General features: G+C 45.2%; 2 long non-coding RNA genes and 2 pseudogenes across 2 annotated transcripts; 1 reads left to right on the top strand and 3 right to left on the bottom strand.

Annotated features, from left to right (window-relative positions):
- The window catches only part of LOC148092654 (prolactin-releasing peptide receptor-like), a 2,206-nt pseudogene extending 540 nt beyond the window's left edge, over positions 1-1,666 (bottom strand).
- A 34,615-nt stretch (positions 1,667-36,281) lies between these two features.
- LOC148092652 (uncharacterized) lies at positions 36,282-93,132 on the bottom strand. The gene is made up of 3 exons (XR_015714926.1): positions 92,974-93,132; positions 39,621-39,721; positions 36,282-36,391 (listed from the first exon to the last, which is right to left on the bottom strand). It is a non-coding gene; the product is annotated as an uncharacterized LOC148092652 (long non-coding RNA).
- On the top strand, positions 78,628-78,700 carry LOC148092653 (small nucleolar RNA U3; annotated as a pseudogene).
- Positions 93,133-103,083: 9,951 nt separating the features above from the next.
- LOC148092651 (uncharacterized) lies at positions 103,084-130,885 on the bottom strand. Its single transcript, XR_015714906.1, has 3 exons — positions 130,789-130,885; positions 124,137-124,278; positions 103,084-103,201 (listed from the first exon to the last, which is right to left on the bottom strand). It is a non-coding gene; the product is annotated as an uncharacterized LOC148092651 (long non-coding RNA).
- Between the last annotated feature and the right edge of the window lie 13,294 nt (positions 130,886-144,179).

Below are 144,179 nucleotides of genomic sequence, written 5' to 3'. Positions count from 1 at the left end.
CGCTGGCGCTCCTGGGGCCCCAGAACTGCTCGCAGAGGCGCACGGGGTGCGGCTGGAGCTCGACGTGGTGGGTGTGCGGGGCGGCGGGCGGCGCCAGCACCGCGGACAGCGCCCAGGTGCCCAGCACCGCGGACAGCGCCCAGGTGCCCAGCCCGAGACGCGGGGCGCAGGGGGTGCACCGGCGCGACGTGGCGGTCCACGGAGAAGGTGGTGAGCGTGACCACCCACACGTACACGGTGACGGGCCGCAGGGAGAAGACCAGGGGGCACAGGCCCCGCCGGACCCCCAGCCGCGCGGCTCGAGGCCTAGGCCAGCGCGAGCGCACGCAGGCCGTGCAGTGAGCACATCGGGCAAGGCCCGGCTGCCGGTGAGAAAGTGGGTGACGCTGTGCAGCCGGCGCACGCGCGCGATCGCCGGCACCAGCAGGCAGTTGCCCTCCAGCCCCACGGTCACCACGACGCTGTGGAGCAGCAGGATCGGCCCCTTCAGCCGATGCACCAGCTGCAGGCTCTGGAACGGAGCGGCGCCCTGGGCGCCGGGCCAGCCGTCGACCCATTGCCTCTGGTTCCCTGGAGTTGAGGCCACCGGGGGAAGTTCAGAGAATAAGTCAGGGACGAGGGGCTCCTGAGAAGGCAGGGAAGCCACGGCTACCTGTCCAAAGAGAATCAAAGTCCCTCAGTTCTCATGTTCTATCTACCCCCTCCTACCCAACCGCTCCCTCCCCAGTTACCCAAATACTCCCTTTGGAGTAACTGGCCAAGATAAATAACAATTTAAAGTGCTGCCTTCCCACCTCTGCAAAAATAAATCGGTGCGTGGTTATGCACGCACAGGTTATTTAAACGCCTTCTAACCCATTTAGAGCTCTCAGTGGGCGCAGGCTAGACCCAGGGGTGCGGTCCTACCTGGCGAGTGCGACTTGGCGGACGGAGAGCGGTGGAGGGAGGGAGAGGCGGGATCTGCCCCCTGGAGTCCTCCGCCCGCGACTATGGTGCCGGCTTCTCGCTTTTCCGCGGGAGCTGAACAGGTGCCGGAGTTGCCAGCGGGCTCGCAGCTTTGAGGGGGGCCGGGAGCCCCCCCTGCCGCTCCCCCACTCCAGCGCCCTTGTATGGAAAATGGGGGCGGAGCGCACACCACCAGGCTCGGCGCTTAGACAACTGGGGAGAAGGGCGAGTGACAGAAGGACGGAAACGGCAAGGGAAGGAGGGGTGGACAAGCCTGGGCGGCAGAGACGCGACTGCGGGAGCTGCTGCGCCCCGGGGGTTTCCGCTCCGGGGGGGGGGCGGACGAGGGGAGCGTGGGGCGGGAAGCGCCCGGTCTCTCGGGACCTGGTGCAGTGTCAGAGGGACGGGGCTGGAGGAGCGGGGTGGGGACTGAGATGCACCACGGGTGTGGGGAGAGCGAGGGCCCGTCCCTAAGCGCTGGATCCTGCGCAGAGTCCAGGCTGGGGGTAGAGAGTAGCGTGGGGGCTCCTGCAGGGATTAGAAATGGGGAGCCCTGAGCTCCCCGCAGACCTGCGGGCCCTCGCCCTCCCGGGACCCCGAGCGCTCCCCCGGCTGCGGCTCCGCCCAGCCCAGGACGGTTCAGCACCTCGGACAGCTCCCGGCCGGGCTTCGGGAGCCCGGTGCTGCGGGGGATTCCGACCCCTCTCTGGGCGCGAAGCATTGGGAAAGGGGCCAGCCGGGTTCCTGGGGCTGCAGCTCCCCCAGCCCAGGGTTCAGCACCGCGGACAGCTCCCGGGCCGGGCTGCGGGGGGTTCCGACCCCTCTCTGGGCGCGAAGCATTGGGAAAGGGGCCAGCCCGGTTCCTGGGGCTGCAGCTCCCCCAGCCCAGGGTTCAGCACCGCGGACAGCTCCCGGGCCGGCTTCGGGAGCCCGGTGCTGCGGGGGTTCCGACCCCTCTCTGGGCGCGAAGCATTGGGAAAGGGGCCAGCCCGGCTCCTGGGGCTGCGGCTGCGTCTCCAAGCGCAGCAGGTGGAGTGCAGGCCAGTGAGCCGGGGTCTCTGGGCGTCGGAGGGTGTGACTCTGTCCCCTCTCTAGGTCAGAAAACACAGCCCTCACGCCAGCCACACTGCACAGACACCTTAACACCCGGCCCCCCTGCTCCCCAACCGCCCTTCCCGCTCTTTCTCAGCCGCCAGGCCCTGTCCCTCATCTGCGTGGCTCTCCCAGGGCAGAATCTAAGTTCCTGGGCCGAGACCCTACCCTCTCCCCTTGTACGAACACCCCCCAGGCCTCCTCACCTCATTTTAGAGTGAAATATGTCCATACTAGTAATTGCAGGATTTCCACTTGGAAAACAGAAGTAACAAACATTTGAGAAGCTTAAGTTACATAAAATTTTAGTTGTATTAAGTCGTCCTTGAAATGCAAATTAGCCTGGACCACGGTGGGAGGGGAGGGGAGGGGAGGGGAGGGGAGGGGAGGGGAGGGGAGGGGAGGGGAGGGGAGGGGAGGGGAGGGGAGGGGAGGGGAGGGGAGGGGAGGGGAGGGGAGGGGAGGGGAGGGGAGGGGGCTTTGTAACCTCCCTTCTGTGGGCAAAAAGGGGCCCCATACTAAACCTGACAACTCAGCACAGGCCTGCAAGGCAAACCCTACAAACTCAGAGACTGAAAGTAATTGCATCTGCTCAGGAAAATTCCTAACTGAAAGTGGGTTATGGCGGGCAGTCACACCCCAGGTCGGTAGCTTCCTTTACAAAGATGAATCATTACCTTAAATTAGCCCTTCAATTGTCTTTTTGCATCAAAGATAACATACCTTTAAAATATGAGAGTAATCTCTTTTTCCAGGCCCCTGAGGGCCCAGACCACACCAGAGGGCTGGACCACGGAACCCCTCATTGCTATCTTGTACCCCGAATACACCTCTAAGTGCTGTAAGTGTTCATTGGTAACTGTCCCACACCCACCAATGTAAAAGAAGCACGTGTCTCTCCATTCTACTCTTTATCCAACCCTAGAGATTTCCCAGCTTTGCTTTCTCCCTGGTCCCTAATATACCACCAGTGGACTTCATGTAACCCTCTTATGTCTCCTCCTTTGATTGTAATGTATAAAATAAACTGCCATTCTCTGGAGCATTTTCTCAATCTTTTGAGATTTTGCTTCCTACCTATTGTCATCAGTTTGGCTCAGATAAACCCATAAAAATTCTCTACAGGTTTAGATGTTTCTTACTCGACACTCCTCTGAAGCTATCTCACCCCCTCACATCTTACTGCCTTTTTCCAGAGGGTGGAGCTCCCTCGCCCCTCTCCAGCAAGCCCTTGTCCTTTGTCTTCTGGATGCAGATATCTCTGTTAGGGCTGATAGAAGTAAAATTATTTCACCCTCCAAATTCAAATGATTCACTGATAGAGGAGGAAAAGTCAACACTGGAACAAAAGCAATCAATTTTATGCACCTGTATCCATTCTAAACCCACGCTCTCCAAGTTATAATCAATTTAGCTAAAGCCCCGAAAAAACTAGCTTCCAAATATATAAGAAATGTAGCAGCCCCTCATACCAGGGTTTCTCACCCTCCACACTAGTGACATGGGGGGCAGGGTAATTCTGTCATGTGGGGCTGTCCCGTGCATTGTAGAATGTTTAGCAGCATCCCTGGCCTCTACCCTCTAGATGCCAGGAGTGCACATACCCAATTGTGACAACCAAAAATGTTTCTAAAAATTGCCAAGTATCCCCCTGAGGGTGAGAGTGGGGGGCCAAATCACCCCTGGCTGAGAACCAGTGCCTTACACCAATTCAGCACTCTTAAAGTTCACAAAGTCGCCTGGCCAGCGTGGCTCAGCGGTTGAGCATCAACCTATGACCCAGGAGGTCACAGTTCGATTCCCGGTCAGGGCACATGCCTGGGTTTCGGGTTCCGATCCCCAGCAGGGGGCGTGCAGGAGTCAGCTGGTCAATGACTCTCTCTCATCGATGTTTCTATCTCTCTCCCTCTCCCGTCCTCTCTCTGAAATCAATAAAAACATATATTTTTTAAAAGTTCACAAAGTCCTCTGCTTGAAAGTGCTACCAGCCTTCACAGTCAGCTCTCTTCAGACATCTGAACCCCAGAATTGTATTTCCAAAAACCCTGCATTTACCAGGTTGCCTACTCATCACTTCCTGAAAGAGCAGCGGGGCAAATGGAAAAAGATGATGTTTAAGAAAACCCTAAGATAAGCCCAAGCTGACTGCCAAACAGAGGCGATCACTGGGCCCAAAGCCCAAAGCCCAAGTAAGGAACAGACACAGCTCTCGAGCTTGTGTAGGGGCTCCGCCATCACTCAATGTGGGCCTTGGGCATTTTATTCTGCAAGAACCCCCGTTTTGGAGAATATAAGAAATTCATAAAAATACCCACCTCTGGAGGATGTTGAGATCCCATATGTGACGGAACTGCACATAGTGGCACCTAGTAATGGCGACCACTCTTGGATGCTCCTTTGTCCTGCCTTATGTCACTGTCTCTTGTCAAGAGGGTTTCAGGGGAGCAATTCCCTAAACCCTTCCACTTGAACATTCCTCCAGAAGATTGTCTGTGGTGAGGAGAGTTCACCGTTTTTCAGTCTAAATGCTCTCCTTCGTTTTATTACTGTTTACCAGTCATGCAACGCCCCGGGTGAGATACTGTGTAAAAAATCAAGGACAGAAAACAACAACCAAACATTATTGGCTGGAAATGTGCACTTCAGCGAGTAAGAAGGAAGCCCACGTGGATCACTGTGACGTAGGCCCATGGAAAATGCCCCTGCCACCACCTGCTGTGAAAGGGCGCATTAACGACCACTGGGAAATTTACTAATTGCCTTAGCAAATCAGAATTGTGTTTACCCTTATAGAGCATATTTATTTTAATTCACAAGAGTCATTAAAGTATTCATAACATTTTTTACTCAACTGTATCAACATTGCATATGTTGTTTAAATGTGACTCCTTCTTATGCTTATGTAAAACATACACAACAATTTAGAGCCATTATGAATCTCTATGAGTGTTCAGGTGGCAGGAAATGACTGAAAAGTGAGTGCTCTAATCATCAGAATGTTCTACAGGCTGAGGCTTTGTGTGAGGAACCCACCTCCCTCTTTCCCCAGCCCTGCTTTTCCCAGGGGAGGGCTCGCGGTGATTCCTGCATCCCTGTCAGGTCCTGGGGTGGAGTAACTAGGCAGGCTTGCTGCATGGCACAGCTCCCTTCTCCTCCTTTCTGTGGTTTAATTTTGAAATGCATGCCTTTAATAATATCCCAAGTGGTCCATGAGTGATGCTGACAGTGTGGCCTGTTTTGATAGGATTATCCAGGGCTGAGGGGAGACCCAGGCTGGCTGAGTTGCTTCCCCCCACCCCCAAAACTCTAGGGCAGCTTTAGTCCCTGACCTTGGCCTATCTAGGGCCTCTTGCCACAGGCAGCCTCATTGCATACATCCCTGGGTCTCACCGCATTCCTCTTCAGGACCCAGCCAGGTCACATTCTGTACCCCAAAAAGAAGCACTAAGAGACACAAGGCTTGACCAGTCGACTCAATTCAAGATCTTAGCACATTCTATTTTTTAAATTTTGATTGGCTTCTTGTCGATGCTCAGACATGAGCAGCAGGGATGGCATATCTCAGCTTAGTCTATCAGGAGTAGAAAATATAAATAAATAAATGATTAAATAAATAAATAAATAAAACAAAACACTCGAAAGCCATTTCTATAACATTCTTTTCCAAAGGCAGGCAATTTGCTTTCCTATTTTTGATTCCAATCCTGTTTCATAATCAACTGGAAATGGCTTTTATGGCTGGTTACAATCATCTTGTGTTTGCATTAGGGCATTTAGCAGTAAGGGCTCTTTGTGGTCACATCTAGATAGAAAACTGGACCTTGTAGAAGCCCCTCATTCCAGTTGCCTCCTGACCAAACACAGAGACGGACCCAAACCACGTCTCTCTATGTCCCCCCTCTGAGTTGTTCTCTAGACACCATTCTGGTGCTACTGTCTTGTGAGCTAGGGACTCTTCCTGTTTAGTTTTTAACAAAATGCAAAACTGGAATGGTCCTTGTGTTTTCCCAGTGATTTACATGTGTGTGTACATGCACGACATCCAGGGGCGGCAGTTTGACAGTTCAGATGTCTAGGAAGGTGTGATCTCCCTGTGTTTTTTCTTAGCTAGTGGGCCTTTGTCACCAGAGAAACAGCCCAGCGTTCACCCTTGAGGACACCGAGAGCAGTGTCTCTGCAGAGGGCGAATAACATGGATTGTATGCCTCTCGTCCACTGTGGCTCAAAGGCCACCTATGTCAGCATCACTTCTGGTGCTTATTTTTAAAAACTGCAGATTGATGGACCACAAGACAGACCTATTAAATCAGCACTGCTGAAAGCGAGAGCTGGCTGGGGAAATGAAAATCTCACAGGCACTGTGGGCTGTTCTGATGCGTACTCAAGTGTGAGGACCGTGTCCTACAGCCTGCCACTAGGCAGTGAATCTAAGGAACCCTGGCTCCCTACGGCCCCACCGTGACTGAGATGCAGCCACCAAACCCAGCCTGGCCTGCCACCAGAGGAGCCACACTGGGTCTCAGCCCGTCCCCTCCCCTTACATGATAAATATGGGAAGACAGTTGTACTGTAGGAGCTCAGTGCTTTTCCTATATTCTGTCTTTTCAAGTTATTTTTAGTGACATAAATAGCACATGAACACATTCTCATGTTTTATAGACATGAAACAGATGAGCCTAAAGCTCCCTTTGACCTCCACTCTCCATCTGTCTCTCCCTCAGAGGTTACACTTGTCCTTTCCCTGTGTGTTAACATATATATGCCTGAAGCCACGGAAAAGTAGTATTGATGGACATTTAAGTTATTTGCAACTTTTTGCTATTATAGGCTTTACCAAAATAAAGATGTTCCAGATATAGGTCAAAGACTATAAACTTCCAGCCCTAAGATGACCAATTCTAGGGATCTAATGGACAGCATGGTGATCATGGTTAATAATACTGTATTATATACTTGAAAGTTGCTTAAGAGTGTGGATCTGAAATGTTCTCACCACAAATAAAATAAATGGTAGTTATGTGGTATGACGGAGGTGCTACGGTGGGAATCATTCTGCAATATACAAGTGTGTCAAATCAACACCTCACGCTTATACAATATGTCAATTATATCTCAATAAATCTGTAGCAAAAGATCCATATGCTATTCCAGTATTTGGATTAAGAGTGAAGCATATATATTATCAGTGGTGATGTTTCCAGTGACCATAACATTCTAATGCTGCTCAATAGTCATCTATTTTGTAAAAACTCAGGATTCAAATTCAGAAAAATAAAAATAAAATAAATGGGTTTCCATATGCCTCTTTGGGGAGGATATCTCAGGGGTCCATTCAGCAAAGAGAAATTTCTGAGTCACAAGATGTGACCCAATTCACACTGCAGGGGACTCTCTTTGCTGAATGAATTGTCAGAGCTCATTACATCGGCGTGAGTGCTTACGGTGGTCAGGTGAGTGTGGATGGGAACACTGCTCTTGAACCAAGCAGCATTCTTCATGGATGTTGGGACTGGCCACCACGGCCCCCCAACTGGGTCTTCCCTGCTGTGGCCTAAGGGCTCCAATCCCGGGAGCACCATGCTGTTCTTCACTAGTCCGAAAAAGCCACTCGGGGGACCAGAGGGGAAGGACACAGCCTTTATTACTTACTTATTAAGACCTGATGAGTAAGTTACTGCACCAGGCCAGGGTCAGAGAGGGGCTTAACCAGCAGACGGGGGAGGGGGAGCCATGGACAAAGAGCCTGGTGAGGCTTGTTCTCTGTCAAGGACGTGGGAAGGCACCTGGGTCTGCACTGCTCTGCCCCTTGTGGCCCGCTGGCCAGGTGGACTCCATCCCACTGACTGGAAGGGACATCGGGCTACCTCCTCATTTGACCCCATACCTGCCTGTCCCCCTTCCTCCCGGTGGGCACACTTGTCCAGAGCTCCACGGGCACAGCAGACCGCCACTGTCCTCACAGAGCTCAGTGCCAACCAGGGCCTCATGACAGCTGCTGGGAAGGATGAGTTCTCATGGGCTGGGAGGGGGCACTGGCTCACCCGGAATGCCCTGTATAAAGTGTGTGTGTCAGGCAGACACTGCTTTCCACCTGGAGAGGGACCTCTGTTTTAATGTTTTTAAAATTAGGTGCCCGCCGGTGTCTTCACTTAAGCTCATAATCCCATGGTTAATAAAATGTCTGAGGCCAAAATCTAAGCCCCCTGGGTCAGGTGGAGTCTCTGGGAGAGGCTGGGACCTCGCCAGCCGGGGCGTTGCAGGAGTGAGCTGGGGTGAGGAGGGGGCAGTGGCAAGAGGCCCTGGGGAGCCACTGATGTTCCCAGGCCTGCAAAGCCGGGGCATTGCAGGAGTGAGCTGGGGTGAGGAGGGGGCAGCGGCAAGGGGCCCTGGGGAGCCACTGACGTTCCCAGGCCTGCAATCAGGGCCCCGGTGCAATTTCCACGCCGACAGCCACAGCCCAGGCACCAGAGCAGCCCTGTCCAGCTCAGGACCTCTGTGTCTTCATCTGTAAAGCAGGTTGGGGGGCCAGCGGGAGGGAGCATCCTGAAGGTCTCTACAAGCTCTGACAGTTCAGGAGTCCAAGACTGATCCCGAGAGAGTCAACTATCCACACACCTGGCTGGCATCAGTTTCTGCACCCACCTGGATGGCATCAGTTTCTGCACCCACCTGGATGGCATCAGTTTCTGCACCCACCTGGATGACGTCAGTTTCTGCACACACTGGATGGCATCAGTTTCTGCACCCACCGGGTGACATCAGTTTCTGCACACACCGGGTGATATCAGTTTCTGCACACACTGGATGACATCAGTTTCTGCACCCACCTGGATGGCATCAGTTTCTGCACCCACCGGATGACATCAGTTTCTGCACCCACCTGGATGACATCAGTTTCTGCACACACTGGATGACATCAGTTTCTGCACCCACCTGGATGACATCAGTTTCTGCACACACTGGATGACATTGCCTATCCACACACCTGCCTGGCAACACCTGTCTCCTTAATAAAAGGTGGCCCCCGTTCTATCTGATGCACCTGCCATCCTTTAAGCCTGGCTTTGGTTTTTCTCTCCAGGGGCTGGCCTTCTGACACATCTAGGAAGTAACCTGGGGCCCGTGGATTCACGCTTCGCTAAGGGAAGGATCCCTGGAGGAAATAATTCAGTCCACGTGTGCTCTCCCCAAGGATTCCGCTCTCAAGCTTTAAACAGCACGAGCAAAGTTGGCCTGTGTAATTGCTGGCAGGCTTCGGAGTTCAGTAAGTTGGCTTTTGTTTGATTCCTACGATTCACCAGATCCATTCAAAACAGTTCCTCATCTCGCCCTTGGGGCCTTTTCCGGTTATGCGAACACCCTGCTGGCTCCATGAGGCTTTTGCAGGCAAGACTTAAAAACCTTGTACTAGTCTGTTTACTATTCCCCCAGCTACTTTCCTTTCATATCACAAATTTCAAAAACATAATTAAAGGCTGCAGTGGGGTTTCTTTTTCTACATCAAACCCACAAAATTAAACATAGCTAGAGAGCTCCCTGAGATGTTTCTTATGCAATATCTTCATAGACAACAACCAAAAAGGACACACACAGGACACGAGGCAACAAGGTGTTTTCCTAGGAAATGTATGGTCGTAAATAAAATGCTTAAGCTGCTGACAATCCTGGTGACGTATTAGGCCTTGAGACCGTCTTGATTTCATGTCTTCATTTTATTTTTTCAATTCTATTTACTGCCTATCAAAAATGGATTTAAATGTTTCAGGGACTTGCTACTCAAAGCTCGGTCCTCCGGCTGGCAGCATCGGCCTTGGGGGGAGTTTGTTAGAAATCAGAATCGCGCCCAGCCGGGCATGGCTCAGCGGTTGAGAGTCGACCTAGGATCCAGGTGATCAGGGTTTGATTCCCCGTCAAGGCACATGGCCAGGTTGCGGGCTCGATCCCCAGCAGGAGGCTTGCAGGAGGCAGCCAATCAATGGCTCTCTCATCATTGATGTTTCTCTCCCTCTCTCTCTCTCCTTTCCTCTCTCTGAAATCAATAAAGATATATATACTTTTTAAAAGAAATCAGAATCACTGCCCTACCCCAGACCTCAGGAACCACAATCTATATTTTGACAAGAATTCGTGGCCACAGCCGGGCTTTGGGCGCCCTCAGCACTAAGGGAAGTTCAGCACAGCTTTACTGTTGGACAAAGTGACCTCTTCTCTCCCTCCTGCGAACCTCTGGCAAACCCCATACCTTCACAGGGGCATTTGGCTTTCAATACTGGGGGGAGGTTGGCTGAATTCAGAAAGTGCTGAGTCTGTGCCCAATTTAGAAAATATCCAAATTAATAAATAATTGATTTTTCCTGTATTCAGAAACTACAATGTTATATCTACAGAGAAACAGGAACATCTTTCAGGGTCAAAAGAGCTGGTGTGTTTTTACACATTTCCTTCACATTCGTCCACATCTAGACTGTCTTTTGGGATTTTGAGAGATGCGAATTAAAATTACACTGAGATAAAACAAAAGAGCGCTGAGTCTGGCACCCAGCTGGGCATGGGGCGAGAGCAGGGCTATCCCCGGGACCCGGTCCTCGCAGGCTGGACCCCAGGCGTCAGAAGCAGCCCGATCCTTTCGTTCAGGGGAAGGGTGTCACTCCCAGGCCACCAGGCCACCGGAGGCTGCTCCGCGCGCAGAGCTCAGCTGTGGGTTCCACCCAGGGCGCCCAGGCTCTTCCTGAGGCCCGGGGACGGACGGGCGCGGAACTTGAGGGCAAAGGGGGTTTTTACGGGTGAGGAGACCCAGGCCAGGGGAGTGAGGGGCCGGGGCACCTGCTCCTCAGCACAGCGAGGCCTGGCCCGGGTCTCGGGGACTCTCTGCTTCTTCCTCCGGGCGGGGGGTGTTTTGTGACCCCGATGACCACCTGAAAGAGCAACAGGCTCCACCTGCGTCCCCAGCCCCTGCGCACATGTCTCTTCATCCAGGACAGAGAACCAGGCGGCTGCACACACGGGGACGGAGACGGGGGACCAGGCGGCTGCACACACGGGGACGGGGACAGGGGACCAGGCGGCTGCACACACGGGGACGGGGACGGGGACAGGGGACCAGGCTGCTGCACACACGGGGACGGGGACAGGGGACCAGGCGGCTGCACACACGGGGACGGGGACAGGGGACCAGGCGGCTGCACACACGGGGACGGGGACAGGGGACCAGGCTGCACACACGGGGACGGGGACGGGGACAGGGGACCAGGCTGCTGCACACACGGGGACGGGGACAGGGGACCAGGCTGCACACACGGGGACGGGGACGGGGACAGAGGACCAGGCTGCTGCACACACGGGGACGGGGACAGGGGACCAGGCTGCACACACGGGGACGGGGACAGGGGACCAGGCTGCACACACGGGGACGGGGACGGGGACAGGGGACCAGGCTGCACACACGGGGACGGGGACGGGGACAGGGGACCAGGCGGCTGCACACACGGGACGGGGACGGGGGACCAGGGCGGGCTCCGGGCAGCGGCCGCCGAGAGGTTTCCCCGGAGCCGAGCGGGACGCGCCGTGTCTGCGCCGCAGGCTCGCGGGCCCCCGGGCCTCTGCAGGCGGAGCACCGCCTCGCGGGGGGAGCTCTGGTCTGCGCGCCGTCTGCTGCCGCTCGAAGGGGCGGGCTGCTTGGGCGCCCCTCGCGGGACCGTCTCAGGCGCTGCCCAGAGGCGCCCCCGGCCCAGGGGAGGGGCTGGGTCAGACGGTCCGGCTTCTCCATCGGGCTGGGAGCGCCCGCGCCCCCGGGGCCGCCCGCAGCTCCGCCGCCTCCCCCAGCGCAGGATTCGCAGAAGCAGGAAAATCCCGCTTCTGGCGAAAAGGCAGGAGAGGCCGCGCCTCTCACCCGAGCTGTGGAAGAAGCCAGCCCCGCGCCGCGCGACCGCCGAGCTCCCCCCACGCGCGTTCCGAGCTTCGTGCCCGCGCCGGGCCCCCGCGGGGAGCAGGAGCTACGGCCCCTGGAGGGTCCCCCGGGCGGCAGAGCAGGGCCGCCCCGACAGCTGCGGGGTCCCCCGGGCGGCAGAGCAGGGCCGCCCCGACAGCTGCGGGGTCCCCCGGGCGGCAGAGCAGGGCCCGCGGACAGCTGCGGGGTCCCCAGGGCGGCAGAGCAGGGCCCGCGGACAGATGCGGGGTCCCCCGGGCGGCAGAGCAGGGCCCCCCCGACAGCTGGGGGGTCCCCCAGGCGGCAGAGCAGGGCCCGCGGACAGCTGCGGGGTCCCCAGGGCGGCAGAGCAGGGCCCGCGGACAGATGCGGGGTCCCCCAGGCGGCAGAGCAGGGCGGCCACGCAGGCCTCCTGCCGCTCCTCCCGCGAAGCCCCTCAGGCCTCGGGGTGTGGCCGAGGCGGCAGCCCCCCCACCTCCCCTCCTCCCCAAAGACAGCGCACCGACGAGGAACCACCGCACAGCCGCCGTGTGCCCGCACCGCCCTGCGCCCTCCGCAGGGACCGTCTAGCTTCACGCCCTGAGCCCTCCGCGCTGACCGTCAGGCTTCACGCCCTGTCCCCTCCGCAGGGACCGTCTAGCTTCACGCCCTGAGCCCTCCGCGCTGACCGTCAGGCTTCACGCCCTGAGCCCTCCGCAGGGACCGTCTAGCTTCACGCCCTGCGCCCTCCGCAGGGACCGTCTAGCTTCAGCCCTGAGCCCTCCTCAGGGACCGTCTAGCTTCAGCCCTGAGCCCTCCGCAGGGACCGTCTAGCTTCACGCCCTGTCCCCTCCGCGCTGACCCTCTAGCTTCACGCCCTGTCCCCTCCTCAGGGACCGTCTAGCTTCACGCCCTGCGCCCTCCGCACTGACCGTCTAGCTTCACGCCCTGCGCCCTCCGCACTGACCGTCTAGCTTAACGCCTTGCGCCCTCCGCACGGACCGTCTAGCTTCACGCCCTGCGCCCTCCGCACGGACCGTCTAGCTTCACGCCCTGCGCCCTCCGCAGGGACCGTCTAGCTTCACGCCCTGCGCCCTCCGCAGGGACCGTCTAGCTTCACGCCCTGTCCCCTCCGCAGGGACCGTCTAGCTTCACGCCCGCGTGTCTGCGGCAGGTCCCCATGCGCCCCGCAGACCAGGACCGGAGAGCTCAGGAAACTGCCACGCAGGAGGCGGCTGCGGCAAACTGCGAACCCAGCGCACCTGCTCGCCGCGTGACACAGCGGAGCCCGGCCAGGCAGGTAAAGCAGAGGAGGTCCTGGGTGGCCGGGGAGCCCTCACTGGGGCGGGAACAGCAGCACTTCCCCCGGATGCCGCTCCAGTGTCGCCCACATCTGACACTGATCCGGTCAGCGGTCATAGGAGGGAGGAGTCCCCGCACTCATTTCCAACTCTCAGGTGGCACAGGACATCAAGCAGGCTCTACCTGCAAGGTCTGACAAGGTAAGGCCTGGAGCATCTATCTGGCCTGATGGTCTGGCTGTGCAACCTCAGGCAAGTTGCTTAACTTCTCTGAGCCTTGTGTTTCTCAACTGTCAAAGGCAGCATTTAGATAAAATAAAATTAAATCCAGTTTTCAAACACTTTTAGCAGCAGATTCTTAAAATGTAAAACAAGTGAAGGCCCAGCCTGAAAAATTGGGGGGCTCTGGGACAGTAAGAATGCTCACCCAAAGACCTAGCTCTGCTGTGCTTCTCCCAGGCTGGCCGAGACTCCTCCATGGACATCGAATGCAGCCCATTCACTGAGAATCATTTTGTAAAATAGAAAATTACCCGGATTGAAAATATCATACATGAAAAATTAGCCTAGGTTTTAAAATTCCCTAATGAAATGCTGGTAACTTTCTGCTGATGAAGTATCTTAAGCAAAAGTGAACTTTCCCTTAATAAGCTATTACACTGACCAAATCATGCCGGAAATCCGATAATGTAGACAAATTGGTCATTTGGCAAGTGGTTCTGTGAGGACAGAGTGCAGATGCTAAGGCCCCTTTCCGGACTCACTGAGTCAGGATCTGCATTTTAAACAAGATCTCCCAGGTACTCCTAGTGCCCTTCAGGTGTGAGAAGGGCTCCTTTAGAGCAATGGTTTCCAGTCTTGGCCACACACTGGAGTTGTGGAGTCACTATCCCTAAGAGATGTCCACGGCACCATTACTCGCAACAGCCAGGATACAGGAACAGCCTAAGTGTCCGTCAGTGGAAGAATGGGGAATGAAAATACCCAACGGAATATTACTCGGCCATTAAAAAGGGCAGGAAATCCTATCATGTGTGACAGCCTGGATGAATCTTGAGGGCATTACGCTAAGTGACAGTGAGTCAGGGAAAGACAAATACTGTCTGATTCCATAAGTGGAATCTAAAAAAGCCAAACTCATAGAAACAGAGTGCACGCTGGTGGATGTCAGGGGCTGGGGGAAAGGAGGAGATACAGGGCAAAGGTACAGGCTTTCAGCTATAAGGTGAGTAACTTCTGGGACCTAGTGTACGGCAAGATGACTGTCACTAACAATACTGTACTGTATCCGTGCAAGTTGCTAAGAAAGGTCTTAAATGTTCTCACCACCACCACCACCAAATGGTAACTAAGTGTTAACTAACCTTATTGGGGTAACCCCTTTGCAGTGTACGCACGCATCCAATCAACTGGTTGTACACCTTAAATTACACAATGTTAAATGTCAACTATATCTCCATAAAGCTGGAGAGAGAAAACCACCCAAGGAGCTTTTAAAAACCATCAGTGCCCAAGTGCCACACCGAGGGTCTGATTTCCATGGCCTGGGCTCCCTCGGGCTTCAGGCTCCCCAAGTGATGCTAGTATGTAGCCAGGGCCTTGAGCGCACACCTGTGCCTTCGCCTCCACAGCTGGTCTGCGGCTTGCCTCTCTCCATCGTCTCCCTCCCCTTTCCTTCCCTTGGGGACCTGGGAGCTCCAGGCAGTGGCAGATGCTCTCACTGATGCCTGTCACCTGAGGCTGACAGCCAGTCACAAGCCATCAGCTAGGGAGATGTATCCCTTTCAAAACAAGTGGGTAGCACCATCCGTGTCCACACCACTGTCCATGGGGCTCATTACTGGGAGGGCAACAGTCTGAGAAGCAGCCCCCGCAGATTGCAGATTAATGACACCCGACCACGAGGAGGGCCAGCAGCAGGGGGACAGAGGCGGGGTGGCCCCTACTGGCCACTTGCTTCTTGGCCTACTCTCAGGTCGTGCGGGTCCAGAGCAGAGGGCCCTGTGCAGGCACAGATCCCAGGGCAGCCAGGGCAGAGGAAGGCTGCTGGGCTGGGGGGGGAGTTGCTGGGACAGAGCAGGAGCTGCTCAAAGCCAAGGGCCCTGTGAGCTACGCTCTCAGGCTCTAGCCCGCCCCTGAATCGCCTGGAGGGCTTGTTACAACACAGATTGCTGGCCTTACTCCCAGAGTCTCTGAATCTGCTGTCCCAGCTCGGGGCCCAGGAATGACACCCCTCCTCATGCCATCCCGGTCTCTCCACCCCACGAACTCATAGATTGCAAAGTATAGGGCAAGAGCCTATCAAGTTATCTCCATCCTTTGGATTATGAATGGAGCCAGGCCTGGTTGCCCCAGTAACCATTTAAAATCCATTTATTTGCCCGGCCGGGCGTGGCTCAGCGGTTAAGCATCGACCTAGGATCCAGGCGATCAGGGTTCGATTCCCTGTCAGGGCACATGCCTGGGTTGTGGGCTGCAGCGGATCAATGACTCTCTCATCATTGATGTTTCTGTCTCTCCCTCTCCCTCTCCTTTCCTCTCTCTGAAATCAATAAAGATATATTTAAAAATAAATAAAATAAAATCCATTTATTTAAGGAAATCAAGAGTCCTGTCTATGCCCATTAATCTATATTAATAAGCCCCGAGTGCAGAGGGCTCTGAGGGCTCCATTACAAAGCTCCGTTCCCGTCCCCAGCCAGCTGGATAGTTGCTTCACCCTAACTGGGCCAGCAGGAAGCAGCCCCCCCAGGGCTGAGCAGCCACCAAGATGTGGTGACTGCGCAACAACCACAGCTGGGCTCCCTGGGCTTGGGGGGACAGGAGGGACCCCTGACTGGGGAGGGTGAGAGCACTCAGGGAGGAAGGCACTGTGAGTTACAGGAAACAGGACCTGTACCCCCTGAATGCTGGGCCTCCATCAGAGGTACAAATTCTAGGATGAGCTCTCCCTACAATAGGGTTCAGCCTCCCCTGAGTGTGTTTGACCTTGGCCTACATCTCTCCCCCTCCAAACCACATACAATGATTAGCCACTCAACTGTGCTTTCTGGATGTACTGGCAGAGCATTTGTGTTAGGTTTGGGAGCCTCTGGCCTTGTTCAAAGAACCCACTCTTGACAGTGCTGGGGCCACCTCTCTCCATGTGCCCCAAAAGCCTGATCTTCCCGTGCACTGGCGGAGCAGAAGGCTGGAAGAAACCTGGCTCCTTGAGGTCAATGAGCAGCTGTATTTTTCGACCCTGGACCTTCTGTGAGATAGTAAATCCCCCTAACGTTTAGGCTAGTGGTCTCCAGAGCAAACAAGATCCACAGAGGTGCAGGAAGAAAACAAGAGTTACACCTGTTCTTGAGTAAAGAAGCTTGGCCAGTACATGCACACTGCACGCATACGTGGTCAGGTGGCAGGCAGAAAACCCGAGGTGTCCTAAAAGCACTGGGAGAGCTCCACACTGCAGAGGGCCCACCCTGGTCCATGCTTTCAGAATACTGTAGTTGGTGCCCCTCCCCGCCCCAGGCACGGACTTACCGTTTTATTACCCTACACAAGGGCCTCTTAGCAAGAGTTTATGAGATGGGAAAATTAAACCCAACAGCGGTTTGCTGGCTACCTCAACATTCTTAGAAGCACTGTCAAACTAAACGATATATATTTTTTTATAAAAAGACAGACGTTTGCAACGTGCCAACCTTTCTTGTGGTTGTGGTAAGTCATGCAATCTGGGAGGTAAAAAAACAAAACAGACTTTATCTGACCCTTCCAGGTAGAGATGGTAGCCGGACAGTGAGTAAGGAGCTATTTTTCCAAAAGAAATTCATGTTCAGTGCATTTTGACAATGGCTGGCCACGCTTCAAGCTCTGTGAAACTGCTGCCCAAGTCGTCGCCTCTACGAATTCCCTAAGTGCGCACTTAAGGTTGGGAAGCGAAGCCCCGTGAGCTTCGGCAGGTTCTGGGCCCGTCCGCTGCCGACGGTCAGCACGCGCGCTCCCGGTCACCGAGCCAGGGAAGCTGCTGGGAGAAAGACGGACATTTATTATAAAGATTCCGACACACACTTTTTGAGACTAGTGGGTGGAATTGAAAAATGAGTTGTTTTTCAGCAAAGCAGTCATTTGGAAGCAGCTTTTTCAGCCACGACAGCCTCGAAAATCAGCTTACCTTGGAAGCAGGCATGACGCTGTTTTTATCAAGTGTTAAAACCAGCAGTTGCACATATAGCGAGGCGTTTTTAACCACATGGCTCTCACGAAAAGAAAAATTTTTAGAGCAAAACGTGTTTTTTACCCACAAATACACACAAAAATGTTCTAAAGCACTTTTACTTCATCTTTTTTCTATGTTTGTCCCCCGCGTGCCAGGACAGGACACGGGCATTCGCGTAAAAGGCCTCTGTTCGCGCGCACGCTGGGAGGCGGGCGGCGGGTCCACGCGGCTGTTTCTTGCCCTTGTCTGTGCCCCGCAACAGCTTCTCCAGCCCCAAGAAGGTATTAACTATATTGTATTCTAGTTTTAATAACTTAATTGACTTTGGTGAGTAGTGTAACAGGAAATCAATTTAATTTTCTCCAGTTAGACTAACACCTTTTATTGAATCATCCATCATGGCCAGAATTATCTCAAAAAGCCACCGTTAATGTACTCTTGGAAGTATTTGGGTCTATTTTTAAAACAATTTTCCATTCACTTGTCTATTTTTACACCAGTGTAAAAAATTGTACTTTTAAAAAACATTATTCGCTTTTTGGTACAGCAAGCTCCTTTTATTTCCCCTTGCAATGAAGAGTTTCCGACTTTCATGTCTACGCTTCCACATATATATTTACTTAAAATAAACACAAAGAAAATAACAATTATCTGTTTTTTTAAAAAAGCCGTTTTGTGCATTCCTTTCATAACATTCACCCAATGGGTTCAGATTTATTTTTGCTTTTCACTTACTACATTTTCCCATCATTCCACAATCTTCTACAAGACCATTTTTAATGCCCCCGTTATACGGGCACACTATAAATCCATCCCTACTGTTGAGCATTTAGGTTTTTTCCTAATTTTTTGAGGTATAATTGACATCACATTAGTTTCAGATGTACATCATGGATTTTTAATTTATATTAAAATACTCAGCATTTGGGTTGGCTTTGCACTGAATTTACAGTATTAACTCAAGAACTGACGTCGCAGTATTCCCAGTTTCCAAGTGCTCATCAGGCCCTATGCTCCTCTCCGCTCGTTCCAAGGGAAGAAGGATCTTGAATGTTAATTCTTTTCTCTAGTTTCGCTATTTATGGCCCCCGAAACAATAGAGTTTTTCCTGGTTTTGCACTTTGTATCTTCCTGCCACGCTCCTGTAACTCAGCAGGACTTGAGACGCCCCCTTGCCGCGAGCAGAGCTCCCCGCTGCTCGGGCTGCTCCACATGCTTCACGCGCTCGCTCCACTGTAGGCGGGCACTTGGCTTTCTCCTGCCCCTTTCTGGTTATGCAAACCATGGGGTTGGGACCATTCCCTGCACCTGTGTCCTGGGTGTACGCACCCACACGAGTTTCTCTAACAGCATAAACCCTGGGCTGGAAGATCTACCCGCGCCCAACCTCGCTGGATAATACCGTCTTCCAAAGTGGTAATGCCAATTTACACGCCAACAGCGGCGGTGAAAGTCCCTGTTGGCGTATTCTCTCCAGGTGTTGGCATTTTCTGACATTTTAGTTGCTGCCTATTTGGTGCCTAGGAAATGTTTTTTATGGTTTTAATATGCATTTCAATGTGCATTTTATGAAGCTGAACATCTTTTCATGTTTATGGGCCATTTCCTTGTCTACAAAACGCCTGCTTGTTTCTTGCTCATTTCCCTCCCAAATTGCTTTTGTTAGACTTGCATTCAGGTGCTTTCACCAGTTTGGGCTTATTTTTTCACTCTATGTCATGTTTGGTCAACAAAGTACTCACTATCAGTGTAGCCCAATCATCATCTTTGAAGTAACGATTTGTACTTTCTTGTTTCCAAAACCCTTACCTTGCCCAAAGTCATAAAAAATGCCTCTCTATTGCCTCGTAAGGTTTTACAACTTTAACTTTCCTCCATCGCCCTCCAGTCCAACCTGGGGGGGGGGGGGGACAATGGTCCTCTGTGCAGAGCTGACGCCCATCCTCCCCCCACTGACCTGCAGTGAGGCTGCTCTTTTAAAAAGCAAGATCGATGTCGCTAATCATCAGAGAGATGCAAATTAAAACCACAATGAGGTATCACCTCACACCTGTCAGAATGGCTCCATCAACAAATCAACAAACGACATGTGCTGGTGAGGGTGTGGAGAAAGGGGACCCTAGTACACTGCTGGTGGGAATGCAGACTGGGGCAGCCACTGTGGAAAACAGTATGGAGGTTCCTCAAAAAATTAGAAATGGAGCTGCCATTTGACCCAGTGATTCCGCTCCTAGGAATGTATCCTAAGAATCCTGAAACATTCATCAGAAAGAATATATGCACCCCGATGTTCATAGCAGCGCAGTTTTACAACAGTCAAGATCTGGAAACAGCCCAAGTGCCCCTCAGTAGCTGAGTGGATAAAAAAGCTGTGGGACATTTACACCGTGGAATACTATGCAGCTGTAAAGAAGAAGAAGCTCATACCCTTTGGGACAGTATGGATGGACCTGGAGAATATTATGCTGAGTGAAATAAGCCAGGCAGAGAAAGACAAATATCACATGATCTTGCTTATACGTGGAATCTAAAGAACTTAATAAATTGATGAGCAGAATAGATTCAATGACATGGAAGCATAGTTGAGACTGACCAAATGTCAGAGGGATGGAGGGGGGCGGGGGGATGGAGTGGGAGAGAGTAACCAGAGAATTTATGTGCATATATGCACAGCCCAAGGACAGGGACAATGGTGGGGAGAGTGACTGGGGAGGGGGAAGGAATGGGGGGGAATGGGTCATTGGGGAGAAAAAGGGACATTTGTAATACTTTAAACAAAAATAAAAATTATAAAAAGTTAAAAAAAAAAAAAAAGCGAGTTCCTGTGCACGAGTGATCAGGCCCTGAGCGACCCTCTTGTCCATTCACCTACGTGCCACCTCTGTACCATTTCTACATTTTAATCACCGTTTGATGTTAAGCTTTACAGTCTGGTAGTGCTAGTTCCCCTTCATAGTTTTTAGGAATGTCTCGGACATCCTTGGCCCTTTGTTCTTCCACTTACATCTTAGGGTCAGCTTGTGAAGTACCGCAATGAAAACTGCTGGGATTATTTCTTGAACTTGCATTAACTTATTAACCAATTTGTTGACACAGTTGAAACCTACATCTTCTTATCCACCATAGTCTCTCCATACATTTAAGTGAGTAAAGGTGGTTTTTTAAAATAATCATTTTCTCATTAAAAGGCTTATACGTTTATATTAAAATTAGATACTTTATATTTTTGTTCCTGCTATAAATTTTATTTAATTATGTTTAAAATTTTTAAAGCCATTATTGCTTGTAGCTGGTGCATGAAAATGTAATTGCCATTTGCATATTGATTTTGTTCTAGCAACTTTGATAAACTCTTAAATGTTCTAATTTGCCTTGTAAGTTCTTTGGATTTTCATAGACAATGCTAATCCATTAATAAATGTGTCATATTAATTGATTTCCTAATATTAGCCAATTTGTATTCCTGAGATAAATCCAATTTGGTCATTTGTTATACTTTAAATACAATGTTAGATTTGGTTTGCAAAAATGCTTATTTTCTTATTGGAGGGTGGAAAGGAAGACACATATTACATATACATATATAGTCATCAGATCAAATTTAATAGCTGTGCTGTTTAAATCTTCTGTGCTTTTAATGATCATTAACTTTGTCTTCTGCATGATCTATTAATTATGAGGGAGGTGAGTTAAAAATACCTGTTATGTTGGTAGATTTCTCTATTTTTCCTTGTAGTTGTGGCCATTTTTTTCTTTATATGTATATATTTTGAGGTATATTATTAGTTACTAAGGTGCATAATTAGTAAGTTTATAACTGTTATATCCTTCTGGAAAATTAAGCCCATTGCCATACATACATAAAGGTCTTATTACTAGCAATCTGGGGGCGGGGCTTAAAATTAATATGGAAAAACCTAGGTCAGAAAAATAACCTACCCAAGAATATACATAACTAGTTGAAACTTAAATTTGTTCTCAGATTCTATGTATGTTATTCTTTCTACTATTATGTTTTTTGAAATTCAAATACTTTAGAATTTTGGATTATTGAGAAATAGGCCAATAGAAAAAATAACATACATAAATATATACTAAGAACTGGCTCTAGTAGGAAAATTTTACGCTCAATTAAAAACATTTGCTAATTGAAGAGAGAGGACTTAAACAGCCCCCTACGGGGGGGAGAGAAAAAACCTGAAGGAAAATGTCAGGTGATTTAAACGCAGAGAAGAAGATGGAGCCACCGAATCCGGCTGTGTGGTCACCATAAAGCAGGCACCTCTACCACACAGCCGAGGTTACACAGGAGGGCGAGAACCAGCATTCTGAGGACGCTGGGAAAGGACGCTTGCCAAGACACAGCGAGAGGGACAAAAACTGTAAAGTAAGATTTCAAGAAACCTCAGGGGAAACCATTTCATAGCAAGAAAACACAAAGGCTTCTTTTTGAAAAAGCACAGTATAATCAATGCAAAAAAACCCGAGTCAGAAGTTTTGACTAAAAGTCCACAATGTATCCAGTGTTTGAAAGTAGAAGAACTACACGTATCTGTGCAGTGTGTATATGCCGCGTGTGTACACAGTGAAGCGCAGCTCCTCGCGCGGTGCAGGGGGAGATGGGCGCGGCGCGGCCGGAGCCAGGCAGGGCGGGCGCTGCGCGGTCCCCGCAGGAGGCAGGGCGGGCGCGGCGCGGTCCCCGCAGGAGGCAGGGCGGGCGCTGCGCGTCCCCGCAGGAGGCAGGGCGGGCGCTGCGCGGTCCCGCAGGAGGCAGGGCGGGCGCTGCGCGGTCCCGCAGGAGGCAGGGCGGGCGCGGCGCGGTCCCCGCAGGAGGCAGGGCGGGCGCGGCGCGGTCCCCGCAGGAGGCAGGGCGGGCGCGGCGCGGTCCCCGCAGGAGGCAGGGCGGGCGCGGCGCGGTCCCCGCAGGAGGCAGGGCGGGCGCGGCGCGGTCCCCGCAGGAGGCAGGGCGGGCGCGCGCCGCGCGGTCCCGCAGGAGGCAGGGCGGGCGCGCTGCGAGCGGAACATTATGCTCTGCGCTGGACCAAAGCTCCGGCGGACCAGGCAGCGCACAGCGAGGCCAAGGGCATCTGTGCAGGATCGATCTCATGAACCACAGTGTTTTAGAGAGAGAGCTTACACCTAACACAGGACCGACTGGAAGCCTCCGAGAGTTAAAGGTCAGAGCCGAAGTCGGTGGCTTTGAATCCCCGGTCCGTGAGCTTCACCTACCATTTTGCTTTGCTTGGCCCTGTCGGAGCTGATGCGCAGGACGCCCTGATCTACGCTCCACCGCGCTTTCCAACAAGCAAGCACCTCCGGGGACTGACTGGGCTTCGCTGCTTCCCCCTTACTCTGGCTGTGCCGGCGATGGCAAAGCCCCCTGTCTGCCTGGACCTTCCACTCATTCATTAGCTTTCCGTTCCAGCCGCAGCTCCCACAGCTTCACATGGGAACAATCTCCCCTGGAGTGCATGGCTCGAGTATTGACAAGCAGGCCTAAGGAGAGCAATTAAACTGCCATCTGTTTAACAAAACATACCCTTCTAAGAGAATAGCCACAGTCTTATTGCATTTAGTACATAGTCACAACAATAAAATGACATGTGGGAATCAATACAAAATATTTATTTTTTTGAAACCACAGAATTCACCCGAGCCACACTATAAATTTCCCAGAATTGTAAGCCGTTAACATTTCCTAAACAATCCAACCAGAAATGAAGATACTTTCCAACCAGCAGGGGTACAATGTCTACTAGGGTCTGTAAGAATGTCCTCTGATGAGCATTTTCTTTAACGCTCCCACAGCCACTCCATCAACATAAGCAGAAACGGCGCATGTACTTGTGTCACTCGGCTGTGGAAACAGGTGAAAACAGGGTTGTGGGCAGTGGAGGAGGGAACACCCGAATCCCTGTGTCAATGACTTAGTTAATAATCAGTGGGGACAGAAGAGGAATCATTTCCCTTGGAAAATAACAGGGGTCTTTTCACATAACAGGGTGGGACAAATAGGCTTACAGTTGTGAGTGCCGGAAACACAGTTTATTCTTGTAGTATTATTTATTAATTATTGTAGTATTTTCCATACAATCAACTGTAAACCTACTTTTGCCCCACCCTGTATTCTGGTGGCCAGAAACTGGGACAAATTTCAACAAGGTAAAATAATCAGAAAGTCATTTCTCCATGAACTACTATGACCTCTATTTTAACATCTGATAAACATAAACTTCATTTTATGCAATCTTATTGAAAACAGTAATCGCAACCAAAAAGGTCCTATAAACCTCTTATAGGTGTCAGTCAAGGAACTCACATTCTGATCTTAAATTTTAAAGTCCCCTTAAGAGGTCTAGACCTTGAGGAAAGTAAACATAATACTCTGAAGCTCAATGAGACACCATTAAAAAAAAACAAAGAATAAAAAAACAGAACATCTACACAGTGACTGGATAGCTAACGTAGGTTATTTTGTGTTGGGTTTTAGTTGTAAAGCTTTTTAATGTCTTGGGTTAGTGTATATTCCTAAAACAATGTTCTGTTATTTTAATAATAGCTGATTAAACAACTGACTTTTGGCTTAAGGGCAATAACTCTTGCATGATAATCATGAAAATAATTGTAATAAAACAGAAAAAACACAGAAGAAAACACAGCCAGCCTCAATAAGATGACAAATCTTGAAGGTTCCTCTAGGAGAGTCAACGGGCTTTTAAAGGCTGTGATACAAGTGCTCCTGCTCACTGCGTACCTGCAGAAACCATCGTGTCCACTGGGTCACCATGACCTCTGCCAGCACGCGCGCTCAGACCGCTGCTCCGAAGTTCTCTGTGCGGAAGGACGCCCGAATCCCCGGTCAGTCCAGAGCACCGCGAGGTGCCACATGTGCACTCTCTCCCTGAGGAATCTGTGTGCAAATCTGCAGCCCAAGGGGAACCATGTAGGAGGGCCCAGCAGCCTTACAGGCCTGCAGCACAGGGGATGCGCGTGCAGGGCTAACGGCCTTGGGCATCCGTTCTTCTGCAATCTCTTACAGATCGGTTTCCATCCTGTCCCCCAAATAAAGGAAAGGGAACTGCCCTTGTAAAAGGGACAGAACAGAATGTACGATGTAATGACGCCCAGCTCCTGCATCCAGGTGGGTGGTGTCCTCACTAATTCTACAAAGAACTCATCAGGGCTTCCTTTCCACCCACAGGAGACAACGCGGTTGCTAGGCTAGGGTGCAGCTGTGAAAACAGGGCGTACGAGGACACTGTCACTGAAGATCCAGGCCAAAATTTAAAGTAAGCACCGTCTCTCAGAACCATTGTCTGTTTATACTTTCACGTGCCGTGACTTTGACGTGACTGGACTGCTTCCTTTCGGAGGGTCTAGGTTCAGGCTCCCCATACACAGGCGATTCAGCCAAATCAGCCGCATGTGCTGACGAACGGGACAATCGACCGGCACGCACGGTTTCCTGACACGGGCCCCACAGGAGCCGGTATTTAACTGGGGTGGAAAAGCTACACACTGTACTGGCAAGAACACAGGCAAACATGAGAAAATACTTTCTGGCAAACAGTGTTTCGTCAAAGCAAAATGGATGACAAACCTCCTTTCTTCTTATGCTGCAAACTAACTAGGTAAGAATCCCAGTGGAATAAGCAAGGTCGACTCAGGCTTGAGATAAAGAAGCGGGTCCTTCACCCTGTCATGTGCCTCGGTGTGGAAATGAGGAGCAACAGTCACAGGCCCCAGGACACGCAGATCCCCCTGCGGCCTCCCCTCCTGGCTTTGCAGGACCAGCCTGGCCCAGAGCTGGCCGCAGTCACCGCACAAAACTTTAGAGAAACTAAATTTCGCAGACTTTACTCTGCCCACTTTTTGTTTACACATATATTATAATAAAAAGAAGACAATATAAAATATTTCTCCATTAACTTAACGCAAAGACATCCAAAGGTTTTAATGCCAATTCACATCATGATACAATGCTTTCATAAGGAAAGTTCTGCTGTTGGCCAGACAATGGTCTCTCACAGAAAAAGCATCTGGGTAATTATTAAATTACTGAAGAACTCACCCACATTTTATATTTGGATTTTAAAAATTCCAATTTTATTCCTTGCAGAAATATTATTAAAACTACTCAGGAGAGACTTTAGTTGCAGGTGTTATTTATAAGCCTGCAGCAAGCATTCCATTGAGAAAAGTAAAATTTGGCCTTCACGGTAAAATGGAATTTTCCTTGATACTAGAATGTTACTGGTGCAGCAAATCAAACTATACAGGGCATAGTAAGAGTCTGTATATATTCTTACAGTAATTCAGTGTTTATCAATACAATCCCAGATACTCACAGAGTTAAAGAGTCTAACTCAAGTCCTCCACAAAACCTATCAACTCTGGTTGGTAAGTATTTAAAAAAATAAATCTGACAACCTTTACTTTTACTTCTCTGAATAATTTTACAAACAGAGGACTTCTGGTAGATGACTGACTTGCTCCCAAGATCACACTTCTAACTCTCCCACTCCTCCACTCCCCAAAAAAGGACAACTGAATTGGCAGAGGCAACTCTTATGAAAAACCTGCAAATCAGAAGTGTGACTATCTCTAATGTCTTCCTTTTCGCTCCAAGTTCTCTGAAGAGGTAAATATCAGTCCCACATAGCCAAGTAGGCTTGAGCACAATATTCAATTTAGAGTCAAGCAGAACTGAGGAAAAAATTTTTCATTTGCCACATCTTTCTATTTTTCTTTGCCTTTCAAGAACAACTAGAATAAGCCTCAGAGTCTAAACAGGAACTAACTAGCACTGTGGGTGTAGAAAAACCAAGCACAGCTTTGCCACAGTTGGACGGGGGCCTCAGATCAGCAGTGCTACTTCTCTCTGACTCCAATACGATGTCTGAAGCTGCAGACTGCAGCCTTTTTTCAAAAGCACTTATCTTACCCATTTAAAATGAAACGGATCAGGAATCCCACACCACTGATTATATTTGGATTTAAAAACCGTATCTGCTTCTAGAGCATCACAGGAGCCAGCTTTCACTGTTGGATGATTCTCAACCTTAGGAGGAGAGTTTTATTGTTGGAGTCCTGGCGACGCCTGAACTAGCGTGATGCTGGTACTACAGCAGCTGGTGAGTCATGTAAGTGATAGAGGGAATGGAAATGTCCTACAAGAGTTGGTCCCCAACATTAACACGAATGTGCCACAGTGAGGCGGGGGGAAGCTGACCATGAATGTGCAACAAGGTTCTGTCCTCCCACTCGTTCAGATTCCTGCTCCGAAGCCATGCCTGACATCTGGTGGCATCTTGGCGGGTTAGTCCATGATACCGTAAGCTTTTCCAGGAGGCATTTGTGAGTTTGACATGGTCACAGAGTTGCAAAGTGCACAAAGCTCAAGGCACAGAGTAGAAAAAGGTTGTGGACTAATGGGGGGAAAGGTAGAGCAAAAGCAGAGTTAGCATTTTCCTTTCACGAGACCTTCTAATGCTAAACAAGGACTAACTCTTTTCAAGGGACTTCTTTTGGTTATGGGTGAAAAATACTGTATTGTAATGATCTGCTTGATTTTAAAGCAAAAGGTATCTTGATGTGTGAAACCAATATGCCGAGCGCCAAGTCCACAAATGAATAAAACAGTGCTTAAAAAATTCTCCTGCTCCTATATTTTTGGAGGAAGCTGCTGGTTGGGGCCGCCCGATTTCACTTAGCAATGGTCACCTTTCAAGATGCCTGTTCCTCACGGAATCTATAGAGAGATTCATTAAAAGATTGTCCCATTTCAAAATCATCCCCAAGTCTAGCAGCAACTGACAGTTTTTTTGTTTGTTAGTTTTTTGTTTTTTAAAATTACAAATCAAAGTAAGAAGTCTGACATCCTCTTCCGAGAACAGCTTTGTGACAGTGCCCGAGTGCAGGACCCACTGTGCTCGGAATACAATCTCTGCAGCTCCAGTGTGTCCTTGTGGCAGGAAGGAAAGTACATTCAACACATTCACTATCTGTAGCCTCTGGAACTCGCACATGCTGAGGAGTTGTCTGAAAAAAATCATCAAAACAGGAAAAGGTATGAATAGCAGACGGCACTGGATCATGGTAGGAACCTATTTAACACATATTCCTACCCCTCTCCCAATCGCCAAAAAGGAGATTTTTTAAAAAGTGGTTTTGAGTGGAGTGAAAGGTGAAAGGGGGCCAGGTCATCAGGAACTGAGACTGAGTCACTGGCAGCATCCTGACAACTGCCTGAGAGCCACCACCACCCACTGGACCTTAGATCAGCCCCAACTCACAGAACAGTCTGTCCTCAATCACACACAGTCCCGATGAGCCCGCCATCAAGAACACTGTGGGGATCATCATACTTGCTGCACGGTCACTGCCAGTGGCTATCTACACCATAACCCCCACAGATGGAAAGGAACCTTATTACTTACTATAAGCCAACTCATCTCCAGCTCTCTTCCGGGACTGGGCAGCTCTGCGGATCAAAAAGGGAAAGTGAGTCAACAGAGCTGACTGACACCTCCACGTACCAACAGGAGAAATGAACCGCACAGCTGATGATGGAAGTGCAGCAGGCATTTCCATGCTAACCCAACAGCCTTAAATTGTGAAACAGACATTAGATTGCACAGTAACTGAGTCATTTACAAACTGATATTCTTAGCTAAAAGGTGTTCTTTTAAATATAGAAAGCTATTAAATGAAGGAGGGGTTATCCATGAAGACGGTTTACGCTAGGTTCTAGAAACAGCTCAGACTGACTATCTTTGAAGACTGCCCTGGGCTCTGCTGCCAACGTGCCCAATGACCTTGCACCAGGGCAAACTCCAAGTCTGAACTACGAAGGGTAACTTAAAATCTTACCCTAAGAAACGGAAAACTGCTCAAGCTCTGAAAGTCTCAGGCTCTCCTTATAATGAACCTGAACACGCTTCTTGCAGAAGAACACAAACCTTTCCCTACATTACCCAGTTTACCTTCAAACACCAAAGAAGTCCTGGTTCCACTTTAGAGGTGAGAGAACAGGTCTGATTAGGACCTATGCTACCCACAAATGCTATTTTTGTGTCTCTAGTTTCCCAGACAATAATTCAGACAAGTGACTAAAATGCCCGAACCATGAGTAGTAACGCCCAACTCACTAGCCTGTTCATCTGGCCAACACTCCGTCCTCGGTCGCCCTTCTCTCCCTTGTATAGTCTCCTTTGTCTAGAACAGTGATCACACCAGTCCTGTGACTTGAAATACTTGAGTGGGTTTCGTGGATTTCCATTACAGTTAAAAATCAATTCAAATTCACACTCCAGTGGGCCCCAGACTTCTATCTCCTGCTCTGATATTTCCTCCCTTGCACTTCAGACACAGATCAACTGCCCCATGACCACTGCCACCTGGATAATTTATACACACCACCAATGTACCATGGCCAGAAGGAATACCGCTGACTCCACGCCACCCCCACTCCTTCCCCAGTCTCACTCAATAAATGAATATCCACCCAATTCCTCAGACCAGAGCCCTAGCTCACCCTTGATTCCTCTCTTTCCCTCTCTCTGGAGCATTTACCCCCAAACAAAATCCAAAATAAACCACCCCTCACCTACTCCACAGCGAAAACCCCAGTTCAAGATACTGTCATCCCTCCCCTACACAACTGCAAGAGTCTTACTATTAGTCCAGACAAGAGCCAGAGTGATCTTATGTAAAAGCATAAATAAGATTAGTTCATGCCTCTGATTAAAGCCTTTCACTGGGTTTCCACTGCAACTACAAATCAGTTCAAATTCATTTCCCTGGTCCTGTGAGATGCGGCTCCGTCTGCCTCTCCATCCTATCTACCTCTGGTCACTACACCCAAGCCACTCTGGCTTTCTTTCCGTCCCTTGGACACGTTAGCACTTCTGTACGTACTAAACCCTGCCTGCAACATTCTTCACTTAGTCGGCCAGTGGCTATCTCCTGATCACCAGCTCCCTGGCTGGAGGCCCTCTCCTCGGGAGGCACGACATCACCAAGTTAGCAGGAATAGCCCCTCAAAATGCCCTGGTCACCCGTTCTCTATCCCACACACAGTTCCATTTCCTCAGAACACTTATTATTATTTGAAATAAACTGTTTACATGTTTATTATTTCTCTCCCTGCACTCAAGCACAAGCTCCATAAAAACAGGAACTTTGCTCCCTTGTTCCCCCAGTACCTAGAACAGTATCGAGCACATAGTAGAAAGTAAGTATTTGCTAAATTAACAAACTAGTGAATAAATTCATAAACGGCCTCTACAGATGATTAAAATGCTAGCTCAAATAATTATTTTCTGCTTTTGAATAATCTTCCAGATGACCAAAATTTCCCACTTTATTTCTCTGGTTTTGCTCAAGATGAGGAAAGAAGCCTCTTGCTGGGCTGGGTGAGAGGAGTCCTAACGACCCAGAGAGAGAACACAGCAAATGGCCTTGAAAGGGTTTGTTCTTGGCAGGGCACTTAAGGGAAAAACATGCTCAACTTTTAGCATGAACTGGCCTCACGCAGTTAAAGGACTCGAAACAGAAGTTCTAAGGCCACTTTTTGAACATGTCTACCGTGAACACTGCACCTGCGCAAAGCCAGCTGAGCATCTTACACGATCACTATTTACAGGATATCATCACAGCAGCATTCGCCGAACATTCTGAAACAAGTTAACACTGATCAAAAGGAAAATGTAGGATTTGAGATATGGAGCCTCAACTTCTACAGACAACCTGCATTCCCAACCCCCAAATGCCAAATAACTGAAGATGCAAAAAATAACAGGAGAAAAACAGAAGTGAGGACAGGAGACAGGAAGCGGCCGTGCACACGGCGTACGCGAAGGCTGCCAAAGATCAGCCGGCGAATGCGGCAGGGAAAGCTGCAAGCGGCGCTCCAAACCAGGCCCTGCTGCTGAAGGGAAAAGCCCCGATCTAGAGGAACCCCCTCAGCTGAAGACCAACAGTACCCCCGCCCTACCAGGTTCTATTTGGGTTCAGAAACCCAGGCACCAATTCCTCAGAAAGAACATTTCATTTGCCCTTGAAAGCTCTCTGGCACTCGCTTTGAAGAGGACCCCAGGCTGGTTTGAATGAGATGTTCCGCCTCAGGGCATGCACGCTAGAAGTTTCCAGATGAGCTCATCTTCCATAATGCAGTCTGACAACACCGAACTCCAACCTGCCTTCCCTGACAATAAGCAATTCAATTATGCAGGTAACAGAAAAAGGAAAATGTCGCTCTTAGCTTAGATGTTAATTCTAGCTTTGAAATAAGTCCACATGGTATTTCCATGCACCTGAAAATATTTCGCATAAACTCAGCTCAAATGAGGATGTGTCCATTAAATGCAAAAGAGGATATATTTGACAACATTCACACGATTTCAAGATACTTCAAAGACTTACTCTGTGCCGTCCACATTAAAGCTGTGAACTGCCTACTCAGGACTCCGTACATCGTGTAAATGGAACATAATCTTAAATGTAAAAATAGTTTGCAAAGCTGAAAGGAATCATGTGGTTGGTCAGGCATAAACCATAAAATGACTGCTCATGTCAGAACAGCCAGTAATAGAATTCTTGTTAGACAGCCTGTACTATATTCCCAATTTTTATTTTTATTTTTGCATCAGTGGACACCATTTCTTCTAAAACAATTCTAGCCAAATGCTGATCAAGGAAGGCGTCAAGCTGGCCGGGCAGAACGTGGAACGAGGGCCGGAAGCACAGGCTGACTCTCTCCCAGCGGCCGCGTGGACGGTGCTGCGCATCCTTTCTGCTCGGGATGGGCCAGCTCAGCAGTGGGGCGAGCGAGTCCAAGAATGTCAGCTTGGGAAGGGCCTTCTCTGTGCTAAGCACTTATCAGAATAACTTATGAGGCAGGCCTTAATCTTCACAGTAAATGTATAATAAACTGCCAACTTAATTCTAGAAATGCCCAATTCAGTTTGTAAAATAAAACATTTTAATGTTATCACCTCTTGGAATACTAACGTTTTAAATTTCAGGCAGAAGGCATACGAAAGAATTCCACTAAGAGAAACAAAAAATCCAATTTATACCCAAACCCAAGGCACTCCCCTGAATGTGTTGGCCTTGGCAGAACAGTCCACGTTAGTCCATGTACCAGGGCAATGTTACATGAAGCTATTTATGGAGTCAGTCACTCACCCCAAGCAAATTTTACATATGAGCTACTATACAGCACCAAGCAGTCCTGCACCCTGCTGTCTTATTCCAATTCCAAAATTAGGGTTAGGGAATGTCTCTGGAGGTGTTTAAAAAGTTGCCCACACTGCTCGGAAAGGTGAATTCAAGGTGTTCAGAGAAATCCACACGAGCTAACTTCCTCAACTGCATCATAGAAATAAAAAGTTTTCAGAAGGCTGTTTGTTTTCTAAAGACACCAATAAGTTCATCTCTAAATTAAAAGCAAACATTCAAATAAAACATGAATAAAAGCATAAAAGACTTCAAATTTATGGTGATTTTTCTCCTACATTTATAGGGGGGGAAACATAAAAAGTATACTCAGATTATTCTACATGTATTTTTTAAAGTTTTAAGGAAACACTTTTAACTATAATTCAAATTAAAAAGCCAGAAAAACGCCTGACAAAGTTAGTTATACAAAAATAAAAACTTCTACATGACTTAAAATTAAAAAGAAAAACCAACAGCAAAAGTAAAGTCAAAAAACAAACTGGAAAAAAAATAACTGTCTTCTCTCAGGCAAAGCATCAATTTCTATCCTGCAGAAAGAGCACCTAGAAACTAAGATTAAAAAAACACTAACCACCAATAGAAAAATGAGTCCAGGGCATGAACAGGCAGTTTACAGAAAAAGAAATATATGAACGTGAAAATAGGCTCTGCCTCACTCATAACAAGAAATGCAAATTAAACCAACTCTGAGTAATTATGTTTCACCTGCTAGAGTGGCAAAATACAAAGGTTTAACAACAGGCTCTGCATGGAAGGCCACGGAGAACAGGTACGTTCAGACTCTGCTGGGCACATGCAAAATGACACAATCCCCTATGGAGGGCAATTTGGCAATATTAGTCAAAATTACAACTGCATTTACTCTTGACCCAGCAATCCCACTTATGGGACTTTACTCTCCAGATATACCTGCAGCAGGTATAGAATTACACACGGACAAGGCTATTGACTGCAGCAGTCTGGGTAATAGCAAAAGATTGGAAATAATCCAGTTGCCATCTACTGGGGACTGGTTAAACAAGGTGTAGTAGATCTACACGATAGGATGTGTAAGAGTTGAATAAAAATAAGAAAATACATTGTATTTGCTTGTATCTATATATTAAGAAAAACACTGGAAGGAATCACAAGAAACTTAAAAATTTATTACCTAACGGGGTGGGAGTAGATGGAAAGGCAGGTGAGGAAAAAACTTCTCAGTGTATATTTTTTATTTTCAATGTATATCATTTTCATTTTTGAACCACACAAATATATTAGTTCTTCAAAAATGATTAAGTAAAACTACTATGGCATGAAATGGCCTCATTCTGTGTATAAAAATAATCCTGCTGTTAGGGACATTACAGTTAATGTCAGGAAACACGTGACCACTGGACATCAGAGAAGAACTAGCTGTCTGCGCGCTCCCATTTCCCATGGCCTTTCCCTCCCTCACTTGCTGCAAGAAAGCCAGGCCTGTCTACCCCCTGAGCGTCACGGAGCCTTTCCAGTGGGACCTGATGGTGAGCGGGGCAAGTGGCCAGTGGACTGATTACTCAGTGCCCCACTGCCATACGCACAGAGGTGCCACCAGGAAAAAACGGGGGAAAGCCAATCCATGGGCCAACCAGTCAGCTGTTTTACTTCTTAACCTGTGCTGAAACTAGAGACTTGGTACCAGTGATCTTGGTCAAGACCAATATCCTGAGACTTAATTTGGCCTCAGAATCTATGGAAGTGAATGTCTCTCCCCAGTCCCAGCAAGAAAAGTGAGTCAATGATCCGCCTACTACTGTGGTCACAACTGTGCCAAATGAGGAGCCAGGTGCCTTCCTTTCCACAAACTGGACATATTTTGTCACAAAAGAAAATAAAACTTGCCTCATAAAACCATTCTGTATAAGTTCTCTCTAAAGTTTCTGATCTTGAGCAGCATATTCAGAAAGTTCAGATTCCACCGCCAGAGGGAGAATGTTTGGAATAAATTTAGAAAATAGAGTTGGAGCCATCTGAACCCACTCTGTGAGGGAAGGAAAAGATTCTTTAAGAAAATCATATAGACAAATTAAATTAAATATATATTAAACCAAACTTAAGTGCAAGTTTATTCTGATAAAGAAGATACAAGAGGTTAAATTTCCTTTCTAAAAAGAATTTACAGTGTAAAGAAAACAGATGTCTTTACATTTTACCGATATAACAAAATTTAATGAAAATCTCTAGAGATTTTTAAATGGGCCTTATCAAAAATTCTAAATATGAGGGAAGGAAATATTTGCATCAAAGGTGAATTAGTATCTTTATTATAAAGCATTTTTACAAATCACTAAGACCAGATAAATGAAAGACAGGACTGAATAATTTATAAGAAAAACATAATAGAATAAAAGCCTTGTTAATATTTATGCAAACTCAGGCTAAAATAAACACAATCTCCCCCCCCCCCCCCCCCCCCCCGCTCACCGACCTGCAACTGTAACGAATGCCCACCTGTGGCAGGGGTGTGAGGGAACCAGCACCCGCCTCCCTTGCTGGTGGCCCTGCCTGTGAGCACTGCTACCCTTTTGGAGCCTATTAATCTGGCCCTTTCAAATTTTCACTCTCTGAAAACATCTTAGCTGTGCATATCAAAAACCATAAAATGTCAATGCTCTATTTATTCCAGTGAGCTCAATTTAAAAATTGTAATCTTAGGTAAATATAATTATAAATTTGAAAAAAATTTACGCTAATGCTGTGCAATGCTGGGTCATTGGTAAGTTAAAAAAAAAAAAAATCAACAGGAGAACAGCCAAGTTAGAAATGGCAAAAAAAAAAATAAGGACTGAAAATGACACAAGGGCCACCTCACTCAGCCCTGAACAAACTCATGACAAAATGCCCTCAATCGTGTCCCTCCACCTCGCTCAGCTCAAACAGGGTGTGGAAAGAGCCTCGGAACAGTGCTCCGGGGACCACAACCAATCGGTGTGAGCCGCCAACCAGACCTGCCGTTTCATGGAACTCCAAGCAGTGATTAAAATAAAGATAAAGAAACAAAAAAAGTGTATTAAATGAAGGGCAGCTATTTTTAAGCTGAGTTTCTAAAGACCAAATGAAAACACACTTAAAATGTTAAGTCATCAGGATCTCCAAGGATTAGGGCCCAGGAATCTAGAGTTTAGAAAACCTTCTTGGCTGATTCAGATGCATTCACTATACAAAGATCAGCACGTGAGATTCACTGCAATGAAAGAAACTTTTACATTTAAATTTCAAGGTTTAAAATATTTTAACCTTAACCTTTCAGGTGAATAAAACTGCTTTAACAAACCAGGAACACAGTGGGTGAGATGTGTAAATGTCAAAATACGTTTAACAGTATCTCAGAAAATGCCAGTGGTTACAAAAGGTTGGCCTTTGCAAAAGGACAATTCGTAAATACAGACTCTTCACAAGTAGCACGAATCCTACCTAAGAGCTCAACCTTAGAACAACAGCATTTAGATGAACACGTATCTCTGAGTGTTTCTCCCCTGATTACTTTTAGTCTGCAATTCGTTATTTATGATAAAAGCCAGAGCTTTTATGATAAAGCTGCCTACTTGGGAGGCAGAATTTAGAAATTTGTCAAACTGCACTTGGATGCCTTCCAAAATAAAATAAAATAAATCATTCATAACCTAGCACTAAAAGAAAAATCCATGAGCCATTTCATCACATTTAGTAAAATGAAATTCAAAATTCTGAGAAACTACAAAAAGAAAAACATCAGCTTATTGGAAACATGAAATAAAATATTTTGCTACTTTATATAAATAATTACTTTACACAGATAATTTGTTTAAATTTTATGAATAGAGCGAGACCCAACCAAATTTAAGTAACACTGAATCTGAATACTGAAGCCACTGTTTAAAGTAGCCTGAGAAAGAAGCATTTACATCACACTCTACTCCTACTACAGTTTTCACCAAATTTCCATTTTTAGCAAGTTAAATTCTGACGGATCTTTTAAATTTAGCAAACAATCAAGCCACCAATTAACATAAAATAACCACTGGACCCAAGTGTACCGTAATACCTTAAGGTTAGTAAGCTTATTATATCATCAGGTATTGTGTTAAGCAATTTAGATCAGGTTTTATTTCACTCCATCTTCAAATGACAAAAGAATTTCACAAAAAGGTTATTAAAGTAGTCCCCCTTTCCCGAGGGGGATACGTTCTGAGACCCCCAACGGACTGCTTGCAAGTTATTCAACAAGCCTGAGAAGACGGCATCGTGAGCGCGTCCCGAGCGTGTGCGCCTGTGCACAGCACCCGCAGTGTGGGCAGAACTGAAGGAGGCTCCACAACCAAAAAAGACAAAGATTAATGCCAGGCGCGAGAGTCAGTTTTACCAGAAGTGTCTCCTACAAACTCTTTTGTGTGTTTCCTAAACAAGTTGGTTTTCACTAGAATAGAGAGAATTCCACCTGAGTCCTGAGCTTACATTTCACAATGATGAGTATCTACTCAATTTTTTTTGCCATAACCAACCCAAATACCATTAGGGCTCAGAAAACACACAGAGAAACACTGTTTCTTGGGTAGGGCTGGAGCTACCACAAACAAGCAGTCCAACCCCAAAGGAATGATGTACAGTTTACCTGGTCTGAGAGTGTACAGGCCTTGCACGATATCTGCCATAGTTGGAGGTGTGACCTGAAATGTGTTGACTGGGCTTCTAAAAGTAAAGCTGAAAAAAGAAGAAAAACTGGGACATAAAAATGATGCAACATTTACTGGTTTTTCTTTCTATTACTATTTCTCCCAAAGACAGAAGGGTAAACAAGTGCAAGAAAAAAGCACCCCAAGAGGACAGCCCAAGAACTGATTCACTGAAGGCTGCCTTTAAACCCGGTGCAACGGAGCTCAGTCCAGCAGTAAACACATACAGGCTTCGGACATACTAATGGAAACGACTCAGTCCCGGCGGCTCTGAAAACAAGGACAGCTTCCTAAAAGCAATGGTGTTCCTGGTACTTAGGGAGCCAGAAGTGCTTCCCGTTATGCTCATGACTCAAAAGACTTACATTCGGGGGGAAAATGGTCTCTAATTCTCTCAGCCATTTCTCTCTCCCCCAGGTCACTGTATTTGAGGCTCTTGGGATTTCCCTGAAAGACGTGTTATTGGTAATGTCAGTGGCCGCAGTCAGAGGCAGGCTGACTTTCTGAGTCAATGTGACTTTCCCAAATGCTACAGCTGTATGTGTGTTTTCTCTTACTCAGGATAACAGCAGGGAGACCATGCTCGCTCCCCCTTCTCACTCCCATGACTGGTACCTGCAGGACCCTGACTGAACCTGACAACGGAGCCAGCTTTCTTTTAGGTTATCTACTGCCGAACAAAAACTTTATCAGAACATTTTTAAATGGATAGAAATAATTTCTCTAGATAACATCATTAACAAATACAAATAAATTCCATTACTTAGTGGGTACAACAGATACTACTGACTCAAAACAGTTCTTTTTTTTTAAATTTTTTTTTAAACATATCTTTATTGATTTCAGAGAGAGGAAAGGAGGGGGAGAGAGAGAGAGAAACATCAATGATGAGAGAGTCATTGACTGGCTGCCTAGCCCGCAACCCGGGCCTGTGCCCTGACCGGGAATCGAACCCCGATCTCCTAGATCCTAGGGCGATGCTCAACCGCTGAGCCACACCTGGCTGGGCAAAGCAGCTCATTTTTAATTTCTCTCTCAAAGACTTGCAATTTACTAACCAAAATACTCCATAAAACTTGGCATAATTTTACTGTGTGCTAGGCTTGTCACATTGGACAGGCTGTTTTCACCTGTCCATGTCTCTTTCAACAAACAAATTCCATTTAGTGGGTACAATAGATACTACTGACTCAAAACAGTTCATTTTTAATTTCTCTCTCAAAGATCTACAATTTATTAACCAAAATACCCCATAAACTTGGCATAACTTGGCTTGTCAAATTGGACAGGCTGTTTTCTTCTGTCGGTGTCTTTTTAAAAATGGAAACGCCATCTCACTTGGCCAACAATGACTTTACAGTTTCAAACATACACTGTGAGTTACACTTGAATTTACATGAAAGCTAAAAGTGCATTGTTCAAGTTTATCCTTTGGATTTTATCATCAGTAGATAGTTACAATTATAAATAGCATAGAGAAATTTTAAGGAGACAAATGCTAATTTGAGCACTCCAGAAAATACTTTAAAAATATAATGTTTAAAACTGAAATTCTAAATTTTAGGCTCTAAGAGAGTCTCTTCCAACTCAAGGTTCTCTCTAATATCAACAGGCACTCGAAACCCATACTCTATTATTCCCTCTCCCTACTTTTGACCAATTGTCTTGACCTCCAATAAGTCCGACTGAAGGTTGCCAGATGGGAGGGTAGCTGGGGGAGGCCGGGTGGAAAGGGGGAGAGACTATGAAGTACAAACTGGCAGTTACAGAATAGTCACAGTGCCTGGTAACTGCTTAACAAATATCTCATAAGTTCAGTTTTATCCAACTTACAAAAGCTTAAGGGCCTTTTCAGTTTACTTGAAAAAGAAAAGATATATCCACCTTTAAGTGTAATGTTTATTAAAAATCAGATTCTATAATAAACGAAAGGAAGAAGTAATCCGTTTATGTTTTCTCTCACTAAATCTGGATTCTCTCTGAATATTTTCTTTGCATATGCCCAATAAAATTGATTTCCAAATTACTGACAAATATAAAAACATATTTACATAGTAAATATGCTGTTCTACCAAATGACAGCACTGGTCTAAAGAATTTTAACAGGAAAAACTCCAAAATGCTGTATTTTCTTTTACAATGAAAACAAGGACAATGTCGACATCAGAGATAATACTTAAGTGGTTATAATTAATAGTTGGGATACCTCACAAGATCATATTTAAAGATATCTGTAAGCATCTGGAAAGCCTTTTTTTAGAAAGGCCATACTCCCAAGATTCTAGATCTCCAGGATGATTCTGGAATCTCTTGAGGACATAATGAAATATATTATCTTCATCTACAGTATTACTTGAAAACCCTGCCTTTCTAAAATAAATTGGCCCAATGTTTAATATTCCTTCCCTTTATTTACACTCAAAAATGAAAGAGTTTGTGGTCAAGCTTACAACAATTCTTTTGTAAATTCCAGTAAAAGTTCACTGTGGTGGAAACTATGACTATTAGAAAAGCAAAAATTACTGCAAATCCAAAATGTGCCAAATTCTAAAACATGACTTGATGATTTACTGCATAAAATATGAGCTTTTAATGACTGCTGACACATTAGGTTGTAGGGGACTCCTAAATTTCACTTGGGGAGGTATATTCTTATAGGAAAGGTATAAGATGCCGCCTACTGTAAGGGGGCAGGGGCCTGGGAATGCGGGGAAAGGAAAAACTGAATTTGGCACGATGCTCCGCTTACTTACTAATCTACATAATAACCACGTTAAACATTTTACTAATCCCAATTCACAGAAGAGAAAACAGGACCAGAGGGTGAGAAACTGCCCTGAGATGCAGTTAATAAATGCCAGAGCCAGAGGGGAAGTGTTTTTGCATCAAAGAGTAAACATCAGAGAGGATTCTGTGCTCCGGCTTCAAAGATATCACACTGGGCTCCTCCTAGAGTTACCAGTGACAAAGTTAGGGGCACACCCCTCACTTGCTATGTCCCCCATTGTCAGAGGAGGGAAAGGCAGCAAGTATCAGGCACTGTCCGGGCACGTGGCTGAGCAGCTCCCAGCTCACGAGGCGACCTCCAAGTCACACCTTCAACTCCTCAGGCCCCCTCTACAGAACTGGGCTTCAACACCTTCTGCTGCATGATTCAGAAGACGCCAACACTGGGGTTTATGTGCCAGTGCTCGCTGACCAAAAACTATGCACATCACTGCTGGTGTTCTCTCACCCCAGCAAGGTGAATTACTCACGCAGTAGGCTGTAAATGTGCTTTTCTGCAACGTTCCGTAAACAGCTTTATAAGGTCATCTTTTAAGTCTCTGTTAAGCTTCGTTTCGATGTAAAACTTATTCTGAAAAGGAAAATAAATTATTCTTCAGTGAATCAATTAGAGGAAATGATTAGTCTAAAACTGAAACACTAAAAATAAATTATTTTGGGGAAACAATTCATAAAAGCATCAATCAAAACATAAAAACCCAGCACCAAGCAACAAAAGAAAGCCCCATCCTATTTACATGTCTTTCTGGCATGGGGTTAAAAGTACATAAAGATAAAATGCCATGAACCACACACCTCCAAAAGAACAAGGGGGAGATACCTGGCATGACCTAGAGAGGGATGATGGACAGACACGCAGAACCCACTGTGTGAGGCACTTAATGTGCCCTTTAAAAATACCGGATCATCTAAAGGCAGCACCGGGTATCACTAAGAAAAGTTCCCATTTATCCATGATCTAGGCTGAAAGCAGGAGGCGAATGTGCACTGGCTGGGCCCCAACATACACTCCACTCCAGCGCTTAGTGTAAGTCACTCAGCTTGTGGTATTCCCTGAGAGAGAGCCTGGTTCAAAGGGAGACGCGTGACCACGGCAGCCCCGTAAGGCTGAGAGAAAGCTAGGCTTGAATGAAAAGTATCTGACAGTCATCTCAGCATTGTGCGGAGAACAGGTGAATCAGATGTACACAGCAGAGACGAAAACCCGAGTCCTTGGCAGCACTGTTAGGCCACAGATTCGGCCAAACTGGAGACTGCCTTATATCTGGATTTTACTGTAAGAGCTAATGCTTTCCCTTATTTACTTAAATCGCTTTGAATCTGGTCTTCTGTTTCTGGCAGCCAGAAGCATCCTGATTAGAATTACTGATAAGTCAAAACAATTGAATTTGTTCATGTTTAAATGTTAACTCAATGTACAGGAATGGAAAACGCAAAGAGGAATGTTAACAAGTTGCTGATTCTCTTAATTCTTAACACAACTTTTTTTTTCTCTTTAAAAAATTATAAAAATAACATGTACATGGTTAAAAATTAAAACCATGCAAAAGGTTATACAATAAAAAGAACTGTCCCACTGCAGGCCCTCTGTCCCATTCCAAAAGGTCCCACCCTACACTGGGAAAACTTCTGTATATTCTTCCTAAAAGCTTGCTTGCATATGTGGATATGCTTTTTTCCAGAAGAAAACACACTTGCTAATGGAGAAATATTATATCCTGCTCTGCATCTTACTTTTCTACATAATGTCTGTTGGGAACGATTTTTCTCTAAAATAACATAACACATCATTATTTTTAACTGCGTATTTTTCAACTGTAAGTATCTTTCATAAATTACTTAAATAATGGCCCCTGGTGATAATGGAAATTTCTCCCAGTGTTCTGTTTTGTATGGCTTTTTTCTAGTAGTTTTGGGGTTTTTTTTCAGTGAAGTATATCTTATGGAGCATAAATAAATCATTTTGAAGATGGGTATAAGACATACAGCAATCTCTATGCTATAGAATACAGGATCAACCTACACACCCTAGTCCCTAATCTAATAAGCAAAGAGGAACTGGGATGATGGCTTCACTCCATTGGGATAACGAGCCCCTCCACTTGACAGGAACACTGACATTAAGATTCTGCAACTTGATATATTTAAAGGGAAGAGGGACTAATCGACAAAGTCAACAGACCACAAATTATACTCGAGGCATAATTCTCCAAGTGGAAGAAATCATCAGAACGCAAGTAAATTTTGTCGTTCCATTTTTTTATGAAATGACTTACTTGGCATTTATCATACTTCACATTTTTAGATACACGTCTTAATTCTTTTTCTGAGGACAAGAAATCTTTCTTATACATCTTTATTTTCCAAGCACAATATCTTCCATATGGCAGAAATAAAATAAATGCTCAACAGGTTACTGCTGATATTCATGCCTAATTGTGTATATAGCAATATTATTTATGGAACTTTAAAACAGAAAAGGGGTAAATAATTCTTCTATGGCAACACTTTCAAACATTCCTAAAATAGATTAATTTCCATTTCCACCATAACATATAGCAAAAGAAAAACAGAACATGCTTCGCTCTTGATGCTTAGACCAGTAAACCAAGCTCTAACTTACCATATAAATGAAAAGAGGCACAGTGCTCTGCAATGCTCCCATATACTGTCCAAGAGCTATATTAAATCTTTCAATATAGAGATCTGGAGGGCTGGCCTCTGAGAAAGAACATAAATGTGGTAATTCCGGGAAACCAGGCTTACAGAGCTTCTGTCAGTCTAAAATGCAAATGGCTCTTAGAATATGTGTAGGGAACTCTCCTTACTTCTAATTGGGCCTCCACATGCAGTACTTACCCGTTCGGGATACACTAGTGTTTTTTATTTTTCTTAGTCCCCCTAAATGCCTGCAAATTGAATGTTATCTCCACTTTTACCTATGAAGCAACTGGGGCTCAAAATATTTAGTCACTTGACTACAGTCCCACAGCTAATAAGCAGAAGAGCTAAGTCTCAAACTCTGGTTAATCTGAGTCCTTCCGCCTACTTACATTCCTCTTTCAGCGCCTTGAAACCTTTAGAACAAAGTTCAAATTTCCAACTGAGGGCACACTGTTTGCCTCCGTGTTCATACCCGCTCCTCACGCACAGCCCAGTGCAGCAACATGCGGAACTGGCAGCAGTTGCCCAAGCGTGACGTGCTCCCAGGCCTCCCTGACCGTACCTTCTGCCTGAAGTCTCTAACGCCCCCAGCCAGCTTCGCCTGGCTAACTTCTGTGTGTCCTTCAAAATTCGTCACTTCCTCATAAATATCTGGGATATATGGCCTCCCAACTGGCCACTATGACACTATTTACTTCTCCCAGTGGGTGGTCTCTGTCCCTAAACTTCAGGTCCCTGCAGGGCAAGATCTACATCTTGCCTTTGCAGCTTCAGTGCTGACCACAGAGCCTGGAACACAGTAGGTGTATATAGAGGCACGTCTTGCAAGGACAGAGCCTTGCTTAAATCTAAACTTGTTGAAATCTAACCCTAACCTAGCCTTGTTTAGATCTAAATTATTTTGCTATTGAACAAGGCTGTATGGCATTATGCAATTCATTTAGTCCTCTGAATTTCAATTTACACACATAAAATAGGAAAAATACTAATTGTGCTATTTCTGAGATGAGTTTAGATTCAAAAAAAATAATGTGTAAGGGCTCACATGAAACCTGTTTATTTTGTGAAGACTCTCTTCAGCCCTGTCTTGTGCAGGGGGGGTGCCAATCCCAACTCTTTTATCATGAAATTTTCCAAGTCTTTGTCAGATAATTGTATTTAAAGGTTCTCCCTAAATTGCTTTATCTCAGGTATGAAAACCCCAGGGGCAGCCACCCCTGACTCCCCTTCCTGAAACGCCAGGCTGCCCGTGGTCCCTCCATCACGGCCACAGATTATTCTAGCCTTCTTCTACAGCAGCTGGCAACTGACAAGTGTCTTATAGGATAGGCAAGAAACTCCTACAAACATAACAAAAAGGTAAGACCACCCAATGAAAACATTGCCAAAAGCTTGAACGAGCAACTGACAAGAGAAAGTGTACAAATGCGTAACTAGCATAAAAAAGGTGTCCACTGCATCGGGCACCAGGAAAGTGCACGTTAGGGTCGCCCAGCAGAAGGGCTCCATTTAAGGAGTTTATACACTGTTGTGGGTGACCGGCCAGAGGAGGGGAGAGGGTAAAGGGGGGTGAGTGGCGATGGAAGGAGGCTTGGCCTGGGGCAGCCGACACACTGTGCAGAGTGCAGACGATGTGCTGAACAACTGGGCACCTGAAACCTATTTAACTTTATTAACCAATGTCACCCCAATAAATTCAATAAGAATGTAAAACATAATAAAAATTTTAAAAATAAGGAGTTTATACACTGTTGATGAGAGGGCTTATTGGTAGTCATGTTGGAAGATAGTTTGGTATTTTAAATAAAATATGAATATTTGTATATTCTATGACCCAGAATTTCCACTTCTAGGTATAAGTTCCAAGAAAATGATGACTGCATACACTAAGACATGCATGAGAATATTAATAGCAGTATTATGGTTTCAACCCCAAATATCCACCAACAGTACAGCAGAGGAAGAACCGTATGTCCGTAAAGTAGAACAGCACTCAGCCGTGGAAGCGAGTGGACCACAGCTGTGGGCAACAGTCTGGATTAACTGCACAAAGAATGCTGGAGAAATTCATCACAAAAGAGTACCTGTTAGATTATTTCATTAATCCAGAGTTTAAAATAGTCCCAATTGATCCCCAGTGTTGGCAATCAGGAGAGTGATTGCCTTTGGGGTGTTGTCACTTGGAGGTGTCTGGAGGGGCCCATAGGATGCTGGCAGTGTTTCATTTCGTGACCTAGGGGACGATTACGCAGGTGTGTTCATCTAGTGATCACTTTCTCTGAAAGTGCTTCCTGTCCACTTTTCTGCCCGTTTCAGTTATCTGCTGCTACGGAACAAACCTCCCCAAACTCAGTGACTGGAAACAAGTAACCATTTATTGTTTCCACAGACCCGTTACTGGGACAAAGCTCAGCATGCACAAGTTGTCCCTGTCCCCTGCTGTGCCCTGGCTTGGAGAGTTGGAGTGACTTGGACTTACCCGAGGACTCCTTCACTCCAGGTGTGGCAGGTAATGCTGGCTGTTGCCTGGATGGACAGGGTGCATTTCCACATGGCTTGTGGACTCTGTTAGGGCCCAGTGGCTGGGTTCCAAGGCTCTGCGCACCCACAGGGCAGGGCAGGTGGGCATGACATTTTATGACCCGCTGACTTAAGATCGCTTCCACCGTATTCCAATGGTCAAGGCAATTGCAGAAGTTTCTCTGGATCCAAGAGGAGGGGCACCAACACCACCACTCAGCGGGAAGAATGTCAGTGTCACCATAGGAAGAGCATGTGAGATGGAAGGTACCACTGTGGCTTTCTTGAGGAAATACAATATGCAGCTCTGTGTTATCGTTTTAAAAAGCATCACAGCAGCCCTGGCCAGTGTGACTCTGTTGATTGGGGGTCATCCTTGCATGGAAAGGTTGGCAGTTTGATTCCCCGTCAGGGCACATGCCCAGGTTGCAGGCTCAATCCCCAGTAGGGGGCGTGCAGGGGGCAGCTGATCGATGTTTCTCTCTCACATTGATGTTTCTCTCTCTGCCTCTCCCTTCTTCTCTCTAAAAAGCAATAAAAATATATTTTTGAAAAAGTATCACAGCAAAGAACTGGCAAGCTAAAAAGTGTAAAATAGCAACCTCTGCTGGTAATTTGAAGTCGAGGGAGTCCCTAGGACAAACAATCATTGCAGGTACAACATGGTGACCTCCATGTCACCTTGGGTGTCCCCCCGTCTCCCCAGCTTCTGGGAACGGGTGACTCTCATTGATACTGATGAAAGGGTTGGAATTGTCCACACAGCTGTGCTCACAGGTTCGTGCCACCATGATCCCCTGGCGGAGATATGAAAACACAACTTTGCAAATCTTCCTGTTTACAGTGTGGCAGGCCTGGGGGAGGCCTGAGCCCCTTCCTTTCGGGCAGGTCCCCGCCCTGTGATGCTGCTGGTCTGAGGCCCTCATGGAGAAGAACTGATTGGGGAGGTGTCCCTGGCGCTGGTCACCGGAATCCATCATCAGAGCAGCACCACAGTGATTAACAGGGAACCAGTAGAAATGCCAATTCCTCCAGGAAGCCTGTCCTGATGCATCAAGGCCTGTGTCCCCTGCACCACCCCCAGGTCCCGCACAGGGACCAATTCTGATCGCATGACCCACTGTGCGACCTTAGATTGGGGAGCTGGGGAGGTCAGAGGCCACTTCACTTCTGTCTGTAGCCCCCACAGGGAGCCAAGCGCTTGGCGTCCCCAGACAGTCACTTCAGAGGGAGTGACAATAAATACAGTGTGGCAATTACTTCTGTGGGTACCAGAAAGCTATGGAAATAGCTAGTATGCCTCACAACATGAAATCCACAAAAGGCTAGAAAGGTGTGGGCTGAAATGAAAGAGATAATGCAGCGTTTCCAATTCAGGCTCAAAGGAAAAGGCGTTTGGAAGAGTCTGTGTCGAAGCTGATGTGGACATCTCGGGGTTTTAGTTAAATCTCAGGTGAGTACGAACCAACAGTCTGAAATAGCAGATGGAACATCTGATAAACCAGGAGGGGAGAGTATTTATACTTAGTAGAGTCATATTATTTGCTACTTTTTAGTTTAAGGACAATAGCAATGTCTGAAGGAGAAGAGCCCAGTAGGAGCAGGTGCCAGAGCCAGGTTACCTGGAAAGGGGGAGTCTTCTGTGTGCTCCTGTTGAAACTTACTTCTGGAAGGTATACTGATTTTTTTTTTTTAATTGAAGAGCTGAAAACATTTAAATGCAGGTTCCCTTTCTTTTTCTAGCTGGGAGGAAGCGCTAGGCAGGTTCTCATTATCACGGCCACCATTGAACAGGGGCCTCCGCTGTCCAGGCCTCCTTTCGCCGGCTCCTGTTTTCAGACGGATCTCTCTTGAACTGAAGGTTCTTAAGCTGAGCCTCAGTCCAGGGGAGGGCGTTGTCCAGGGGAAGGGGGTTTAAATGAAAACCATTTACTTTTCCAGCCATTGGTATAGAGGTAACCGATGTCCTGTTAGAGAGAAAAAACCCTTGACAAATATTTCAGGAAATATTGGCATTTAAATAACTAACATTTAAAATTGGAAAAAGGTGTTAGTTTCAGAAAAGAAATGAAGACTGGAATAAAGAGATGGGAAAATGCTGGCTGGTGGAGCCTCCCCTCTCTGAAGATGGATTGGGGAGATGCCAGCAAAGCCCAGAGAGAAGCTGGTGCTCTTTTCTCTGTTATGATGTACTTCTATTCCTATTTTTCTTGTTTCCCAACCACTCATCTTCTGTTTTCCTTGCTGGGCATTTATTTAGGGGCCACCGACCCTCCAATCCCAGGCTCCGTTCTTCTTGCCCGTGGTCCCCTTGGAAGGAATCTTTTCTCCCATCATTAACCGTCACCCTGATGCAGCTCATTGTAGTGCAGGGTCAGGCCCACGTTTCCCTCATCCCACACCTTCTGCGATGCTGTTCCGTCCACTCCACCCCGCGGGTCTTATCAGGCACAGACACCCGCCTGACTGCGCCCCCTCATTGCTCAAGGCCCAGCTTGTGCATTACCGGGTTCAGAAAGCTGACCCACGGTTTTGCAACAGTCCCCTCTTATTTACATCATTGCCCCAATATTGTATCAATATCCATATCTAAGCATCATTTTAGATATTTCCAGAGTTTGTCACACTGTAGATACATTTTCATGCTATTCCAAACATTTCTGCTTTCCTTGGAACTTTCTCTTGGACTGAGTGATTTAGCTTAGTTTCCAAATATTTCAAAAATTTTCAGATAGCTTTCTTGTTAATTTTCAATTTATTTCTAATATGGTCAGAAAACTTGCTTTGCATGATCTCAGTTCTTCTCAGTCTCCTGAGGTTTTCACAGCACAGGATAAGGTCTCTCCTGGTCTGTGCTCTGTGTTCTTGTACATGCGTGTTCTGTGCGTGTCGGGCTGCGGGTTCTAGAAAAGCTAACCCGGTAAATGGCTGTTCGGGTCCTCTGTGTCTTGGTGACTGTTTTGTCTCCTTGTTCTGTAAGTTGTTGAAGGAAGAATGTCAAAATACTCAACAGCAATCGTTTACTTCTGTTATTTCTCCTTTCAGTCTATCAGCTTTTGCTTCAGGTATTTTGAAGCTGTCTTGTAAATATATACAGATTTGAGATTTTTACTCATTTTGGGTGAATTGGCCCTTTTGTTCACTTAAGTACCTCACTTCTTGGACAGGTTCACAAAAATGAATTTGCAGTTTGTTTGGATTTTTCTTATTGTTACTGAGGGAGCAGCAGTCTTTCCAGCTACATTCGATACAAAAGCTGACTTTATTTTTATTTCTTCTATAGTCAACTTTAGGTAAACATATCTTTAAAAAATCTGGTACCGAAAATTCTGTTTTTAAAATTTTCACTATCTGGCCTAGATGTTAGAAGCAAGACTGGAGATTATTCGCATTGTGTTTCCCTCAGTGACAGTGGCCAAACTCCGGGTAGGTTTCCTTTTCCTCCAGTGTAGCCCTGACTCCAAGTCCATTTCCCCCAACCAGTTATTGCAACACACAGGGCTCCTTTACCTAAAAACGTCACGACATGATTAACTTAGAAACCCAACTCCCCAGCACATAAAAAATATAATCTAGTGTACTAAAATTCAAACTATAAGAAATCAATCAGGGTCAGTGCTATCGGGTGACGTCCGAGACAGAACTGGTCACTTCACAGACTTTCTGCTGCTGGGGATCCAGCAGCCAGACCCCACCCACAATGCGATAGAGAGCACAGGACGCAGAAGGGCAGGAGCTGGCACTTCTCCGTTAAACGCACGGTTCCAACAACGACACAAGGAAGCGGATTGTCTCAGAGGAGCCTGGCTGAATTTTTTTATCACATAAAACAGGACGAATTAATTTGAAATAGGCTCCCCTTTGGCTCCCCATTTCAAAACCTTGTGGGAGTTTTTAGATGCACTCCTGATAGAAGCCGGCTCGCCAGCACTCGGTTGCTACAGAGACGGTGTCCCTGCCAGGGCCCTCCATGGCGATGCCTGACGCCCTCTCGTTTGGGAAAGCCAGCCCTTTACAGTTACAAACGTGGGGTGTGGGGGAGAGACTATGAAGATGGTCCAACATTTCCCTACGTCTCATAGCAATGCTAACAATCTCCGTTGAATGAGGTTGGGTTACTCTCTCCCGAATGGGTGGTGTTTACCTGAAAATTTCTGTCAAATTGAGCTCCAACTGCACGCGGTAACTATGCTGGGGTGCTGATGGCGACTTCTAAACTACCTCTGACCCCCTGGCCGGTGTGGCTCAGTGGTTGAGTGTCCACCCATGAACCAGGGCACATGCCGGGGATGCTGGGCTTGATCCCCAGTCGGGGGCGTGCAGGAGGCAGCCGAACCATGTTTCTGTCTCCCCCTGTCCCTGCCGAGGAAGCTTGGTGAGACCACCCTTCTATTTGTTTTGGTTTCCCATCAATGTGTTACTTTCCCCACATTTCCTTGGACTGGAAATAAAGGACATCGATGGTAACAGACCTGCCCTCCTTGCTTCAAGTCCCATCCACAGTGAACAGTTTCTGTTCAAATCAGGATTCTTGGGACAGAGCATGTCTGTTGCTTTCTAATTTAATTTTGTATTATAAATGGGGCTCCCTCTCCTTGGTTTCCCCCTTTTGCCCTTCTGTTCCTGGAATCTCTGGATTCTCTCTCCCTCCCCTGTCTCATCTATACGGATGCTGCCCTAGAGTTTCAGACCTAGGCTGTAGAATAACTTAAAGCCCCACTGTTTCCTCTACAAAAGTATTAACTACACACAAAAAAGTAGGAATTCTAGATGAAAGAAGGCTGGACGGACATGGGGACAGAGAGTGACAAATCTTTCACTTTTACTGCAAACACCTACATTTTCCTCGAGCATTGTCATTTTCAATGGGGCTCTTAGCAAAGGTGTATTAGAGCTGGAAATCCCCACACATGGTGCAGAGAATTCAATTTTGCTGCTAAATCACAGCAACATTTTCCTCTACATTTGAGCACAGATGGAGACCTCACCATACAATGGTCCATTTCATGACTTTCAAAAAGAAAATGTCCATTTTGTCACCTTGTAATAAAATGGAACACCAAAGACACAGGTCCTGCATCTGCCAGGGAAGGTCAGCAAGGACAATAAAATTCACATCTTTATTAATGAATGTTGGAAAAGTGACATGGACAAAATAGACGCAGAAAGGACAGTGTTAGCAAGAGTCTAGAACAAAGGCTGCATGTTACATTTGAAGGAAAATGCATCACTCATTTTAAACCTGGAATTTTTAAAAATGGGCAAAAGCTTTGAACAGGCTCTTTACAGAAGAAGATTGATAGGTGACAAAAGACCAAAAACAAACAAACCCTAAACAAAAACAAAAAACACGTGAGGAAGTTCAGTGTCGTTAGTCCTCAAGGAAATGCCCATTGTAACAACAGTGAGAAATCGCAGACTGTCTGAGTGAACTAGGTCTTCCTGACCACCAGAGGGAAATGTTGGGCGGTGTGAGTTCCCAACATCCTCCAGATCTTAGTAGGTCTGGACACTCACCTCCTGAAGGCAGGTGCAGGCAGATGGGAAACAGTCTCTTTCCCCTGCTTTGAATTTCTTGGTTGGTCCTAACCGTGGAGAACCCAAGGCCCACCTGAGTCACTGTGACCCCAGCAGTGTCCCTGGACCTGACCAGGCAGTGGGGTGGAGATCTCCACTCCTGTTTAAGATTTTGATTCTTCCAGGAGGTGCCTGGGGTAAGACTAGGCCAAGCCATCTGAGCATTTGCTCAGTACCTGAGGGCCCTGGCCAGTTTTCACAGGAGGGTGACTGCCCAGCAGCCACTCACCTGGAGGCGTCCAGGGCCCCAACCTCACCAAGTACCCAGGTCACGTTCCCAGCCCCGAGCTCATCCTGATTTGGAGGAGTTCGCCTTGCTGCACTGAAGAAAGATCTCAGGCTGTGGGAAGGTTTTCCAGACCCCGAGGTGGGGAAGTAACTCTGGCCTGATTCGGGGTGCAGCCAGTGGGTTGGCAGCAGTGCACTGGGTCTTGGGACCCCCAGCCATGCACCTGCTTCAGAACCTGCCAGGGCAACTCTGCAGGGGCTCCAGCCTCTGAGGGGGCCGGAGCCTTACTCTGCTGTAGCTCAGGCCCGCTTTTGCATTTCCAACTCTGCCCAGGTGAAGCAGGCTGAAGGAAATGCGCTCTCCTGTCTGGTGACAGAGACGGCAGCTTGCAGCCAGTTCCTGGCCGGTGACCTCAGGGTATCAGTGAGCCTTTCCAGCAAATGAAGCACATTTGGAATCCAGGTGTACAACACTGTTAACTGAATGAAAATAAAATACGAAGAATAGATTAAAATAGGTGTGTTGGTTGAAATCAATGCTTTGAAAATATATTCATATACAACAGAATTTTTAAAAACACACTTCTAATTTTGTATCATGTCTTAAACAGACAGGTGGTGTCATTTTATTCTTGGGGTTGAAAGTTTGCTTCTGTATGCTTAAAATATTTACTCTAGAATCAGTGATGGCTTAAACACTACTAAGCAATATAAGCTTATTTGTACTTAGTACATTTTGGCTTATAAAACATATTTTGTATAACTTGCTTTATTTTTTTTCTCAACTCACACATTTAAATACTTTTCTTAAGCTTCTCTTCACACAGAATTAAACAGAAAGTGTTGTCTCACTGACCAGAGGCTGTCTCACCCTTGGAAATAAGAGCTTCTTGGTGCTTCACACAGATGAAGACTAACTGCTCTCTGACTGTGACTTTTCTCATAGCTCTAACTGAATTTACTGTATTAACTCTGCACATTCCTAGAATTCTGCAGCGTAGTCCTGAGAAAGGCTCAGTGTATGGTTATGTTCACACAGTTATTTCCACCGTGTTCCTTGGAACATGCGCCAGGAGGAACTTACCTCTTCCGCCCATTTTACGGATGGAAAAACAGTTCCTGACAAGATCAGATAAGATGCCCAGCATTGGTTGGTGGGCCAGGGTTGCCCTGGTTAACACAACCGAGCAGGGACGGGCCCTCCTCTGGGCGTCCTGTGCTGTCCTGTCCCCAGGGCTCAGGACACCCTCGTGCCCCCCAGCCGTGCCCCCCATAGAAGCACCTCTTCTCCCCGGCCCCACACTTTTTACCCATCACAGGGATTTTACATTCAGCTCAACTCTCTGGATCGTGGAGAAATGTAAGTCAGTAAACACTTTAGACAGAAGTCCGTGCCCAGTAGCATCGCGATAGTTGGGGCCTATTGCTATACCTCCCAACTCTCGCGATAGTGGCTGCCTCTCACAATGCTGCCCAGCTCCCACTATAGATGAGGCCTCTCGCGACACTTCCCAACACTCGAGAAAGCAGCTGCCTCTCGCGGTATTTCCCAAATCTCGTGATAATGGCTGCCTCTCGCGATACTGCACAACTCTCGCGATAGTGGCGGCCTCTCCTGATACTTCCTAACTCTCACAATAGTGGCTGCCTCTCGCAATACTTCTCAAATCTCATGATAGTCGGGGTCTATCGTGATGCTCCCCAACTCTCGTGACAGTCACGACCTCTTGCGATACTGCGCACCTCTCGCGCTTGTGGCTGCCTCTTGCCATACTGGCAGCCTTTTCAGATAGTGCCTGCTTCTCCCAATATTTTCTTCTTTTCAGGATACTGGCCAACTCTCACGATAATGGCTTCCTCTCCCAATAGTACCTGCCTTTTCTGGTACTTTTTGCCTCTCATGATACTGGCCAACTCTCCCAATACTGGGAATCTTGTCCAATAGTGCCCATCTATCAAAATAGTTCCTGCCACTTGTGATACTGGCCGACTCTAGGGACCCTGGCAGAATCTCAGGATAATGAATGTTTCTCACAATAGTACCTGCCTTTCAAGATACTGGTTCCCTCTCGAGTTAATGGCTGCTTCTTGATGTAGTGTCTGATTAGGAAGCACTCTCTGGAATAGTAGCTGATGCTTTCCATAGTAGCTGCCTCTTATGACATTGCATAGCCCTATGACCTTTGTCCTTGGACCCTTGAACTGTGGCCTCTGACCTATGCATTTAGACCTCTCCATATGACCCTGGAATCGTAGTGAAAGAGAAACGCACTTCACACTTAACACACACACAGCCGGGGAAGCACAAATATTTGGAGCTTGTGCAAGTTTGCCCTGGGGAGGCCTGTACTGGATTAAGAATCAGAGTTTGCTGAGCACATTCATGTACACTGGGTGTCACTCATTTAAACAAGAATCTTTAGGATACTTGAGCATCTTTAATTTGAATACAATGATCTTTCTACTAATTACAAAAGCATGACTTATTCATTGATATTAGGACTCTGCTTGGTCTGTGTGGTCTGAGAATGATTGTACTGCAAAGGAGTAAAGCTGCTTCCATGCACAGAAAAAATTCAAAATTTTTACCCATTCTGACTGGATTCTTCCCAGTCAGGGTAAACAAGCCAACCTCACCAAGTCTTTTTCGGGGTTTCCTTTGTGTCCTAGTGTCATTCTGTCTTCCTTTGGATACAGCTTTGACAACCATGTGGGCCTGGGTACCAGAACACCAAAAACATTTGGATGAGGAATGTAAAGGCAATTCATTAATATCATGTTCAATCCATCCTTCTTCTGGCCACAAGGTTCAGGCTCCAAGCTTCTGAGACGCAGTGGCCCCCACTGGCCTAGATGTCCTTTCACCATCCCTGCAGGGTATGCCTAGAGGTAACAAAGTCCCAGAATTGGCCTCTGGGTACCATCATATCAGTTATTTATCTCCTGTAAAATGCTTTGTGCAGGAAGATGAGCCAAAAGAGCTCCATACAGGCCAATTTCCTTGTGTGAACTGCAAGGAGCATCCAGCTGGTCAAGAGGAACCAACGCCCACAACTGATAGTGTGTTCGTTTCAGATATCACCTAGGAACTGCATGTGGGTTAACTCTTTAGTAATCTCTACATTATTCATTTCCTAGTGTGAGCACATGCATTCACTACAGTGGATTGTCTAGATTTCACACCCTCAGTTAGGGCACTATTTCTGGACTACAGAGATCCCAGGGGTGAATCTTCTGGTTACCCATTCATCCTCAGTTATGTAGAAGCATTCCTCTTTACAAAATTGAACCTGAATCACACAGCTTTTAAAGCTCCAGTCACACAAATGTGATCTATCCTGTCAAACCAGGTGGACTGATGACACCCTCTCTACCCAACCTGAGTCCCAGCAGGTGTACTCTTATAACTCACCTGGAGTCTGCACTGGACCCCCACACCATGATCGCCTGTGGTCTTTGTTCTACCTGCCTCACTTCTGTCTGCTCTGATACTCACAGATAGGGGTGCAACCCCTGGCCCTCCACCTGATCTCTCTGTTTGGGAAACAGCTCTGCTGAGCTGGGCTTTGAGGACAGGAGCCCAGTGGCTCAGCATGATGTCATTATGAGGAGGCCTTTCCTTCATCCATTCATGTGAATTCATCCAGTAACTGGAGTGAGGCCCTGGCAAGGTCCATTGTGCTACTTGACTGTGAGGATGAAATTCAGTATGTACGAAAACACAGAGAATATTTCCCATTCACAGGCTCAGCTCTGAAATGGGACATGTTCCTAGCAGCATGGGGCCTAAAAACAAGCCAGTGGTGAACAGATTCAAGTTCAACCTCAGAGAACCATTAAATACCCTGCCTTTCATTCAACTGGCACCCTTCACATCTACTCTTACCCTTATGTACTCCACTCTATTGTAAAATAGGCTCCCCAGACTCCACTGGCCTCTAGAGTCCGGCTAAGTTTGTCCAACCAGACGTACTGGCAGGAGTCTGGGACGACATAGAATGTTTCTTTCCCGCTCTGCTTTAGAGGATTCTCTGGAAGCTTCTGGGGCCTCTTTGGTGTGCTTTGGTGGATTCTCTGAAAGGGGACCTGAAGCTTCCAGAGAATCCACCACACCTGCAGTGGCTCCTGCTTAGAGGAGAGGCTTCAGCTTCACCAGGTAGAACACATCCTGTGCCTCCTTCATCCCTCAGTCCCTCCAGTCCCAGGGTCACTAGCAATGCCTTTATTATGCAGATATCTGCCTTCAGTCACATCCTTTGTCTACTTTTCAGCTTTTTCCTCTCATGCACCATTACCTGTGCTAAATTTACTGTTGAAAACCACATAAAATGGCTGATATTAAATTCAATTGAATCTGTTTAACAAAAATTACAATCATGGCTGGCTTGGGCAGACATCCATGGAGGTGGGGAGGGCTCTCTCTAAAAGAGGAAACAGGAGGCAAATCAAGTTCACTTCATTTTGAGGTAGTTATTGTTTGAGAGATAGGAATGAGGGGTACACACTGGGTTTTGATAGCTGAGGTTTGGAAGCCCATGCAGAGCATGTCCCTGGAGATCTCCAGGAGACCCTGAGAACATGGGGTTTTGGCTTCAAGGCTACATTTCCTGGGATCAACTCCCATCTCATCTTCCACTGTCAGGTTGAAGTACTTAGCTTTCTCAGCTGCAGGTTTCTGATCTGTAAGATGTGGTGGTTGGAATGTTTCCATGGCTTGTTGGAGGATGAAAGATAGAAGCCATGTAAAACAGCTTCATGCCTGGTGCTAAAATTCTTTACTATCTGGTGTTTGTCATCATGGTTACTACAGCTGTCCTGAGCAAGTCACATAAAACATGAGGTGGGATTCTCCACTTTGCCACCTAAATGTTCTCTTTATTCAGGTGTGAGGCAAAGAAATCCTCAAAAAAATGAGGGCAGGAAAACAATTCTCAGCAAAAGGATTTAAAAGGTATATAAAATTTAACTTCAAAATAAAAATCTAAGGTCCTGGGTGGTGTTCAGTTACTTAGAGCATCATCCCGCCACAACAACGGTGTGAGTTGTGGTCAGGACATATACAAGAATCAACCAGTGACTGTGTAAATAAGTCTCCCTGTATCTGTATTCCTCTCTAAAAATTAATGAACATATCCTCAGATGAGGATTAAAATAATAAATAAAATAAAAGTCTAAGAATAAAAGGGATTTTTGAGTAAAGAACTCGATGAAGGGTAAATGACAACTACTGTACATTATTAAATTGTTGCTATACATTAAATTAATACATGAGCTAGAATGACTTCTACTCCATCACAATGGTCCAGTCCTGAGAGAGTGCTCTTAGACAGTTGTAAGTGATCGTTGAGTTCAATTGTTTATTTTGGGCCATCATGTTGAATTTTGAATGAATATTTTGAATACTACAAGAAAGTCAAAATATTTCTGTAATTTTTTTGTGTGGTTTTATTTACTTATGAATTTATTTTGCATTCTTTCATGAAAGTATTATTGAGAAAGTCTAGCTACTCTGTTCATTTGTATCATAACCTTTTTTCAATAATCGATGCTATTTTAATCCTCAGACCTTGGTGCATTTGTTCTTGTGCAAATACACACTTATTCTTAATAATTAATGTGCTCTTGCTTCAAAATGTATCTCTGTGTAATATGATAAATATTTGGCACCATGAAGTCCAAACCTCACATTTCTGTGCTTCTTCTCTACAAAGAGATGAATAGTGTGCTCTGCCCTGCCATCTCCACTGAAAACAAATTATCTAATGGCGGTATAGGGAAAAGAGCTATCTCAACAAGGGCCAAAAGGGTACCCAGAGAGGCCTAACCCACAGAAGTGCACTCTCTCCATCATCAACAGCATCTTGCTACCCAACAGAGATTTGGTGATGTGTGCTCCCTTGTTCTGCCTTGAGCATGTATATCAGTCAGCATCTGGTCAACCCAACAACTATGTCTGTCTTCTGTGGGGAGAGTGTGGGCCACCTTCCATTGTGTCCCCAGAGGGGTTCATATAGGCCACTGGCCCTGTGTGAGCCAAGAGATGCCTCCAGCTGCTCAGGAGAACCCTCTCCCCACAATTGATAGTGTGTTCACTTCAGATAAGACCTAGGAACTGCATGTGGGTAAACTCTTTAGTAATCTTTGTATTATACATTTCATAGTGGGAGCACATATATTCACTACCGTGGATTGTCTAGATCGCATGTCATTAGTTAAAGCACTATTTCTGGTTTCCTGAGATCCCAGTGGTGAATCCTCAGGTTACCCATTCATCCTCAGTTATGTAGAGGCATTCCTCTCTACAAAATTGAACCTGAATCACACAGCTTTTAAAGTTCCAGTCACACAAATATGATCCATCTTGTTAATCCAGGTGGACTGATGATGCCCCTCTCTACCCAACCCGAGTCCCTGCAGGTGTGCTCTTGTACCTCACCTGGAGTCTGTCCTGGAATCCCACACCATGATTTCCTGCAGTCTTTGTTCAACCTGCCTGACTTCTGTCTCCTCTGGTATCTACAGGTAGGTGTACAACCCCCCCTCCTCCACCTGCCAGCTACGTTGAGTCAGTGTGGAGACTGAGTGAGGTGGCTCATGGCATAGCTGACCTGCACATCTCGCCTAGCCACTGTACAGATGTAGATGGTTGCTTGCTTATGTCCAGGGCCCCAAGGCCATGTCTTAGTCAACCTGGGCTGCCATAACGAAAATGCCACCGAATGAGTGGCTTGAAGAAGAGAAATTTATTTCTCACAGTCTGGAGGCTGGCAGTTCAAGATCCAAATGCCGGCCGATTTGATTCCTTGTGAGAGCTGCCTTTCTGGTCTGCTGGTGCTACCTTCTAGCTGTGCCCTCACAGGACAGAGGGGAGAGGTTGTCTCTCTCCTCTCTCTCCTTAGAAGGGCACTCAGCCCATTCCTGAGGGCTCCACCTTCATGACCCCTCCAGATGCCAGCACCTGGGGGCTGGGCACTGACATGATGTGGAGGGCACAAGCATTCAGCTGTGACAGACTGTGTGGATGGCTGATAGAGGCTGTGTGCCACTCCTTAGAGACACACACCATGATGATGGAATACACTATACACTCTTAAACAGACACTACCTCAACAGACAGCCATTATCTTGAGAGGAAGCCAGTATCTGGAGAGGCAGCCAGTATCATGAGAGGTATTCATTATCCTGACATTCAGCCGCTATCACGAAAGTAGGCCAGTATCACAAGGGGCAGGCACTATTTTGAGAGGCAGGCACTATTGGGAGAGGTACCCAGTATTGGGAGAGTAGGCCCCTATCGCAAGAGCCAGGAACTATCTCGAGAGACAGGCACTATCACGTGAGCCAGCCAATATCTTTAGAGTCGGTAAGTATCAGGAGAGGCAGCCAGTATCACAACAGGCAGGCACTATTGTGAGAGGCACCCAGTATCCTGAGAGTAAGCCAGTATAGAGAAAGGCTGGCACTATGGGGAGAGGCCAGCATTATCGCAAGAGGCAGGCACTATCCCGAGAGTCACTCAGTACTGCAAGAGTCAGCCAGTATCGAAAGGCTGGCACTATCATTAGAGATGGCCAGGATCAGGAAAGGCAGCCAGGATCTCGAGAGGTGCACACTATCGCTAGGGTTGGCTAGTGTTTGGAGAGGTGGCAAGTATCATGAAAGGCAGCCAGTATTGTGAGAAGCTGGCACTCTTGGGAGAGGCAGCCAGTATCCTGAGTGGCAGGCACTTTGGGGAGAGGCATGCATTATCACAAGAGGCATCAGTTTCACAAGAGGCAGCCAATATCTCAAGAAGCAGCCAGCGTCACAAGAGGCAGGCACAAAATATGGGCCTCCTTGAAATCTGGAGGAGTTGGAAACAGAGTCAGAGGCATCTAATCCAACTTGTAGAGGCCAAGGAGTCCCCTGCCTGGCCCACACCTAACACATGGGCACCAAGCCTGTATGGGAGCTGCCTCAGGGATGGGAGCCTCCTACCCACCAGTGACTCTCATGCGCCCAGCACACTCTGGGTATAGATAGCCCTGTTATTAGAAGGATCTTTATTCCATTGAGACTGAACATAAGAAAACATTCAAACCTGTAAAGATTTTTGTGAGATTATTTGAGCCAAATTGTCCACAAATATCAGGAAACAGAATCTCAATAAATTGAATTTATGACAAAGAGGGAAATCGATGAATAAAACGGACCCAGTGCTAACCTGAAAAGCTCAGGCAAGGACTGCTTGACAGCCTCGTTATCACCAGAGATTCTGGCCCCGTCAATCCTAGCGCTGAAGCCACTCTGCCTTCCACTCAGCAGGAAGGGAGTGCAGAAATGGGTGAGGACCGCCCCCAAAAAACCAAACAAGCGGAGCCGATGGACTCCGAGCTTGCTGTAGCGAGGAGCCTGTGTTGAGGGGCTTCCTGTGTGCCCTGATGGGGGGCTGTGGGCCGGGGAAGCTCGAGGCAGGCTAACTGGAAGCAGGACACCCTGTGTGCTTGGTGTGGGCACATTTGACCTCCTGTGGTTGGTCCCGAGTTGAAAGCAGAGACATAAAAATAGGAGCACTGGCGTCACTGACCAAGCCCTGCCCGTTCTGGGGCAGCTGCTGCGGAGGTTTCTGCTCAGAGCTCTGCTGTCGTGTTCGGCCTCGCTGCTGTCCACTCAAACTCTCCGTCTCTGGAGAGCAAGTGGGGCTGGGGCAGCACCGGCCTCCCCCTTGGGCTTGTATCTCCGTACGGTGAATGGTGCCTCCTAGGTTTATGCCAGTGGGGGTTACCCTTGCTCATATTGCCCTTGAGTAGAACTCAGTTACTTGGCTGCATTCGTCGCAAGGGAAGCCGGGATGCACGATGGTGTTGGTCTTGGTTCCTGCTCCTGGAACAATGAGGATGAGTGCCACACCTGCAGATTCTTACCCTACAAGGTAACAAACTGAAGTCATGTGATAGGGGCACAGGGAGGAGAGCAGGGACTTTCCTGGTCTCAGAGGGTGAGGAGATCCCCTTTTGGAGATGGGTGGTAGATGGCAGTCTGACATGCCCCTAGGGCACAATATTTATAGGTGGGGTCAACTGGGACCAAGGATTAGGGCACTGGGCTAAATTCTGGTCACTGGATTGGACCCTGGGCCCATCTACACCATACTCAGTTTTTCCCCAACTTGAGAGTGTACCTCACACCTGCCTACCTGGTCCGAAGGGCAGAAATGCAGACTCACTCTTTTTCCAGGGAAAGATGAGCCACTAGTCCACTTAGACTCCTGGGACGGATGTAATTTTCACACCCTCCCACCCACCTCACAGCACCCAAAACAAAGGAAAAATTTATTCCATTTTTCTAGTGAGAAGTGAAATAGGAATGTACCACTTAGGAATTGATTTCTAACTGCTTTTTACTAACAGTTGTGTCTTAAATGAATTAGGGATTTATTGTCTCGAATGGAGGAAGTCAGTTAAAAAAGGCCTTGAGCTGAACAGCCCAGGCCCGGTACAGTGGTAGCTCCATTCTATTGCGCCAGCAGGGACTCAGGCTCCCTTTGTCTTCCTGGCACATCAACCTTAGTCCCTGGCTTTCATCCTCATGGTTCAAGACAGATGCTGGTGCTCCAGCCACCACACCTATGCTTCAGTCAGAAACAGGAAGGAAAGAAAGAAGTCAGGAAAATACTCCTCTTTAGCAAGTCAACCCACTTGAGGATATTTTCCAGAAATTCTGCCCAGTAATTTGTACCTCCATCTCACTTACCACTTCTGCCTGAAAGGGAGGCCAGAAAAATCCAGTCTCTTAGCTGAACACATAGTCTCCCTGACAACCCAGGATTCTGATGCTCAGGAAGGACAGAGTGGGTATTGAGAAGGCAATTACCCTTCTCTGTTACAACGAAGCTCCAGCAATTTGAAAAAGCTGTCTCTTAGATTATCAATATTTCCCAATCAATCTTCAAAATGCCTCCAGTACTTCCCATGCGTGAGACCTCCAGCTCGTCTCCCTACACTTTCCACCAGACTTCTCAAGACAGATGCCCCAGGAGGAAGTTCTTCCTGCATATCTAAATGTGGGCCATGTCAAGCTACCCCAATGCAACAAGTTCCTGGAGGAAAGGTGCTTCTATGACACAACCCTCCAGAAGATAGCAACATTATACACAGTACAGAATGCATATGAATTCCAGGATGAAAACTCACTCCAGAAGGATGAAATGCATGTATTTCTTTCTGAAAGAACACTCAGTCACTACATTGGTGCTTGCTCCTTCAAAGTGTTTTGAGAAAAGTGTATTTTCCCTGGTGCATTAAGTTATGGGCTGCATTGTTTAATCTCTCGCAAGCGTGATGCGCAGCCTTCAATATTGTTTCCTTAGAGAATGTGGAAAAACGCGGATTTGTAGCCCAAATGACTTGCAATCCAGGAAAATGCACACTGCATACCTCTTGCACAAACACACTCTTACACCTAATGCATTGAGAAGATGCAAGAAAGCAGAAAAGAAGGGCATTTTGCAGTGAAATTCAGACGAACATATACAAAACTTCATTTCTATAGGTTGCAGAGAGATAAAGCATGAATTACTTCATGTTGTCGATGAAACCCTTACATTTCCATGTTCTCTAAAGAAAGACTGAAGAAAACGATGTCTTTGCGTGTCAATTCACTTTAAGCTTCCTAAAGGAGCTCTAAGGTGTGTATTCAGTCCTGGAGAGTTACACACTCTACATATGTTGAACAGCATTTTTAGCCACCAACAGGCTTCAAACTGAAACTGCTACAAACTGTGTGAAGCATGGAGAAAGAGGTATCTTTCTAGGAGAAATTTACCTAATGACACATCCCAGAGAAGAGGAGCTTTCAATAATGGACTCCCATTGTCAATTTCTTCAAAGATGGGAGGACCCTGGAAAGAAGGCTTGTAATTTAAAAGAAATAACAGGAAACCAATATCTAGGTAGTGAAACGAGCACACTCGTATGGGAGAACTGCATGTGTAGGATTTCAAGCACCAGCTCTTTGTGGAAAGACCACTGTGAAAGAAATTCGTATGGAGCGGGATTTGGCCAAAGTAGAAAGACCTTCCAAAACCACCCCTGGAGAACTTATCCAAACAATGAATGTTGCAACAATCTCCTGGAGGAAAGGTGCTTCTATGACACAGCCCTCCAGGAGATAGCAACATTCTACACAGTACAAAATGAATATGAATTCCAGGAAGAAAACTCACTCCAGAAGGATGAAATGCAAGTATTTCTCTCTGAAAGAACATTCAGTCATTACATTGGTGCTTCCTCCTTCAAAGTCTTTGTAGAAAAGTGTATTTTCACTCTTGGAATAAGTACTGGGTTGCATTGTTTCATCTCTCGCAAGCGTGATGTTCAGTCTTCAATGTTGTTTCCTTAGAGAATATGGAAAAACCCAGATTTGTAGCCCAAGGAACTTGCCTCCAGGAAAACGCACACTGCATAACTCTCACTCAAACATGCTCTTACACATAGTGCATTGAGAAGATGCAAGAAAGCAGAAAAGAAGGGCATTTTGCAGTGGAATTCAGACAAGCATATACAAAAGCTCATTTCTATAGGTTGCAGAGAGCTGAAGAATGAATTACTTCATGTTGTCGATGAAACCCTTACATTTCCATGTGCCTTGAAGCAGGACTTTGAAGAAAAAGATGTTTTTGCCTGTGAATTCACGTTAAGCTTCCTAAAGGGGCTCTAAGGTGTGTATTCAGTGCTGGAGAGTTACACACTCTACATATGTTAAACAGCATTTTTAGACCACCAACATGCTTAAAACTGAATCTGCTACAAATTGTGTGAAGCATGGAGAAAGAAGTGTCTTTCTAGGAAAAATTTACCGTATAACACATCCCAGAGAAGAGGAGCTTTGAAAAATGGACTTCCCTTGTCAATTTTCTCAAAGACGGGAGGACCCTGGAAAGAAGGCTTGTAATTTAAAAGAAATAACAGGAAACCAATATCTAGGTAGTGAAATGAGCACACTAGTGTGAGAGAAGTGCATGTGTAGGATTTCAAGCACCAGCTCTCTGTGGAAAGACCACTGTGAAAGAAATTCGTATGGAGCGGGATTTGGCCAAAGTAGAAAGATCTTCCAAAACCACCACTAGAGAACTTATCCAAACAATGAATGTTGCAACAATCTCCTGGAGGAAAGGTGCTTTTATGACACAACCCTCCAGAAGATAGCAACATTATACACAGTACAGAATGCATATGAATTCCAGAATGAAAACTCTCTCCAGAGGGATGAAATGCATGTATTTCTCTCTGAAAGAACACTCAATCACTACATTGGTGCTTGCTCCTTCAAAGTCTTTTGAGAAAAGTGTATTTTCACTGGTGGAATAAGTTCTGCGTTGCATTATTTAATCTGTCGCAAGCATGATGTGCAGCCTTTAATGTTGTTTCCTTAGAGAATGTGGAAAAAATGCGGTTTGTAGCACAAATGACTTGCAATCCAGGAAAACGCACACTACATACCTCTTGCTCAAAAATGCTCTTACACCTAATGCATTCAGAAGATGCAAGAAAGTAGAAGAGAAGGGCATTTTGCAGTGAAATCAGACGAGCATGTACAAAAGTTCACTTCTATAGGTTGCAGAGAGCTAAAGCATGAATTACTTCATGTTGTCAATGAAACCCTTACATTTCCATGTATCCTGAAGAAGGACTTTGAAGAAAAATATGTCTTTGCATGTCAATTCGCTTTAAGCTTTTTAAAAGAGCTCTAAGGTGTGTATTCAGTGCTGGAGAGTCACACACTCTACAAATGTTAAACAGCGATTGTAGTCCACCAACATGCTTAACACATTACGTGCCGCATAGAAATCTCTAAGACATACACCTGGGACCTCACGATTTGGGGCAAACTGCACGTTATTTAAATCATAACTACAGATCATAATACACTTTAGGTGCTGTTTTTCAATAATTATAACATTTTTATTTACAAAAACAATTAAACAATTAAACAATTAAAGTTCCTAGTACTTTTTTAACAAATGGTACTGCGTAAAACATTTTCCTCTATGAAGGGGGACCAAACAAAATTTACATAAGTATCTAGATTCGCTCCTTTTTCCATGGGCTGCCCAAACTCTGCAGGCTCTCGTGGGAAATTTTTTCTTTTCACTCGCTGGAATACACGTAGGTTCATGCTGCTTCATATCACCTGACAAACTTTTGGGTGGATCTTTACGAGGTGCTCTCCTTGCACTCCCAGGGGAAGGGCTGGACAGATTTGTCTCTGATTTTGGACAGCCTTCATTATTGTCATCCGTTATTCAGTCTCTCGCCACCAATAGCAGAAACTGTTTATACTTCATTTTTGCTTTTGGATTGAGGATGTTGTACACTCTAAATGAATTGAAAAGTCCACAGTTTATAAGGTACAGCACTACTTTTTTTGTCCATTTCTTCGTTTTCCTTAGAATGGAACAACACGAGGAGGGGAGGCAAGAAGGCGGCCCTGTGAGAAGCAGCAGAGCGCCCCCTCTCCCAGCCATGGACTCAATTTCCTCCTAAAATCCTACGTAGCCAGCTTGGAAAAACCAGAGAAACATACCTGAGTGGACGGAGTGCGAGTGGGGAGCACTGAAGAGGCATCACAGAGTCTGGTAGGAGAGGGCGGCCATAGAAAGGGGGAGTCCCCCTGAAAGTTGTCCCAGGCTCCAAGCCCGGAGCCTTGGAGACTGCAAAGCTCCCTCCCCTCAGGAGCGTGGTTGGCATTCAAAAGCTTCGGTCCCCACCTGGAGCTACCAGAGGGGAAGGAGCACCGGTACACAGGGCAGAGGGTCCCAGGGGAGCTATGAGGCCTGGAGGGAACAGCGCATTCCTAGGAAGCAAAGCCTCTAGTGGTGGCTGCGACTGGCATCTAATGCTCGGGGTGCTGACCATAGGGAAGGCTGTCCCAAGGTCTGTGGCACTCAAGTGGTAAGGGACCAGAGGACTGCTGAGCACCCGCACACGGGGATCCTCTGCCTCCCTGTGGGGCAGTGTGTTGAGCCCCAGAAAGCACTGAATCTGCATGGCGTAGGGGAGAGGAGGAGCCCTCCTGCCCTGAGCTCCCAGTGCCAGGAGGCTGGGATCTGTGAACAGCCCTGAGGGTGTCATCCCTCCCTGAGCTCCCAGTGTCCAGAGGCTGGGATCTGTGACCAGCCCTGACAGGCACCATGGTGGCGCATGGTGCTGCACCAGCTTTGCTGAGACCAGAGGTGCGGGGAGCTGCGTGGAGCTGACTTTGGGTCCCCTCCCGCTGGGTGCCTTGGAGCGAGGGTGGGGGGAACTTGCAGGGCAGACTCTCTGTCCATGTGTTGCTTTGTGCGTTTGCAAGTTTGATTGAGGAACTGACTGCCACCTTCCAGGTGTGCACTGCACAGACTGACCAGCGGAGGCTGCAACTGGGGTCTTCACAGTAGATGGTCTGAGGGGTGGGCCTGGTGCGACCAGCTAACCAGAGCTGACCAGGGAGTGGCAGAGCCCACCTGCCTCTCCCACAGCCAGGAGCACTGCCCCCAACAGGAAAGGGGCGGGTCCCACTCACTGAGGCCCCAGACACCCACAGGACACAGTCCTGAGGGGGAAGGGAGAGCAGATCACAGGAGGACTTTACAAGAATAAGACTCTGGGGACTGTTGTTTGGGAACTGGAAGAAACACTGAAAACCCCTGCTGGGGGCTGGGCAGGCAAAGGGCTCACCAGAATGTGTTCTTAATCGAACCCAGAGCCCAGGCTGCCGAAACGGCCCATACAGAAAAGGCAACAGACTGAACTCAATCTGAAGCTGCAGCAGGCCAGAGCCTGGGGAACTAGAATCGGAGGACACGGTAGGGACTGAGAAGCTGACGGTGAAGCAGAGATTAACTCCCGCAGAGTGAGTGCCTGACAGCGACACCTCTAAGGGGAGTGACACCCTGAGCTACACTAGCCACCATGCACCCTAAAGACTCTACAGGAGACTGGAGTAAGACCAGGCCACTACAAGGTTGCAAAATAGCTGACAAGAGGAGGTGGTCCACAGAGAGCCTCAGATCAGCCATCTGCCTAAGGACACCAGAGCCAAACCTAGACGGCTCCTCACATTGGCTGATACACAAGCACCTCCCAGGAGAACTGAAATCAGCACACAAAACAGTGACCCTCAGACAACATAACTTGCCCAGAAAAAACTCACCTAATTGACTATTTTTTTTGATGATTTTTTTGGTTTGGTTTTGGTTTTTTTGGTTTTTGGGTCTTTTATTTGTTTTTTGTTTCTGGGTTTGTTTATTTTTTCTCTTTTTTTCTTAGGAAGAAAACAAAGAGGAGAAAATTCATTTTTTCTTCTTTTTGAAATCTTATAAAAAAAATTTTTAATTTTTTTTAACATTTTTTAAACTAATTTTTCTTTTCTCTTTTTTATAAAAGAATTTTGTCTTGCTTAGCTTGTTTTTGGTTTTGTCTTGGTTATGAGCTTTATTTTGTTTCATCCTTGCTTCTAATATCAAGACTTTCTTGATATCCCTGCTTAAGGACTGGGACTTTATCATTATAACCAAGTTTACTGCTTTCCTTTATAGTTTCCCACAAATCTCTTACTGGATTACCTCCCTGCCTGGGCTTTGTCTCTCTCTCTCCTCTCAATCCATTGGCATAACTTTTTTCTTCTTTTTCTTTTGTCTTTTTCTACTTTTCTTTCATTCTTTCATTATGCTCCACTCTGTCTTCCTGTCTGATTGTTAGCTTCTCTTATTCTCTTTATTGTATTTTTGTTTTCTCATTTTCAACTATTATCCTATTCCTATTTTCTCCCTTAATTTTTTGCTGGAACTTCTTTCAGAATCTTTTCTCTGCTTCTGTTATCTCCCAGTAGCTTCTTCATTTTACATTTTAGTTTATTATTATTTTCTAAATTTTCACCAGTATTAACAACAATATACATCTCTCTCTCTAAGCATTACTTTTCTTTCTTTCTTTCTTTTTATGCATTTTCTTTTGTGTGTGTGTGTTCTCCCTTCACCCTTCCAGTTCTATTTTCACATGGGTTGTTTTCATTGTGACTGTCAAGATATTTTGTAAGATACCTCTTGTTCCCTGGAATTTTAGTTGTGTATTGTCCTGCCTTGCCAGCAGCCATACAACAGCTTACACGTCAAGGTTGGGGCTGAGACACAGTTAGCCAATCTGAGAGGAGGGTCCTCCCAAGGACTGATCTACAATAATCTAGACCCAACCACAACAGGAGAACATAAAAAAATCACAAAAGGGGCACCCACAAGAGGGACACGCCAGGAGCAAAGAGCTCAGAGATGTAAGGAAAACACACCTCTGGGCTACACTGGACCCACAAGGCAAAATCCCATCCCACAAGACTGGGGGACAGCAAATATATCTAATATATAGATACAAACACTAAGACCTACCAAAATGGGGAGACAAAGAAACAACCTCCAAATTAAAGAAAAGGGAACATCGCCAGAAAAAGACTTTGATGAGATGGAGTTAAGCCAGTTATCAGAAACAGAGTTCAGAGTATTGATGATGAAGATGTTCAAGGAACTTAAGAAGACTCTAGATGATAAGATCGAGGACCTTAGTGAAAACATGAAAAAAGAGATACAAAATATAAACAAAAATCAGAGAAAAAGAATGCAGTATCTGATATCAAGAATGCACTGGAAGAAATTAAAAGCAGGCTCAATGAAGCAGAGGATAGAATAACTTAGAAGTCAAGGTAGAAAAAAATCACACAATCAGAGCAGCAAAAAGAAAAAACACTTAAAAAGCATGAGGACAGTCAAAGGGAGCTTTGGGACAACATGAAGTGAAACAACATTCGCATTATAGGAATGCCAGAGGGGGAGCAAAGAGAGCAAGGGATAGAGAACTTCATGGAGGACATAATGATAGAAAACTTCCCTAGGCTGGTGAAGGAGAAAGCCACACAAGTTCAGGAAGCACAGAGGGTTCCAAACAAGAGGGACCCAAAGAGACCCACTCGAGACACATCATAATTAAAATGGCAATGTCAAGGACAAAGAGAAAATATTAAGGGCTGCAAGAGAGAGACAAGCAGTGACCTACAAGGGAACCCCCACAAGGCTGACAACAGATTTCTCAACAGAGACTCTTCAGGCCAGAAGGGAGTGGCATGAAGTTCTGCAAGTAATGAAAAGCAAGAACATGCAACCAAGACTGCTTTATCCAGCAAGGCTATCATTTAAATTTGAAGGTGAAATAAAGAGCTTCCCAGACAAAAAAAGGCTAAAGAATTTCAGTACCACTAAACCAGCATTGCAAGAAATGCTAAAAGGACTGCTTTAAGAAAAAGAAGGAATAGTGAGAGAAAGGTACATCAGCATAAAGGGGGAAAATGGCACTAAGTAAGTTGATATCAATAGTAACCTTAAATGTAAATGGATTAAGTGGTCCAATGAAAACACAAAGGGTAGCTGAATGGATAAGACAGGACCCAAATATATGCTGTCTACAAGAGACCCACCTGAGAGCAAAAGAATCACACAGGCTAAAGGTGAAGAGATGGAGTAAAATATTCCCTGCAAATGGAAAGGAAAAGAAAGCTGGAGTAGCAATTCTTATCACTGACTAAACAGACTTCAAAATAAAGACCATAACAAGAGACAAGGATGGTCACTACATATTACTAAAGGGATCAATCCAACAGGAGGAAATAACCCTTATAAACATTTATGCACCCAATACAGGAGAACCTAAATATATAAAAAAATTCTTGGGGGACTTTAAAGTGCAGATTGACAGCAACACAATCATAGTGGGGGACTTTAACACCCCACTGTCAGCATTGGACAGATCATCAAGACAAAAAATCAACAGGGAAACGCAGACCTTAAATGAATCACTAGACCTAATGGATTTAATTGACATTTATAGTACATTTCACCCCAAAGCAGCAGAATACACATTCTTCTCAAGTGCACATGGAACATTCTCAAAAATAGACCACATGTTAGGGCACAGGGCAGTCTCTACAAATTCAGGAAGATTGAAATCATATCAAGCATCTTTTCAGATCACAATGCCATGAAACTAGAAATCAACCACTATAAAAAAGCTCAAAAATATTCAAACACATGGAGGCTAAATAGCATGTTATTAAACAATGAATAGGTTACAAAGGAGATCAAGGAAGAAATCAAACACTTTGTGGAAAGTAACGAAAATTAACAGACAACAACCCAAAACCTATGGGACATGGCGAAAGCAGTCCTGAGAGGAAAATTCAGAGCATTACAGGCCTATCTCAAGAAACAAGAAAAAGATCTAATGAACCATCTAACACAACAACTAAAAAAACTAGAATGAGAACAGCAAGAAAACCCCCAAAGAAGTACAAGGAAGGAAATAATAAAAATCAGAGCAGAGATTAATGACATAGAGACTAAAAAACAATTTAAAAAATCAATGAAACCAAGAGCTGGTTCTTTGAAAAGGTGAGTAAGATTGATGCACCTTTATCCAGACTCACTAAGAAACAGAAAGGACCCAAATAAATAAAATCAGAAATGAAAGAGGCGATATAACAACTGATCCAACAGAAATACAAAGGGTTGTAAGAAAATATTATGAGCAACTAACTATATGCCAACAAACTGGACAACATGGAGAAAATGGACAAATTCCTAGAAGCATACAACCTTCCAAGCTAAATCAAGAAGAGGCAGAAAACCTGAATAGGCCAATAACAACTAATGAAATTGAAGCAGTAATCAAAAAACTCCCAGCAAACAAAGTACTGGACCAGACGGATTTACAGGCGAGTTTTACCAAACATTCAAAGAAGAATTAACACCTTTTCTATTCAAACTATTCCAGAAATTTCAAGAGGAGGGAAAACTCCCAAATTTTTTTTATGAGGCCAGCATCACCCTAATCCCAAAACCAGATAAAGATACTACAAAGAAAGAAAATTACAGGCCAATATCCCTGATGAACATAGATACTAAAATCCTCGCTAAAATACTAGCAAACCAGATCCAGCAATACATTGAAAAGATCATACATCATGACCAAGTGGGATTTATTCCAGGGATGCAAGGCTGGTACAACATCCGCAAATCAATAAATGTGATACATCACATAAACAAAATGGACAAAAATCATATGATCATATCAATAGACACAGAAAAAGCATTCAACAAAATCCAGCACCCATTTCTGATAAAAACTCTCAGCAAAGTGGGACTAGAGGGATCATACCTCAACATAATAAAGACCATATATGACAGACCTACAGCCAACATCATACTCAATGAGCAAAAACTAAAACAATTTCCATTAAAAACCAGAACAAGACAGGGATGTCCACTTTCACCCTCTTATTCAACATAGTACTGGAAGTCCTCGCCATAGCCATCAGACAGGAAGAAAACATAAAAGGTATTTAAATTGGAAAGGAGGAAGTAAAACTGTCATTATTTGCAGATGACATGATACTGTACATAGAAAACCCTAAAGACTCCATCAAAGTACTACTAGATTTGATAAACGAATTTGGCAAGGTAGCTGGATACAAAATCAACATCCGGAAATCAATGGCATTCTTATACACCAACAATGAACTTTCAGAGAGAGAAACTAAAAAGCAATACCATTTACCATTGCAACTAAAAAAATAAGATACCTAGGAATAAACTTAACCAAGGATGTAAAAGACCTGTACTCAGAAAACTACGTGACACTGAAAAAAGAAATAGAGGATGATTTAAACAAGTGGAAGAAGATACTGTGCTCATGGATTGGAAGAATTCATATCATTAAAATGTCTATAGTACCCAAAGCGATTTATAAACTTAATGCAATTCCTATGAAAATACCAACAGCATATTTCACAGACTTGGAACAAACATTCTGAAAATTTATATGGAACCAAAGAAGGGCCCGAATAGCTGCAGCCATCTTGAGAAAAAAGAACAGAGTGGGAGGGATCACATTACCAGACTTCAAACTGTATTACAAAGCCACTGTAATCAAAACGGCCTGGTATTGGTACAACAACAGGCATATAGATCAATGGAACAGAACAGAGACCCCAGAAATAGACCCACGCCATTATGGTCAGTTAATATTTGACAAAGGAGGCAAGAGTATCCAATGGAGTAAAGACAGTCTCTTCAATAAGTGGTGCTGGGAAAATTGGACAGATACATGCAAAAGAATGAAACTTGACCACCAACTTTCACCATACACAAAAATACACTCAAAACGGATAAAAGACTTAAATGTAAGTCACGAAACCATAAAAATCCTGGAAGAAAACAGACATCCTGTAAAGTCACAGACATCCCACGTAGTGGACTTTTCACTGATACATCTCCTAGGGCAAGAGAAACAAAGGAAAAAAATAAACATATGGGACTACATCAAACTAAAAAGCTTCTGCAGAGCAAAAGAAAACAGCCTCAAAATACAAAGGAACCCCACGGTCTGGGAAAACATATTTGCCAAGGATGCATCTGATAAGGGGCTAATTTCCAAAGTGTACAAAGAGCTCATAGCATTCAGCAAGAGGAAGACAAACAACCCAATTAAGAAATGGGCAAAGGACCTGAATAGACACTTCTCCAAAGAGGACATACAAATGGCCAAGAAACACATGAGAAAATGCTCGACGTCGCTAATCATCAGAGAGATGCAAATTAAAACCACAATGAGGTATCACTTCACACCTGTCAGAATGGCTCCATCAACAAATCAACAAACATGTGCTGGCGAGGGTGTGGAGAAAGGGGAACTCTAGTACACTGCTGGTGGGAATGCAGACTGGTGCAACCACTGTGGAAAACAGTATGGAGGTTCCTCAAAAAATTAAAAATTGTGCTGCCATTTGACCCAGTGATTCCACTCCTAGGAATGTATCCTAAGAATCCTGAAACATTCATCAGAAAGGATATACACACCCCAATGTTCATAGCAGCACAGTTTACAATATCTAAGATCTGGAAACAGCCCAAGTGCCCATCAATAGATGAGTGGATAAAAAGCTGTGGGACATTCACACCATGGAATACTACGCAGCTGTAAATATGAAGAATCTCCTACCCTTTGGGACAGTATGGGTGGACCTGGAGAATATGCTAAATGAAATAAGCCAGGCAGAGAAAGACAAATATCACATGATCCTCCTTATATGAGGAATCTAAAGAACTTAATAAACAGAATAGAATAGATTCAATGAACAGAATAGATTCAATGACATGGAAGCAAAGATGAGACTAACGAATGTCAGAGGGATGGAGAAGGGCGGGTGGGTGGAGGGGGAGAGAGTAACCAAAGAATTTATATGCATAAAGGCATAACCCAAGGACACGGACAATGGTGGGGAGAGGGACTGGGGAGGGGGAAGGGATGGGGTGGAACGGGCCATTGGGGAGAAAAAGGGACATCTGTAATATTTTAAACAAAAATTAAAATTTAAAAAAAAAAAAAGAATGGAACAACATGAAAAGAATTGATCTGCAAGGTCAAAGCCTTTCATGTGGGCATTGTATTCCTTGATGCAGGTAGGTTTTACAATATTCTCTCCCGTTTTTCTATTTTTTTTCCTGTTGTCTAGACAGAAGTGTCATGGATCTTTGATATCCTTTGGACAACCCGCTTGTCTTTCCATGCTAAGAGAAGAATATCACCTTTTCTGGAAAATATGTCACCTTTCTTCATTGTTGATGTTTTCATTTTCAAATTTGGCGGTAAACCGCTACTCTTCGTAATAGTCCCACAGAATCTAGTTTTGTTCTGTAACAGCAATTCAGCAGATGTAGCATTGTAATAATTATCCTGGAAAATATGGTACCATATGCCAAGAAAGGGTCCAAGGACTGAAAGAACAGTTTCTTGCAATTTCTTTCTTTCAGCAGTGTATATCTCCATAGTGCAGATATAGCCGGTGTCACTCACACACCATCTGAACAAGAAAACCATATTTTGTTATTTTCACTGGGTTGTACGTGAGAAATTATAAACGTCCTCTCCATGGAATCATTGACTCATTGCCGGAGCCCGCCAGCAGAGTCGAACGGTCCTGAGGAAGGGTGAGGATGGAGAAAAGACAGACACAAAAAAGATGGGATCGGGAGGACTACAGCTCATGCCTGTTGCCAGCTGCCAGCCCCGAGTTTATTTTTCCAGCTCCATATATACAGGCACTGTTGATTTTGCTGAATAGCACCCCTCCCCACATTCCTACAAGGCCGTTTGGATGCTCTTTCAGAGTAAACACTCTGCCACCTGCAGGAGCTCAGGCCTTGGTAACTATCTTTATCTCGGCTTCTAATGGGAACTTTTGGGGAGGATTGAGTCCTTGGCTTGGTATGTGGCTTAACTATCCTTTAACCCTTCAGACCGGGGCCAGCTTCCTAATTAGCCTTTCTAGAATTTAGTATTTCTTTGGTGCCTCAAGGACTGGGTCAGGGAGCAGGAGAGCACCTCTGCAGCTCACCCAGGCAGCTCCTCTGTGCCTGGGGCCACAGCAGCTCACCCACATCTCCCCGGGAGCAGGGGAGCACATCCGCAGCTCACCCAGGCAGCTCCTCTGTGCCTGGGGCCACAGCAGCTCATCCACATCTCCCTGGGAGCAGGGGAGCACATCCGCAGCTCACCCAGGCACTGTGCCTGGGGCCACAGCAGCTCACCCACATCTCCCTGGGAGCAGGGGAGCACATCCGCAGCTCACCCAGGCAGCTCCTCTGTGCCTGGGGCCACAGCAGCTCACCCACATCTCCCAGGGAGCAGGGGAGCACTTCTGCAGCTCACCCAGGCAGCTCCTCCATGCCTAGGGCCACAGCGGCTCCCCACAACTCGTCCAAAGACAACCATTGCTTTGTTTTGTATATTGTTCAAAATTTATGCAGGAAATAATCCAGTACAGGTTGAATCTTGGAAAGTCTCCCCGAGCTACTGTACATTTGGGCATTATCATTGAAATGCCAGAATGTCCATATTTGCACAAATCTATGGCAACTCATTATCTGTGGAAATATAGGGGTACATATCAAAGGATCTGTTGAACAACAGTCTTTCAAGCTATCTTTTCTTGTTTGACCCATCAGAATAATTAGCTCAAGGAATTTCTTGGTGTCCTTCTGTGTAACTGGAGACCACTTTAGTGTTCTAGATGGTGTTTTGCATTTCATTACGGTTTGATCGTGATAGTTGGACAGCTCTTTGCACATCTCAAACAATTCATCACCAAAAAAGAGATTGGTCACCGAGGTACAGAGTCACTCTGAGAAGGAAATGTAGTGACCCCAGCATGACCTTCAAACATTTGTAAGCGTGGTGGTGTGTCAGTTTCAGACCAACAATTATCAGTAGCTTCGTCCATGTCGGAATCACTTGAAAGCACCTCCACCTTGCGCTTCCTTACAAGTCTAATAATTTCACTGTCAGTAGAGTCAGTAGAATCATCTTGGGAATCGTCAAAACAGTCATCCGCATCTTCAATCTCACTAAGAATATCTGATAAATTATCATTAAATACTTCCGGAAGTGTATCAGTTTCATTGGTTTCCTTCCTTTTTCTGAGAGAGGGCATTTCTAAAAGCGCCAGGAACTTGAAGACGAAGACTACTCGAATGACCAAAATACAATGTAACTGCAATGCTTTATGGGTTCATGCAATTATATAGTTTTTGTAGATTGACCTGCACGGTTTCCACCAATGAGATTGCTTCATTCGATGTAGACAAGTCACTGTGTTGACATCTAAGGTCCAAAACAGATGGCACGTGAAAAATGATAAAACTCGTGAGCGGTCCTTAACAGATGGGGCGTGAAAACAAGAATCTCGTGAGCAGTACCTAACAGATGGGGCGTGAAACATGAGAAAACTCGTGAGCGGTACACAATGTGTTAAAACTGAAACTGCTACAAACTGTGTGAAGAATGGAGAAATAGGTATCTTTCTTGGAGAAATTTACCTTATAACACATCCCAGAGAAGAGGAGCTTTCAATAATGGACTTCCCTTGTCAACTTCCTCAAAGATGGGACAACCCTGGAAAGAAGGCTTGTAATTTAAAAGAAATAACAGGAAGCCAATATCTAGGTAGTGAAACGAGCACACCAGCATGGGACAAGTGCATGTGTAGGATTTCAAGCAGCAGCTCTTTGTGGACATTTGGAAAGAGCACTATGAAAAAAATTGGTATGAAGCGGTATTTGGCCAAAGTTGAAAGACCTTCCAAAACCACCACTAGAGAACTTAGCTAAACAATGAATGTTGTAATAAGCTCCTGGAGGAAAGGTGCTTCTATGACACAACCCCTGAGAAGATAGCAACATTCTACACAGTACAAAGTGCATATGAATTTCAGGATGAAAACTCACTACAGAAGGATGAAATGCATGTATTTCTCTCTGAAAGAGCACTCAGCCACTACATTGGTGCTTGCTCCTTCAAAGTCTTTGTAGAAACGTGTATTTTCACTGGTGGGATAAGTTTTGGGATGCATTGTTTTGCCTCTTGCAAGCCTCATGTGCAGCCTTCTATGTTGTTTCCTTAGAGAATGTGGAAAAACGCAGATTATGTGTCCCAAATGACTTGTAATCCAGGAAAACACACACTGCATAACTTTCTTGGAGAATTTTACCTTTTAACACATCGCAGAGTAGAGGAGCACTCAAAAAAGGACTTCCCTTGTCAATTTACTCAAAGATTGAATGATCCTCGAAATATTCCTTGTATTTCAGAAGACATAACAGTAACCCAATGCCTACATAGTGAAACGTGCAAACCAGTACTGAAACAGTGAATGTATGGGATTTCAAGCAGCATATCTTTGTGGGCACTTGGAATGAGTGCTGTGAGCTGAATTCCTATGAAGTGTGATTTGGTCACAGTTGTAAGCACTCCCAAAACAACCAACCAAGAAGTTAGGGAAGTAATGAGTGTTGCAACATATTCCTAAATGAAGGGTGTTATATGACACAACCCTCCAGAAGATATAAACATTCTACACAGTACAAAATGTGAGTTAATTCTAGGAAGGAAACTCACTGCAATGAAATGAAATGCATGTATTTCTCTTTGAAAAACACTGTCACTACACTGGTACTTTCTCCTTCATCGTCTTTGGAGAAATGTGTTTTTTTCCTGGTAGAATGATTTTTGTCCTGCATGGTTGAACCTCTCGCAATAGTGATGTACAGCCTGCACTGTTTATACTTAGATGCCGGAAGCCGTTCCATCCTTGCTCCTTGACATAGTATGCAAGGAGGAGACATGTGCACAGCAAATGCTCTGTGGGACTTCGTGTATGGCATAGCCCTCTTCCTATGCTTGTTCCCCTTTCTAACACTCTGTGTCTTACCCGAGTCACTTCACCAGAAAAGAGTTTTGCCCTAGCTGGAAACTTTTCCCTAGCAGGGGAATCAGACAGAAATGGAAAAGACAATGATTCAGTAAAAGCCCCAAAGAGTACGGGAAAATTATGTGCCACTTATGAGGAACTCAGACTGTCAGCAGAAAGTTTGGGACTTGTTAGGCCACTACCCCAGGGGCCTTCCCACCAGGGAAGAGGTCTTGGTTGGGGCCTCTGCTAATTTGCTGGCACAGGGCAATCCACAGGGAGTCCATCAGTGAGTTCCCACTAAGGAATGTATTACTGGGGGATGTTAATATTAATGAAAAACTCTGGGAATCCCCACAAGGAAAGAGCAGTCTAGGAAAGAGATTATTTCAATCTACACCTGAACCCTTATCATACACAGAATAACCATACACAGGATATTACAATGAGGATGGACTGCTGCAGGGAATGTAAGCGGAGAGACTGAGGCTGGGTGCCAGACAGGCAGGCAGTCACCATAGCTAAAAACAATCATGCACAAGCTGCAGAACCTTTACTTAGGATTCGCATAACCTTTACATAAGAAAAGCTGGCCTAGTTATTCTCCTTTTAGCTATATGGTAGAGCAATAAAATAGTAACTTCAGAATATAAATAACAAACTAGAGATGAACCTGTAGAATAGCCTATAGAAATACAAACAATAGATAAGACTAAAATTAACATACCTAAACAGATGTAAATTCTTTAGCAAAGGTCAGATAAGAAGGTACAATCATTAACTGTGAAGGCCAAAATAGAAACCATAACAAAGCATGATGTCATGTTGTTTAACCAGCAATAAAATCAAATAGTATAAATACAGTTGTAACAAGGCAATAAAGAGAGCTGATTGTCCTGATGCTCTGAACACTGTCTCCCTGTCCTGCATTCTTCAAGATGCCGTTCACGCCTTTGGGGACCCCTGGACCACTGACTGGGGCTGGACCCTGGCACTTAGAGTATCTTGAAAAAATGAATCTGTAGCACAAATTACTTGTAATCCATAAAACCCCACAATAGGCATCTGTTGTTCACACTCGATCTAAGGCATCTAAGTATACAACAGTGCAGGCTGTACATCACCATTGTGAGAGGTTCAACCATGCAGGACAAACTCATTCTACCAGGAAATAAACACATTTCTCAAAAGACTTTGAAGGAGAAAGTACCAGTGTAGTGACAGTGTTTTTTCAAAGCATTTAGATGATCAAACTAACCAGAAAATAAGGTCATTTTGCAGGGTAATTCAACCATGTCTGTATAAATGTTCATTTCAAAAGCCTCCAGGGAAGTAAAGCATGAATTACATCATGTCATCGACCAAATCCTTACTTTTGCACAAGCTCATAAGAAAGACTTTGAAGAACAGTAAGGTTTCAGTATTTCTGTTTACCTTGAGTTGCCTAAAAGAGGTATAACGTGTCTATTCAGTGGCGGAGGGTTACACACTCTACACATGTGTAACAGCATTTTAGTGCATCATCATGTGTAAAACTGAAACTGCTCCAGAGTGAAGCATGGGGAACAGGCAATTCTCTTAAAGACCTTTACTTTATAACAAATCACAGAGGAGAGGAGCACTCTGCAAAGGACTTCCCTTGTGTATTTACTCAAAGACTGAATGTTCCTTGAAATATTCTTTGTATTTCACAAGACATAACAGGAACTGAATGCCTAGGTTGTGAAATTAGCAAACCAGTACTGGAACAGTGACTATTGGGGATTTCAAGCAGCAGCTCTTTGTGGAAAGGAATTCGTATGAAGCGAGATTTGGGCACAGTTGTAGGCACTCCCTAAACAACCAATGGAGAAGTTATGCAAATAATGAATGTTGCAACATATTCATTGATGAGAGGTTGTTATATGGCACAATTCTCCAGAAGATATTAACATTCTACATAATACAAAATGCGTCATTAATTTCAGGATGGAAAATCATTCCAAGGGATAAAATGCATGTATTTCCCTTTCAAAGAACACCCCAGTCACTACATTGGTGCTTGCTCCTTCAAAGTCTTTTGAGAAAAGTGTATATTTACTGGTTGAATGAGTTTGTCTTGCATTGTTTAACCTCTCACAACGGTGATGTACAGCCTTCAATGTTGTATACTGAGAATATCTTGAAAAACATGGATATTTAGCACAAATTACTTTTAACCCATGAAAACCCACACTAGGTAACTCTTGCTCAAACACGTTCTTATACCTAAAGCATTTAAATGATAAAACTAACCATAAAAGTCATTTTGCAGTGAAATTCAATAGTTTCCAGAGAACCAAAGCATGAATTACTTCAAGTTATTGATGAAATTCTTACATTTTCACAAGCTCATAAGACAGACTGTGAGGAATAAGATTTCAGGGTTTCAATTCGCTTTGAGTTTCCTAAAAGAGGTAAAACCTGCTTATTCCATGCTGGAGGGTTACAAATTGTACATATGTGAAACACCACTTTTAGAGTCTCATCATGTTTAAAACTGAAACTGCTACAAAGTGAGTGAAACATGGGGAAACAGGCAACTTTCTTAAAGAACGTTTCCTTGTAACACATCACACAGGAGAGGAGCACTTTGCAAAGTACTTCACTTGTGTATTTAATCAAAGACTGAATGATCCTCTAAATAATAGTTGTATTTTACAAGACATAACAGAAAACCAATGCCTAGGTATTAAAATTAACAAGCTAAATTGGAACAGTATATGTTTAGGATTTCAAACAGCAGCTCCTTGTTGACACATGGAATGAGCAGTGTAAAATTAATTCATAGGAAGCTGGATTTCAGCAAAGCTGTAAGCACTCTCAAAGCTACAAAAAGAGGACTTATCCAAATAATTAATCTTGCAACATGCTCTTAACATGAGAGGCTGTTATATGACACAACTCTCCAGAAGATACCAACTTTCTACACATTAAAAAATGCTTGTTAATTCCAGGATGGAAACTCACTGCAAAGAGATAAAATGCATGTATTTATCTTTGAAACAACTCTCAGTCACTACATTGGTGCTTTTTACTTCAAAGTCTTTGGAGAAAAGTATATATTAACTGTTGGAATAAGTTTTATCTTGCATTGTTTAACCTCTTGCAGCAGTGATGTACAACCTTCAATGTTGTATACTTAGAGGAGCTTGAGAAACGTATTTGAAGACTATACTTTCAGGGATCCTTTCTATAGTTTGTTACTAGAGAAGTTTCTCTGAACGTGTAGAGCATCTGTTCTTGGGGTACTTTAAGGGGAATATTGACAGCAACACAATCATAGAGGGGGATTTTAACACTCCACTCTCAGCATTGGATAGATCATCAGGACAAAAAATCAACAGGAAAACAGAGACCTTAAATGACTCACTAGACCTAATGGATTTAAATAACATTTCCATAACATTTCACCCCAAAGCAGCAGAATACACATTCTTCTCAAGTGCACAGGGAACATTCTCAAAAACAGACCACATGATAGGGCAGAGGGCAAGTCTCTACAAATACAAGATGCTTGAAATCATATCAAGCATCTTCTCGGATCACAATGCCATGAAACTAGAAATCAACCACTATAAAAAAACTCAAAAATATTCAAACACATGGAGGCTAAATAGCATGTTATTAAACAATGAATGGGTTACCAATGAGATCAAGGGAGAAGTCAAACACTTCATGAAAAGAAATGAAAATGAAGAGAAAACAACCCCAAATCTATGGGACATGGAGAAAGCAGTCCTGAGAGGAAAATTCATAGCATTACAGGCCTATCTCAAGAAACAGGAAAAAGATCTAATGAACCATATAACACACAACTGAAAGTAGTAGTACAAGAACAGCAAGGAAAGCCCCGAGGAAGTAGAAGTAAGGAAATAATAAAGATTAGAGCAGAAGTTAATGACATAGAGACTAAACAAACAATACAAAAAATCAATGAAACCAAGAGCTGGTTCCTTGAAAAGATAACTCAGATTGATGCACCTTTAGCCACACTCACTAAGAAACAAAGAGAGAGGACTCAAACAAATAAAATCAGAAGTGAAAGAGGCAATATAACAACTAACCCAAGAGAAATATGAAGGATTTTAAGAAAATACTATGAGCAACTATATGCCAACAAACTGGACAACATGGGGGAAATGGACAAATTCCTAGAACCTTCCAAAGCTGAATCAAGAAGAGGCAGAAAACCAGAATAGGCTGATAATAACTAATGAAATTGAAGAAGTAATCATAGAACTCCCAGCACACAAAAGTCATGGAACAGATGAATTTACAGACGAGTTTTACCAAACATTCAAAGAAGAATTAACACCTTTTCTATGCAAACTATTCCAGAAATTTCAAGAAAAGGAAAAACTCCCAAACTCTTTTTATGAGGCTAGCATCATCCTAATCCCAAAACCAGATAAAGACACTAGAAAGAAATAAAATTACAGGCCAATATCCCTGATTAATATAGATGCTAAAATCCTCACTAAAATACTAGCAAACCGGATCCAGCAATACATTAAAAATATCATACACCACAACCAAGTGGGATTTATTCTGGGGATGCAAGGCTGGTACAACATCCGCAAATGAGTAAATGTGATACATCACATAAACAAAATGAAGGACAAAAATCATATGATCATATCAATAGATGCAGAAAAAGCACTTGACAAAATCCAGCACCCATTTCTGATAAAAACTCTCAGCAAAGTGGGACTAGTGGGAACATACCTCAACATAATAAAGGCCATATATGACAAACCAACAGCCAACATCATACTCAATGGGCAAAAACTTAAACCATTTCCATTAAAAACAGGAGCATGACAGGGCTGTACACTTTCGCCACTTTTATTCAACATAGTACTGGAAGCCCTAACCACAGCAATCAGAAAGGAAGAAAACATAAAAGGCATCCAAATTGGAAAGGCGGAAGTAGAACTGTCATTATTTGCAGATGACATGATATTGTACATAGAAAACCCTAAAGACTCCATCAAAATACTACTAGATTTGATAAATGAATTTGGCAAGGGAGCTGAACACAAAATCAACATCTGGAAATCAATGGCATTCTTATACACAAACAATGAACTTTCAGAGAGAGAAACTAAAAAAAACAATACCATTTACCACTGTAACTAAAAAATTAAGATACGTAGGAATAAACTTAACCAAGGATGTAAAAGACCTGTACTCGGAAAGCTACGGGACACTGAAAAAAGAAATAGAGGAAGATTTAAACAAGTGAAAGAATATACCATGCTCATGGTTTGGAAGAATTTATATCATTAAAATGTCCATACTACCCAAAGTAGTTTTCAATTCAATGCAATTCCTATTAAAATAACAACAGTATACTTCACGTAACTAGAACAAACATTTTGAAAATTTATATGGAACCCAGAAAGACCCTGAATTGCTGCAGCCATCTTGAGAAAAAAGAACAGAGTGGGAGGGATCACTTTACTGGACATCAAACTGTACTACAAAGCCATTGTAATCAAAACGGCCTGGTATTGGTCCAACAACAGGCATATAGATCAATGGAACAGAACAGAGACCCCAGAAATAGCCCCACGCCATTATGGTCAGTTAATATTTGACAAAGGGGCAAGAGCATCCAATGGAGTAAAGACAGTCTCTTCAATTAGTGGTGCTGGGAAAATTGGACAGATACATGCAAAAGAATGAAACTTGACCACCAACTTTCACCATACACAAAAATACACTCAAAATGGATAAAAGACTTAAATGTAAGTCACAAAACCATAAAAATACTGGAAGAAAACATAGGCAGTAAAGTCACAGACATCCCACGTAGTGGACTTTTCACTGATACATCTCCTAGGGCAAGAGAAACAAAAGAAAAAATAAACTTATGGGACTACGTCAAACTAAAAAGCTTCTGCACAGCAAAAGAAAACAGCCTCAAAACACAAAGGAACCCCACAGTCTGGGAAAACATATTTACTGAGGATGTATCTGTTAAGGGGCTAATTTCCAAAGTGTACAAAGAACTCATACTACTCAGCCACAGCAAGGCAAACAACCCAATTAAGAAATGAGCAAAGGACCTGAATAGACACTTCTCCAAAGAGGACATACAGATGGCCAAGAAACACATGAGAAAATGCTCAGCTAATAGTCAGAGATGCAAATTAAAACCACAATGAGGTATCACTTCACACCTGTCAGAATGGCTCCATCAACAAATCAACAAATGACTCGTGCTGGCGAGGGTGTGGAGAAAGGGGACCCTGGTGCACTGCTGGTGGGAATGCAGACTGGGGCAGCCACCATGGAAAACAGTATGGAGGTTCCTCAAAAAATTAAAAATGGAGCTGCCTTTTGACCCAGTGATCCCACTCCTAGGAATGTACCCTAAGATTCCTGAAACACTAATCAGAAAGAATCTATGCACCCCTATGTCCATAGCAATGCAGTTTACAATAGCTAAGATCTGGAAACAGCCCAAGTGCCCATCAGTAGTTGAGTGGATAAAAAGGCTGTGGGACATTTACACCATGGAATACTGCAGAGCTGTAAAGAAAAAGGATCTCATAACACTTTCCGACATTATGGAGGGACCTGGAGAATATTATGCTGAGTGAAATAAGCCAGGCAGAGAAAGACAAACATCACATGATCTCGCTTATAAGTGGAATCTAAAGAACTTAATAAACTGATGAACAGAATAGAGTCAATGACATGGAAGCATAGATGAGAGTGATGAATGTCAGAGGGATGGAGGAGGGTAGTTGGGTGGAGGGGGAGAGAGTAACCAAAGAATTTATATGCATATATGCACAACCCAAGGACATGGACAATGGTGGGGAGAGGGACTGGGGAGGGGGATGGGATGGGGTGGAATAGGTCATTGGGGGAAAAAAGGGACATCTGTAGTATTTTAAACAAAAGTAAAATAAAATTTAAAAATAAAAATAATAATAATAAAAAAAGAATCACTGCAAGTTTGGAAGGAAGCCTGAAACTCAAGATCAAATAAACACCTTTGATATCAATTCAATACCATTGATTTAGAGGGAAAATAATGGTTTAGGTTATTCAAGTATTCTAAAAATTCTGCTAATTTAAAATTTTTAAAAATTTTTAATATTTATTTTTAATATTTAATAGCTAAAATATTAGGGCACATTTATAATATAGATGATTTTATTTATTTATTTTTTAAATATATCTTTATTGATTTCAGAGAGAGGAAGGGAGAGGGAGAGAGAGAGATAGAAACACCAATGATGAGAGAGTCATTGATCGAACTCACAACCCGGACATGTGCCCTGACCAGGAATCGAACCCCGATCGCCTGTATCCTAGGTTGACACTCAACTGCTGAGCCACGCCCGGCTGGGCTATAATATAGCTGATTTTAAAATTAATACACTAACTTAGACATTTTATAAAGTTGCAGAATCTTACCCTTGCACATTCAACAGTTACTTAGAACAGGAAACCTGACACCACTCTCCTGACAGGTCACACAGATTTTGTCTGAACATCTTCAGTGCCAGGGATTCCACTATGTTTGGCTTATCATATGCCAGGCACTGTGTCAAGCACTTTACATGCACTTTCATTTAATACTAACAATAACCTTAGTATCCTCATTTTTAGAGGTGATAAAATTGAGTCTTACAGAGGTTAAGCAGCTTGTCCATGAAGATGACCAGTAAGTGGAGTAGCTGAGAGGAATACACAGAGGTCTGATTTCAAAGCCCATGATCTTATATATACTGCATGTTGCAGAACACCAACACCCCTCCCAAACTAAATATGCAGACATATTCTAGCTCATTCTATAGGAGCCTTATTTTTACACAGAAGTGTATAATCCTTTGCTATGAATGTCAAACTCCAATTAAAGCACTGTTTAAATGAGACATAAGAATCACATTTTGAAGATCTACTTTATAATACAGTTCTGAGAATATTACGGTATCTGAACATTGACTCCAAACTAAAAATTCTAGGATCTACCTACACTCTGCACAGGCCTTCACATTTAAAACTGCTTGGCTAGAGTAAGGCATGGTGCACTTCCAGTTCCCTCATTTATGTGGTCATAAAGTGATGCCAGATATTCCATATAATCAACTAGTTAAACCATCAACCACTCAAGTCTACATTTAGACATCCAGTGCAGGTAACTGACTATGTTCAAGACTACTAAACATTAACAATAGCATTTTAAAAGACAATATTACCTGTGATGAAAATTTAAAGGAACATTCTTGGCATAATCCTAAAAAAAATAAAAAGTCACAGTGCTGAATATGAATCACTGCACTGCTACTCTACCTTTAGTATCATAAATTCTTATTTTTCCTTATATTCTTTTACAATAAGAGGAAACAATCTGAAAAAATAATCCAATTCTCTCCACCTCAAATACATATATATATAATAATACTAGAATGCTTGAGGAATTGAAATTCTAACACTACTTTAGAAAATGTGCTGTTGATTTATTTTAAAAGCAACGGGAAGCTTTAATGTGTACTTCACATCAAAGATATCCAATAACAATAGTGTGGGTGTAGTCATTTCCTCTGAAGAGTTCCAAGAGTTTTCAAATGGAAGAGGGCTTTTCAAAAAGCCCAAAACTTGTGGCCTCTCCTTTTGCCTTAATCTCAGTTCACACTAGCTGACTTTTCCTCATGAGCAAGCACTTCCAGGAGGCACTCAGAATCCAGTCTGCACTAGTGTGCGTTAAGTAGCTTACAAGGAAATTCATGACTTCCGGAATAGGCAGAACACTCTGAGGGCACATTTACTTAGGACCTAGAGAAGGCTGTTAATATGATGGAGAAAAGAAGCTGACATAATTCCAGCTTAGGGGGGAAAAAAAAAAAGAATGAATGACAGATTCTAAAACATGCATATTAAGAGAAACTACTATATTCTGCAGTATAACCCTAAGCTTTTAAGATTGATATCAAGAACAATTATACCCTCCTAAAACTTTTTCTTTATTGATACAAAGAGAGTATATTTATTTATTATCCCCACCACAACAATATGGCTATCAGCTAAGGTGAGACTATACATTGCCTTTTCTTATACGATACATCTCACTCTGCACTGGTGACACTCAAGTTAATGAGAAGAGGTCTTCACTTTAAGAATGACATTAGAACTTTCACCTAAAGGTCACCATAATGCTGAGAATATAAAAATGTTTGGCTCAAACTCTGTTTTCAACTTTGGGAAGCTCTGAGAAAAAGAGCACTTACAGGAAGATACATTAAAAATTTTGAATTGAATCTTAAATTAATCTATATATTTTAAAATCTAAATTATTAAACTTTGAAGAAGCTAATTATATCCCACCTAGAGTCAACTTACTTAATTTAACAAGTGCATTTCTCTTTTCACCATGCTCATTATAACCAAAATTAACTTCCCAACTCTTTAAGTTGTCTTTTTCATCACAATATTTATTTCCACAGAAAAACTAGCCTGCAAAAAAGGAAGGAATTATTAGCTAGGGTAGATGGTGACAATATTCTATATAATCTCGCATTATCACTGAAATTTACTCTTAACATACATAAGTTCTTAGTTCTATAAAATCAGCATTAATAAACAATGGACCACAATATTATAATATGCTCAACAAATATGTATACAAGTATCAATTTAAAGAACTGAATGAACTATTCATAAAAAAATCAGTCACAGCCCTGGCCAGTATGGCTCAGTTGGCTGGAGCATCAACACATGTACCAAAAGGTGGTGGCTTCAATTCCTGGTCAGGGCACATACCCAGGTTACAGGTTCGATCCCCAGTTGGGGCATGTGCATGTGCATGTGCATGTGCAGGGGGCAACTGATTGATGTTTTTCTCTCTTTCTCTCACTCTTTATCTCTATCTCTGAAATCAATTAAAACATTTTTGATTAGAAAAAAATCAGTCACAGAATTTTTGCTCAATAGATAGATCAACTGTTTATATTCACCTACAGAGTTTTAGTGACTCCCTGTGAGGGAATCTTATTCTTGGAAAATGGTAATACTGAAAGAGTGCACTCACAAATACCCTAAAAGAATAAATATGTTTTCCAAAGTACATGAACATACACTTGGGTGAATCCTTTTCAATATTTAATAATAATATTAAAATTGACATTTTTAAGTATTAACATAATGACATTTATTTTTAGTATCAGCATAAAATGGCATTTAGAGCACATTTTAAAATGCTAGCACTTTGAGTGAAACAAACCCCATGCTCTAGATCTTAGAATCACTTAACACTAAAATGAAAACCACATCATCATGTCCATTGTACATTAAAACCTTCTGCAAAAAAGGAGTAATACTGATGACCCAAGAGGGGGAAAAAGGAACTAAAGAATTATTAACTTTCACAGAAAAAAAACAAGATCAAACTTTACTTGTACAAACAAAAAGTCTATATCTCAATAATTTGCACAAACAGGAATCTGAACTTTTCATAGAAATGAAATTATCAAAATGAATTTTGAAAAGGATCAGTCCAAAAGGCTGATAACTTTTCTAAATTGGCGTTTTTTACTTATTCCCCAGGAATGCATTATTCAGTCAGCACATGCTCAGCAATGGCTCTGTTGTTAAAACAGCAACAAAAGTAACTTTATAAATCACAACAAAATCGTCTCTCCCCTTCCCAACTCATCCTTTCTTCACTTACATGAATTTAGAGAATGTCCATCAGTTTTTTTAAAAGCAGCATTTCTTACCATCATCTGAAAATTTCATTCAATAAAAGTACAAAATTTTAAAACCGTGACAGACATTTCAATATATCGCATTGTTTTAGGTAAAAACTGAACTGTAATCTCAAGAAAAGTTTAAAAAGTGTTAACTTTATTATTTTCCCTTGTCCTCCAAAGTAGCTTCAGGGCTGATATTTATTATCTAAAAAAAAAAAATTCCTACTGTTTAATTGCATATCCAGCTTCACACTTGACATAGGCATTTAATTTATAGAAGATGCATATGAACCACAGTGATGGCATAAATGCTTCCTCATTTTTATTTTATTTTTTTTAAATATATCTTTATTGATTTCAGAGAGAGGAAAGGAATGGGAGAGAGAGAGACAGAAACATCAATGAGTCATTGATCAAGCCCGCAACCGGGGCATGTGTCCTGACTGGGAATCGAACCCTGATCGCCTGGATCCCAGGTCGACGCTCAACCGCTGAGCCACGCCCGGCCAGGCTGCTTCCTCATTTTTAAATGTAACCTTCATCTTCAGTTATAAATTTTTAAGTTATTAATTTAAAATTATTTCCTAAATGCTCCTCTGTAGGTTTCAGAGCACTAACATTTTTTTATTGCAATTAAAAATGCAATTATTGAACCCTGGCCAGTGTGGCTCAGCAGTTAGAGCATCAGCCCACGCACCGAAGGTCACAGGTTTGATTCCTGGTCAAGGGCACATACCTTGGTTGCAGGTTTGACCCCCAGCCCTGATCGGGGTGCGTGCGGGAGGCAACAAATCAATGTGTCTCCCTTACACGGATGTTTCTCTCTCTCCCCCCACTCCCCCTCCCTCTCTCCCTTCCACTCTCTCTAAAAAGCAATGGGGAAAAATATATCCTTGTGTGAGGATTAACAACAACAACAAAAGCAATGGTCAATAAAGAGAATTTTATAGCATGAGACAGTGTTGGGAGCCGGTGACATGTCTGGACATGGTCCACGCCACCCGAGGGTCTGGAGTCAGGGACTCGACCCTCCCCACAATGACCCTTCATATTGAGAGCCTGCTACGTGTCTGGACATGGTCCACGTAGCCTGAGGCTCTGGAGCCAAGGACTCAATCCTCCCCAAAAGTTCCCATTAGAAGCCGAGATAAAGATAGTTACCAAGGTCTGAGCTCCTGCAGGTGGCAGAGTGTTTACTCGGAAAGAGCATTCAAAGGGCCTTGTAGGAATGTGGGGAGGGGTGCTATTCAGCAAAATCAACAGTGCCTGTATATATTGAGCTGGGAAAATAAACTCGGGGCTGGCAGCTGGCAGCAGGCACGAGCTGCAGTCCTCCCGATCCCATCTTTTTTGTGTCTGTCTTTTCTCCATCCTCACCCCTTCCTCAGGACCGTTCGACTCTGCCGGCGGGCTCCGGCAAGACAGTATAGAGATATTAAGTATTCAGAGAAGTTTTATGAGTAGATTTCAATAATGCATAGAAAAAGCATTTACTGATTGCCTACCAAATGTCTGGTCTTTTGCTCTAAGAGTAAATATTTGGGGTCAAATTCAGTGACTCCCCAAAAGAAGAAGTAGCCTGTCCAAAAATTCTATTAGATTCAAAATGATATTTAATTTCTACTTTCAAAAAGTGGATTTGACTGAAATACAGTAATGCCAACTCATTATTCCAAAAATTGATAGAGAAAAATTCAAGTATGCACCAGTTGATAGTTAACTTGCTATGAAATCTTTAACTTAAAACATTTTCTATTTATCCTCACTTAAATGTTCTAAAAGCAAAAATTCTAAAGGTAAAAATCTAAAGCATTATATTATTTTGACCTCTGCTAGTAATACATCATGAGTATACCTTCTCTAATTTTACTTTGTAGATAATCATTCACCGTATACATTAGAAATAATCTTACCTAACAACTTCAATTCAGTAATATAAAAAATTACCTTATCTTATTATAAAGTTTTTTTAAAAAAAAGAATTACCTTTTCCTGAAATTACTTTTTTCTACTCTCCACCTAAATCCAAACTGACAAGAAAGAAATTACAATAATGCCACAGTAAATTTAAACATTATTTAAATTGTATATAAATCCAAACACAGGGCCAACATTTGGCATAATGACATTTATCAACCTAAATATAGACCTAATTCCCATTATCATAGCTTTTTCTCTCCTTACAGGATACATTTGAACAATTACCAACTTATCTGTTAAGGAACATTCTTCTTTATTTTTAAAAGTTATAGGTTCCAAGACATAAGATATCTAAATTAATAATAATAAAAAATACATATATATCCTATGACACTGACAGGAAAAGAGGTTATGTACAGTGAAGAGGCACTACACTATCGGGCAAGAGTGTGCGGCCTTTGGAGTCAGGCTGGGTTTACTTCTTAGCTCTACCACTTAGCAGCTATGTAATAGTGGACAAGTTATTTAATCCGGTTGTTCCTGTCTCCTCATATGTAAAGTAGGAGTAATACAAGTGCCTACCTCTTGGGTTAAGAGGTTTAAATGGGATAATACATATAAAGTATTTAGAATAGTACCTGGTACATACTATACCACAGGTTAGCACACTGTGGCCCACAGGCCTGCTGCCTATTTTTACAAAGTTCTACCAAAACACAACCACACCCAATTATTCATGTGTGGCCCTTTTTCCACAACAGCAGCATAGTCATGAACAGGAAAGAGTAATGTTATCAGTCTGCAGCCCTACAGTGGGACTTTCCTACAGACGCCTAAATACAACTTTGTTTTTTGGCTAAAAATGATTTTTCTCCACTGCCTTTTAAGATCTTTCACATTCATATGCTAATTTACCAAAATTCTAGTTAATGTGTAGTTTTCTATTCAGCTTACTTATATAATTGCTAAAAGCTCATCTCCAGAATCACGCAGACCCAAAGGAAGCTCTACCATTCCTTAACTAGCTCTGTGACCTTATGAAAGTTACTTAACTTCTCAGTCTATTTCCTTATTATAAGAATCCTAATCTCATAGGTTGTTGTATTAAGAGAAACAATTCAGATGAAGTGTTCATTGCCTGGTTAACTTTGTTATTTTTTATTTTTTTAAATCATCTATTACTCGAATTAGGCAATTTTGTATACTAAATGCAAATGAGGGCACAAGCCCAGCTGGTGTGGCTCAATGGTTGAGCATCAACCTAGGATCCAGAAGATCAAGGTTCGATTCCTGGTCAGGGCACATGCCCAGGTTGCGGGCTCAATCCCCAGCAAGGGGAGTGCAGGAGGCAGCTGGTCAATAACTCTCATCACTGATGTTTCTATCTCTCTCCCTCTCCCTTCCTCTCTCTGAAATCAATAAAGACATATCTAAAACAAAATATAAAATGAGGGCCCAAAATATTTCAAAATATTCTAATTAAAACCCAAAGAAAATCTTCCCAGTCTAAGGAAAAAAAAATAAAAAATTCAAAATAACTGTTTGTTTTTAAACCCATACATGTCTGTGAGGATTGCTTTCCATCCAACATATACTGGGATGTCTATTGAAGTGCAGTCAAATGAATAACAAAATAGTTTCCAAACTTTTTTTTCCATTCATTAATCTATTCAACAAATAATTATTAAGCAACAACTTGCTGTACTTAGCATTCTGAGGATAAAAATTGATTATTAAAACAGTGTCTGTCACCATTAAGTATATCCTATGGGGAGATAAGAAGTGTCACAAACAACTGCCGTATTTCCTCCTATTAAAGATTACACAGAGGTTTTGCCTCAGAATGTTTTTACATTCTTTCCTGAAGATATAAATTTTCCTGCTGATACACTGGATTAAACACTGGAGTGACTCAGGGCTTGGTGCTTGCTGAGCATCATCTTCTCACTGCACTGTCCAGCACAAAGAGCTCACACATGCAAGCGGTAAGAGAGACGGACCCTAAGGTCCTGACAACAGGAGGCTCCATGCCATCCGCTTGGACTTTTACGTAAAAGGAAAATGGGCTTCTAGCTCACTTAAGCCAATGTTCTTTGGGAGTGCTTGCTGCTCCCTGCAGCTGAATCAATTCCTAACTGATGCAACGATCCAACCAAATTCTCAACGATGAAAGGAAAGAAGCAACAAAGAAGGAAAGGGACATGTGGGACAAAGGTTGGAATTCACTAAAAATACCTAAGTATCTACTATACATACAGGTAGTAGGCACTGAGCTAGGAGCTGGTTAATTTAAAAACAAACAAAACACTGTCTTTGGGTAAATAAAACTGAGAAAACGCATTCTAGTAAGGAAATCAAAGGTACTACTCTGTCTCCAACACCTCAAACATGGTATGCCAAAGACAGTCATTATCTTCCCCCCAAAAGATACCGCTCATATGTGTGGGGCAAGGGGTAGATGGGACATCTCTGTATCTTCTCCTCAATTTTTCTGTTAACTTAAAACTGCTCTAAAAAAATTGTCTCAATTTTTTTTTTTAAGAACAGGTCCCCCTCCCTCCATATTTCCTATCTGTCTAGTATTCACACTCAAAACCTGTGAGTCATATCTGACTTCTTATATGCACGAACCCTCATATCTGACTATTTATCATATTCTAATAGGAAACTATACTTTGTTTTAAGATTATCCTGTTTAAAGCATGATTTCCAGTAAAATACTATGTTAAGTGCCGAATACAAACATTTAATTATTTAGTATGTACACATTCTCCCTTCAGCTAGACTATAGGTTTGTCATTTTGTTTCTGTTTCTTGGAGGGCAGACACCATGTTTTAATCCACAACACACAGCCTAGTCCTCAATAAATACTAAAAAACAATCAATAAATGAGTCCCAGTTGAAAAAGCTGCTTTGTTATGTTCTTAGAAAGGCCTATATTTCCCATTCAGCTTGCAGTGTGGTAACTTCAGGTAACTCCAACTGCTATGTGGGGTGCTTTTTAGATTCGATACGGTAATAACTAGTACAGAGATCAGAGCTAGTTCACAAGAAACTGAGGAAGCTTTGGGATATACCAAGTGCATGGGCTATAAAAATGGACACTACTATTACCTATAATATTGTGGCCTGGCCGGGCATAGCTCAGTAGTTGAGCATCGACCAAGGATCCAGGCAATCGAGGTTCGATTCCCAGTCAGGGCACATGCCCTGGTTGCAGGCTTGATCCCCAGTCGGGGGCGTGCAGGAGGCAGCTGATCAATGACTCTCATCATTGATGTTTTTATCTCTCTTCCCCTCTCCTCTCCTCTCTCTGAAATCAATAAAGATATATTATAAAAAAAAGAATATGTTGAAGCAACCCATATATTAAAGGTACTACTGAAAAATTAAACCAACCATGGTTCTGATATTTAATTATTTAAATGAAAAAAAAAATCCTTATGATAAATAAATTTAAGACAGCTTTTTAAATAGGTTGTCTCTCTTTCTTAATATAATATAAATGTACATTACCCAAACATAGAGATTTATGCAGCATTCCCCCCTCTCCCACTTCAAACTGAGATCATATGTTCTTGGGTCACCTTTTCTAGCTACAAATGTGAAATTTGAGATAGGAATAAAAATCCAGTTAATATTAACTAAAGTAAGATGTAAAGTGGGAATGGAAATCTGCCATTGCTAATTAGCACTGTTAAGAGTTAATTTTACTAGAACAGACATTTCTATAACAAAAGATATACATCTGCTTCTTTATAAATGATAATGAACTTGGAAATATAGCCTATCAATTTCATCTGTGAAACGACATCATTCCGCAGTGTTAAATCATTCATTATAAATGCTAGAGGCTCAGGCGAGAGTCAAGATGAAAGAGGATCCAGTAGCCACTTGTGTTTAATTTTAGACTTTTCTGCCTCAGCTCACAAAGAAGCACCCTTGACTAAGGGGCCCTTTGTAAATTCCACAGCTTCAGAGTTAAAATGTCCAAATCATACTTCACAGATACAGGGCAACTGAGACTAGAACAGCATCTTTAAAAGAATAATCTAGGGCATGAGAGTATAACAGAAAGTAACATGTACTTGTGTGAGAACCTTCTTTTATAAATATTTGGAAGCATAACTTATTTTCTTTGTACTGAGACCTGCTATGCAGTATTCCTTGAATAATTTATCACAGTGTTTCTTTGCAAGTCTCTTCTCCCTAGATTCATAAAAAATATAAATCTTCACTTAGAAATTCAACTGTGGTTTGCTACTTGGGAGCAATGTCAAATAAATAATGCATATGATATAAATATTAATGTTTTAAAAGAGGTCTATTACTTATATGTGCCTAGAATATTGGGACATTAACTCTTACAGTTCTCTCAGAGAGGGAATCTACAAGACTGACAGTCAGAATGAGAACCAGCCCACTCTTCACTTTTCAGCCTTTGTAATGTTTGGATTTTTAAAACCATTTTCAGGTTATTTTTCCCCAAAAATAGTTTTAGAAATTTTAAAGAAGTCCTAGCTGGTCTGCTCAGGGGTTAGAGTGTGGGCCAGTGGACTGAAGAGTCCTGGGTTCAGTTCTGCCAGGGCATGCACCTCGTTGCAGGCGCATTCCCCGGCCCGGGTTAGGGCATGTGGGAGGCAACCAATCGATGTCTCTCTCACACTGGTGTTTCTCTCCCCCCTCTTCCACTCTCTCTGAAAAGCAATGGAAACAATATCCTCAGGTGAAGATAAAAAATAAAAATAAATTTTTTTTAAAGAAACATATTATAGGACAACAAACAATATTCTTCTAAATGTTTTTTAAAGACAAACTCAAGCAATGAGAAGTCAGTTAAAACTGCTAAAAATTACCACAAGTACCAAACTAGAGTCAGACCTGAGACACGGTTTCATGTCCTCAGTTCAGCGCTGTTGCACGCAGGGTGGCAGAGGGTGAGAGCACCGGCCGCGCCCTGCGCCAGCCGGATGGCTGAAACCACCGGCTCTTGTCCACTCCCTCCTCCTCGCTCCAGAGAAATCTCACTTTCTCATATGACAGCCATGTCTGTCTTGTCGTTTTCCCTGGAAAATAAAACAATTTCAATTTAATATAAACAATTAGTCAATTTAGGAGGTTAAGCAGTCTTGTGAGATTTGTGAACACCTGAGTAAATATATAATACACAGAGATAAAGACAGTTTTATGCGTATGCATATATGTACATATGTTTGTAAAAACCATTTCAGTGCACCATAAAGAGTGCCACTACAGAAGCAATTTAAATGGATAAGAAATTCATCCATCTCTAGCACTGGTTTCAATTATACACAAGGTGATAAATAACCAAAGCTAGGATGAGAAATCTGAGGAAACATTGAATGGACAGGGAAAAATGTATGAAAATTTTTAAAAGCCAATAACCCTGCCCTATTGAGATCTAATTTTAAAAAATATATGAAGAGTTTTTCATCCCTCAATTTACTACTGTTTCTTAGGAAGACTAAGTAAGGAAGAGTGTCAAAGAATATACTTTTTCCAGATGCTAAGTTTGGGGGTAGAACAGGGATTGTTGGGGAGTACAGGCCAAATTGAGAGGGGAGTAAGTTTGGGATAGATAAGATAGCATAAAGTTTTTCAGGGCTCTCCCAGTTCAGAAAATTGTTAAGTCAGAGGGAAAAACCCACACAAAACCAAGAGGCTCTGAAGAGCCCCAAATATAGGAAGAAATTTCATGTGTGGGAAATATTAGAGTGAGGTTTCTTGCTTTCCCTACACTTAAAAAAGCAATCCCAAATGCTGAGGTTTAAAAAGGTCAAAGACCCTCCCTAAGGAGAAAAAAAATTCCGTACGATCGGGCACATCTGTATTGCTCACAAATTCTGTTATTGCCAGGCGCAGATCTGGCTCAGCAGGCTACCTGTTGCCACAAAAATGGGGTTCATGAGAAGCTACTTAGCTAGAAGCTATGGACGGTCTCTCCACCTTGTGATATAACAAGGAAATCAGAATGGGAAGCAGAGGAAAATTACAGAACCAAGAAGACATAACAGCTGTGGGTCTTCAAAAGATCTATCTCCACAGCCAAATCGCTTGAAATCTTCTCTTTTGCCTCCATAGTATAAAATATAGTCATTTACAAAGTCTGCATGCCTTTGATACTGAAATGCAAAAAATTAAGGATTTTATTTAAGAGTTGTCCTACGTCCATGATGTGTCAGTGAGTAGAAATAAAAAGCATAGTATGAGTCTATTTAGTTTTTTTAATATGCAAATATACACTATACATGCTTATAAATTCAAAGGTAGAAAAAGGTAAGTATTAAACTATTCCATATGAACATTATAGAGTACAGGGGCTTTCACTTTCCACTGAATGCTGTTTATATTGTTTGGAACATTTTTCAAGCATATACTACTCATGATAAAATATATCTCTATCTGGGGAGAAAGCTTCCTTTTCTATTGCTAAACTACATATAGCCTCACACCACCACTCACTTTAATCATCACAATTTACCTTTCATTATTATAAAATATAATTGACCTATTCCAGTAATAATAAAGCCTCTAATAATAGAAGATGAAACTTTATAATATTAAATCCTAACTTTAGGCTTTCAAAAAAAAAAAAAAACCAGTAAATATAAGAAATATTATTTTTTATACTTTAATATTCAAAGAATCCACAGTCATGTTTATTTTCAGTGCAGTGTAACAAGATACATGAGGTTAAAACGTTGTATTTTGAAAAGCTTAATGGTACTCTCTCTAGAGGTGAGTTTGCACATACTAGAACTGACCTCATCTATAATACCGTCTGTGACTACATCCTATTAAAGATAGTGACTTAATTGAACAAAATGTGTTCCAATTGAGTACCAAATCAGAATATACTTCCAAAACTGGAAACAAAACAGTTAACATTTCAGAAAAGAAAAAAGAGACAGCCAAATACCTGAAGATACTGGTTTTAGCTCTTGGTCTATCACTAACTGATCATGTGACCATAGCAAGTCACTTAAATCTTCTAGAGATGGGGTCAGCAAACATTTTCTGTAAATAGTAAATGTGCAGGCCATCTGGTCGCTGTTGCAACTGCACGGCTCTGCCATTTTAGTATGAAAGTTGGCACAGATAACGCCTAAATGAATGAGCATATCTGTGGTTCCACAAATCTATTTCCAACAGGGAGTGGGTGGAACTTTGCTTCCAGGAAGATGAAGTAGACAAAGATGTACTTCTCCCTACTCTTCCCACTAAGAACAGCTAAATCCCTTGGAAGTTATATGTTCGTTTATTTATTTATTTATTTATTTATTTATTTATTTATTTATTTCTAAATATATCTTTATTGATTTCAGAAAGAGGAAAGGAGAGGGAGAGAGAGAGATAGAAACATCAATGATGAGAGAGTCATTGATTGAGCCCAAAACTGGGGCATGTGCCTTGACCGGGAATCAAACCCCAATCGCCTGGATCCTAGCTCGATGCTCAACCACTGAGCCACGCCCGGTCGGGCAGAAGTTATATATTTTAAAAACGCAGGAAGCCCTGCTGGCGTGGCACAGTGGTTCAGCATCGACTTATGATCCAGGCAATTGAGGTTCAATTCCCAGTCAGGGCATGTGCCCAGGTTGAGGGCTCGATCCCCAGTAGGGGGCCTGCAGGAGGCAGCTTATCAACGACTCTCTCATCATTGATGTTTCTATCTCTCTCTCCCCCTCTCCCTGCCTCTCTCTGAAATCAATAAAGTCATATTTAAAAATACAAAACAACAAAAAACAAATAGGAAGCCCTGGCCAGTGTGGCTCAGTTGGTTTTATGTTGTCCCATACGCTGAAAGGTTGCTTGTTCAATTCCCGGACGGGGTACCTGTCCAGGTTTCGGCCTTGATCTCCAGGAAGGGGGCATGCAGGAGGCAGCTGATCAATGTTTCACTCTCATATCAATGCTTCTCTCCTCTCTCTCCCCCCTTGTTCTAGCTCTAAAAATCAATTCAAAAATCTTAAAAAAAAAGAAACACAGGAAGACTGTGAAAGGTGGAGAGAAGGCATATCAGCTAGGGACCTCAGGACCCATGGTATAACATGGTGGTGAATTACCCTTTTTGCCTTTTAAATCCCAGATTTGGAGGCGAAGAAAGCTGGAGACCTGGAAATATCAACTAGCACAGATTTTTTAAAATCCCAAAAGCCTTCTCTAACTGAATAACTAAGAGATAGGCAGTCTAACAACATAGATAACTTTTAGACAATAACTATTCTACTCCAGCCAAACACTCCAGAAAAAAACTGTGTCCCACCTCTACCCATGCCAGAAAAGGGGACCTAGACTTTCATCCTTACCAGGCTTTAAGTAGATGCCCCAACACCCCCAGATGAATGGTGTCAGAAAAGGCAGAGTAGACATTGAAATGCTAAAGGAACACAGAGCACAGGTAAACAACTGGGTCAGGAGATAAGAGGAATAAATAAATTGTTGACAAAAAAACTTCTATAACTTAAAGTATCAGAAATGATAACAAAGTGAAACAGATTACTCCAGGTGGGAGGGAGTGTATCTAACTGACATCATATCCCTCTCCCAATCCTGACCATAGCAATACACACCTAGACATACTTCAGGTCTTCCTTGGCCTCTCTCTCTCTCCAATATTCAGGAATACGGAAGGTCAGTGGTAGCAGTTACTGTAATGAGCCACAGTCTTACCAAAAAGTTGAGCTGATACATGCCATAATAGGGAAGCAAGGTATGGCTTAAAGAGAGCCCCAACTCATGCCTGAGAGTTGAAGCCACAGCAGACCTGAGAATAGACCTACCTTTAAATACAAGTTTTACAAAGGCCTTAACTAGCCAAGAACCAGGTAAGAAGAGAATGAGAGTTAAATGAGACATGTTGAGAGCTTGGCAAAAACAGGTTGGAAAAATATTTGCAAGTTCATGGACTTTGTAAACCTATTTATAGAAAATTAGGAATATGTTTTCTTATTTTGTCTCTAAATCTTTCTTATATATTAGTAAGAGAGAATTCAAAGGTATAAATGGCAAAATTTCATATCAATAAAGAGTTATCTTTAAAGATAAAAACTCAATCTGACTTTACAAGATTTAATTAAATAAAAAAGATTTTAAAATATTCTACTAGTTATAAAAACCTAGAAATATAAAAAGAATACAGCATCCATAGCTATGAAATGAAACCTTCTATTTCTTGCTTCTTCCTTGTTAAGACAAATTTTATTTTAAACAAATTTCAAGGTCATCTTTTGGAGCAGTAAGTCATCTTCAACAGTCCTGGTTTATTAAGAAGAAAAATTACTAAAAGAGCTTATCTCAAAGGGTTTCCTGCTTCTTTATATTTTCACAATTGGAACATGTTTTAAAGAATTTAAGTCTTAACTTAAAAAAGACTCACTGAGGAGGAAAACAAGCTGGCGGCGTAACAGCTGCACCGCCGCCTCCCGCAACCACATCAAAAGTAAAACTAAAATACAGAACGGCCATCACTCTGAGCCTCCTGAAATCTGGCTGCACAGAAGCCCCACAACCAGGGACCTGAAGAAGCACCAAGACCAGTAGGAGGGGCGAAGACATGGGCCAATCGGGGCTGAATCACGGAGACGCAGCCGCGGGCCCACACCCGGTGCTGCAGTTGAAACTGGGAAGGGAATCTCGGCGGTGGAGGTTTCCAAGAGGAGGGAGGGGTCCCAGCCCCCCAGCAGGCCCCCAGCCCAGGGCTCCAGGCCGGGAAGAGACGTCCCCACAACTCCGGGCTGTGAAAACAGCGGGGACTGTCCCTGAGGGTCGAGGAGGCTGCGGGAGCCCCAGCAGCTCCTCTCAAGGGCCCGGCACGGACTCACTCGGACGCTCCCTCTGAGCCCAGCGCCGGGCAGCAGCCTGAAAGGACCCGGGACACTCGGGGGGGAATTAACCTGCCTGAGATCCGGGCGAGAGGTGGAGGGGCGGCTTCCTCCCGGGCAGAAGGGCTGGCGGAGGCCATGGCTCCTTTGGCAAGTCCTCCCGCACACAGCCGGCAGGAAGGCACCATATTGGAATCGCCAGCACCTGACTCGCACCTTTGGCCCCGCCCCATGATTCCTGGGGGCCCCGCCCCTCCCCACCTGCAGCTCATCCAGGCCATTTCCAGGGGCTTTTCTATGCAAGTGGCCTCTCAAACCTCATGCTTAGGACTTTCCTAAAATCTCTCAAACAAGCAGCAGCGGGCCCCATACAGCTTGATAAGTGGCCCCAGGCCTGGCACCTGCATTGGCTCATAGCTGGGCCTCTCCTGGACACCTCCAAGCCCAGCACAAGGAGCAGCCAACTACGGTTTGCTGTGTAGCTTATGCTGGGTGGCCCTGGGCAAGGCACTGGCACAGGCTGACTTTGCACCTCCTCGGAAGCCCCAGAGACAGTGCACCTGGTGGTCAGACTCGACCACACTGGATTACAACCCTACCACATCCACGAGTGACACTCAAGGGGCACACTTGGTGAACCAAAGCTCCACTGAAGTAAATCCTGCTCCATAGGGGTGTCGCCAGCACAGCAGCTCTCTGGCTGTAGCTGCAGCTGGTCCTCACAGCTGATTGGCCTGGGGGTCAGTTCCTCCCAGTGACGCCAACAGCAACCAAGGCTCAACTACAACTGGACAGTGCACACGGCCCACACAGGGGAGCACCTGGAAGGCCCAGCTCAGGTGACTGGGGAGGCTGAGCCACTGGGCCCTACAGGACACCTACTACACAAAGTCACTCTATAAATCCCAGGAGACACAGCAGCTCTACCTAATACATAGAAACAAACACCTAGAAGCAGACAAAATGCGGAGGCAACAAAGGAAAGAACAGAAGAAATCTCTAGAAGAGGAACTAAATGAAATAGATCCAAGCAAGCTAACAGATACAGAGTTCAGGATTTTGGTTATAAGGATGTTTAAGCACACTATTAGAGAAATAACTGAGAAAACTGATAACATAATAAAGTACCAATTTGAAATGAAGGCTACAGGAACTGAAATGAAGAATAATTTACAGGAAATCAACAGTAGAGTAGAGGACACTGAGAATCAAATCAGCAATTTGGAACACGAGGAAAGAAAAAACACCCAACCAGAAGAGCAAAAAGAAAAAAGAATCCAGAAATATGAAGATAATATAAGGAGCCTCCGGGACAACTTCAAGAGGCCCAACATTTGTATTATTGGGGTGCCAGAAGGGGAAGAAAGAGACCAAGGAATTGAAAACCTATTTGAAAAAATAGAGAAAACTTCCCCTACCTGGGGAAAGAAATTGACTTACAAGTCCAGGAAGCACAGAAGGTCCCAAAGAAGAGGAGCCCAAAGAGGCCCACAGCAAGACACATCATAATTAAAATGCCAAAGGTTAAAGACAAAGAGAGAATCTTAAAAACTGCAAGAGAAAAGCAGTTAGTTACCTACAAGGGGGCACCCATATGAATGTCAGCTGATTTCTCAACAGAAACTTTGCAGGCCAGAAGGGAGTGGAAAGAAATATTCAAAGTGATGAAAAACAAGAAACTACAACCAAGATTACTCTACCCAGCAAAGCTGTCATTTAGAATTGAAGGTCAGATAAAGAGCTTCTCAGACAAGGAAAAGCTAAAGGAGTTCATCACCCCAGACCAGCACTACAGGAAATGTTGAAGGGTCGTCTTTAAGAAGAAGGTAATGAACAAAAGAATCTGACGAACTAAATAGATCCAGAGACATTGACACATGCAACAGACGAACATATTTCAGGGGAAAGAGGGAAGGGGGGTGGAGGGTGGGAAGAGATTAACCAAAGAAGTTATATGTATAACCCATGGACACAGTTAATAATGGGGTGAAGGCCTGGGGAGGGGGTGGGAGGGAAGTGGAGGGGGTCAATTGGGGAGGGGGGGAAATGGTACACCTGTAACACTCTCAACAATAAAGATAAATTTTAAAAGTAAAAAAAAAAAAGACTCACTGATCTTTAATGAGACATTTTATGTCTCCTTAAATGGCTTAATATCTTAACCTTATTTTATACCTATAAAATGGAGCAGCAGATGAAACTAACAAATGTATGAGTCCTGGTGTCTGACCACCTAGATTCCTGGGTTCAAATCCTGGCTCTGTCATTCACTATCTTAATCTTAAATCAAATTAAGTTACTTAAGTTCTTTGTGCCACAATTTCCCTGTTTGTAGAGACAACAAAGTTTCTGGTAACTGATGATATGAAGAAAAGAGGACTGATTACAGATGCGGTAAACTGTACACGATTAGCCCTAGTCATGTAGGTATATGTAACCCTAGAGCAGAGAAGGCTAGCTAGCTAGATTGAAGTTCTAGTCTTACAAAGTCGTATTTCTGAATAAAATTTCTTAAAAATGAAAAGCAACGTAAAATGTAACTTGTTATAATTATTTCTATTCTTTTGGTTATCCACGAAGACTTGAATACCCAACAAAAATGCTCAGTCTCAGGAGTATGCCTCCTGTGTGCTCTCGGAGTGAAACAACCGACCGGTTTTTATAAGCCCGACTCACCAGTCAGTGCCCCGCGCTCAGCTAACGGTGAAGCCCAGTTTCTGAGCACTAAGAGCTAGAGCCACGCCGCCAAAGGCGCTTCCACCGAGACACAGGAGCCTCCGACAGCCCGGGCTTCGTCCGCGGACAGGTCCCGTCGCTTCCGGTCAAAGTCCCACGAACCCCTCTGGACAACTGGGTCTGTCCGTCCGCAGCCGGGAGAGCGCCGCCCGCAGGCGCCCCGCCCGAGCCGCCGGGGTCCCCGCCGAGCCCCCGCGCGCCCGCAGCCCCCCGTCTTTCCCCGCCGAGCCCCCCGCCTTTCCTCCCGAGCCCCCGCAGCCCCCCGAGCCCCCCGCGCGCCCGCAGCCCCCCGCCTTTCCCCCCGAGCCCCCCGCCTTTCCTCCCGAGCCCCCGCAGCCCCCCGAGCCCCCCGCGCGCCCGCAGCCCCCCGCCTTTCCCCGCCGAGCCCCCCGCCTTTCCTCCCGAGCCCCCGCAGCCCCCCGAGCCCCCCGCGCGCCCGCAGCCCCCCGCCTTTCCCCCCGAGCCCCCCGCCTTTGCCCCCAAGCCCCCGCGCGCCCGCAGCCCCCCGCCTTTCCCCCCGAGCCCCCCGCCTTTCCCCGCCGAGCCCCCGCGCGCCCGCAGCCCCCCGCCTTTCCCCGCCGAGACCCCGCGCGCCCGCAGCCCCCCGCCTTTCCCCGCCGAGCCCCCCGCCTTTCCCCCGCAGCCCCCCGCCTTTCCCCCCGAGCTCCCCGCCTTTCCCCCCGGCCCCCCGCGCGCCCGCAGCCCCCCGCCTTTCCCCGCCGAGCCCCCCGCCTTTCCCCCCGAGCTCCCCGCCTTTCCCCCCGAGCCCCCCGCCTTTCCCCCCAAGCCCCCGCGCGCCCGCAGCCCCCCGCCTTTCCCCCGCCTTTCCCCCCGAGCCCCCCGCCTTTCCCCCCAAGCCCCCGCGCGCCCGCAGCCCCCCGCCTTTCCCCGCCGAGCCCCCCGCGCGCCCGCAGCCCCCCGCCTTTCGGCGCCCGCAGGTCCCGTCCCCGCGTGAACGTGTCCTTTTCCCGTAAGTGTTCGCGGACTTCTCAGTCAATTCATCGTGAACAAGGCTCCCCCGCAGAGCGCCGGTGCCGCCACGCGCGCAGGGCGCACTCCCGCGGCCCGTTTGCGCGCCTCGCAGCCGGGACGGGCCCGCGGCGCGGCCAGCGAAGGGTCACCTTTCCCGCCGGTTCTCCGGCGCCGCCGACCAGCCGCAGCCTCCAGCCCGCGTCGCGGGGGAGCGTCGGCTCCGGAGCCCGGGTCGCTGGGGAAGGAGACGGGTCAGCGGCAGGTTCCCTTCAACAGCGCGGCGGCGTGAGGGCGGCGGGGGACCCTGGCCCGGCCGCGCCCCGTCTGGCGACGGACCTGCCCCTGGAAAGCGCGTCGGCGCCGCCCCGCGGGCCTCGGACCCTCCCGGGGGCCGCCCGGGACCGGCCGGCCGGCGCCGCCGCGACTCGGAGGGACAGCGGCCGCGCGCTGACCGTCACCCCGCGGACACCGGGCGGCGCCGCACAGACGCCGCTCCCAGCCCCGCGAGCGGAGCTGCCCACCCAGGGAGGCGTCCCGGGGGCGGTCAGTTCCGCAGGGCGGGGGCGGCTCGGCCCCTGGCTCCCAGCCGCGGCTTCAGCTCCTCCAGCCCGCCCCCGGAACCGCTCGCCGCGGTCACTCCTTAGGCTGACCGCCCTGGCAGCAGCGCCCGTCCATTCTCCGGCCCCCTCGGGGTGCTGGCTGGGGGCACCTAGGGAGAGAAGCGCCGCCGGCCCCCGCACTGCCCGCCCGGGGTCGGCCGCCCCGCCGGGGCCCAGGACCCGCCCCGCCGCTCGCGGGACACGCTCGGCCACCACCGCGGCGCAGGCAGGGACGGGACGACCTCGTGGGCGGGCACCTTGTCCAGCGCGGGCGGGACTTCCTTCTTCCCTTAGACCTCGGTGTGTGTTTTCCGCGCTCCATCGCCCTGCTCTTTGCCTCGGCAACCTTATTTTCTTTCATTTATTAATGAAATTCTCAGAAATACTCAAAGATTTCAATGGTCAGTAAGTTGTGTCGGAAGCGGCTCCCGGTTTAGTCTGATGTTGAATTTGGGACACACATGAACGGGGGTGTTAGTTGGCTTCTTGATGTTGTAAAGGCCAATTCCCACGGCGATGAGGAACCAGGCCCAGCCCCGCGGGTGGCTCAGCGGTTGAGCGTGGACCTGGGGCCCGGGCGACCGGGGTTCATTCCCGGTCAGGGCACGGCGGGGGTTGCGGGCTCCATCAATGACTCTCTCATCACTGACGTTTCTCTCTCTCCCCCCCTCTCCTTTCCTCTCTCTGAAATCAATAAAGATATATTTCTTTAAAAAAAAAAGAAAAAAAAGAAACCAGGCCAAGTCGAATGAGGCACCAAACTGTTTAAACTTGAACATTCGCTCTGCAGGCGGCAGGAGGCGGGGGCAGCGCTGCCCGCGGGGTCCCGGCGCCGCCCCGGGGGCGCCGGTCGGGCCGCGCGGGCCGCCGGCTCAAGTCCCGATCGCGGCGCCGACGAGGCCGCGAGTGGACGTTTCTCCTTGATGTGTAGATTTGTCTTTCTCTCCTTTCCTCTCACTAAAAAAGAAAAGAAAAACAAGAAAAACATATCCTTGGGTGAGGGTTAAAAAAAAAAAGAGGAAAGAGCTCCCTACACCTGACTGCGCTGGGCCGAGGACACAACGCGCGTTTCTACCCCGGGACCCTGAATAAGCCGCCCCGTCCTCGGCCTCCTGCGCCGAGCAGCCCGTCTCAGGCTCGGGGGCGGCGCCCTCCCCGGCTCCGCGCTCACGGCGAGGCCCCGGCCCCGCTGCAGCTCCGCCGGACACCCGCCTCCGGCCGCTCCGGCCTCACCCCTGTGGTCAGCGCCGTGCACCGCCGCAGCCCGCTGAGGCCCCGCGGCCACGCTCCGTCCTCACTCTCCACGTCTGGCGGGCCCACCCCTGGGTGCTCGGAGCTGCTCTGAGATGAGCCCACGCGACCGCAGGTCCCGGCTCTGCACGTCATTGTCTTTCCGCCAGAGGGTCTACAGCCTGCGAGAGCCTCGGTCCCGTTTACAGAACGAGGGCGGTGAGGAAAACCCGCCTCGTGGGACTGGACGCTGAGCTACCACGTGTGACGCGCGCGCGCGGCGTCGGGCCCAGTACCCGGCCCCTGTTCGCCGCCGCTCCGCCCTCCTCCCGCCCGGGCCCTGTTCGCCCTGCACCGTCCTCCTCCCGCCCGGGCCATGTTGGCCGCCGCACCGCCCTCCTCCCGCCCGGCCCCTGTTCGCCGCCGCACCGCCCTCCTCCCGCCCGGGCCCTGTTCGCCGCCGCACCGCCCTCCTCCCGCCCGGCCCCTGCTCGCCCTGCAGCGTCCTCCTCGCGCCCGGGCCCTGGTCGCCGCCGCACCGCCCTCCTCCCGCCCGGGCCCTGGTCGCCGCCGCACCGCCCTCCTCCCGCCCGGGCCCTGTTCGCCCTGCACCGCCCTCCTCCCGCCCGGGCCCTGGTCGCCGCCGCACCGCCCTCCTCCCGCCCGGGCCCTGTTCGCCCTGCACCGTCCTCCTCTGGTTCCCGCGCCCCAGGCTCCACCTCCCGCGCGGGCCCCTCCGCACTCTCGTCCCGCGGCTTCGCCCGCCCCACACCCGCCTCGGCCCAGGGGTCGCACTAAAATGCTCTCGCTCCCTGCAGGCTACGGACACAGACAAGGGCGGAGAAACTCAAGAAGGGAAAGCCCGCTGTCTCCAGAGCCTGACGGGAGATAATCACCGAGGAGCACACGAGGGACAAGCTCGAGGTCCCTCCCCCGACGCCACACACGCGCCGGCTCCGCGCACAGCCGCCCCGCCCCCTGCTTCGCACGTCCGCCCGCAGAGGCGGCGTCTTCTCCTGCCCTGGCGGCTGCAGCGACGGCCCGCCGCCCGAACGAGCCGCCGCCAGACCACCCCGGCCGCAGAGAGGGCACCCCGGCCGCAGAGAGGGCACCCCGGCCGGAGAGAGGGCACCCCGGCCGCAGAGAGGGCACCCGTCCGCAGAGGCCACCCCGGCCGGAGAAAGGGCACCCCGGCCGCAGAGAGGCCACCCCGGCCGCAGAGAGGGCACCCCGGCCGGAGAGAGGGCACCCCGGCCGCAGAGGCCACCCCGGCCGGAGAGAGGCCACCCCGGCCGCAGAGAGGCCACCCCGGCCGCAGAGGCCCCCGAAGCGCTGCCGCCACCCCCGCGCCCCGTCTCCCGCCTTCCTCCTTCCTCCTCTCCCTACGGTCCCCACTGGGCGCTGCTTCCGGTCCGGCTCGGCCGCGTGTCACACCTAAATGGCACCGTCCCGGGCAGTGCCGAACTTGTGCTACAGCCAGAACATTCCCGGGAAACAAAGGCGGCAGAAGAACAGGGCCGGAAGGGGGGCGGAGGCCCCCGAGTCGCAGCCGGAGTGTGAGCCTGAGCCGCCCGCCCGCGGCTCTCGGGCGCCCCGTCTGCTGTGCGGCGCTGCTCTCGCTCAGGACGCAGCCTCATTTGAAATGATGTTTTGTTTTAGCAAAAACCCTGCCTGAATATCATCTGCCGCCTCTTTGCAGGACCCTTAGTACCTCTCCTCGGAGCACCCTCGCTGGGCGTCTGTCCCAGATCCCTTTTCCTTCATTCTTCCCTCCCGCCCGCACCCCCAATGAAACCGTTCTCATAATTAGAACAAAAGCAACTTTCCTTCGTGTTACCACCCGCACAATAGACACCATTCCAGATGCGGTGCTGGTGGCAGAGGCGAGCTCATCAAAAATGTGAGGAAGGAAGAGCAGGGAGGGGGAGGTTGTACAGGCCGCGGACAGGCGACCTGGCGCGTGTGGGAACAGACCCGAGATAGTTCCTTTCAAAAATAAAAGAAAGAAAGAAATAAAAGAAACAAGAAAAAGAAAAAAGGGGGGTAGAGGAGGGTAGGGAAGGAGAAACGCAGGAAGGAAAAGAAACTGTTCTGAGCTCCACCGGGGTCCCCTGTGTCCGACCCTTTCTACATCCCGACGCTTCCCCCGCTGCGCCGCCTAGTGGCCCGGGGAGGAGTCGCGTCTCCCTCCGGCTGACGCCCGTGGTCTTTGCTTCCTCCTCAGTGTCCAGCACGGTTCCTTGGGAAGCACCAGCGCTAATTATTTGCTGAACTGAACTGGCACACCACTGACTGTAGAGAAAACCATGGCTCTTAGTACACACTCATTTTATCTGTTGCCCTACACAGTAGATAACAATATCCTTATTGATCCAAGCTGCCTTCTACCTCTGACAATAAATTATACATATATCCTGCTTTACCTAATGCAGTGACTGTGATCTTTAAAATCTGTAAGTTAAGTTACTGTAAATTCTAAAAATATATATTTAGTGCTTTTATTTATTATCAATAAAATCAAACACACCTGAACCTGGTATTCGATTTACTTTCTACCAATATTTGACATTTAATAGCATTTTTATCTAATTCTTAGTATATATTCATTTGTTGCTTAATTTTATCTTACAACAAGCCTGTACTGCTGCGTTATTAGCCCTGTTTTGCACATGAGAAATAGAAGCACAGAACTTAAAGCCACAGACCTGGCAAGGGTCTAGAACGAGACCCAGTTTTCTCTGTCTTTCTCCCTGTGTCTCTCTGTGTGTCAATTTCAGTCTCTTTCTCTCTCTCTTTTTAACTCATCAATTGTCTGGGAAGTAGCTCCTGGATCTAACATTTTAAGATGTTCAGATCTTTAGCTACCAGACCACTCACCCACAGATCTGCATTTTCCCCTTTGAGACAAAAGTTATTGAAAGAGACAAAATAGATACTAGGAATAGATCACACAATTTGAACTAAAAACAATTAATACAGTATACAAAACCTACTTGATCAGGAAATCTCAAGTTATCAATTACAGTTCAATGACTATAAAAACCACAAATATGTTTTTAAGTGCCTGCTCTGGGCAGAGCAGTGCCCTTAGTCATCAGAATTAGAAATATGTAAAAGCCACTCCTTACTCTTGAAAGTTGACTAGTAAGAAAGAAAGGAAACATAGAATAATAACAACATACTCTATCATATGCCAAGTTCCTAGAAAGGCATGAATCTGTGGTTCCCAATCTGTGAAATGGGTTATTTCAATTAATGTGAAAATTTTAATGTGCACCAAGACTGAGTAACTGAAATAAAGCAACAAAATACTCTGATAGGTGTGTGGTGTGGGAGAGGGAAGATGGTCCCCACTCTTCTCTGTTACCCTCCCCTCCACACATCTTATTGCCTCCCCACCAAAGAAACTGCTCTAAACAGTATAATAGAGACACACACTTCAAAGTCAGCCAGACCCTGTGCAAGGGTAAGATTGATGAAATCTGTACCCGTGCAAAAGCTCATAAGAAAGACTGTGAAGAACAATGAGATGTCAGTGTTTTAATTTACTTTGAGTTGCTGAAAAGAGATATAACGTTTCTATTCAGGGCTGGAGAGTAACACACTCTACATATGTGAAACACCGTTTTTTAGAGCATCATCATGATTAAAACTGAAACTGCTTCAAGTGTGTGAAGCATGGAGAAAGAGACATCACCTTATAACACATCACAGAGGAGAGGAGCACTCTGCAAAGGACATCCCCTGTGCATTTACTCAAAGATTGAATGATCTTCCATATAATGCTTGTATTTTACAAGACAAAACAGAAAACCAATGCCTAGGTAATGAAAAGAGGAAACCAGTATTGGCACAGTGTATGTTCAAGATTTCAAGCAGCAGCTCTTTGTGAACACTTGAAATGAGTGCTGTGCAATTAATTCGTATGAGGTGGGAAATGGGCAAATTTGTAAGCACACCCAAAACAACCAACATAGAAGTTATTCAAATTATGAATGTTGCAACAGGCTCCTAGATGACAGGCTGTTATATGACACAATCCTCCAGAACATATCAATATTCTACACAATAGAAAATGCGTGTTAATTCCAGGATGGAAACTCAATGCAAAGGGAAGAAATGCATGTATTTCTCTCTTTTTAAAAAAAAATATATCTTTATTGATTTCAGAGAGAGGAAGGAAAGAGAGAGAGAGAGCTAGAAACATCAATGACGAGAGAGCCACTGAATGGGTGCCTCCTGCACACCCCTGACTGGGGGTCGAGCCCGCAACCCCGGCAACCGCCCTGACTGGGAATTGAACCCCAATCGTCTGGATCCTAGGTCGACGCTCAGCTGCTGAGCCACGCCCAGCCGGGATGTATTTCTCCTTGAAACAACACTCAGTCACTACATTGGTACATACCCCTTCAAATTCTTATAAATAAAGTGTATATTGACTGATGGAATGAGTTCTGCCTTGCACTGTTTAACCTCTCCCAACGGAGATGTACAGCCTTCAATGTTGTTTACTTAGAGTTCTTGAAAAATGGATTTGTAGCACAAATTAGTTGTAATCCATGAAAACCCACATTAGGTAAGTCTCGTTCAAACACGCTCTTACACCTAAAGCATTTAGATAAAACTAACCAGAAAACAAGGTCATTGTGCAGTAAAACTCAACTGCGTATGAAGAAATGTTCATTTCAATCAGTTCCACAGTGCTGAAGTAGGAATTAAATTCATGTCATCAATGAATCCTGACATTTGCACAAGATCATAAAAAAGGCTATGAAGAACAATAAGGTTTCAGTGTTTCAATTCGCTTTAAGCTGCATAAAAGAGGTATAACGTTGCTATTCAGGGCTGGAGGGTTACACACTTTACATATGTGAAACACCGGTTTTAGAGCATTATCGTGTTTAAAAATGAAACTGCTACAAAGTGAGCGAAGCACTGGGAAACAGGCAACTTTCTTAAAGACCATTACCTTATCACAGAGGAGAAGAGCACTCTTAGAAAGACTCCCCTTGTGTATGTACTCAGATATTGAAAAATTCTCATAATATTCCTTGTATTTTATGAGATGTGACAGGAAACCAATGCCAAGGGAATGAAATGAGCAAACCAGTATTGGAACAGTGTATTTTTAGTATTTCAAGCAGCAGCTCTTTTCGGACACTTGGAATGAGCGCTGTGAAATTAATTCGTACCTAGCAGGATTTGGGCAACAATGTAAGGATTCCCAAAATTACCGCCAAAAAGTTACCCAAATAATGAATATTGCAACATGCTCTTAGTTGAGAGGCTGTTATATGACACAAACCTCTAAAAGATATCAACATTCTACACAATACAAAATGTGTGTTAATTCCAGGATGGAAACTCACTGCAAAGGGATGAAATGCATATATTTCTCTTTGGAAGAACACTTAGTCACTACATTGGTACATACCCCTTACAAGACTTTTTTAAAAACTGTATATTTTCTTGTGGAAAGAGCACTGTGAAATGAATTCGTGTGAAGTGGGATTTGGCCAAAGTTGAAAGACCTTCCAAAACCACCCCTAGAGAACTTAGCCAAACAATGAATGTTGCAATAAGCTCCTGCAGGAAAGGTGCTTCTATGACACAACCCCCGAGCAGGTAGCTACATTCTGCACAGTACAAAACTCATATGAATTCCAGGCAGAAAACTCACTCCAGAAGGATGAAATGCATGTGTGTCTCTCTGAAAGAGCACTCAGCCACTACATTGGTGCTTGCTCCTTCAAAGTCTTTTGAGAAAAGTGTATTTTCACTGGTGGAATAAGTTTTGTGTTGCATTGTTTAACCTCTCGCAAGCGTAAAGTGCAGCCTTCAATGTTATTTCCTTAGAGAATCTGGAAAAACAGAATTTCTATGCCAAATCACTTGTAATCAGAAAACCACACTGGGCAACATGTGTTCAACACACTCTCACAGCTAATGCCTGTAGAGGACAAAAGTAACCGGGAAATGGGGGATATTCCACTGAAATTAACTGTGTGTTATCAAATGTACAATAGGTTCCAAAGTGGTAGCACATGAATTACTTCATGTCAGCACAGAAATCCTTACATTTTCAGAAGATCATAAGAAAGACTGTGAAAGATAGAGGTTTCGCTGTTTCCTATCGCTTTGTCTTGCCTAAAGAGGTATAATCTTTCTGTACACTGTTGGGAGGTGCACACTCTATGTATGTGAAACATCACTTTTAGAGTGCAATTGTGATTAAAACGGAAACATGTGTAATCCATGGAGTAACAGGCAGCATCATGAATGTCCATTACATTATAAAACTTCATAGAAAAGAGCAGCACTCTGCAAAGGACTTCTCGTGTATTTCTTGAAAAATTGAAAAATCATCAAAATAATGCTTGTATTTTAAAGACATGACATTCAAGTAATGCCTTTGTAATGAGAAGAGCAAGTCAGTATTGTAACAGCGTAGGTTTAGGGTTACAGGCAGCAGGTCCTTGTGGATACCTGGAGGGAGCATTGAGAAATTAATTCATAGGAAGTGGGATTTGGGCAAAGATTTAAGCACAGCCAAACTACCAAATGAGATGTTATTCAAAAAATAAAAGTTGTAAGAGGGAAGCTGGCGGCCCTGTGAGAAGCAACAGCGCACCTGCTCCCAGCCACGGACTTGATTTCCTCCTAAAATCCTACGTAACCAGCTTGAAAAATCCAGAGAAACCTACCTGAGTGGACGGAGTGCCAATGGGGAGCACTGAAGAGACATCATAGAGCCTGGTAAGAGAGGGGGCTGTAGGAAGGGGGAGTCCCCCTGAAGCTTGTGCTGGGCTCTGAGCCCCGAGGCCTGGAGACTACAAAGCTCCCTCCCCTCGGGAGTGTGGACGGCATCCAAAAGAGGGGACCCCACACCCCGAGCGAAGAGAGGGGAAGGAGTGCCCCGCGCACAGGGCAGAGGGACCCAGGGGAGCGGTGAGTCCCAGAGGGCATGGTGCCTTCCTAGGAAACAAAGCCTCTAGGGGCAGCTGCAACCAGCTTCTGGTGCTCGGGGTGCTGACCATAGGGAAGGCTGTCCCAAGGCCTGTGGCACCCAAGTGGTAAGGGATCAGAGGACTGTGCTGAGCACACGCACACGGGGACCCTCTGCCTCCCTGTGGGGCATTGTGTTGAGCCCCAGAAAGCGCTGAATCTGCGAGGTGTAGGGAGGGAAGGAGCCCTCCCGCCCAGCGCTCTCAGTGCCGGGAGGCTGGGTTCTGCGACCAGCCCTGAGGGTGTCCTCCCGCCCTGAGCTCCTGGTGCTGAGAGGCTGGGATCTGTGACCGGCCCTGAGGGGCCCCCGTGGTGGCCTGTGAAGCCGCTCCATCTTTGCTCAGACCAGCAGTGTGGAGAGCTGTGTGGAGCTGACTTTGGGTCCCCTCCCGCGGGGTGCCAGGGCAGACTCTATGCCTGTGTGTTGCTTTCTGCATTTGCGAGTTTGATTGCAGAAGTGGCTCCCACCTTCCCCGCGTGCACTGCACCCAACAGACCAGTGGAGGCTGCCATTGGGGTCTGCACAGTGGACTGTCTGAGGGCTGGGCCTGGTGCAACCAGCCAACCAGAGCTGAGCCAGAGCCTACCTGCCTCTCCTGCACCGGGGAGCACCGCCCCCAACAGGAAAGGAGTGGGTCCCGCTCACTGAAGCCCCAGACGCACTGGCAGGGCACAGTCCTGAGGGGGAAGGGAAAGCAGCTCACAGGAGGACTTTGCAAGAATAAGACTCTCAGGGACTGTTGTTTGGGAACTGGAGGAACTGCTGGGGGCTGGGCTGACAAAGGGCCCACCAGAATGTGTTTTTAATGGAACCCACTGAGCCCAGGCTGTTGAAATGGCCCAGACAGAAAAGGCAACAGGCTGAAGTCAATCTGAAGCTGCAGCAGGACAGAGCCTGGGGAACTGGAATCAGAGGACAGGGTAGGGACTGAGGAGCTGGCTGTGGAGCAGAGACTAACGCCCACAGAGTGAGCGCCCAACAGCGACACCTCTAAGGGGAGTGATACCCTGAGCTACACTAGCCACCCTGTACCCTAAAGACTCTACAGAAGACTCTGGAGCAAGACTAGGCCACTACAAGGTTGCAAAATAGCTGACAAGAGGAGGTGGCCCACAAAGAGCCTCAGATCAACCGTCTACCTAAGGACACCAGAGCCAAACCCAGATGGCTCCTCACAGTGAGTGATACACAAGCACCTCCCAGGAGAACAGAAATCAGCCCACAAAACAGTGAGCCTCAGACAACGTAAGTTGCCCAGAAGAAACTCACCTGATTGACTGTCTTTTTTTCTGTTTTTTTTTGTTTCATTTGGTTTTGGGTTTTTTTGGTTTTGGGGTTTTTTTTGTTTGGTTTTTCTTTGTGGGTTTATTTTTTCATTTTTTCCTTAGGAAGGAGAGAAAGGGGAGAAAATTTGTTTTTTCTTCTTTTTTAAATTTTATAATAATCTTTTTTTTAAACATTTTTTTAACTAATTTTTTTTTCCTCTTTTTTTATAAAAGAATTTTGTCTTGCTTAGCTTTTTTTTTTTTGGTTTTGTTTTGGTTATTTGCTTTGTTTTGTTTTATCCTTGCTTCTAATATCAAGACTTTCTTGATATCCCTGCTTAAGGACTGGGACTCTATCATTATAACCAAGTTTACTGCTTCCCTGTATAGTTTCCCCCAAATCTCTTACCGGACTCCCTGCCTGCCTGGGCTTTATCTCTCTCTCTCCTCTCGATCAATTGGCACAACTTTTTTCTTCTTTTTCTTTTTTCTTTTTCTACTTTTCTTTCATTCTTTCATTATGCTCCCTTCTGTCTTCCTGTCCGATTGTTAGTTTCTCTTATTCTCTTTATTGTATTTTTGTTTTCTCATTTTCAACTATTATCCTATTCCTATTCTCGCCCTTAATTTTTTGCAGGACCTTCTTTCAGAATCTTTTCTCTGCTTCTGTTATCTCCCAGTAGCTTCTCTATTTTTCACATTTTAGTTTATTATTATTTTCTAAATTTTTACCAGTATTAACAACAATATACATCTCTCTCTCTAAGCATTACTTTTGTTTCCCTCTTTTTTTTGTTTTATGCATACTTGTGTGTGTGTGTGTGTGTGTGTGTTCTCCCTTCACTCTCCCAGTTCTGTTTTCACATGGGTTGTTTTCATTGTGACTGTCAAGATATTTTGTAAGATACCTCTTGTTTCCTGGGACTTTAGTTGTGTATTTGTCCTGCCTTGCCAGCACCTGTACAACAGCTTACATGTCGAGGTTGGGGCTGAGACACAGTTAGCCAACCTGAGAGGAGGGTCCTCCCAAGGACTGATCTACAACAATCTAGACCCACCCACAACAGGAGAACATAAAGAAACCAAAAAAGGGGCACCCACAAGAGGGACATGCCAGGAGCAAAGAATTCAGAGGTGTAAGGAAAACACACCTCTGGGCCCCACAGCACCCACAAGATAAAATGCCATCCCACAAGACTGGGGGACAGCAAATATATCTAATATATAGATACAAACACTAAGACCTACCAAAATGGGGAGACAAAGAAACAACCCCCAAATTAAAGAAAAGGAACATCGCCAGAAAAAGACTTTGATGAAATGGAGTTCAGCAAGTTATCAGATACGGAGTTCAGAGTATGGATGATGAAGATGTTCAAGGAACTTAGGAAGACTCTAGATGATAAGATCGAGGACCTTAGTGAAAACATGAAAAAAGAGATACATACCATAAACAAAACTCAGACAGAGATAAAGAATGCTGTATCTAATATGAAGTATGCACTGGAAGGAATTAAAAGCAGGCTCAATGAAGCAGAGGATAGAATAAGTGACTTAGAAGACAAGGTACAAAAAATCACACGGAGCACCAAAAAGAAAAAACACTTAAAAAGCATGAGGGAACTTTGGGACAACATGAAGTGAGACAACATTTGCATTATAGGAGTGCCAGAGGGAGAGGAAAGAGAGCAAGGGATAGAGAATTTGGTGGATGAAATAATGATAGAAAACTTCCCTAGGCTGGTGAAGGAGAAAGCCACACAAGTTCAGGAAGCACAGAGGGTTCCAAACAAGAGGGACCCAAAGAGTCGCACTCCAAGACACATCATAATTAAAATGGCAAATGTCAAGGACAAAGAGAAAATATTAAGGGCTGCAAGAGAGAGACAAGCAGTGACCTACAAGGGAACCCCCACAAGGCTGACAACAGATTTCTCAACAGAGACTCTTCAGGCCAGAAGGGAGTGGCATGAAGTTCTGCAAGTAATGAAAAGCAAGAACATGCAACCAAGACTGCTTTATCCAGCAAGGCTATCATTTAAATTTGAAGGTGAAATAAAAAGCTTCCCAGACAAAAAAAAAAAGGCTAAAGGAGTTCAGTACCACCAAACCAGCATTGCAAGAAATGCTAAAAGGACTGCTCTAAGAAAAAGAAGAAATAGTGAGAGAAAGGTACATCAGCATAAAGGGGGAAAATGGCATTAAATAAGTTGATATCAATAGTAACCTTAACTGTAAATTGAATAAATGGTCCAATCAAAAGACAAAGGGTAGCTGAATGAATAAGAAAACAGGACCCAAATATATGCTGTCTACAAGAGACCCACCTGAGAGCAAAAGAATCACACAGGCTAAAAGTGAAGGGATGGAGTAAAATATTCCCTGCAAATGGAAAGGAAAAGAAAGCTGGAGCTGCAATTATTATTTCTGACTAAACAGACTTCAAAATAAAGACCATAACAAGAGACAAAGATGGTCACTACATATTACTAAAGGGATCAATCCAACAGGAGGAAATAACCCTTATGAACATTTATGCACCCAATACAGGAGAACCTAAATATATAAAAAAAATTCTTGGAGGACTTCAAAGGGGACATTGGCAGCAACACAATCATAGTGGGGGACTTTAACACCCCACTGTCAGCATTGGACAGATCGTCAAGACAAAAAATCAACAGGGAAACGCAGACCTTAAATGAATCACTAGACCTAATGGATTTAATTGACATTTACAGAACATTTCATCCCAAAGCAGCAGAATACACATTCTTCTCAAGTGCACATGGAACATTCTCAAAAATAGCCCACATGTTAGGGCACAGGGCAGTCTCTACAAATTCAAGAAGATTGAAATCATATCAAGCATCTTCTCAGATCACAATGCCATGAAACTAGAAATCAACCACTATAAAAAAACTCAAAAATATTCAAACACATGGAGGCTAAATAGCATGTTATTAAACAATGAATGGGTTTCCAATGACATCAAGGAAGAAATCAAACACTTCATGGAAAACAACAAAAATGAACAGACAACAACCCAAAACCTATGGGACACGGCGAAAGCAGTCCTGAGAGGAAAATTCATAGCATTACAGGCCTATCTCAAGAAACAAGAAAAAGATCTAATGAACCATCTAACACAACAACTAAAAAAACTAGAACGAGAACAGCAAGAAAAGCCCTGAGGAAGTAGAACGAAGGAAATAATAAAAATCAGAGCAGAGATTAATGACATAGAGACTAAAAAAACAATACAAAAAATCAATGAAACCAAGAGCTGGTTCTTTGAAAAGGTAAATAAGATTGATGCACCTTTAGCCAGACTCACTAAGAAACAAAGAGAGAGGACCCAAGATAATAAAATCAGAAATGAAAGAGGCGATATAACAACTGATCCAACAGAAATATAAAGGACTGTAAGAAAATATTATGAGCAACTATATGCCAACAAATTGGACAACATGGGGGAAATGGACAAATTCCTAGAAGCATACAACCTTCCAAAGCTGAATCAAGAAGAGGCAGAAAACTTGAATAAGCCGATAACAACTAATGAAATTGAAGCAGTAATCAAAAAACTCCAAGCAAACAAAAGTCCTGGACCAGATGGATTTACAAGCGAGATTTACCAAACATTCAAAGAAGAATTAACAGCTATTCTATTCAAACTATTCCAGAAAATTCAAGAGGAGGGAAAACTCCCAAACTCTCTTTATGAGGCTAGCATCACCCTAATCCCAAAACCAGATAAAGACACTACAAAGAAAGAAAATTACAGGCCAATATCCCTGATGATCATAGATGCTAAAATCCTCACTAAAATACTAGCAAACCGAACCCAGCAATACATTAAAAAGATCATACACGATGACCAATGAGATTTATTCCAGGGATGCAAGGCTGGTACAACATCTGCAAATCAATAAATGTGATACATCACATAAACAAAATGAAGGACAAAAATCATATGATCATATCAATTAGACGCAGAAAAAGCATTCAACAAAATCCAGCACCCATTTCTGATGAAAACTCTCAGCAAAGTGGGAATAGAGGGATCATACCTCAACATAATAAAGGCCATAAATGACAGACCTACAGTCAACATCATACTCAATGGGTGAAAACTAAAACCACTTCCCCTAAGAACAGGAAGAAGACAGGGATGTCCACTTTCACCCTCTTATTCAACATAGTACTGGAAGTCCTCGCCACAGCCATCAGACAGGAAGAAAACATAAAAGGCATCCAAATTGGAAAGGAGGAAGTAAAATTGTCATTATTTGCAGATGACATGATACTGTACATAGAAAACCCTAAAGACTCCATCAAAGTACTACTAGATTTGATAAACGAATTTGGCAAGGTAGATGGATACAAAATCAACATCCAGAAATCAATGGCATTCTTATACACCAACAATGAACTTTCAGAGAGAGAAACTAAAAAGCAATACCATTTACCATCGCAACTAAAAAAATAAGATACCTAGGAATAAACTTAACCAAGGATGTAAAAGACCTGTATTCGGAAAACTGCATGACACTGAAAAAAGAAATAGAGGGAGATTTAAACAGGTGGAAGAAGATACCATGCTCATGGATTGGAAGAATTCATATCATTAAAATGTCCATACTACCCAAAGCAATTTATAAATTTAATGCAATTCCTATGAAAATACCAACAGCATATTTCACAGACCTAGAACAAACATTTTGAAAATTTATATGGAACCAAAGAAGAGCCCGAATAGCTGCAGCCATCTTGAGAAAAAAGAACAGAGTGGGAGGGATCACATTACCAGACTTCAAACTGTATTACAAAGCCATTGTAATCAAAACAGCCTGGTATTGTTACAACAACAGGCATATAGATCAATGGAACAGAACAGAGACCCCAGAAATAGACCCACGCCATTATGGTCAGTTAATATTTGACAAAGGAGGCAAGAGCATCCAATGGAGTAAAGACAGTCTCTTCAATAAGTGGTGCTGGGAAAACTGGACAGATACATGCAAAAGAATGAAACTCGACCACCAACTTTCACCATACACAAAAATAAACTCAAAATGGATAAAAGACTTAAATGTAAGTCACCAAACCATAAAAATCCTGGAAGAAAACATAGGCAATAAAGTCACAGACATCCCACGTAGTGGACTTTTCACTGCTACATCTCCTAGGGCAAGAGAAACAAAAGAAAAAATAAACATATGGGACTACATCAAACTAAAAAGCTTCTGCACAGCCAAAGAAAACAGCCTCAAAATACAAAGGAACCCCACAGTCTGGGAAAACATATTTGCCAAGGATGCATCTGATAAGGGGCTAATTTCCAAAGTGTTCAAAGAACTCATATTACTCAGCAAGAGAAAGACAAACAACCCAATTAAGAAATGGGCAAAGGGCCTGAATAGACACTTCTCAAAAGAGGACAGACCGATGGCCAAGAGACACATGAGAAAATGCTCGACGTCGCTAATCATCAGAGATGCAAATTAAAACCACAATGAGGTGTCACTTCACACCTGCCAGAATGGCTCCATCAACAAATCAACAAACAACATGTGCTGGGGAGGGTATGGAGAAAGGGGAACCCTGTGCACTGCTGGTGGGAATGCAGACTGGGGCAGCCACTATGGAAAACAGTGTGGAGGTTCCTCAAAAAATTAGAAATGGAGCTGCCGTTTGACCCAGTGATTCCACTCCTAGGAATGTATCCTAAGAATCCTGAAACATTCATCAGAAAGGATATATGTACCCCTATGTTCATAGCAGCACAGTTTACAATAGCTAAGATCTGGAAACAGCCCAAGTGCCCATCAGGAGATGAGTGGATAAAAAAGCTATGTGACATTTACACCATGGATACTATGCAGCTTTAAAGAGGAAGGATCTTGTACCCTTTGGGACAGTATGGATGGACCTGGAGAATATTATGCTGAGTGAAATAAGCCAGGCAGAGAAAGACAAATATCACATCATCTCGCTTATATGTGGAATCTAAAGAACTTAATAAACAGATGAACAGAATAGATTCAATGACTTGGAAGCATAGATGAGACTGATGAATGTCAGATGGATGGAGGAGGGTGGGTGGGTGGAGGGGGAGAGAGTAACCAAAGAATTTATATGCATATATGCACAACCCAAGGACACGGATAATGGGGAGAGGGACTGGGGAGGGGGAAGGAACAGGGTGGAACGGGTCATTGGGGAGAAAAAGGGACATCTGTAATATTTTAAACAATAATAAAATTTAAAAAATAAAAAATAAAAGTTGTAACATGCTCCTCAATGACAGACCTTTATATGACACAAGTGTCCAGAAGAAATGTGCATTCTACACAATAGTAAATGCGTGTTAAGTCCAGGATGAAAACTCAATCCAAACGGAAAACATACATGTATTTCTCTGTGAAAGAACCTACAATCATTTGAACTACTTTCTTTAAAATCATGTGAGAACTGTCTATTTTTAGTGTTGGAATGAGTTTTGTCTTGCATTGTTTAAGTAAGAACAAAGGTGATATACACTTTTAGAATGTTTTATACTTAGAGTATCTTTAAAAGCATGAATTTGTAGCCCAAATTATTTGTATTCCAAGAAAATCCACAATAGGTAACACGTCGAAGACAGAATTTAAGAAACACAGTCAAAAGCATGTACAATAACAAAGAAAAGAAGACCTAAGATACAAAGGAAACCATTTTTGGAAGATTGGTCCAGGATTTCCAACATCTACATAACATCTGTGCTCAAGTGAGAGACCTGAGAACACGGAGGGAAGAAATTTTCAGAGATTATCCAGTAAGATGACCAAAAAATACCCAGGCCTTGCCCGGCCAGGCGTGGCTCAGCGGTTGAGCGTCGACCTAGGATCCAGGCTATTGGGGTTCGATTCCTGGTCAGGGCACATGCCTGGGTTGTGGGCTCGATCAATGACTCTCTCATCATTGACGTTTCTCTCTCCGTCTCCTTTCCTCTCTCTGAAATCAATAAAGATATGTTAAAAAAAAAAACCAAAAAAAAAAAATAACCCAGGCCTTAAAGGAGACCCTGATGTCTTACTTTAACTCAAAGGCTTAGCACCAAGGTGAATTAAAAGGTCTCTTACCCTGAACTTAAAAATCAAAACAAAACCCACCTTTTCAGCCTTAGCCATTAACGATGCATGGGAAATAAAACAAAAATAGTAACCAATGAACTGACAGAAACAATCCAACTCATAGATCCAGATCCCAGAATAGTGGTTACTGGGAGAAGGGGACGGGGGAGGGAGAATTGGGTAAAGGGCTCAAAATATACGGTAACAGCCCATGAGGGGGTGAGTCAGTGGTTGAGCATCAACCTATGAACAAGGTGGTCACAGTTCCATGCCTGGTCAGGGCAACATGCCTGGGTTTTGGGTTCAGTCCCCAGTAGGGGGTGTGCAGGAAGTAGCCCATCAATGACTTTCTCTCATCAATGATGTTTCTCTATCTCCCTCCCTTTCTCTTCCTTCTTTTCTGTGAGATCAAAAAATCATATTAAAATACATAAATACAAGCAAAGAAGGCGAAGCGCACAACTGAGTATACAGATACCAAATTAAGATGAACAGTACCTGCCAATGATGTAATGTTAGTAACCAGTTTTACTTGCATAACTTTAATCTTTTGAAAAGCTCCAAGAAAGGAATCGCAGGTGACCTGCAGAGAAGGAAATGTCCGAGCGACTTGCGACTTATCGAGGGCCCTGGCTGCCACGCTGATACGAGGCCTTCAGGTTTCTAGTGGGAAAAGTACTTTAAACTCTGAATTCTGTCCCTGTCAAAACATTAATCCAATGTGAGGGCAGATTAAAGACAGACTAAGAACAATTTATCAGGAAACTTATTTTTCACTCACCCTTTACTGAAAATTAGCTGAAGACAGTCTCAAAGATAAGACATGTGTCGGGAAAGAGAGGGCGAGACCTGTGACTAGGAACACCCTGGGGCCGACCCAGGGAAGCTACTGCAGGGGCTGTCGGGAGGACGGCCTCACCCCTGGCTCGGGGACACACCCCTGGGATGGGGACAGGGAGGAGGGCTGCAAGCAGCAAGTCTTCAACGGGGATGCTTCAAACAGTAGAAAGACTAAAAGATGTGGAAAAAAAGCAGGCGCTGGAAGAAGAAAAGGAAGACAATAAGAAAGCATGTCTGTAACCACAGAAGACTCAGAAATGTGGGGGAGGGGCTGAAGTCATAGCCCAGGCACCTTCCTGAAGAGGCGGGAGGTCTCACCATGCTATTGTACTGAGGGCAATACAGATACACCTATCGCAGTGCACATTCTTTAAAGGGACTGATGACGGCAATGACCCCTAGGAAATAAACCAAGATAATGATATCTCTACCGTGGGGTGAGAGTGGGGGGAGGCGGGTCTCAGAACCTCCACCCTCTGCTGCAGGGCAGGAGCTGGCAGGTCCTCAGGGGCACTGCAGTGGGGAGTGCAGGGCTGGCAGCGGCTTCCTTTCATTTTCTGCTCTTTCCTCACTGTCCTATTTTGTTTCATGTGCATATTTTAGTTTGACAAATAAGAGACATGAGAACACTAACCTGGGCAGATTAAAGGTGGTGGAGGACTGAGTGGAAGCTACCCAGCCACTCTCACTGGACCAAACTGGAATGACAACTAAACTATAGAAACACCACCCTGAATAACTGACTGCAAAGGAAGACGAGCTGGACAGCACCCCCATAACCAAGGAGGAAAAGAGGAGATCGCATAGAGACCTGTAGGAACTGCAGAGGCAAGAGAGGGCTGGCTGGACTCCCACAGGCAGCAGCTGAAGGTCTGGAGGGAGATCTCAGTTGTGGGGGGTTCCCACTGAGGGCTCTGGGGCCTAAACCCCTGGCGGGGCTCCCCAGCCCCGAGCACCAGAGCTGAGACAGGGGTCCACATGACATCTGGCTGTGAAAAGCATCTGGGTTTCTATCTGCCAGGGAGAGAATGCCTGGAAATACAGGCCCCCTCTTAAAGAGCCAACCCACAAAGTTTCATGTGCAGCCACTCACCTTGGGCTCCAGCAGAGGGAGGGCAGAGTGGCCTGGAGCTATGTGAGGAGAGCCTAGGGCTGTGGGTCCTGGAGATGGAGCTCAAAGGGCAGGCCTCTGGATTCCTGGGCCGAGTCATTCCCCCAATCCATGGAGGCAGAAATTTGCCTTCCCAGCAGCTTTTGCCTGAGAAGGAAGCCATTGCCCCACCCTGCAAGAAAACCTCTTGCCCTATCCTCCTGGAGTTTCTACAGCATGAGGCTCATTAAGGGAATCAGATTAATCAGCCTGTAGGCAGAGGCAGAGCTCAGAGTGCTTTGAGTCTTTGCCTGATCTGCTTCTGGACCCTGGTCTTGCAAAAGCAGACTTTGGTGTGCATCTCAGTCCTGTCCGAACACACTCAGCCCCAACAGAGGGGACCGCAAGCTGTGGGTTGCTGATAGCTCCAAGCAGGGTACTCAAGGCCACTCACAAAAAGCATCTGGCATTAGCCTGCATTAGAGGCCCTCCACAAAGACAGTTTGTCCTAGCAGGCCAATCTCATGAATAGAAAGAAATGCCAATAGGCAGCTATTACAGCAAGCATCAGCAGCTAACTGACCCCAACACAGAACCCTAACAGAAAACCTAAACCAAACTTTAACCCTCACACTAACCCTAATCCTATCCCTAGCGTAAACAGTAGCCCTAAATCTAACCTTACCCCTGGCCCTAAACCTAACCCTAGCCCCAGCCCTAGCCTTAGCCCTAACCATAAACCTAACCCTAACCCTACCCCTAACTTTACCCCTAACCCCAGCCCTAGCCCTAACCCTAGCCCCAACACTTATCCTAGACCTAAACACTTAGCCCTACACCTAGCCCTAACCCTACACCTAGCCCTAGCCCTCACCTTAACCCTAACCCTACCCCTTACCCTAACCCTAACCCTAGCCCTAACACTTATCCTAGACCTAAACACTTATCCTAACCCTAGCTCTAGCCTTAACCCTAACCCTAGCTATAGCCCTAACGGTATTCTGAACCCTAACCCTAACCCAAGCCCCAGCCCTAGCCTTAACCCTAGCTATAAACCTAACCCTAAACCTTGCCCTAAGCCTAACCCGAAACCTAAACCCAGCCCTAGCCCTAGCCTTAACCCTAACCCTAATCTTCGCCCTAACCCTAATCATAGCCCTAGCTGTAACTCGAACTCTATCCCTAACCCAAACCCAATCCTAGCCCTAGCCCTAAACCTAACCCTAGCCCTAAACCTAGCCCAAGCCCTAAACCTAACCCTAACACTAGCCTTAATCCTAGCCCTAACTCCAACCCTAGCCATAAATCTAACCCTAACTCTAGCTTGAGCCTTAAAACCAACCCAAACCCTAGCCCTAGCCCTAGCCCTCACCCCAGCCCCAGCCCTTAGCCCCAGGCCTTAGCCCCAGCCCCAGCCCTTAGCGCCAGCCCCAACCCCAGCCCTTAGCCCCAGCCCCAGCCCCAGTCCCAGGCCTTAGCCCCAGCCCCAGCCTCATCCCCAGCCCCAGCCCTTAGCGCCAGCCCCAACCCCAGCCCTTAGCCCCAGCCCCAGCCCCAGCCCCAGCCTCATCCCCAGCCCCAGCCCTTAGCGCCAGCCCCAACCCCAGCCCTTAGCCCCAGCCCCAACCCCAGCCCTTAACCCCAGCCCCAGCCCCAGTCCCAGTCCCAGCCCTTAGCCCCAGCCTCAGCCCCAGCCCCAGCCCTTAGCCCTCACCCAAGCCCCACTCCTAGTCCTAATCCACCCTAACACTTTGCGCCTTGCCCTTTGCCCCAACCTCTTGCTCCTAGCCCCTCACCACTCAACACTCACCCCTGACCCTAGCCCGGGCCCAAGCTCCTGCCCCTGCCCCTGCCCCTGCCCCTGCCCCTGCCCCTGCCCCAGCCCGAGGCCTAGGCCAAGGCAGAGGCTGAGCCTGAACCATAGCCCGAGGCCAAACCCTAACACAAAGAGAAGACAAAGCTGAAGCCAAAAGCTGCAGTGTAAACTATATGGCATTACAGCAAATGAAGTACAGTGAAATGAGGTTATGCTGACTCACCTTCGTCAGGAGGTGCAGCAGTCTGCTGTGATCGATATACCAATGTCTTCCAAAACCAAAGCAAAGCAAAAGCAATAGAGAAGGTTTATTATCTTTCACAATAAAAATGTCAGATCATCAAAAGTAGCTATCTGAAGAACCTCTAAAGAATCTGTGAAATCCCAAGAAACAGCTGCACATAACACCTTCATTAACACTCCATTAGCCATAACAAAGAACCTGCAATATCAAATAAATGAAAGAACACCAAATTTTATTATTTAAAAAAAAATTTTATATCTTTATTGATTTCAGAGAGAGGAAAGGAGAGGGAGAGAGAGATGGAAACATCAATGATGAGAGAGTCATTGATCGGCTGCCTCCTGCATGCCCCCAACTTGGGATTGGGCCCGCAACCTGGGCATGTGCCCTGACCAGGAATCGAACCCCGATCGCCTGGATCCTAGGTCGACACTCAACCGCTGAGCTATGCCCGGCCGGGCTGAACACCAAATTTTAAAATTGAGCCTGCATAATACCCTCTTCATAAAAGATACAGAATCACCATAGTGCATCACCTTCACAGACACCAGACGAGCCACTAAGGAAAAAAAATAGCCAGTGGTAACAATGACATAGAAAAATGGGAACTGTTAAGCATTGACTGTGAAAATATAAAATAGTATAAAGTTGTTTGAGTGACTTGTTCAAGAAGTCCACTTAGAAATGCCTAACCAAGAACTTGACAGCACGCCTAACCATAACCAAAAGGCAGGAATGAGTCAAGTCTCATTCAACAGGAACATGAATAAACATAGTTTGGTTACTGGGTCTTGACTGTAAGTAACGCTGGGTAAATATCGCAAGAGGAGGATTGGGAAATAAATGTAAATAAAGCTGTTGAAGAGGCACATGCAGGAGGGAACCAGTTGATGTGTCTCTGACATAGATGTGTCTCCCTATCGCTCCCTCTCCCTCTCTCCCCTCCCCCTCCCTCCCTCTATCCCCCTCCCTCCCTCCCTCCCTTCCAAGTTCCAGGAAAAGCAATGAAGAAAATATCCTTCGGTGAGGAATAAAGAAGCATGCAGAAAAATTAAATAAAATTAAATGAGAACCCTTGCCCTAGATGGTCTGACTCAGCAGTTCCTGAGTCTTTCCAAGGATGGGAGCTTCCCTAGCTCAATTCCGAGAAAGGGCACAGACCTCAGTTGTAGGCTCAGGTGAGGAGCAAAAAATAAAAATAATAAGATAAAATGAGAGTCCATACCTGGTGAGAAAGTCACTGAGATACAATATCTATTTTAAGCTCCTCAAATGCTTCACCTTACCTAGTGCTCTCATTTGTCCGATGATGAAGGGACAACGGCCATCTCCACTGTAGATGTGAAGACAACTTCTAACATTCTTCACAGTCCAGACCACGGCAGAAATGAGCCAAGATGGAACAGAGGAGCGAGCACACGCAGAATCCTGGACAAAAAAACAGGAATACAGTTGTCTCTCTCCTCCGTCTGTCCCAAATGGCCCTGAGGAACAATGGGTCAGGCTGGAAACCTGCAATTTTCCCAGCATTTGCTAGAGTGGACAGAGATTGTGGACTGTCCCATGGACAGTTATGAGCCTCTTAGAAAAGTTGCTCATCTAGAGCACCCAAGCTTACCTCCTTCCACAGAAAGGGACCACAGAATTCCCCAGGGATATCCATAGTCCTGACACAGTAAACGAACCCTGTCTAAGCCCTTCTTCTTCACTGATCCCTTACCCCACCATGCAAGGTCAAATCCTCAGAATGCCACGCCCCATAAATGGCAAGACTCTGGCATGATGGAGACATGCATTTCCCTTGACTGTGGGTTCTGCTGTTACTAAATGTGGGGGATACTGGAAGTTGTCTTAGCTGAGGGAGCAGTACCGGAAGATGTAGAATGGAATTGGACACCCAAGCATTTTGGACAAAGCTGTACCTGAGAGGTTAGTGAAGGGTATTTTACCAGGAGTGTGGAGTAGCTAACAGATCTCTGGGCACAAGCCCCACCCCACCACCCACCCCATGCTGTCCAGGCAGCTACTTTCTCTGAGCATCTTCCCCAATGGACACCTAGTCGAGTGTAGAATCACTGCCCACAGGCACTTGCAGGCTCACCCCACTTGCTTTTACTGAAAGTCAAGCCAATTTACCCACCCTCAGAGCTTACTGAAAAGAGGAAATAGCCAGATTTCTGTAATACTTCAGTCATTCAAGCAACAAGTGTTTTCCAGGTCCCAGTGTCATCAGTAAACTAATTTGCCAATGAAAGAAGTAACACAACCCTAACCCTAAAACCCTATCCCCAAACCCTTTACCTGTAAAACCATGAACCCATAAATGTCAAAAATACCTAATAATGAAATTATACCATACAAAATGCCATGAGATTAAATACACCACAGGAGAAGATGCTGTAACAGGAAACTGTGGACACGATGGCAGTGAAGTGCATTGAACAGTTCTACAGCAAACTTCTCTTCTAACTTAAAGGAGTGCACCATAAAATAATCCTAACATCTAGTTCCACTAATAACAGACCATCCAAATTGCAGTGATTTCCTCCTGTGAGTTTTACAGGGTGGTTTTTCTCCACAAAGCTAAAAATCTGAGCTCTAAAAGAGCACATTCCAATTTGTAAAGCTGTACATATAACCTAAGCCATCTTGTTTTTGAATTTGGCAGTTGAAGAAATCAAATTTTAGAAGGCTGTCTGGTTATTTTAATGCTCCTTCCCAACAGAAACTACCATCTGAACATTCAGAAATATCAAGCCTGTCACCTAACCTCACAACCCTGGTTAGCTTTTTTACAAGGGCCTCTACTCAGCCACAGCCATTTCTGCAAGAGGATCCATGAAAATAAGCATTCTAGGCAGAGACAGCAAGATGACAGCGCAGGTAACAGCGGTGCCCGCTGCCCCCCGCAACCACATCAAAATGGCAACTAAGATACAGAACCACCATCACTCAGAGCCTCCTGAAATCTAGATGAACAGAAGCCCTACAACCAGGGACCTGAAGGAGCATAAAGACCGGTAGGAGGGGCGGAGACACAGGCAGATCGGGGCAGAATTGTGAAGGCCACGGCCGCGGGGCCCACACCCAGGGGCCACGGGAGGGACATCTCGGCAGTGGAAGTTTCCCAGAGGAGTGAGGGGTCCCAGCCCCCCACCAGGCCCTCCAGCCCAGGACTCCAGGGCCAGGAAGAGACGTCCCCACAACTCCAGGCTGTGAAACCAGCGGGGACTGTCCATGAGGGTCAGGGAAGCTGCGGGAGCCCCAGCAGCTCCTCTTAAAGGGCCCGCGCATGGACTCACTCAGATGCACTCCCTCTGAGCCCAGCACCCAGCAGAAGCTTGAAAGGACCTGGGACACTTGGGGAGGAACTAACCTGCCTGAAATTGGGGCTCTTCTGCCTTTCTCCCAGGCAGAAGAGCTGGTGGAGGCCATGGCTCCTGTGGCGAGCCCTCCCCGCACACAGCCGGCAGGCAGGCGCCATATTTAAATCTCCAGCACCTGACTCACCTTTGGCTCTGCCCTGGTGATTCCCGGAGGCCCCGCCCCTCCCCACCTGCAGCTCATCCAGGCCATTTCCAGGGGCTTTTCTGTGCAAGTGGCCTCTCAAGCCTCATGCTTAAGACTTTCCTAAAACCTCTCAAACAAGCAGCAGCGTGCCCTATATGGCTTGATAAGCGGCCCCAGGCCTGGCACTAGCGGCAGCCACATTGGTTCATGTCTTGGCCTCTCCTGGACACCTCCAAGCCCAGCACAAGTAGCAGTCAACTATGGTTTGCTGTATAGCTCATGCTGGGTGGCCCTGGGCAAGGCACAGGCAGGTACTAACTTGGCACCTCCCAGGAGGCCCCAGAGACAGTGCACCTGGTGGTCAGACTCAACCACACTGGGTTACAACCCTACCACATCCACAAGTGACACACTCAAGGGGCGTACTCGCTGAATACCAGAGATCTACTGAAGTAAATCCTGCTCCAAAGGGGTGTCGCCAGCACAGCAGCTCTTTGGCTGTAGTTGCAGTTGGTCCTCACAGCTGATTGGTCAGAGGGTCAATTCCTCCCAGTGACGCCAACAGCAACCAAGGCTCAACTACAACTGCTCAGAGCACACAGCCCACACAGGGGAGCACCTAGAAGGCCCAGCTCAGGTGACTGGGGAGGCTGAGCCACTGGACCCTACAAGAAACCTACTACACAAAGGCACTCTACAAATTCCAGGAGACATAGCAGCTCTACCTAATACATAGAAACAAACACCTGGAAGCAGACAAAGTGTGGAGGGAAAGAAACATGTCACAAAGGAAAGAATAGAAGAAATCTCTAGAAGAGGAACTAAATGAAACAGATCCAAGCAAGCTAACAGATACAGAGTTCAGAATTTGGGTAAAAGGATGTTCAAGCATATTATTATGAAAACAACTGAGAAAATTGATAACAATAAAGTACCAATTTGAAATGAAGGCTACAGGAACTGAAATGAAGAATAATTTACAGGCACTCAACAGTAGAGTAGAGGACACTGAGAATCAAATCAGCAATTGGGGACATGAGAAACCAGAAAACACCCAACCAGAAGAGCAGAAAGAAAAAGGAATCCAGAAATATGAAGATAGCATAAGGAGCCTCTGGGACAACTTCAAGAGGCCCAACATTCGCATTATTGGGGTGCCAGAAGGGGAAGAAAGAGGGCAAGAAATTGAAAACCTATTTGAAAAAATAATTACAGAAAACTTCCCCTACCTGGGGAAAGAAATAGACTTACAAGTCCAGGAAGCACAGAAGGTCCCAAACAAGACCAACCCCGAGAGGCCCACAGCAAGACACATCAGAATTAAAATGCCAGAGGTTAAAGACAAAGAGAGAATCTTAAAAACTGCAAGAGAAAAGCAGTTAGTTACCTACAAGGGAGCACCCATACTACTGTCAGCTGATTTCTCAACAGAAACTTTGCAGGCCAGAAGGGAGTGGCAAGAAATATTCAAAGTGATGAAAAACCGTGGAACTACAACCAAGATTACTCTACCCAGCAAAGCTGTCATTTAGAACTGAAGGTCAGATAAAGAGCTTCACAGATAAGAAAAAGCTAAAGGAGTTCATCACCACCAGACCAGCACTACAGGAAATGTTGAAGGGTCTTCTTTAAGAAGAAGCTAATGAACAAAAGAATCTGACGAATTAAATAGATCCAGAGACACTGACACACGGAACAGATGATCATATTTCAGAGGAAAGAGGGAAGGAGGGTGGAGGGTGGGAAGAGATTAACCAAAGAAGTTATATGCATATATGATAGCCCATGAACACAGTCAATAATGGGGTGAAGGCCTGGGGAGGGGGTGGGCGCAAAATGGAGGGGGTCAATGGGGGGGAAATGGGACACCTGTAATACTTTCAACAGTAAAGATAAATTAAATAAAATAAAAAAAGATGAAGGCTGAGGCTGGAATTTTTCTTTTGTTCGCCAGTCTTCAAGGTTTCTGCTATCATTTTGAGGACAAAACAGGTTAAGTCCAGACACCAAAAGCAGTAACCGCAAAGTCAATCAGGCAAGCAGGACTCATGTGACTGTGTAATGAGGATGATCATTACACAGGGCAGCATCCCCATTTTACACGTGAGGAAACTGAGGTGCACTGGTCCTTTCATCCAGGACCAGTGTTCAACCCTAAATCCGACCATATCCAAAGCCTGAGACCTTTCCAGGCAATGCAAATTTGGAATCAAAAATCCTGGGTTTGAGTCCCATCCCCACCACTCAAAGCTGTGCCAAAAGACTAAGCCCTTAATCTCTCTGAGCCTGTTTCTTCAACTGTATGTTGGAGGTCAAAACTAGAATTTCCAGAGCTGTTCGTCATGTAAAAGAGCTTTGTGATTTGCAAGTTGACCTGCAGATACTAGTTGCTAAAGTGTTAGTCTTATAACTGAGCATTTAATGAATACAAGGCACTGTCCCGAGTATGCTTCTAAGAGGCAGGTATTATTAATATCCCCACTTTACAGCTAGGAATGGAGGCGAGGAAGCTAACACAGCCGTGTAACTTGTCCACACAGCTAGGAAGAGGCGAAGCCTCCTTGGATGGAACACGGGCGGGGGCTCCAGCGAAGCCTCCAGATAGGAGGGTTATCACTGCATTTCCCTAAACTGAGGACTTACTGGTGGTGGCGCCTCTGCAAGAGAATCCTCCCCTCTCTTCAAATCCTCCCAAAGGTCTACTTTCTAGTAAATTTTCAGCCTAGGGGGTAAAATCTGATGAAGTCACATCAAGGTGTTGCTGCCAATAAACTTAGTGTTTAACCAAATCCAAGCCTGGATGGGCCGTGTCTCATCCAAAAAGCTGAATCCAGATCCGACGGGCAGGCGGAGATGCAGGGCCTTGAGCAGCCTCTGCAGCGCAGCCCCTTTGGCGCAGCCCCGCGGGCTCCCCTAGCAAGTGGGGCGCGGTAAAGAGGCTGCCCGGGAGGCTTGGGGGTCAGCTCACGCGCGGGGCCCAGGGTTCTCCGCGAAGGCAAAGCCCGCAGCTCCTGGAGCCCCCGCCGCCTCAGCGCGGGCGATGACCTCCTGGGCCGGGGCCTGCGCGGGGGGGGAGGGGGGGGGATGACCTCCTGGGGCGGGTCTGCGCGGGGATGACCTCCTGGGCCGGGGCCTCCGCGCCGCTGACCTCCTGGGGCGGGTCTGCGCGGGATGACCTCCTGGGGCGGGTCTGCGCGGGATGACCTCCTGGGGCGGGTCTGCGCGGGATGACCTCCTGGGGCGGGTCTGCGCGGGATGACCTCCTGGGGCGGGGCCTGCACGGGGATGACCTCCTGGGGCGGGGCCTGCACGGGATGACCTCCTGGGGCGGGTCTGCGCGGGGATGACCTCCTGGGGCGGGGCCTGCACGGGGATGACCTCCTGGGGCGGGGCCTGCACGGGATGACCTCCTGGGGCGGGGCCTGCGCGGGGATGACCTCCTGGGGCGGGGCCTGCTCGGGGATGACCTCCTGGGGCGGGGCCTGCGCGGGGATGACCTCCTGGGGCGGGGCCTGCGCGGGGATGACCTCCTGGGCCGGGGCCTGTGCGCCGCTGACCTCCTGGGCCGGGGCCTGTGCCCCGCTGACCTCCTGGGGCGGGTCTGCGCGGGGATGACCTCCCGGGGCGGGGCCCGCCGGCACCTCCTCTCTCCGCGCGCCCTTGCCCGCGCCGGGGGAAGGTGGGGAGGGCCGGCGACCCCGCCCCTGCCCCGGCCGGGGCACCGCCGTCTGCTCCGCGCAGCTGCGAGGTGTGAGAAAGGCGCCGGTACCGGGGCGGCCGCAGAGCAGACGCGCCGGGTGCGCGCCGCCCCCCGCCGGCCCCGCGGCCCCGCCCCCACGGCTCGCACCCCGCGCGGGCTCCGCCTGCTGTGCGGCGGGTGGCGTTGGGCCGCCAGCCTGACTCCACTTGCAAAGGGCCTGCTTTGGCCCGAGCAGGGTGGGCGGTCCAGAGGCACCCAGCCCCTGGCAGGCGAGGTCGTGGACACTTGTGCCCAGGGAACGGAGGACGAGCGGCGCAGACACCGAGGGTTAACCCGCGGCCTGGGGCGCGCAGGGAGGCGGGCGTTTGAATCCCTCCGGCCAGGCGGGGAGGCGGGGAGGCAACCCCGCAGGCCTGGGGCCGACCCGCGACGGCGTCGCCCGCGCCCCCCGGAGCCTGAGTGCGAGGCGGGCTCCGGCCCCGCGCCCCGCCCGCAGGCGCTCTTCTCGCCCGCAGCCCCCGCTGCGGGGCGACGGGGGTGACGCGCGGGAGCGGGGGCCGAGCGAGGCCGCGAGCTCGCGTGGGAAACGCCCTCGCCGAGCCTGCCCCGCGCCCGCGAGCGGGTGACCCTCCAGACGCCCGCGCAGTGACTGCTGAGGGCCGGGCGGCTGCGCCGGCAGCCCCCCCTTTCTCCGGGCCTGCCTGGTTTGGGGAGAGGAAAACCCTTACAAGTCTGTTCATGGCTTGAGAATCTTCTCTCTGAACCTCCTTTTCTGCCTCTTTCTTCTCCTCAATATGAAACAAAGAAGGGGAGGCGGCCCTTGGGGTCCTGCCAGAGGAGAGAGGAGCGGAGCCCAGATGAGGTCCCCTAGGCGCGGGGAGAGGCGGGGCGGAGACGGGCCCGGTCAGAGCCCAGCGCGCCGCCAGGCTGCAGGGGACCGGGCGCGGGCGTGCGGCGGGGCGCGGGGGGAGCGGGGCGCGGGGAGCGGGGGGAGGTGCGTGCGGCGGGGCGCGGGGGGAGCGGGGCGCGGGCGTGCGGCGGGGCGCGGGGGGAGCGGGGAGCGGGGGGAGGTGCGTGCAGCGGGGCGCGGGGGGAGCGGGGAGCGGGGGGAGGTGCGTGCAGCGGGGCGCGGGGGGAGCGGGGGGAGCGGGGCGCGGTGCGTGCAGCGGGGCGCGGGGGGAGCGGGGGGAGCCGGGGCATCCAGAAGCAGAGAACAGGGCAAGAGCCAGGCTGCGTCAGGTGCCACCGAGAAGCAGAGAGGCGCACAGGGACGTTGGATGGGCACCTTGGCGGTCCCCGTGGCTATGACAAGCCCAGTTTTGAGAAAGCAGCGGGAGGAAAGAGGTAGCCCAGTAGGGAAGTGATGGGAGGCGAGGCTTCCCCAAGGCCGGGCGGCCTCCGAGGGGTCCCGCGCGCCCCCAGAGCCGGGGCATTCCCCGGGAGGGGACAGCAGCGGAGCTGGGCATGTCCACAGCTGGCCGAGTCTCAGGATAAACCTTGTCTACACATCATCTCTCATGAAAGAATATCTGCAGATTGCAAATGTTAATCAGGTCTGTCTTTCTAGATTGTTTGTTTTGTTTGCAGAAATACCTTTATTGGGTTGTTATTTTTATTACAAAAGTAGCAATATGCTTGTTAAAAAAAAAAATCAAATGATCTAGAAAAACCAGAAACAGAAACTTCCTGCTTGATTCCACCTTCTAAAATTAACTACTACTTGATTTAGATCCTCCCAGACTTTCTTTTCATCTTCATTTTTTAAACAAAAATGGAATGACATCTTATTCTGCTTTTACATCTAATAATCATGTACATCTTCCCACATTGGTGCCTAGTGGTCAGCTTCGTTGTGTTAACACAGTCAGAGGACTCCACTGTCTGTCTGTCCCACTCAGGGAGCCACTGAGGGACCCCGAGCCCCTGGATGGGTAACCCCGGTTCACGCACCCCCCCCCCACGCTCTCCCCACCGACCCCTCCGCCTCTTCACAGTCAGGGCGCTGCTCCTGTCCTGTTCAGCATCTAGGACAGCTCATCTGATGTCGTTCCTATCTGTCCCACACAGAGTTCTAATATCTTCATGTATTTAACCATGTCTCTCCCCACCTGAATAATGACCTCTGTTCCCTTTCTCCTTGTTTCTCTCCCCATTTCTTCTTTTCCTAATTTTTAAAAAAATCTACTGATTTGTTTTTAACAGCATTATTGTGATATAACTCACATACCTTGCAATTCAACCATTTAAAGTGTACATTTCAATGGTTTGGTTTTTAGCATATTCACAGATACCAGCACAGCCATCACTTAAAAGTTTTATCACCTCTGAAAGAAACCCTTACCCTTCAGCTATCACCCCTCCAGCTGTCTCAGGGCAGCCACTGCTCTCCTGCCCATCCCTGCAGACGCCTTCATTCTGGACTTGCCTATCCACAGGGAATCATACAATATGTGGTCCCTTGTGACTGCTGCTTTCACCGAGCATACGTTTTCAAGGTTCACCCATGTGTCAGTACTTAATTCTTTATCCTGGCAGAATAATATCCTTCGTGTGGAGACACACGGTGTCCCTTACCCATTCATCAGCTGGCGGGCATTTGGGTGGTTCTACCTTTTGGCCATTATGAATCATGCTGCTATAAACATTTGTGTGCAGATTTTTGTGTGAACATGTCATTTCTCTTAGGTACATGCTTAGGAGTGGAATTGCTGGGTCACATGTTAACTATGTTTAATCATTTGAAGAACTGCCAGACTTTCTTCCAGAGTGGCCAAAACATTTTACACCAGTAGTGCCTAAGGGTTCCTATTTCTCCAAATCCTTGTCAGCGTTTGTGACCTGGCTTTTTCATTCCAGCCTTCCTAGTGCCTGTGAAGATGGCTAATGCTATAGAATATCTTTGTATATGCTTATTGACCGTTTGCATATCTTCTTTGGAGAAATGTCTGTTCAAATCCTTTGCCCTTTTTTAAATTGGGTTATTTGTCATTGTATCATTCAGTTGTAAGAGTTCTTTATATACTCTAGATACAGATTCCTTATGAATTGCAAATATGTTCTCCCATTCTGTAGGTTGTCTTCACTTTCTTGACGTTGTCTTTGAAGCACAGAAATTTTAATTTCTATAAAATCCAACATATCTGTTTTTTCTTTCATCGATCACACTTTTCGTGGCATATCTTACATCCTTTGCCAAGTCCTATGGTGACAGAGTTAAAAAGATTTACCTGTGTGTGTTCTACAGTTTTATGACTTTTATCTCTTAGATTTATATACATTTTGACTTATAAAAATTACTTTCTGAGTTTTTAAATTTAATTTACTTTTTTCCATCACCATTTATCCCCACCATTTACCCCACACACACACTCCTGCCGTCACCACAATGATGTCCATGTTGGGTCAAACTTTATTTTTTTTCATGTGGCTGTCTAGGTGTCTCAGCACCATTTGTTGAAATAACTATTCTTTCCCCCATTGAATGCCCTTGGCACCCTTCTCAAAAATCAGGTGACCATACACAGGGTGTCCCAAAAACATCTATACACACTTTAACAGCTATAGCTCAGCTGATGTTTCTTTCTTTTCAGCCAGACTAAGATTTGAACAAAGGAAATTCATCCTAAAATGCTACTGAAAGTCTGAGAACAAAGTTGAAGTACAAACACTGCCTTTATAATTATTCACCCTGTGTTTCAGAACAAATGTATATACACTTTAATAGCTAATGACTCAGTTTTCACTTCTTTTCAGGTTTAACTGATTTGAAATAATGGGTGAAGCCGGACTAAGCTTTGAACAAAGAAAATTTATCCACTAGAATTTTTAAGGTTATATATAAAAGTTAAAGTTTAAGGTACAAAACGGGCAACAGTTGATGAATCGCAGGCACACAAATGCCAGACAGCGATTCTTGGTGTTTGTGATTCCACTGCTTCACATTATCAGCAGTCCCTGGACCAGAATGGTCATCAGTTTGCAAACAGGCATTAACAAAAAAAATTATTCATTTCTGTAGATCCTTTTAAATTTTGAAAATGATCTGTATGTTAATAAACACTGACTTTATAATTGTTCAAAGAGTATATACATTTTGGGGGGACACCCTATATAGATGGACTTTCAATCCTACTTTATTGATCTATATCTCTATCCTTGTGCCTGTTCCATGATTTTTGACTTATAATCATTCTTAGTATTTCTTTATAATCCTTTTAATTTCTATAATGTTGGTAGTAACATCCCCTCTTTCATTTATGATTCTAGGAATCGTCTTCTCTCTTTTTTCCTTGGTTAGTCAAGCTAAAGTTTTGTTGATTTTTTTGTTGATCTTTTCAAAGAACAGGCTATTGGTGTTATTGCATTTCTCTGTTGTTTTTATATTCTCTATTTTATTAATTTCTACTCAAATTATTACTCTTTCTTCTGCTTGCTTTATGTTTAGACTGCTCTTCTTTTTTCAGTATCTTAACGTGGAAGGTTAGGTTATTGATTCGAGATCTTTCTTCTTTCTTATATATGCATTTACAGCTATAAATTTTCCTCTACCAATTTTGCTACATCTCACACATTTTGACATGTATCTTTTTTTTTTTTAAATATATCTTTATTGATTTCAGAGAGAGGAAAGGAGAGGGAGAGAGAGAGAAACGTCAATGATGAGCGAGTCATTGATCAGCTGCCTCCTGCACACCCCCGACTGGGGATCGAGCCCGCAACCCAGCATGTGCCCTGACCGGGAATCGAACCCCGATAGCCTGGAACCTAGGTCGACGCTCAACCGCTGAGCCATGCCCGGACGGACGACATGTGTCTCTTCATTTTCATTTATCTCAAATTATTTTGATTTCCTTTTTGATGACTTCTTTGATCCATTGTTTAACTAAGATGTATTGTTATTGTCTTAAATTTTTTCCCTGATATTGATTTCTAATTTTGTTTTATTGTAACTGGAGACTACACTTTATATTACTTCTACCCTTTTAAATTTATTGAGTTATGTTTTATGGTCTATGGTCTATCTTGGAGAATGTCCTATGCGTCCTTAAGTAGAATGCATATTCTACTGTTGCTGGGGAGAGTGTTCTATAGGTGCCTGTTAGGTCTCCTTGGTTTATAGTGTTGTTCAAGTTTTCTGTTCTTGCTAATCTGATGTCAGCTCAATTCGTTACTGAAAGTGGGCTATGGAACTCTCCAGCCATTGTTACTGAATTTCTCCCCTATATTTTGGTCCCCTTTTATTGGGTGTGTATATGTTTACAACTGTTATATCTTCCTGGTGGATTGTCCCTTTTGTCTCTGTAACATTTCTGTTTCCAAGCCTTTTTGTCTGATATTAGTATAACCATTCCAGCTTTCCTGTGGTTGCTGTTTTCATGACATATCTCCTTCCATCCTTTTACCTTTAGTCTGTTTGTATCTTTAAGTGTATCTCCTATAGACACCTGTAAACAGCCTATGGTTGACTCATGTATTTAATCTATCTGACAATATCTACCTTTTGATTGGATTCTTTAATCCACTCACATTTAAAGTTAATATTGATGTAGTTGGATTGACATCTGCCATTTTACTTTTTGCTTTCTGTCTCATGTCTTTTTCCTGTTCCTCTGTTTCTCTTCTACTGCTTTCTTTTGCATTTAATGAGTACTTTTTAATGTAGAGTTTTAATTTTTTTGACAATTTTCACTATATTTTCTAGTTTTTATTTTCGTTTTGTTTTGTTCTTAGTGGTTGCTCTAGGGTTTACCATGCATATCCTAACTTATCAGAACAGCACCAAATGTACATTAGTTTAATTTCAATGATATATAGAAATAATACTCCTATGTAGCTCTATTCTCTTTTCTTATTTTTGTGGTATTGTCATATATATCACATCTATTAATGTTATAGACCCAAAAATATCTTGTTACTATTACTTTACTATCTGTAGTCATTTCCTTAGCCCAGTGCAGCTTTGCTCCTATCCACTTTCTTTGTATTGTTATTGGCTATACATATATATATATGCTTTACAATACATTATATATATATATATGCACTTTACAATACATTATATATATATGCTTTACAATACATTATGTATGCTTTACAACACATTATATATATATGCTTTATAATACATTATAAACAGATTATTTTACACAACTGTTTTTTTAAATCACTTTAAAAAGGAAATAGTAAAAAATATGCATTTATACTCTTTTATAGCTATACAATTGCCATTTTTTAATGCCCAGCTCTCTCTTTTCTAACCTTCCTTTTCCCTTGCTCTTTCCCCCTTGCCTTCATCAGGCATCTTCAGACTTTCTTGTGACATTCATGACTAGGAGTGTCCAGGTGCCTCCCCAGCAGCTGTGGGAGCTGCCCTAGAGGGTAAGCCCCACAAAAACGAGAAAAACAAGGGAGGCCAAAGTGAGCCCTGTGCTGCTGTGGCCTGCCTGGAGGTAATCACAGTAGGGGCTGAGCCCCTACTGTGTGTCAGAACCATATGAAGCATGCTCCATCCATGATCACTATCCTCACAACAGCCTGGCCAGGAAGGTGACATCATTCCTATTTTGCAGACAAGAAGGGTTAAGTGACTTAAGGACAACAGCTGAGACAAGATTTTAACACATCTATCTGATTACAGTGCCAAAGTCAGGTAAGCTTTCCACACATTGGAAGGGCTGCATATTTTACCCACATTTGGGCACATTACTTGAATGGTGGCAAAAGTACCTCCAGGAGGTACCCTGATAAATCCACCTGGTTTTACAGTTTCTCTGATAGAATGATCAGGAGGGTAAATGTGTGTTGTTGTTGTTTTCAAATTACAGCTCCCTGTACCTTCCCATGAAATAATGAAACACTTGTCTGAAGGGGAGAAAGTTGAATTGCATCCATAGCCCATCATGCTGGGCAACATTAGTTCAGAATACAAATGGTTCTGTTACTTTTCAGTATTTTCTAAAGAATTTTTGAATAAAAAAATAATAAGAGCATTAAAATAGAAGTAGTCTATTAATATGTACTACATTAATATGTAGTCTTTGAGGAAATGTGAAAATGCATTAAAAGTATAAAGAAGAAAATATAAATCACACAAAATCCCTCTATTCAAAACCAACAAGTATTAAGATTTTGGAGCATTTTCTTGTTTGTTTGTTTTTTCAAGTCTTCCGTGTATATACTTTGTGTTATGTCCTACGTTTTTCATTTAGCATTCTATGGTCATTCGTCTACATCATTAACATCCTCCATGAAAGTGAATTTAGTGGCTGCTTTACTTGTCATCCTGTGACTGCACCTCATTCTCTTGTGCTCCCCTACGTAGCACCTTGTTGCACAGATTACACTTTAACACAGTAATAGGCCCTCTTCCAGGCACTGGTGAAGTATGCCAGTGACAGAGACCAGGGGGAGAAAGAGTGGACAGTGTAAGATGAAAAAAACTGAAGGTCAAGTTGATGACCTCCAAAGAATAGACTTGACATTTTGGAAAAAACAAAGCTGGCAAAGTTTCAGCTCAAAACCAAAAAGAAATAAATAACCCAGAAGATAAAAAGGCTCAGCTCTCATCCACTCCAGTGTGGGGCTCTCAGACGCTAGTGTGCAGGTTCCGGGCAAAGTAAGATCCAGAAACGCCCAAAAGCAATCTGCTCTGAGCCAGGATCTGATGAAGAATAGGGTGGGGCAGAGGCCAGCAGCTGTGCCAAGAGTGGACACAGGAGGGGATGGTGGAACAGGAGTGCCGGAGTGTGAGCAACAGAGGAGAGGGGAATGGTGGAACAGGACCCAGACCTGGCCAAGGAAGGACCAGATCTAATCCCTGAAAATGCTGGGAGCCCAGCACCATCTGGAGGCACTCTCATTCACAATCACAACAGGATGGCTGTGTCCTCATAACGGCAGACATGAGCACAGCACACAAACTTGCAGCTTGCTTTCTCGACCTGAAAATCTCCCCCACTGAAATAGGTATTAGAATAAAGCAGATGAGAATTTTATTTAGGGGTAAGGGATCTCAGGGCCACTGCCTCAGAGCTGATCTGCATTCCCCTGCTCCTGGCGACCGGGTTCAGGGCAATCGGGGAGTGAGTGGGAGAGCAGGCACGTGCCTGTGTGCCTGCGTATGTGTGTGGTGGTGTGTCTGAGTGTCCACTGACCTTATAAACTTGTAGGTGTAACTGAATGACTTGAGGTGGGAAGAAGGCATGGGGAGCGGTGCAGAGCCGAGTTCTTACTGGTTGGTGTCGCCAATTACTAGAGGCTGAGCCTCAGTTTCCTCATCTGCCACCTCTACAGGTTCCGGTGAACACAGAGGTACAAGTGAAAGCAATTTTTTTAATCCTCACCAGAGGATATATTTTTTAAATTGATTTTAGAGACAGGAGGGGAGAGAGAGAGAGGAGACCAGAGAGAGAAACATCAATATGAGAGAGAAACATCAACTGGTTGCCTCCCATACTCACCCAGATGAGAATGGAACCTGCAGCCTGGGTATGTGCTCTGACTGGGAATTGAACCCACAAATTATTAGTGTACTGGGGGATGCTCCAGCCAGCTGAGCCACCTGGCAGGAGCATAAAAGCAATTTTTATGAGAACTTGCTAATTACTCTTCTTGATGGCCAGGGCCGTGTTTTGTGCCTCTTTATATCCCCAGGATTTCGAAGACTACCTGACCTGTGGCAGCATTCTGTATGATTATATGTTTAAAGTGCTGATGCTTATGATGATGTCATTTTAGTGCAGCAGTGTCCAAACTTTTTAAAAAATATTATATAAATGTTCATGTTCAAACTTTTTCATAGTGTCATCATGTATTTTAAAGAAATCTTATGTGGAACCCAGTGTTTAAAATCACTTATAGATGCAAAATAGCTTTCATTTAGGAGAGGGTGATGGAGCCCACCCTGCAGCCTCCCTCTTGCCCCGAGGCAGTGCCTGCACTATCTTCATGGAACCTTAGGGAACACGGTGAAAATAGTTTCAGGATCCCAAGATGGTGGTGGACTGAGTGGAAGCTACACTGACACTCTCCAAGGACCAAACTGCAACTACAACTAAAATATAGGAAAACCATCCTGAATAATCAATTGAAGACTAGCTGGATAGCACCCTCATAACCAAGGAGGAAAAGTGGGGACCACATAGAGACTGGAAGAAAGTGCAGGGGCACAAGAGGGTGGGCTGAGCTCCCACAGCAGCTGAAGATCTGGAGAAGTATCTCAATTGTAGGGGTTCCCACTGAGGACTCTGGGGTCTAAACCCCAAGCTGGGCTTCCCAGCCAAGAGCACTAGAGCTGAGAAAGGTGCCCACATAACATCTGGCTGTGAAAGGCAGTCGGGTTTCTGTCTGCCAGGTAGAGATGGCTGGAAATGCAGGCACCCTCTTAAAGGGCCAACACACAAAGTTTCATGTGCAGCCACTCACCTTGGGCTCCAGCAGTGGAAGGGCAGAGTGGAGAGCTGAGTGAGGACAATCCAGAGGTGCTGGCTCAGTGAATAGAGCTCAGAGGGCAGCCATCTGGGTTCCTGTGCAGAGTCATTTCCCCATACTGCAGAGGACATCTTTCACAGGCAGGCATTTACCACTCAAACAGCTGCTGGGGGGGTGGGGCGGAGGGCAATTGCCCCACACAGTTGGACAACCTCTTGCCCCATCCTGTGGACTTTCTAGAGCGTAAGGCTCATTAAGAGACTGAATAACAGTCAGCCACCCCACCCTGTGGATTTTTTATAGCCTGAGGCTGATTAAGAGACTGAATAAAAATCAGCCTCTGGATGCTTTGAGTCTTTGCTTGATTTGCTTCTGGACCCAGGGCTTGAAAAAGCACAACTTGCTGCACATCTTGGTCCTTTCCAAATGCACCAAGCCCCAGCAGAGGGAAACACAAGCTATGGAGTGGGGAAAGCTTCAAACAGGGTACTCAAGGCCAGTCACAAACAGTGTCTGACATTAGCCTACATCAGAGACCATCCAAAAGACAGAGAGTCCTAGCAGATCTAACTAATACATAGAAACAAATCCAAACAGGCAGCCAAAATGGGGAGACAAAAATGCAAGCCCCAAATGAAAGAACAAGAAAAGTCTCCAGAAGAAGAGCTAAATGAAATGCAGATAAGCAATCTATCATATATAGAGTTCAGAATACTGATTGTAAGGATGCTCAATAGCATGAGAAAGATAGGGAAACTATGAAGGAAATTAAGAATGACATAGTAGAAATAAAATTTTAAAAACTGGAAAGGATAAATAGCAGATTAGAGGAAGCTGAGGATTGGATCAGCAAATTAGAAGACAGGGTGGAAAAAAATCACTCAGTCCAAGATCCAAAAAGAAAAAACAATTGAAAAACAGGAGGACAGTTTAAGGGAGCTGAGGGAAAACATGAAACATAACAATATTTGCATCATAAAAGTAGCAGAAGATGTAGAAAGTAAGCAATGGTTAAAGAACCTGTTTGAAGAAATAGTGGCAGAAAACATCCCTAACCTGGTGCAGGAAAACGTAAAATAAGGTCAGGAGGCACAAAGAGTTACAAGCAAGAAGAATCCAAAGAGGGCCATGCCCAGACACATCATAATTAAAATGCCAAATATTCAAGACGAAGAGAGAATATTAAGATTCTCTTAAAGGCAGCAAGAAAAAGGCAATCTGTTACCTACAAAGAAGCTCCCATAAGGCTGTCAGATGACTTCTCATCAGAAACTCTACAGGCCAGAAGGGAATGGCATGAAGTATTCAAGGTAATGCAAAACTAGGATCTGAAACCAAGACTACTCTATACAGCAAGGCTATCATTCAAAATAGGTGGTGAAATAAAGAGCTTCCCAGAAACACACACATACACAAAAAAGGCTAAAAGAGTTTATCACCACCAAAACAGCATTGCAGGAAATGTTAAAGGGACTGCTGAAATTGGAAGTAGAAATAGAGAGAAAGAGAAGTATGGGCATACAGAATTAAAATGGAAATAGATAAGTATCTATCAGTGATAACCTTAAATGTAAATAGATTAAATGTTCCAATTAAAAGACATAGGGTGCTGAGTGGATAACAAGACATGACCAAAATATATGCTGTCTACAAGAGACCCACCTCAGAACAAAAGACTCACACAGGATGAAAGCGAAGGGATGGAAAAATTTTTTCCATGGAAATGAAAATGAAAAAAAAGCTGGAGTAGCAATACTCATATCGGACAAAATAGACTTCAAAATGAAGACCATAATGAGAGATAAGAAAGGTCACTACATAATACTAAAGGGATCAATCCAACAAGAGGATATAACCCTAATAAACATATGCACCCTATATAGGAGCACCTAAATTTAAAAAAAAACAAACAAAAAAACAACAACTTCTAAACAACTTTAAGGGAGAGATAGACAGCAATATAGTCATACTAGGGGACTTTAACACACCACTAACTTCGCTGGATAGGTCTTCCAGACAAAAAATCAACAAGGAAACAGTGACCCTAAATGACACCCTAGATCAGATGGATTTAATTGACACTTACAGAACATTCTACCCCAAAGCTGCAGAATATACATCCTCCTCAAGTGCACTTGGGACATTCTCAAAGATAGACCACAAGTTAGGACACAAAACAAGTCTCTACAAGTTCAAGAAGATTGAAATCACTTCATGCATCTTCTCGGACCAAAATGGCATGAAATTAGAAATCAACTACAATAAAAACACTAAGAAACATTCAAACACATGGAGGCTAAATAAATGTGATTAAACAATGAATGGGTTACCAAAGAGATCAAGAAAGAAATCAAAAACTTCCTGGAAACTAATAAAAATGAACACACAACAACCCAAAATCTATGGGACACAATGAAAACAGTCCTGAGAGGGAAGTTCATAGCACTACAGGCCTACCTCAAAACAAAACAAAACAAAACAAAACAAAAACTTCTAATAGACTCTCTAACCCTAAAACAAGAAAAGCACCGAGGAAGTAAAAGGAAGGAAATAGTAAAGGTCAGAGCAGAAATAAATGATATAGAGACTACAAAATTAATACAAAAGATCAATGAAACCAAGAGCTGGTTCTTTGAAAAGATAAAAAACATTGATGAACCTTGAGCCAGACTCATCAAGAAACAAAGAGAGAGGACCCAAATAAATAAAGTCAGAAATGAAAGACGTGAAATAACAACTGACCCAACAGAAATACAAAGCATTGTAAGAAAATACTATGAACAACTATACACCACCAAGCAGGACAACCTGGATGAAATGGACAAATTCCTAGAAAAATACAACCCTCCAAAACTCAATCAGGAAGAGTCAGAAAACCTGAATAGGCTGATAACCACTGATGAAGTTGGGGTAGTAATAAAAAAAAAAAAAAAACCTCCCAGCACATAAAAGCCTTGGTCTGGACTTCTTCACAAGGGAGTTTTACCAAACATTCAAAGAACTAATGCTTATCCTACTCAAACCATCCCCAAAAATCCAAGAGGAAGGAACATTTCCAAGCTCCTTTTATGAGGCCAGCATTAGCCTAATTCCTAAACCAGATAAGGACACTACAAAGAAAGAGAATTACAGGCCAATATCTCTGATGAACATAGATGCTAAAATCCTCAACAAAATATTAGCAAATTGGATCCAGCAATATGTTAAAGAGATCATACACCGTGACCAAGTGGGATTTATTCCGAGCTGGTATAATATTTGCAAAGTGGGAATAGAGGGATCATAGTTCAACATAATAAAGGCCATATATGACAAACCTACAGCCAACATCATACTCAATGGGCAAAAACTAAAACTATTTCCCCAAGAGCAAGAACAAGACAGGGATGTCCACTTTCACCACTTTTATTCAACATAGTATTGGAAGTCCTCACCACAGCCATCAGTCAGGAATAAAACATAAGAGGAATCCAAATTGGAAAGGAGGAAGTAAAACTCTCATTATTTGCAGACGACATGAGATTGTACATAGAAAACCCTAAAGACTCCATCAAAATACAACTAGATTTGATAAATGAATTTGGCAAGGTAGCAGGATACAAAATTAACACCCAGAAATTGATGGCATTCTTATACACCAATAATGAACTCTCAGAAAAAAAAACTAAAAAAAAAAAAAAAATCCCATTGCAACAAAAAAATTAAGATACCTAGGAATGAACTTAACCAAGGAGGTAAAATACCTATATTCGAAAACTACAAGACACTGGAAAAAGAAATAGAGGAAGATATAAACAAGTGGAAGAATATACCATGCTCATGGATTGGAAGAATTGACATCATTAAAATGTCCATACTACCCAAAGCAATTTATAAATTCAATGCAATTCCTATTAAAATACCAACAGCATATTTCATAGATCTGGAACAAACACTTCAAAAATTTGTATGAAACACCCCAAATAGCCACAGCAATCCTGAGAAAGAAGAACAAAGTTGTAGGGTTCACAATACCAGATATCAAGTTATACTACAAAGCCACTAATCAAAACAGACTGGTAGCTCAGTGGAACAGAACAGAGAACCCAGGAATCAACCCATGCCATTATGCTCAATTAATATTTGACAAAGGAGGCAAGATCATACAAAGGAATCAAGATAGTCTCTTCAATAAATGGTGTTGGGAAAATTGGACAGATACATGTAAAAAAATGAAACTGGACCACAAACTTACACCATACACAAAAATAAACTCAAAATGGATAAAAGACTTAAATGTAAAATGTGAAAGCATAAAAATCATAGAAGCCTGGCTGGGCGTGGCTCAGCAGTTGAGCATCGACCTAGGATCCAGGAGATCATCGTTTGATTCTGGTCAGGGCACATGCCCAGGTCATTGGCTAGATCCCCAGTTGGGGGCGTGCAGGAGGCAGCTGATCAGTGACAACTCTCTCATCATTAATGTTTCTCTCTCTCTCCCTCTCCCTTCCTCTCTTTGAAACCAATAAAGATATAATTTTTAAAAAATCCTAGAAGAAAACGTAACAGCGAAATATCAGATATCTCATGTAGCAATATGTTTGCAGATACATCTCCTAGGGCAAGAGAAACAAAGGAGAAAATAAACAAATGGGACTGCATCAAAATAAAAAGCTTCTGCACAGCAAAAGAAACCATCAACAAAATGAAA

This window comes from Miniopterus natalensis, chromosome 8 (assembly GCF_054644295.1).
Source record: "Miniopterus natalensis isolate mMinNat1 chromosome 8, mMinNat1.hap1, whole genome shotgun sequence".
NCBI classification, from domain to species: Eukaryota; Metazoa; Chordata; class Mammalia; order Chiroptera; family Miniopteridae; genus Miniopterus; species Miniopterus natalensis.
This window is presented reverse-complemented; position numbering and strand designations above follow the sequence as displayed.